At 38.7% G+C, this 144,179-nt stretch overlaps 3 protein-coding genes across 5 annotated transcripts in view; 2 read left to right on the plus strand and 1 right to left on the minus strand.

Annotated features, from left to right (window-relative positions):
* Positions 1–38,949: 38,949 nt before the first annotated feature.
* CTPS2 (CTP synthase 2) lies at positions 38,950–97,976 on the minus strand. The gene is made up of 19 exons (XM_079317480.1): positions 97,882–97,976; positions 96,253–96,460; positions 93,881–94,051; positions 93,495–93,595; positions 91,606–91,722; positions 90,833–90,916; positions 88,203–88,283; positions 86,772–86,923; positions 86,365–86,497; positions 84,240–84,328; positions 83,374–83,468; positions 82,486–82,548; positions 81,832–81,875; positions 54,423–54,519; positions 52,630–52,685; positions 51,807–51,903; positions 50,284–50,428; positions 42,210–42,320; positions 38,950–40,543 (listed from the first exon to the last, which is right to left on the minus strand). The coding sequence occupies exons 2-18, from the start codon at positions 96,416–96,418 to the stop codon at positions 42,251–42,253; spliced, it is 1,761 nt and encodes a 586-aa protein (XP_079173606.1). The 5' UTR covers positions 96,419–96,460; positions 97,882–97,976; the 3' UTR covers positions 38,950–40,543; positions 42,210–42,250.
* A 160-nt stretch (positions 97,977–98,136) lies between these two features.
* On the plus strand, positions 98,137–113,346 carry SYAP1 (synapse associated protein 1). 3 transcript variants are annotated; one of them, XM_079313301.1, is made up of 9 exons: positions 98,137–98,385; positions 100,329–100,447; positions 102,332–102,398; positions 103,751–103,824; positions 104,116–104,255; positions 105,667–105,812; positions 109,634–109,692; positions 110,674–110,821; positions 112,325–113,346. In XM_079313301.1, the coding sequence occupies exons 1-9, from the start codon at positions 98,178–98,180 to the stop codon at positions 112,450–112,452; spliced, it is 1,089 nt and encodes a 362-aa protein (XP_079169427.1). In that variant the 5' UTR covers positions 98,137–98,177; the 3' UTR covers positions 112,453–113,346. The 3 variants fall into 3 exon arrangements, with proteins under 3 accessions (XP_079169427.1, XP_079169429.1, XP_079169428.1); XM_079313303.1 differs by lacking the exon at positions 110,674–110,821 and having other exon boundaries at positions 98,141–98,385; XM_079313302.1 differs by lacking the exons at positions 109,634–109,692; positions 110,674–110,821 and having other exon boundaries at positions 98,141–98,385.
* Positions 113,347–123,980: 10,634 nt separating this feature from the next.
* TXLNG (taxilin gamma) overlaps positions 123,981–144,179 on the plus strand; it is a 21,643-nt gene continuing 1,444 nt past the window's right edge. The window contains exons 1-9 of the mRNA XM_079313902.1: positions 123,981–124,411; positions 132,873–133,188; positions 133,859–133,950; positions 137,160–137,330; positions 138,084–138,278; positions 139,653–139,772; positions 140,780–140,854; positions 143,377–143,469; positions 143,991–144,086. Of these exons, the coding sequence (XP_079170028.1) occupies positions 124,028–124,411; positions 132,873–133,188; positions 133,859–133,950; positions 137,160–137,330; positions 138,084–138,278; positions 139,653–139,772; positions 140,780–140,854; positions 143,377–143,469; positions 143,991–144,086 (1,542 nt within the window). The 5' untranslated portion in view covers positions 123,981–124,027. The remainder of the gene's footprint in view (positions 124,412–132,872; positions 133,189–133,858; positions 133,951–137,159; positions 137,331–138,083; positions 138,279–139,652; positions 139,773–140,779; positions 140,855–143,376; positions 143,470–143,990; positions 144,087–144,179) is intronic.

The raw sequence follows: 144,179 nt of genomic DNA on the forward strand, positions 1-144,179 counted from the left end.
TTTGATTTCATAAGACTTAAGGAATGCAGTTCAAATTGCTGCTGCTTTTGCCATAAATAAAGTTGTTATTTTTCTCACAGAATGATTTTTCTTGAAGAAGATCTGAAGGGACAAAAGATATCCAGTGGAAACACATTAATTTTAAAGAAATTTTGTTTTGTCCTTTTCTGTTTTATTTTCACATAATAACACATGACTTTCATTATACAAAGGTTAACAAGCTTCAGTGAAATGCTATAGATTATTTTTCTTCATAAGGAAAATCCACAATTTCAACTTTTAACTAGACAAAAAAGAGCACAGTGCAAATTCCCAACATTTCTCTTGGGACAGATTTTACAGGCTCCCTCTGGAATGGCAGCAATCTGTGTGAACAGCTTGCAAAATGTGCAGTGCCTGGCAAGAGAAGCAGAGCTTGGCAGGTCTCAATCCCACACACAAGGCTCAGATGCAGACCTGCAGCTCCCCCTTCCATCATGCTGCTGCTGTCTGCAGGCCAGGAGAGGATTTCACCCAGTGTCCTGCCTCCCACACCTGGATGACAGCATCCTTCCTATTGCAATACCACCCTGCTCCTGCCTCTGTGCTAAGGGTTTGAACTGCTGCTTATAGAAGCTCTTTCATTCCACTCTTTCCTTCCAGTCAGAGTCTTTCTTATCCTCTAGACAGCAGGATTTTGCCCAATATACATAAGCAATCTAGTCTCCTCTGGATTAAATTTCTTTGCTTTTCTTTGCAGAAACTGAAAGTTTGCAGAGCCTATATGCTTTTTCTTTTTTTTCTTTTTTTTTTTTTTTCTTTCATTTACAGGGAACTGTATGGCCTTCAAACACAATACAGAAGGGCATTTTTCACATTGGTCTTCTACCAATTGATAACAAGTATGGGGAAGCAGAAAAAGTACAACAGTGTGAGAAAAATCGTTCACCCCAGCAGAACCAAATCATCAGGAAACATATTTTCATTTGCAATGTGACTGCCAGCCTGCAGGGGGTAAGGGAACAGTGTTCTCTCTCCCAAGAGGAAAAGGCACCCCATTTTCCACAGCACCACAAGAGCTGTGTTAACATCAAATCTGAGACATGACAGAAAATTTCTGCTAACTAGAAACTGCAGTGAAAGGATTGTCAAATACTGATGTGCACCAGATGCTAGTGCACATCCTAAACAAGGAGGGAGTGACCAATTTCAGACATCAAATATTGGCTGTAGAACACAGAAGGTATGGAGAGAGTGAATCCAAATTGAAACTGAGCCTCAAGACAAAATACCCCACACAACTTCGGTGGGCTAAAGCAATGCACGTTTGTATGCAAAGAGACATTACTAGTCCACTTCTGATGATACTTGTTGAAATTATATAATTATTACAGAAAGATCAGGAGGGAACAGCAAGACTGGCAAGATGAAGCATTATGACTCTACTGAAGGTAAAGGTTTTACTTTAGTTCACTTTTAGGATCCCTTTAGGGATGTTGCATTTGAGAGGCTATGGGTTAAATGAGATAGAGGCAAAAGAAAAAAGTTGTTGGTTTTGGTGTTCTCTATCAATCACCCAGCCAATTAACTAACTGATGAGTTAATTATTCTACAGACTTTAGGAAAAATCTCTTGATTTATAACCTTAATCCTTATAGGACATTTCATCCCACACCTCAGCTGGGCATACCCTACTGTCATTGTGGGGACAAGTAAGCAGGGAATTCCTAAAGGTTGTTTACTCGAATTTCTTTTCCCAATTAGTCAGTGAGCCAGCTAGGAAAGGTGCCCTCCTGGACTTGCCTTTTGTGAACCAAGGAGGACTCATGGGAGATGCCAGATAAACAGAGCAGTCATGATTCCACTGCTCATCCAGCCAGTATGACTGACTTTTGGAATACAGCTTGAACTGTGTAGGATGATGCCTTGCTGGTCCTACAGACAAGGGTATTTAGCCTTTGAATAATGACACCTTTTCTTGTGGCAGCATGAAAAGTTTCACTTCACCAGCTGCAGAGGATTTTACTTTGACAGCTTGTGTGCCATCCAGCATAGTACAGAGAACTGACACTATCCTTCTTTCATCTCCTGCTCAGTCTTGATAGTCACTCCTGGGATTCCTCATGCTGCTCTCAATCTGTGGCTTTCTTCCCCTGGGAATAGCAGTGTAGAAGAGACAAGATAAGTGATGCTGCTGTATGCCAGAGATAACTCTGCTCTGCAGGATCTCTTCATTGGGTACCAAGGCCTTTTCTGCCTTTCTTACTGCCATGTTAGGGGTGCACAGGAGACTGGGAGGAGACATAGCTGGGACAGGTGACCCCATCTGACCAAAGGAATATTCCAGACCATCTGACATCATGCTCAGTACATAAAGTGCAGGGGAAGAAGGAATGCATTTGGAGTGATGGAGTTTGTCCTCCCAAGTCACTGTCACACATGGTGGGCCCTGCTCTCCTGGAGATGGCTGAACACCTGCCTGCCCCTGGGAATCACTGAATCAATTCCTGTTTTTGCTGTGTTTGTGTGCTTGGCTTTTGCTCTCCCTATGAAACTCAATGCATGGCTTTTCCAGCTTTCCCTTCCCATTCTCTCCCCAGTCCTGCTGTGGGACTGAGTGCATGGGTTTGGCTGCTGGCTGACCAAGCTGAGGTGGCACAGAGAGGGCAAGGACACTTCCCTTGCTGCAGTGCCAATCCAGACAGGGAGATTCAGCAGCACAGGATGCTCTCCACAGCTTGCAGCATGGAGTGACTAACCTGGCATCACACCCAGAGCAGTCAGAGCCCTGAAATCATGCTGCAAGCCAGCTCCCTCTGATAAGATGCAGCTCTAGCACCAAGCCAAATCTGCAATGCCCAGGAAGATTAAGAGTAGTGTTTAGAAGATTTCTTCTCATTAAAGAATAGCAAAATAAATATATCTAGAAAAGCCATAGTCAATAAGCAAAATGTGACTACAGAACTCATTGTTTAGCTGAAAACAGTATCTTGTTTATGATAGAACCCACCAGTCCCTCAATATTTATGATGTATGTCAAAGTTCACTAATAAACCTTTATGTTTCATAAATTTTGAACAATATTTTGACAGGCTGCAATATTACACAATTATAACTCACAAAAAATGCAATCATCTCATTCTTCAAATTGCTCTTGTTTTTCTTTTTTTTATGAAGCACTGAAAAGTGCACTCAGAAATCAGCCTATGTGGCTTCACATTTTTGTCTTTATTATTATTCAGAAAATATGTTTTTCTGGACAGAACAAACAATGCCAGTGAAGTTATCAGAAAGTATTCTTCTCACCCCAACAGGAGCAACTTCTGGTACATTCAACTCACATTCCATTACACCTCCTTCATTTACAGTATGGTGATGGAGAAAGGGAATTAATTTCATATTACTTCAAGCCTTTGCTGTCACTAAGCAATTGGTAATGTTTTATTCCCTTCTCCTTGAGTGGTTAAGTTTTACTGGCAGTAGTAAAATTTTACTATCTTCATTCTGCTGTAGTTCCAGGCTATCTGGTCTCCTGAACATACCAAGATGATAAAAACTACTTACCAAAGAAATTTCAAACACATATATACATTAAAATTATTTATTAGATTCAGAAATTCCTTTTGCCCTACAGCAACAAATATTGCCTTTAGAAACTAGTATTGTATGAAGAATAAGCTGTCCATTCAAATACAAAGAATTCCTTTACCCAATTATATTTTTTCCCATTTGAAATGCATTTTCAGGCTTTATTATCTAATAAATACCAGGTCTCAATTTTTGTTCAGGCAGAGTATTATATTAGCATTCCTGGAACTCTGTCTCACTATTGAACCCTGCCTATATAAGATGTGAATTTTTTCTTTAGACACAGATGCCAACCTAAATTGATGAGATTCTCCCACTCCCAATAATTGCTAAGAAATTTTTTAACAGTCCCTGCACAGAAATTCACAGTCCATGCTGTAATGAGCCATTCAGCTTCACATGAAAAACTAATACAGAAATCACCTCCTCCAAAACTAAAATGACATATTAACACTTGCAAAACGTGGTATTGTATCAAAGAGAATGAGAATGTTCTCTAAGGCACTGAGCACAGCAGCACATGCAGAACCCTGTGTGTGCAGTCCCTTGCCTCTCCTCTGGAATGATATGAAAGGCCAGCATTTAAAATTGCTTATTTAACATTTTAACAGAAGAACGAGTCAAAATTGTTCAAGATTGCACAGGGTCTATATACAGCCCTGGAGTTAAGAGCTTGTTCATTTTTTACCTCAGAGCACTATTGTCTTCAATCTGCTTTTCCTGTTTTGCATTGCTATTGTAATGGGTTGGGCTGCTGTCTTGGGAAGCTGCTTATGAACACTGCAGTGATCAGCTGGGGAGGAAATCACCTGCCAAACAGAAATTCAAGAAGCTGTATGGTCCTGCTCACACTGATAGAGAGACAACACTGTCTGATCAGTCAACATTGTCCAGTCACTTCTTGAAATTTCCTGATCTAGTCTCCCATATCTCTCTCACTATATACCTACAGAGTTAATTTTTTTCTCCACAATCAGACTTACATCTTCTTTTGTGTAATTAAACTGAACACTTCTGGCCATCTGTGGAAAACAACTGAACATGGAAAGTAATTAATTGTTGTGCTTTTCTTTTAATGTTACCTTTAGAAACGTGTATTAGAAATCTGTTTTGGTCTTCACCACATTTATCCGCTCTGCCTAAGACTAAACAAAGGCAGTGTTTTCAACATATCCCTCAGCAGTGACATCTTCAAGTCATCCTTATTAATGCCACCTTCCAGCTTTTGGCATGTTCTGGCTCACCCACACCTTTCAAAGGGATTGAAAAGTCCAGGTGGGAAAAGGGCAATCACCGGAGTGAAACAAAAGCTTCCTGTTTGATTGCTAATTTTTTTCAGAAAGGATCCCCTCCAAAGCAGTGTCACAGTTCTGTCACCAGCACAGAGGCATCTGCTGTCCTTTGAGCTGTCCTGCAGATGTCCCCAGCTGGCAGTGCTGCTCCACAGGACACAGCTCCTCCTTGGCTCTGTATTCCCTTGTCCCACAGGGATGCCTTGGGCATCAACAGTAGCAGAAGTGGCAGCATGTTCAGGTGACTCAATTGGTTTCTCTCTATCTGCTTACAGAGCTGGACAAAAAATAACCTTCCAAGATGCAAGTCAGCATCAGTTTACTTCATTCATTTTAGAAATTCTTGTGCCTTTGCAGGACAGACAGATTTCTACTGCCTCGTGTAATGCAGGTTTATCCCTCCTGAGGATCTGCAGGTGCAAGAAGTATGATTGCCTGCTCTTCTCCAATAATAAATGAGTTCACTTTTAACTTAATCTATATATTCACATGTAACTTTCTGCCTAAGTAGTTTTTTGTTGTATGACTCATTCCATAGGCTCTAAATATTGTTAATTACATCAAAGAAGGGTATCCAACCCCAAAACAGACTTCTATGAAACTTTTACTGGAGGAACTGGGTGTAAAAATGAGACTTTGCTCTTCATTTGACTGATCCTCTGTTTTTCCAGTTATGCTTATACCATGTTCTTTGCCATCTATGTAGCTATATAAGGATGTATATATGGCCTTCCTAGTCTCCATTTGCAGTTAACAAAAAAAGACAGACTCTAGGTTTGCCAGTGCAGAAAATGCAAAAGGCTGGGAAGGAAGATCATACATTGAACCTTTGAGCATCTATAATTTCCTTTATCCATTGATATGTTTTTATTGTTTCATTTAGTTCACTCTAATATTTCACCCATGCCCAGTCCAGAGGAGAGCAAATTTCTCTCTTAACCAGGTCAGTTTCAGGACACAGATCTTTTACCTCCCTCTATAGGAACATGACTCAGATGGTCTAAAGCACAGCCTTCCAACTGTCTTACACACAGAAACTGAAACAACACACAGAAGATTAAGCCCAGCTTTGGGGCAGAGCAGCATCCACCTGGGTCCAGCAGAAACCCAGGGCCAAGTGTAGTGCAGCTTGGACAGGACCAACCCAAACTAACAGTGGGAGCAATGCAGATATGAGCCAGGGAAATCCTTTACCTAGCCTCATAATTGAAAATTTATCATCTTCCCCAATAGAGACAGCTTAGGACAACAAGCTTGTTTGTTTAAGGAGTCACTGTGTACCCAAAAAGTGGCAGCTGAAAGCATATATTGCTGGATGATAGTGGCTGTAGCACAGACTTGTGGATCCTGTCCAAGGAGGTTAAAGGGAAGTCACTGACCATATGATTTTTTTCTTTTCTGCTCCTATCCTCAATAAACAGTCACAGGGAATTTCTGCAGGTAGTTCAAGGGGACTGACTAACCATTTGAGAAATCTCAATGTAAATTTTAAGAGGAAGAAGGAGGAGTTCCAGATTACTGACCATCTTCATGGCCTCCTCTGGACTCACTCCAACAGTTCCTCCTTTTTTGGGAGCTTTGGAGCTGAATTTATTAACATGGAGATAATGTATAAAATTACAGTTTTCATTGACAACTAGCACTGATACAAGTATGTTGCTGAGAAGGGAAATATGCATTTTGATACTGAGTGTTGAACTCCATAGTGGGCTGTTATTTGCTAATGTTTTTATACATACAGAGCATACACCACCAGCAAGCCACTTCACTAAATAAGTAGGGTACAAATGTAATTAACAATCATTGCAACTGAGAGAGGAGTGAGTACAGGCTATTCTCATCTGCACTTAGGCATACAGACAGCTTGTGCTTACGTGTGAAAAAAGGAGTTCTCTCTTTACATGATTTGCCTTTCTCCATTATCTGTAGAATACAAAAATAGCAGCAGGGACTAAACCCTCCAGCATGACTCAGAGAGCTAAGAAAAGCCACAAACCCCCTGCTAATGTGATGTGAATTCTCATGCAGAGCTGCTGACTGCTTTGTGCAAAAGTCCTGATGCATCTCAGCTCACTGCCTTCAGATCATCACTTCCATACAGACATGGCACACAAAGAACTGCCTCACTGAAGTCACTTGTAGTAATCCTGGTGAGTTAAACAGGGAGCAGACCTTGCCTTGGGTCCTGAAGTCAGTGTGTAAAATTCAATCTCAACTGCAGGTCTGTGCATAGTGTAGGACATTTGCATTTTGGTTTACCCTGAAGGAAACCCCAGGCAAGTCAGTGTGTCAAAAGATTGACATACAACAAAAGTTTTGATACATCACAAGGCTGAGGAATGAAGATCATGGCCCAACCATGCTGCTGTGATCCATGAACAGCCCATCTTGCCCTGCTGCAGCCCAGCCTTTAACCAGATGAGCTGTTCTGGTAGGCACAGGATCCCCCAGTGTCAGCTCACCTTGTAACCCCATTTCGTGCTAGGCCCATCTTAAGGAAAAAGAAAAAACATATTTGCTGTCACAGATGACAGGAGTAATGTACTTTATTTATGGAACTAAAAATAAAGCCACCAAAAAAAAAATAAAATAAGAAGGAAGAAGAAAAACTAATTATTAAAGCCACCCAAAATATTTCTCTGTCCTCATCTGCTCAGTCAGGAGTTGTTTGCAGATGTTGCTATTATTGATAAATTCTCAAAAGCAAATACCCATCAGAGTGTCATTTTGGAGATCCTGCCTCTTCCTCTGCTCACAGTCCCCTGTTCAGATATTTTCTCAAAAGGAAAAATCTCTAAATATTTATGAACCTTCAAAATCTGTTCCATCTCTCCAGTATTCCCCTTTTCAGCTATTATTGTGACAGTTTGCACGATGTTCAGTTTCATTTCTTTCTTTTCCCTCCTGCCAGTCAGTGTGGACAGGTCCCTAGAGGCTGTTTTTGTGTCACTAGTGATGTACCTGCTGCCCACAGCAGCTGGCTGGGTCCCAGCTGATGTTTAACCACTGAGGTAAATGCAGCAAAGTAGGTTATTTTACTGAACTTTCAATTTCTGCTATGTATTTCCACCACCAGTTCAGTTTGTGATTCATCACAAAAGTTCAAATATTTTATCTTTACTGTTCCTTCCAATCTAGTAGCACTACACTAACACCCAGGTCAGCAGGTTTCCTCCTCAGATAACAGCACCCAAAATGCTGCATGACAGAGACAGCAAGGAGAGCAGAGCCTGTTGCCTTAGCCTGGGTGCAATCTGCCCTAGGCAAGCCCTGGATTCAGGAAGAGGCTGAACAGGCTCACAGCAGTGATAAAAAACCCAGAAAAAGAACAGGGCTCAGCTGTGTCCATTCCCACTCCCTGCCAGGGGTGGGTTCACCCTGCAGACCCCCACCTGCCTGCTGCAAAATCCAGACCTGAAAATGGGGAGCTGTGAATCCCCACTTGCTGGTGTCTGTGTGAAGCCTTGTCCTTGAGCACCCTGGGACAGTGGGAGGTCCCATTGTCCCTCCATGCCTAAGGAAAAAGCACCATCATTCTGACCCAGGGATGCTCCTGCAGCCCAGCTCTGGATGTCCTTCCCTCCACACCAACTCACTGTGTGAAAACAAAGCCTCTCACTGACCTGCAAAACAAAGCACCTCAGAAGCCAACCCTTTCTGCAGGGTCCCTGTGTTTATCTAATTAGGGCACCTTCCCAATATCTTTGGTTTTAAGTGCTATGGCAACAGGTGGTATGAACATAAACAACCCAAATGGAATGGGAGGGCAGGCTTTCAAACAAAAAGAAAGGCCACATTACAGGAGAGAACTTTGCAAAATGGCACAAAAGCCTGCAAGTCTAGAAAAGATTTAAAATGTGGTATGAAACAGGTTCAAATATTTGGAGCTAGTAAAAAGGGTAGGAATAGTAAAGGCTTGTCAGATGAGTCCTGGTAAATTGTTTCCCATCTAATTATCTAGGCATCTGGAATTGCTGATGTGTTAGTTGAAGTAGGCAGCATTTTAAGATAATAGACTAGAGCAATATGCTTAAGGCATGGCAGGTTACCTATTCTTCTTACTTCTTTTCATTTCTAGATGGCAACCCAATTTACTTTTATCCCTGTTTACAGGCAGGCCCTATTTTTGCACTGTGTTGAGGCTACCACAAAATACATGAAAATGAGATTTTTGTGAAGGCACAAAACCAGTAATTTCTTCCCTCACCCTGCAGATCCATTTTTCTGACTTTCTTATATATGTATATTAAATTAATGTACATACAGAGCGTGATCCAACCAAATCAAGAAAAGACAAAGTCACCAAGAAAGTAAACACAGAGTAAATAAATACTAGTAGAGATTCTTTAATGCTGGTGTTCTGCTCTCTGTAGCTACTGATAGTTACATAAATATAGCTTACTAGTTACACTAGTTACTTGGGAGCCATAAAAACAGTCATCTTCTGAACCAGTATCTAACCCTATCAGTTTTCTTTTCTGAGTATATGGGTCCTATGCTCAAGCAAACTGAGACATAAAGTTTTCTAAATCCCTTTCAACAGATATAAATAACCTATTTTTTACTTTACAGTGTTCCAATTTTTATCAGCAGAATACTATGTCTCATGTACTCTTTCAAAGTCCAAACACAAACAAATGCCAAAAATAAACTCTGCTATTTTGCTATTTCTACTTACTGGGACATTCTTGTCTGCTGTTTAAACTCAAGTTATTGCTGCATATTTATGGATTTGAATACAAACAGCATGAAAAGGAAGGCAAGGGGGTTTTCTAAGTGCCTTCTGTAAAGACACTCCTAAACAAAACTCTGGGAAAAGCTGACCTTCCTGCAGGTTTGCCTGTTCATCTATCACAGTTGCACTGTAAAAATATTTTTTCAGGGTGGAAAAGAGTAGAAAACTGGACAAAGAGAGTTTGCTCTTGAGGGATTTACTTTCCTTCTGGGTGAAATTATTCAACTGCTCTGTTTCATCCTGCTTCCTCTCCAAATCTCAGGACTGCTTCTGGAGAAAATGCTGCACGGAGTGATGACAAAGCAGCACATAATCAGTAAGAAAATATGTGGAATGATTCTCATATTAACTTTCAAATCTGAAGACAAGTCTTAATGTAAAATGATTTGAGTTCTTTCAAAACTGGCCCAGGCTGCCCAAGGAAAGTGGTTGAGTCACCATCTCTGGAGGTATTTAAAAGATACATGGATGTGGTGCTGAGGGACATGGCTTAGTGGTGGACTTGGCAGTGTTAATGGTTAGACAAGATGTTGCCAGCAGTCTTTCCTAGCCAAGGAGTCTATGATTTCATGTGCTATGCAGGACTGCAAAGGTGAGTAATCCCAAGGAGGGCTGCTCTGTGCACCTTGTGAAAGCAGACCTGAGATAAGGACACACTGAGCAGTGATGCTTCCAGCCCAGCTGAGCCCTTGTCTCTGCAGCAGCAGTGTCTCCCAGTACCATTTCCCCTCTGAACCAGAAAGGTTTTCCCAGTTTGCAGCTAACATTAGCTACCTGGACCACAGGCACAAAATGTGCTGGGGGCTGCTTCCCCGCCAAGATACTCTGGAGGGACTGAGGCATTTTCCCAAATGAGTTAGAGTGAGAAGTAACAGTGCCTTCATCAAGCTGTAGGTGTCCACACAGCTCTCCCCACCAAACCATTAAAACCTTTGCTGGTGGTTCTTGCCCTGCTCCCCCAAACCCCACAGTCACAGATCCTCAATTAGAGGAGCAAGGGAAAGTTGCCCTTCTTGCAGCTTTGAGTTTAAAGTGACACAGGTTTCCAGGCTTTCTCCTCCATACCTCCAACTTTGGGCTAAATTTCACTTTTATCCCTTCTCAGTCTCTGCTCCCCTGAAACAGCCCATTCTCCCAGGCTGGATGAGCTGGCAAAGACAGCCCTGTGCTTGCTCTCATGCTGAGGTCCACAGGCAATCAGTCACTGCAGTGTCTGCTTGTTGCTGACAGACAGATTAGTGCCTCCTCTTTTCTGTTTTCAAATTATCTGAAGCAAACAGACACCCAAAATCAATCTCCGAATTCCACTTGAGCAGCAGAGCCAGGGTCTCCAGACAGTGGAAGAGCAGCCCCTGAGCTGGTGGGGTGGGGAGAGATGGGTTTGGGGCATCCTCAGTGAAATGCAATGCTGCACCAGCAAGGATGGCCAGGAAGCCCCCCCTGAGGAACCTGGGCCAGAAACATCACTCAGGTGTTTTATAAAGGCTTGAGCATAGGAAAGAGAGTCATTTATCCATGAAAAACCTGTGGAGAGAAAGAGAAGCAGCCTGTGGGAAGGGACTGCCCACAGCTCTGGGGTGAGGAGGGAGAGAAGTGCAGAACAAGAATATCTGAGAGCCAATGGTTTGCTAACACACCTTCCAGATATGAAAAATCTTAATGATAACAGCTATCATCTTGATAAAAGAGACATGCTCTGGAAAAGTCTGAAAGCCTTCCCCTGGAAAGAAGTTAAAAAGGGCCTAGGGAAGGGGTTTTGTACTTTATTAAATTCTATATGCTTTATTCTAGTTTTTGTTGAACTTTATGTTCCCTGTCGTTTTAAAACATAAGCCCTGGAATTTTGTATTTACAGTTTGTCTTTCTTCTAAAGAGAAAAATTGGTTCCAAAATTTTTTCAAAAATTCTAATTTTCTTTGAAGTTTATTGAGTGTCAACCTGAAAAATTAATATGGAAAGAAATGTCAATTATATAAACACCAGATATGGGTATCTTACAAGTGTGAATTCAAGTGTAATAACTCATATTATTCAGGATTCCTAGGTCAAACAATCCTGGAGGATTGTTTCCCTCCAGACTGGAGGGAATGAAGAAATTATTTTCTCTACTAAATGTTTTTTTAAAATATTTTTTGACAAATAAAAAGTAAGCATATTGTGGTAGAACATAGCATATTAATACACATGTCTAGGGGTGGTTGCAGTCAAAAATTCTGCATCCTTCCCATCTCTGAGAGTAGGAAGAGAGAACTGAGTGACCTGAGACATTTCCAATGCCGCTGGCCAAAACTAAGGAAAGTATTTTTCAACTGGCAAATCCTGTCTGGATTTGTTTTCATGAGTATGGCAGAGAAGGATGGCCTAGAAGAAAAAATAAGGTGAAATTTCACAGGACCCCCGAATATTCTGAGCTAGAAGGGACTCACAAGGATCATCAAGTCCAAATGTGAAGTGAATGGCCCATGCAGGGATTCGACCAACAGCCTGGTTGGTGTTTTTAGCAACACTCTGTGACCAACCCTGCTGCAAGATATCTTCTGTGGAAATCAAGGATATGACTGTGGATTCAAATTTCACTAAAGAGACCTTTAGATAGTACATTAAAAATATTTTCCCAGCATTAGCAACCCCTTTTCAATTTCTCTGTCAGGAATACTGAAATTTAGCTACTGCAGGGCAACACAGAAATTCTCCCTCACAAATCAGGGTTTGTATTTGTTTGTACTCTGGCACTATTGTCAGTAGTCATACAGGGGAAAAGACACTTTTATTTTTTTCTGTGCACAGGGTGTGACATGGGACAGGGACAGTCCTTTCATGGAGAAACAGATTCAAATTGAATCAAAAGGTGTGAGGAAAAGCCAAGTAAGACACTCCACTTAAGAGTTGGTCACTTTTCTTGGGTCAGGCAAAGAGGACATCAAGGGGATGTGAAAGTTCTACCTTACCCATCCTGTCTCAATTTGCCCTGACCAGAGTAATTTAAAGCAATTGCTCTGTATTAGCTGAGGGGAGGGAAGGGGAAGGGGAAGGGGAAGGGGAAGGGGAAGGGGAAGGGGAAGGGGAAGGGGAATGGGAATGGGAAGGGGAAGGGGAAGGGGAAGGGGAAGGGGAAGGGGAAGGGGAAGGGGAAGGGGAAGGGGAAGGGGAAGGGGAAGGGGAAGGGGAAGGGGAAGGGGAAGGGGAAGGGAAGGTCCAGCTTTGATCCACCTTTCCTACAGGCATTCTGGCTCACCCTGATCTCATGGTTAGTGTGTGATGGCACTGAAGGTGTTCTGCCCATGACCTTCCTGTCAGGCTGACAGGCCTCTCATTCCCTGGACACTCTTTCTGGCCCTTCTTGTAGATGGGTGTCAGATCTGCCAAGCCCCAGTCCACTGGCACCCCTTCAGTTAGCCAGGACTGCTGAAGCATGACTGAAAGTAGCTTTGTGAACTCTCCCAGCACAGGGAACTGTGCTGGCATTACACAAGAACAAGCAATGATATTGTAAATACTGGAGCACAAAACTCACTCCCCTTGTAGGAGCAGACAGGGACATGATTTTTCTTTCTATGTGGTATCTGCCTCATTTTAGGATCCTATACATTCAATTCATTTGGAGCTATTTTATTCCAGCAGTGGGTGTCACACAACTTGCCAAACAGCTGTTGTCAATTAATAACAATGGGATATTATAGTAAAATGAACAGCCTATTAGTTCACATCCTGGTTTATTTTCAATCCTCGCTCTTGAGAAAACCAACAGGCAGCTGCACTGTGACTTTGAGTTGGTCCCTATTCATTTCCTACTGGGGTGTGCTTGGACACCAAAATGTATTATGCATGCACACCAGCTCAAAGGAGCCCCACTCTTGCTTCAAGCCTGTGGAAATAATACATTGGATCTGATGGTTATACAAATAGTAGTAATTATGCAGAAATCAGCCCATGTTCCCTTGGTAATGGCGCCTCATTAATTTTGCTGAAACCTCCCTAAATTATAGCAATGAATTCTCCTGTCAAGTTTGGGTTTAGGGTTTTTTTGTTTGTTTGTTTGTTTTTCCCTTTCATAAGCAAATTGTGCCATAGAAAAGTAAGAAGGGAGCTTATCTGCTGGGTTGCAATGGATAAATTTCCCATCAGATAAAACAGCGGTGGTGAGAATAAGAGTTGTGATGTCTAGTACACACTAAAACTGTGCCTGCTATCTGCTGAAGAGAAAGTATTATTCTGACCAAAAAATTCAAGAATTGGTTCCAGAAGTGGCAGAGCCCACTTTCCAATGGATTTCTGTAGGCAGGTGAATTGCATGAAGGTTGCAGCATGAAGTCACCGTGCCAGTAAACACAACACAGCACTGTAGGGAGAAAGAAATAATATTAATTTTGATGAAACCTGCTGTTAGACAGTTGGGGCTTTTTTTATTAGTAGTAGTTAATCCCAGATAATCTCCTTAGGAGACAGCCTTTGACAGAGGAGAGGACTCTTCACCTGACCCTGTGAATGGTGCAGCCACAAAACACAACTCACAAGGGGGCTTGGAGACAGACAGAGCATCCCTTGGTTCTTCATATGGATCCTCTGGCAAATGGTGCAATCTGAGCTCGAGTTGGAGTGAGAAAATGAGTGGAAATGCAGTGTCTTTGAGACCTTCAGGAGTCTGGAAAATATGGTTACAGAGCAAGTTTGAAAATCATTGATGAGGGAGCTGATGGTGGGCATATCTGTCACTGCAGAGGCAGGCATGACACACAAAAGGCACACTACATTTCAGAAGGCTAATACCTGTTTATTATAACAGCATGCTGTCTTTTATACCCTCTACACAGTTTACACTTTCTTCATTGCCGACATTTACTCAACATAATGATCATTGGCGGAAAATTCTCCACCTCTGTTTTTCCCAGGACCTTTCTAAAAATATTTTCCCCAGCTGAAGAGTTTCTTCCCTGGTTATCTTTCTCTTCTCCTTCTTCTCTTCTTGGTCTCCATGCCAACAGCCTTGGTCAGAGAATACTTTTCAAAACAAACCTCATTCATTAACCCTCTCTAACCCACAGACCAGCTGTGGGTCCTACTACACATGTCTGGGCAGCAAAAGAGATTGAACGTATTTTCTTCAGGAACCAGGTTAATTAAGAGATACCCTTTCATTATTGTTGCCTTTCACATCAAGTTTTCTTCACATTTTGTCACCCTGTCCTGTTGATGGAGGGGGTTGGTGGGCACCTGGCAGCCAGCCAAGGTATGCCAAACACATCAATTTTTATGTTTTCTCTTTTTCAAAAGTCCTTCTCTGATAGTCTCCATATCTGACACTGCTTATTTTCTCTCTCTTCTTCTGAGGTGTTTCTTACATAATTGCATGATGACTCATGTTTTTATTAAGCTTTAGTTTTTTATTTGCTTCCTTTTAATTCACCAGTTGTGCTAATTAATAATTTTATTTTGCTTCACCTTTCAAAGCCCATATTCAGTCTGTACAAGTATGACATATTATTAATTTAATCCTTGAGGTAGTGCACATAATGCACACAGTGCTTCCAACAAATGCAACAATAGTCTTTCCTCTAACAAGCTTACAGCTCAAGTGACAGATGATAAAAGAAGCCTGAGCTGGGGGCAATCCTAGAATGCTGAGACTTTCACAGTATACATTTGAGAATGAATTGACCACAGGATGTGTATAGACCATCACATCCTTGATGGCATGTAACTCTGTAATCAGTGCCTGATAATGGCTTCGAGACATCAAAGCAATGAGGTTTTAAAACAACCTTCTTGTTAGAGTTGTGGGAGCAACAAAACAAGTCATCCTTAAACTGGAGCCTGGTGTGTTTCTGAAAAGGACTGTAAGAGATGTTGCCTGCAGCAGTGGGAGAGTGGATTTTTTTTTAAGTTTACTTTTTTTCCCCACAGTATTTTTTGTATTTGCTTGCTCTGAACAGTGAGGGAAGGGGGCTTTTTACAGTGTAAGTTTACAGAAGGTGAATGTCAATGCATGCATAAGGGACAGCAGTCAAGGCACAGCACCCTGGGAAGGGATGGGAAAGTGCCAGCACAAGATCTAATGAGAAAAGAGGGTCATTAAATGGTTTTCCACTACCTTGCCCACCCGCACCTGTGGTAGCTCCTGTTCATGCCCAAGAAGTGAAAGTATTTGGTTTATTGCACAGGAGATGGACACTGTGCACTGATCCCAGCAGATCACAGGCTAACCCAATGTCAATCTGTCCTCTAAGCAGACAGCACCTGCCACTGCTGACTTGCTAAACTTCATTAAAATAAAGCATAAACTTTTTTTTTTTTTCCAAATAAGCAGTTGTTCTAGCTTTCAGAGAGCAAATAAAAGCAGAAAGGAGAAGGAAGGTGGTCTGCAGGTCAGAAAGAGAAGCAGGGGCACATGGCCAGAAAATGATCTCACAATTGACTGTGATCTGTTTTTGAAAAATAGTTTCTACTCCATCTGCACCAGCATATTTGATGATAAATGACACTGCTGGTAGAGTGGCTAGACATCTTAAGAGAAAATTAAAGGGTTTATTTGATTATATAGGGATAAAGCATTTGTGCAGGCAAAGCATAATTAAATACCACGCTCTCTACAGCCCTCAGAATGTTGCTGCAAGGTTAAGGTATTGTCTTTTTCCCTCCCTTTTGCACTGATTGCATTTTGCCTACACACATGCACACACACACAGACAGTCTGGCAGATTGCTGGATTTATCACTTTTCTTCTGATTTGAAATAGACTTTTCTTACTGGAAAGAATATTTTTGTTCTACTGCTGATAGCTTCCCAAATAGTGGTAGTATTCAGGGAACAATGACAGGGAATGCCTTATTCATCATGTGTGTTTCTGTCACTGATCATACCTAAAGATAGAATCCTGTTTGAAATACAGATGTGTTTCCTGACTGTTTGCCTAGAAAAACAGACAACTGAATGACAAAGGCTGAAAGGGAATCTGTGGTATAACTGTAGTGTTTAAATTTTTTATTGGATTTTAAGTAGAAAAGCTTTTTCTGCCGTGCCACATGGCAGGAAAATCCAGGAGTTTCTGCCCAGCTTGATGGCTTTGGAGCCCAGATCCCAGGAGCCAGACTGTATGGAGCTTTCACCCTGTTTTCTGCCATACCTGACCTGGCACAACTGGATGTTTCATCTTCTGTCACTGCACAGAAGTCAAGCAACAGTTTTGTTGGAGTTTTTAAAGCACCTCTAAGTGCTTTAGCACATAATTATTTCCACAAAAGCTCTTCTCCAGTTTCTCCATCCTGTGCCTACTTCACTGTCCTCTTCAAGTTTCCTTTTGCAGCATGGCTGCTGAAACTTTGACATGGAAAAGGGCACCTGCTGCTTCTGCAATCGCTGTCTACCACCTGTCCATGGCTACCCAGGGAATCTTATCAGCTTATTATATTGTCCAGTGGGGGGCAAGGATGGCCTTTGGTCATCACTCAACATGCAGAGATCTTTTTCTGAGCAAGCACTTCCAATCACAACAGCAACAGAAACATATTGACAAAACAGTATTTGAAATAGAAGCAGGATTCTGCCAGAAGCACTCTCGAGAGCTCCTTTCCCCTCTCTGTTGTTGTGAGGAGTTTGATCTCTCTCTGTGCACCTTCACCAAGTGCATTTCACAGCACACTCAGGGGCTCTGGGTAACTTCAAGAGTTCCAAGTGCATTCCTCCTATGTTTTGAATGCAGACATAATAGTAAGATCTCCTCCTTGATTTTCTTGAAGAGTTTTGTTAATGCATTTCATAGTGATTGGACTTGCTCCTATTTTATATTTTTAGATGTCTTTCTGGCAAAAAAAGATGTATTCTCCCTCATGAGAGAGTGAAGAGTGTTTACTCCTCAGCTCTTTAGATCTGCTTCACCTTACTCCATCTCTTTCAGGATAAGCCATTGATATCAGGGTTGGGGAAATATAGTACCTTAAACTTTCTGAAACAAGGTGAGAGCAAAAAAATCTAGGGTGTGATGGTTCTAGAATGGGGTGACATAACACTGTAACATGTCTTGGTGATGGAAAGAAGGATTCAGCAGTCATTACCCTCAGAGACACTTTTCACTCAAATCTGGAGTTGGCATCCACAACCTGTTTCCCAGAAAACCACCAGTGCTTAAACACATGGCAAGCTATAGCATGTCTCTTAATTCTTGAGGAAAAAGGACTCAAAATCCCTTCTGGAGGGATGCAACGATTCAAACTCCCTGAAGGGAGAGAGAAATGGGGCACAATGCAGTATGGATGAGGAAGCAAGAGGAGCAGATGGGACAGTCCCCCTGCCAGCAAGATGTGTGATCAGTGAAACGGGCTCCAGAACCATGGTGCAACACCCCTGACCTGGGTATCAAACATCACCTTGCTGTTGAGCAGATGTTTTGGCAGTCAATACTGTGGGGAGGTTTTGTCCTGAAAACTGCTTATGCACTGCTTCCTGTCTGGAATAAAAGCAGAGAGCCTGAGGGAAGTTTCATCCTCACAGGTTCAAAGGCCTTCACATAAAACATGACTGGAGGTGCCATCAAACAAAGTTCTGCCTTTGTCTGGTGATCCAGCTTCCCTCTTGCTACTCCAGACTCCACCCCATTTCAGTCACCTAGAATAGGTAATGTATTTTTCCTTCTTGTTCATATACAGAAAATGGCCCAGAGGGTGTAGTCATTATAACAGCTAAGCTTTGTCTCAAAATAATTATGGTTTTTGATAGAGCCAAGCGTAGCTTTTGTCTTGAGGATGGACTTCAGACCAACCCAAGTTACATGTAAGCTCTTTATAAGGCTGGTTTTCAACTTTCCAATAAGCAAAATGGATACAGACCTCTGTCACTGCATCTGCCTTGATCTGAACTGCAATGATTGCTAATCTCTTGAATCTAAAACATAGTTTTTGCTTCTTAAAAACTACGGGAAAAAGAAGTCTGTTGATAGCTGCTTTTAGGCAAGAAGAGATCAAAATGTGCTAAAACAGAGTTTCTTTAGCAGTCTGCCAGAGCTATTTTTTTCACCTAGTAAAAATTTGGGATAGTAGCAAAGACTGATTCACACCGTTACTCTAGGCAATTAAGGAGTTTTTATAATGTTTTGCCATTTTTGAAGTATCTTAAACCATATGTAATTCACTGCAGTTGTAACACCTGTCATTTCCTTGGGAATACTTGTCAGAAATTAAAATGCATTACTACTAATGAGATACTCTGATTTCAGATTGTCATTTCCGATTCTAAATATAAAAGTAATTACCAGCACATATGACCCCCCACAACTGAACAATTTTACCATCATTCCGAGAAGTAACATCAGTACTTTTGGTTTTTTCTTGTAAAAGAAAAGCCTTTACCATAAAGTCACCCTTTTACACCTTTAAAGTCAAGTGGAAGATGCTACATAATGTGATAGTTTTGAAAGCAAAACCAGTGAGAGACTCCAAGTCAGAATACAATTTAATAGAAAAAGAGAGAAAAATAAAATACATGCATTCTATACAATAGTACAAAAGAAAATCCACTGACAGAGTCAGAATACAACCTGACACCCTGCTAGTTAGGGTGGTGGTAGCAGCCCAGATGAAGTAGTTTTGTTGAAGCTGTGATCCTGTATAAATCCTGGCAGTGATCCTGGAAGCTCTTGTCCTCTGGAAACCAGTGGGTAAGAGTTGCTTTGGTGTTCCAAATCTCAGTTTTATCTAGGTAGGAAATATTTGGCTCCTCCCCCTGGGTGGAGCATCTCACAATAGGATGATGTAATTTTATCAGTCATGCTGTGGGACTCAGTGGCCCATCAACAGAAGATATATTCCTGGAGGAAGGATGGGTCATGGGAAAGATAAAGAACATTGCCCCACGTGGTTTTAACAGATGGCCCATTAGCAGAGGATATCTCCCACATAGATAAGAATCACTGCCCCACCTGGTTCCAGCAGATGGTGATACAATACATACTTTCAGGCATATCTTTACATTGTAACCTAGGACACATAGATAAAAAGGAATTAAATATTTGGATCAGTAATGTTGCAATATTTTCTACATAAAAGAGAAAAAAATACAGCAGGACAGTTACTTAAGTTCTTATGTACAGTCATATAAGGCAGCTTTTGAGTTAGTTTCCAAATGCATTGAAAAACATACCTAAAAGCAGAGTCTCAGCCTAGTCTCTGAAAACTGCAGCAACAGCAGGCAATGATGGTGCTACTTGTAAATCTTAATAAATGAAATGTTGTTTATTTTCATCATACCAGTATCTCACTTTGCAAACTACACAGCTATTCATGAGAGACCTTTTAAAATACCAGCAGCAGATTCATGAACAAGCTGGATTTCAGGGATAATTTTGCCATATGCAAAATTCATATCTGTCTCCTGCAGCATTTTCCTTTTCCAGCAAGCCCCTTGCAGAAGGCAAAAGTTTCTGTTGGCATCCTCATCCATCTTACCATTTGGCCCTCTCAACCTTGTATTGAACATCCTGTATTTGGTATAGAGTATAAGATGTCTCAGAAGGGAATCAACAAGTAAGCAGATATTTATAGACTCTCCCTCCATCTAGCACACATAGTTGGAATTATCTAAAAAATTGCTGCATTTATACAACCTTTTCCTATTCTGTAATTTAATTCCTCTGCACATGTCTATTATAATACTCCTCTATTTAGCCCCTTCAATGTTTTACAATTTGTTTTTAGATGAGTATTAGTAAGTGTATTGATAATGGTGATTAAATAACTAAGAATATTTTCTTCACTGCTTACTACTCTTAGAAACTGTATTTTGAACAAATTGTTCTGGTTTATTCTAATAGGAAAATATTTCAAAATATAGCACTCCACTAGATATCTGATTAGATCAATATTCAGATAGACATTAACTACATACCCTTTTCCCATTTCATGCCCATTTGAAAGACAAAATAAATTAGTGGATTTTTTCTCCCAAATTCTTCTCCTTTTCCTGAGGATAAGACCATGTGAGGAGATCTCTGGGATCATCAGATATAGTTTTCTGTTATCACTACTAGCCATGTCACACACATTTTTCCATAAAGAAATAAATATTTATTTTTCACTCATATCAGTGATCATCAATTGGTTAGGAACATTGGGCTCATTTCCACTTGGAAATTATTCTTGTCCTCGTTTATTTCCAGTTGTTTCTATATCAGAATTTGGGTCACTAAAATGCAGTGAGGTCCTTTGGTTAGCTGCCAGAAAATGGGGTTTCCTTTCTCCTGATTCTCCTCTCCTTCTTAGCCTGGTTCTTACTCCTCTTCAGAAAGGACAGATCATCACAACCTTGTGCTGTGTTTTGGGTGGAACCTTACCAGTGGTTCACAGAGGGTAAATGAGACTTTTCCAGTGTCTGCTGCCAGTCCTGATCCAGGCACAGTCCCCGTGTTCCATCCCTTCCCTCAGCTGCATCTCAGCCTGCTCCTCCTGCAGCTGCTGAGAATACAGAGTTTTGTTCCTTCTTCCTTTGCTTCCAGCTGATGAATTCCAGGTCACAGGAGGCATTTTAGCTACTTAGCAACCTTTTAATTTTGACTTCTATAATGTCATTCTTTATTGTGTCAAGATTTAAAGTCGTCCTTTTGTCCTTGTACTGTTCCTCCCTCACAGATGCTACCACCAAGAACTCATCAGCATGTTTCTGCTTTTTCTGCCAAACCCTAGGATATTTCTGAGTCCCATGTCCAGCACCCAAGAAACTCAGTTTATCCTTTTTCAACTACTGATTTGTTCCCCTTGCTTCTTGCATTTTGCTTATCAGACATTTCTTTAGTTATCATATACAAATCAACACACAAAACTCCAGCCCTATTAATAATTTCCAGTGAGGAAATGTTTAACTTAAGTCCAGGCAGATTGAAGCTATTTCACTCCCCTTTTATCAAAATTAATTGCATCATGAGGGAAAGTGTCAAGTTAGACTGACACAATCTAGTGTCAGGAGATGGCAAATTTACATTGTGTTTTATGCCATTCTTCATCTAGTTCCTTGCCTTTAATTATTCTTTTAGAATTATGAATTAATATTGTCTCAGTTTCTAGTTTGACTGCATCCAGCATTTTGAATTCAAATTTGTTTATGGGGACTGGCATATTTTATCATCAAGTTAAGAATTACTCAGTTCACTTGAAAACATAATAATGCTTAGTTATTTGTAAGGCTTTCTGCGATGGAATATGTCTATTTGAGCAGCTGTTCTGCTGAATAAGCTTCTTATTTGCTTCAAAGCACATTACAAAGTCTAAATGAGTGTCATTTTTCCACTGTCATAACTTTCTTGATGTTCAAATTGTCTTTTTTGTGGTTGATCTTCTCTTTCAATTTTATTTGATCAGTCTAAAGAATGCCTGCTTCTCTATACAGAGAAATATACAGAGAAAATCCAGGAAAATTGTGCCTCGCTGTTTTTTTCCATGGTTCTATAGTCTGAGAAGGGAATTTCCTCATTCATATTGCAATTCTTAAGATGTTTTTAACTTGGAGAAGTACTCAAACATTAATCCACTCAAATATATTCACACAAGCAAGTATAGATATTAACACTAGGGGAAAAAAACCAGCCAAAGATATGCATGAATTAATTGTGGATCACACAGTACAGTCGTATATTTGTTTTTCTAAAACTAGCACCAAAAGCCTTTCCCACTGCCTTTCTTACAAGTGTCTCTATAATCACCTGAAGTGCTCAGCTTTACACGTCAGAGAACTGGATGATTTGGCTAGTTGCTAGATTTAAGGGAAACAAGGCACACAAAGGAAGAAACAGGAGGTTTTCAAGACAAGATGTTGCCAGGGTTACAGGAATTGCTTGTGCAATCCTCTCCACCACACTTGAACTATTCCAGAACTGCTTCATGTGCCTGCACACTGAAATAACTGCACACACCAAAGTTTTGAGAATGTCATGTCTAGACAAGGAGAAACACAAGATGCTGTGTTCAGCACTGTTTTCAGCTCATTTCGTTCCTTACTAAACCAAATATTCTGTGAAGAAAAAAAATAAATTAAAAAAAAGAGGCGATCTTGGTTTGAGGGAGCTACTCAGGTGCTCAAGACACTTTGGAAATAGTGACATAGTTTGAGCAGAGTCTTAATACTTCATATTGGATTTCATAGTAGTACTGAAGAATTGCAGAAAAGTAAACCTACTTTTTAAGTATGTGTTCATTCATATTTCACCTTATCAGTATCCAATCAAAATTAAATATTTTTTATAAAAGAGTACACTGTAAAACTCCTTTAGAATAAGATAAATGTTAAGATTTGAACCATGTGGAGCTTCCCTGGCCCTGCCTGGGATTACACCACAGGTCCCTGTCCCCTGTGGCATCCCCTGCCACTCAGCATCCTGGTCATTGTCACATCCCAGTCCTGTCCTGTGTGAGCCTCAAACACATATTGCAGCAGTTTCTGTGCTGCTGCCAGACAGATTCTGGACATGACTCACCACCCTGCTTCCTCTGGGACTGGTGGATCCTGCCACTGTCACCAACCCACCCTACCCAGAGCCTGTGGGATAGTGACCATTGCAAAGGGCAAACTAAACCTGAGCTCCAAAGGCACCAAGGGATGACAACCCTGTGCAAAGAAAACTCGAGTCCTGTGGGAGCTGTGATGAGAATGAGTCTTCCTCTCTCTTTCAGTCCTCTAGACAGCTCTGATTTTCCAGGTTGGGGATCAGTCCAACCTGGCACAGTTTGTCAGGAGCCTGACACAGCTTTTCTGCTGGGCTGTCCTTTGGGCAAGAAGAGTAGTTAGCCTTGCAGGCCAGTGGAGAGGTTTATTCTGCCTGGGAAGGTGCTTCTCTTGCCATATTACAACCACCACACCACAGCAGCTACCAATCAACCTCTGAGCTTCCCTGGACATCTGCAGGGCCCAGAAGAAGCCAGCAGTAAGGGAAGCTTGATTTCATCTCAGAAACACCTGAGCAGGTTTCTGGATGCTGATTGCTACAGATCTTAGCACACCACAGGATGTAAGAAACTATCCTCAGCTTCTATGGGCATCCCATAAAGCATCCCTTTCCTCAGACTGTGCTTCTGGTTCTAGTCTTTGCTTTGTTTTTCATGGCCAGTCACTAATTATCCCATTGATTGATGCAGAAAGCTGTGAGGATAGGTTGCTTTTGGCATCAGGCAACTTTTTTAAAAAAAATCTTCATTAAGAAAACCAGAGATGTGGTTTGTCTGAGGCCCATATAGACAGAACCAAAAGACCTATTAGACCCACTAGCAGGGTTGAGAGCAGAATAATTTTGTTTTCATTACAAAAATGCACCTCAGCAAAGGGTTAATATTACCTGAGCATATCTTCCCTGAGTTTTTGTGAGAACACTTAGTGCTCTTCCCAGCACACCTTAAGTTTTGAAGGAGTCACACAGGAAGGGACAGAAATGGGCTCAGCCTGCTGCAGGCACTCTGCCATTGTGACTGCACTGTGGTGTCACTCAAATGCAATTCCACAGCCCCAGTGCTGCTCAGGCATGTACATCCAAAGGAAATGCAATGTTCAGGACAGAGGCATTACACCTTGCCTTGCCCTGCATCATGGCACACAGCCCAGCCCAGCTGCCTTCTGCACAACCTGGCCCCGGAGCCTCTGCATTCCTGGCTCCACAAGCAACTCCCAGTGCTCAGCAGCAGGGCAGAAGGGCAGAACCTGAGCTGTGCATTCACCACCTGCCCCTAAAGGCAGCTCTCCTGCTTCCCAGCCCTGCCTTAGTACTGAGCAGGCTCCTGAAGGGCATACAGGAGGGTTTCTGAATCCCTGGAGGAGGAGGGGGAGGAGGAGATGAGGTAAAATTATGCTGGAGTGAAGAGCTGGGGCAGGAGAACTCACTGTATGACCTTCAATTGCAATGTTCACCGTGGAGACACATCACAGCCATCACCTCTGCTTTGTTCCTGCTCCAGCTGAGCACTCAATGTTCCAATTCGCTCCTAATCAGCATCACCCTTTGTGAGCAGAAAGTTTCCCATTTTCTAGATACTTCAGAATAATGCCTTGATTTAATTCTTCCTGTAGAGAAACAGAGGGAGAGAGACCTTCTTCCATCTCTGTCTCTATACTAAGAGCCATTCAGTGCAGCCTTATTGACAATACTCAGAAAAATACTCAGCCTTCAGAGCTGAAAAACAGGACAATCAAGAATAGCATACAATCTGTGCTGTCACCGCTTTAAAAGCCCTTTAGCTGACAGTTTTTAAGCCCAGCATCAGAACTGAGGCATGTCCAGGCAGAGAATGACTCAAGATGCAGTGTGACAAGGTTACAAAACCTAGGCTCTCATCTCATTTGTTCTGAAGATTTTCTCCATAGTCTGGGACTCACTAACTGCACTCACTGAAGAGAGATTGTCTTGAAATGAGGGGCTAGTACTGTGTGACTCAGCACTAGTAGAACCATGGCTGAAATACCCCAGTTGGCTAGAGACAATATATATCTGCTAGACAATAAATACATTTTTACAAGCATTTCCCATTGAAAATCCTGCAATATGATCACTCAAATGCTTGGCTTAGCTACTGAAAAGAGACAATTTCAGATATAAAAAGACAGTATCAGTTTTGTGGGAACTTTATTCCATGGTCTGATGGTTTTTGGGGCAGGATAAAAGAACCTGTGGATGAAAAAAGAGAATAGGCAAGTCAGCAATGATCCTGACAAATGGCATAGCCACATATTCTAATTAACTAAATTTAATTACTGGAGTCAGACAAACTGCTTTCTACAACCAGCCAACAAAATCAATACCAAGGATTAGTCATAGCAAATTTAGTAGTGTTGCCTGTAAGGAAAGTGACTGGACATTTCTTATTAGAAGACCTGCTTTTGAGCAAATATTCCTTGCACAGCTTCATCTGTCTGAACTAAAATTGTCCATATGTGATATTTAATTTTGATTAATTTTTCCAGAAAATTTTAGCAAAAGGAATATAACCATTTCCAAGAATCAAAGTAGTGAACAGGATATTGCTTAGCCATGGAACTCTCCAGGACAATTATATCCACCTTCTTACCCTTTGCTTCAGAGAGAGCACTTAAAATACAATAGAAAGTGGAAGCTCACATTAGGAACTGGAACTGTGCTTCCCATAGGGTCTAGCTAAACCCAGCCAAGCTTCACAGTCCTCAGACACTCCACAGATGCTCTAAAGTGTTTGACAGCTGAAGTGTCCAGAGGTGCAGCCCTCCCTGAGGACACTGCACCCATTTCCCTCACTGATGCAATCCAGAAAACCTCTCAACATGCAGGAGCACTGGGAAAGTCCCCTGAACAGCTGCTGGGAGTCATTTGGGACCAACCTGGGGTAAACAAAGAATTTGTACTTAATTGCACCTTAGGTAGCACTCAAGCAACCCGAGGGAGGGACCAGCTCTTTATGAATAAGGGATGAAAATCAAATTAACAAGGAATAAAAAGACTGGCCAGGTTCAGCAGATTCAGACCTAGGCTTGGGACAGGAAGAAGAGGAGGCTGGGGCAGAGGAGCCAAAGGACCAAAAACTCAAGGACTGGGCCCATGGGAACCTCGTGAAGCTAAACAGGGCCAAGAGCAAAATGCTGCACCTGGGTCAGGGCAACCACCAGCATCCAAAGAGCAGATGGACACGAGTTGGCAAAGTGCACCTGCAGCCCAGAAAGCCACCTGTAACCCAGACTGCATCAAAAATAGTGTGGCCAGCAGGTGAAGGAGAGGCTCCTGACCCTCCACTCTCCACTCATGAGACCCTACATGCAATTCTGCACCCAGCTCTGGGGTCCCTTGGAACATTGGAAGCACATCAGCCTGCCAGAGTGAGCCCAGGGGAGCCTGAGGAAATGATCAGAGGGCAGCAGCACCTCTCCCATGAAGACAGGTGGGAGTTGTTCAGCCTGGAAGAAGGCTCTGGGGTGACATTCTGTGAAGGTTCTCACACATATCAGTGTCCTCTCCAAGGTGGTTTCCATATGGACAAAATTCCCTCAGGGAAAGCCAGACAGAAACTTCAGTGCAGTCCAAGAGGCTCCTCTGTGCAATGAGGAACTCCAGGACAAGGGGATGAACAGGGACTGGAAGGAAGCAGAGGATATGGCACAACACTAGACAGGAAAAAATACAGCTGTGAGTGACAGAAAAAAGATTAATATTTCTTATAACAGCAGAATTCTAATCAATACATATTAAAATGTCAGTAAGGCAAAATAAACACATTAATTTTATTAATCCTCTTCTCTTCTAGCATGTGTGCTGACTATTCCTGGCCCACAACAGAAGAGGCAACCAAGCTTTATCCAACCAGGCAGCAAAGCCATCAATAACCCTGTCACCACTGTGCCTAAGGGAATTCTCTCCTAATCCATTTAAGTCCCACTGAGCTTAGGAGTAACTGTCAGAGCAGACCTTGATGATCTTTCTAATAATCTTTTCAGGCCATTGGGAAAGAAATAAAATTGAACATTTTATTATCTGACTTGCTGTGGGTTTGAGCTTGGGTGTTTTTCATTTCTTATTTGAAAAATTCAGCCTTTCAAAGACTGTCTTCAAAGTCTTTCTGCTCATTTCCTTGGGTGGGCCCTCAGAAATACAATCATGGTCATACATGTCAACACAAAAGACTGTGAACTGTTTTTTATCACTTCCCTGCTGGAGAGGAACTTCTCCATCCCAATGAGGAGAACTGATTGCAGTTCTTCTTAATCAGTCCTGTACCAGCTATTATGTTGATTTAATATTTACTAAAAGACAATTTAACCTGCTCTGGCTTACTTTACCCTGTGGTGGACAAAAAAACCCTCATATTTGCTCCACCTGGGGGAGCAATCACCTCTGAAATCATCACAGGTATTCCAGCAGGAGTGATCTGTCTTCAACCTCAACTTAGGTTGTGCAAATTCTTAGCTCAAGTTCGTGTCCCAGAGCATCTGTTTGCTGCCAAACTTAAAAAAAAAAAAAAAAAAAAAAAAAAAAAAAAAGGAGAGAAAAATGAGAAAAATGCAAAGGGTGCTGCTGTCTTTCAGTTGTCAAAAATGTTGGGTGGCATACAAACAAACACTGAGAGATGAACAAAGTAATCTCCAGTCTTTATTCATACTAGGGTTCCCTGTAATATCTGTTTGTTATGGGAGAAGGCCAGCTTATTTCCTGTGTCTCCTCTCCTATGAATCTGAAGTCTGAAAATGCATGAAAAATACACAGCAAAAACAATTCAAACATGAATTGTCATGCTTTGTAAAAAAACAATTTAAAAAAAGGTGACATAAATTTGCATGGACAAAAGGCCAGACACAGGAAAAGCATTAGAATGCAGCACACAGACAGGCAACTCTCTGTCTCTTAGTTTCATCTCAAAATAATCTCACTTTAGTGTTCTTAAAAAGCAGGTGCCACTGTACAACACTGAATCAGACATGCAGAGCTGTGACTGTTGAGAAGCTCAGCCAGCAGCCCAGCCTGGCATTCCTGCTTTTTGCTTCCCCAGGCAGAGCCCCTGATGTGTCTGCTGTGTCCAGAGCAGCCAGGAGGACAGGCACTGTCAGCACTGCATCCCCTTCAGCTGCCCTGAATGCACTGCTGGGGAAGGAGCCATGCTACAACTGGAGACACACATAGCTCTTAGAATCTCACTTCATTCTTTGCAAAATAGGTTGAAAACCTGAAAATCTGAATGCTAGCTATCAGGTAACTTGATTTTCTTCATGGCTGGTTTTTTAGCTGGCATATCTTGGGGGAAAGCCATGGTGCAAAGACTGTTCCAAAGCCACCTTTAGAAAACTGTTGCTGTGGTTTCAGATATAACAAAGGACTAATCCCATTTCAGACAAGTATAAGGAGAGGGAGAACAGAAACCAGTTTCATCTCAAATAGCATTTAATGGTGTCAGTAGTGCAGTGGTCAAGTCTGTCACCTAAATTGTTCCATGGCAAAGAAGGAAACTCAGGAGATAAAAGCCCAGGCAGGCACCAGAGCTGTGATTCTCTTCCCTGGCAGGCACATCTGGCTTTAGGGAGTGCAAGGGTTCACCTTAATGAAACTACAGCAAGCGCTGAGAATAACTTCTTTTTCCATACATTAGTTCATTTTAGATTTGCTGCCAATTTTTTTATTTGCAGTATTGTTATAACTCTTTGATACAAGAAAATAATCACCGATGAGAGCTAGTAATTATCTGTTGCAGAGATCACAAGAAGAAAAGGAAGAAATTATAAAGCATTGGCTGCAGCATAGCCCATTAACTTGAGGCCTTCAAATTCTCCTTGGTTTTCATCTCTTTTTATGGTAGTTACTGCTACTCATTTCTGTGTGGCCTCCTGCAGTTCCTGATCCCTTCCATCCAAAAGGCACATATTAAACCTTAGAACTGTGTTGGGCTATTCCCAACGAGCAATTGTAAAAAAAAAAAAAAAAAAAAACCAGAAAAATATGAAAAATTGTCAACTCTTTGAAGTCACTGCATAACCTTACCCTCTGGCTTATCTTCCTACCAGCTCCAAACATCTCCTATTCATGTGAGAATTAAATAGGGAATATTTTTGCTTTCATACAATGTGTCTGCCTGGTCTTATTCCAACACTCATTTGTCATCATCCTTGTAGAAATAACAAATGCAGCTGTTCATTATATGAACATGAAGCTTTAGCAGAAAAAACCTCATGGGGCTCCTATGTCTCTGTTCCCTCTAGTCCCAGTCTCTTCCTTTCATCCTTGGGATGAGAACACAGACAATGTGGCTGTTTGAAGGACACCACAACCTAATCTTTTCCAGCCCCAGGTGGCTGAAATGCTCCTGGTTAATGCCACAGGGAGTCCTTCCTTGCAGCCTGGCTTTCCCCATAGGACTGGTTTGCTGGTGGCAGGACAGACCTGTGAGCTCTGTGCCCCACTCCTGAACCCACCAAATGAAACCAGAGCAAGGATTTGGATATTCAAGCAGCACATGCTTTCTAAACCTGAGCCCTGTGAATAATGCTGAAGTTTAAAGGCCAAAGCTCTCATAGCCTCATACCTTTGTCATCATGAGCCATTTCACTTTGATAAATTGCATTGGTGCTTCTGTGTCTCTCATGGCCAAAGCCAGCCTTGATCTAAAGACCCACCAGTTTTGGTGACACTCATGCCCACATTTTCACAGTGTGCTAAAATCTTTGTAATATCTGGTTCTGTTTATATCACAGAGGAGATCTGGCCTCTTAATGGATGGATCATAGTGAGACTAGAGAAAGTCTAATGAAATCCATGCTGGGATATTTCATTATCTTGCAGGCAATAAAGCCATCAAAACAAAGCCATTCATTATCTTTCCTATTAGGGAAGAAAACAAGTGATCTATATCATTTAGATTATCTCATTGTCCTCCCTGTTCAAAAATGATAGCAGCATAATGAGCATTAAAAAAGGCAATGTATATTATTCACTTGTTTTTTTCCACAGTAAGAAAGCAGTGCCTTAGAAGGAAGAAGAAGCTTGAGGGCTCAGCTGCATAAAAATTGCCTATTTTACAGCTCATTGCATTGTTAAGTAACATTACAGTGTAATTTGGCCTTTGGGATATAGTTTTACATGGGGTAGAGTAGCACTTGCAAATTTTTTTTAATATTCTTTTCCCCCAAATATGTTACACATAACCAAATTCAATATTTGGATTTTCAAATCTGCACTAAGTGGAAATGACTCTGAGCGTACATGACAGTAGGCTGCTTCTGGACTCCAAAAACATAATTGTTTCTAAAGTGATATATTCAACATTTCAGAACTGCTGATCTCTACTGTCTATCTTTTAAAAACAGATTATAGGGTCTTTATGATAAGAGCTCGGTCACACTGACATGCCATAAGGCTCTGATTGTAGTAAGAGATTTGGGACATTAAAAAAAATACTATTATTATAATAATTTTTGTCCTGTTTTCATAAGGAAAAAAAATATTTCTGTGACTGCAACATTTTTTCCTATCCCTTCCTCAGTCTGTAAATTCTCACAACTTTCAGGAAATTTTCAAACAAGTACAACAAAAAAAATGGGTGTCAGAAATGCTGAATTCCTCCAAATTTTGTGGAAATAGGCTAGAAATACCTGGGTAAAAGGCAGTTATTGCTGCCAAAAGGCACCAGAGATTTGGGCAAGTGCATTGGCTCCACTGCTACCAAAGCAAGACTTCAGGAAACTGCTCTGGGGCTCACCCCTCACCTCTGGTGGCAATGAAAATGCTTTAAAAGGGCATTTGATGTCCTCCAAAACACACATGTCTAGAACACTGGGGACAAATGAAAATATCACCTGAGCTGCAGAATCACCATTGGTAGCATGGGAAGGACACTCAGTAAAGACAGTGTTCAATGAAGATTACTCTAGAATAGACCAAGGCAACTGTGGAGTAGGTACAGCCAGGGTTTGAATCCAGCAAGGCTAGGGTTTTACATCTAGGGAAAGCCTTTTCACAGTTTCTATGTTATCTTTATTTCAACTAAGCCAAAATGAGATTCTAGTCACCTGGTCTGTGGGAAATAAACTGAAGCCAAAATATGTTGCTTAGAGGCAGTGACTGAAATCAAATGGAAATTCAGAAGTATGTGTCATTATATTGCCCATTTCTAGATGACTAAAGAAAGTAGCACATAAAAAAGCAGAATCATATATTTTGCTTTCAGACTGGATTCTCCTATGAATAAACAGCAAAATCCCCAGTTGGTAGTAAGGACAACCAGACTGCATGAAAGCAAAAATGTTCCAGGTTCCCCCTAATAAGAAATTGTCCTACAAAGAATATGACTAGAACACATCATTTTTTTAAAAGCTCACTTGCAATAAGATTTTTTTATTTAGTAGAAGAAATTAAAACTAAGAAGCAAATAGTGGTATTTCATCTTAGAAGGGGAGGGGGAAATTTGGATTGTTCTGGAATTCAATTCTTTTTAAACGAATGCATTATTAAATAATTACTAATTCAGACAATTAAAATGGTTATCGTGTGGTAGCACCTCAGACCTTCAATATACAAATCTTTAATTGTAAGTTGGCAGTAGAAGATCCTTTGTGGTAATTTAGCCTTAAAGCAATTAAGTTCTTAATGCCAGTGTAGCATAAATTTTTCCAACCTTTTTCAGCTTAGCTGAAAGGAGAAGGCCAAATGTTGCCTTTGGGCACCTGAAGTTGGAAGTAAAGAATGGGGAACAAAACCTCTGCCTTGGATTTCCAGAGGGTGGATTTTGGCCTGTTCAGGACACTGTTCAGAGAGCCCCTTGGGAAATAGCATTTAGGGGTCCATGGGGGCTGGACACACATTAAATAAGGAAATCTGGATGGTACAGGAGCAGCTCATCTCTATGTGCTGAAAAATAAATCAGTGGGGAAAACCAGCCTGGCTAAACAGGAAGCTTTCCCTTGAACTCAGGGGAAAAAAGAGAGTTTATGGCATTTGGGAGAAGGGGCAGGCAATTCAGGAAGAGTACAAGGATGTCATTAGGTCATGTAGAGAGAGAATTAGAAAGGCAAAAGCTCAGCTAGAACTCAATCTGGTCACTGCTGTGAAAGATAATAAAAAAGGGGTTTTATAATTACAGTAGCAACAAAAGGAGGGCTAAGGAAAATCTGCATCTTTTGTTAGATATGGAGGAGAATATTGTAACCAAGGGTGAGGAAAAGGCTGAGATGGAAAGGCTGGGAAATGCCTCCTTTCCCTCAGTCTTCAACAGAAATACAGGTTATCCTCCAGGCAACTGCCCTGTGAGCTGGTAGACAAGGATGGGGAGCAGAAGGGACACCCTGCAATCCAGAGGAAACAGTGACCTGCTGTGCCACTGAGGGCTATGGGGACAGAGGGAACCAGGGAACTACAGTGCTGCCAGCCTGTCCTCAGGGCTGGGAAGGTCATGGAGCTGCTCTTTTGATGCCACCATGTGGCACAGAGAGCTCAGCCAGGGCACCAGGTCAGCCAGCACAGCCAGCAGACAGGAAAGGCAAGCCCTGCTTGACCAACCTGACCTCCTCTCATGACAAGGTGACCTGCCTGTGGCTGGGATGGGTGGACTCCTGGCTGGTTAAGAGCTGCCTGATGGCTGTGCCCAGGGAGTGTTGGTGAATGGAGAAAAATCCAGCTGGGGTCCCTCAAGGCTCATTATTAGGGCCAGTCCTATTTAACACCCTTATCAACAATCTAGAGGAGGAAATCAAGTGCACCCTCAGTTTGTGGATGACACCAAGTTGTGAAGGAGGGAGTGTTGGTCTGCTGGAGTCTAAGAAGGCTCTGCAGAGGGATATGGATTTTTGGGGTGAAGTAGTGTTTTTATTAGATCAAGATGTATTTCTGAGAAAAACAAACTAAATTTTACACAAGCTCTCCTTGAGGTGACCCAAAAGCTTGTCAAAACACCTCTAACTAAATATTTCTATTTCATGAAGACTGTTACATCTGCCATCAAGTTTGCTTCTCCTCTAACTTCACAAAGTTTTAACCCATGTGCAAAAAGTCAGCAAAGCATAGGGTGTTAGTTCAGCAGCACTCATTCTTTTATCAAGTTCATGTTCCTGAGCACCACAAGAAATATTACCAGAATTTTTTAAGCCTGTACAGTAGGAACAAAACTGTCATAAATTAGCAGCCTTGTAAATTAAGGCTCCTTACTGTTAAAGAACAAAACAGACTGTGTGATGTTCTTTTATCTTTTTCACACTCATATATTCTTCTCACACAATGAGACGACCAACAGATGTTGAACAAATCATCTTGGAAAAAGCAGTTTCCAAGATGTGCCACTGGCATGTTTTAATTTGTACCTATATTTTTACTTTATACAGTCATATTTTAAGCTATGATCTTGGTTGAACTTTTACATTTGCAGCACTGCAACAATATAAGAAGCACACAAGCATGAACTTTGTGTGATTCCTCTGACCCGCCCTAGTAAGCTTTCTGTCAAAAGTCTCAAATAAAATAATCCCAGGGGTTCTTCTACACACTTCTCAAATTAACAAGCAATCATGTCTTTGTTCCCCAGTGAAGTCAGAGCTGCATTACTCTGAATAAAGATCAAATCATTACATGTGTAGTCTCATCCCTAATTCACTTAGTTATGTGAGTAGCAAATCTCCTATTTCAAGTCCCTCAGGAGGTCTGATTCTCTCCTGCTCACTATATTACACTGCAATCTAACTTCATGTAGCCAGGAGAGCTCTGGATCTTCAGTGAGTTGGAGAGAAATCTTTGTTGGTCAAAACCTTTCTTTCTTAAAGCTCATGCAAAACTGAAAGGAAATACTCTCAAGAGTGATATCCCTGTAAGTCAGTAAACAAAAGTCTGGCAGTAAGGTAACATACAGAAAAATCTTTGAATTGTTAACCTGCTTCAAACTCAACCATACACTAGCACTCTCCAAACTTTGTAGAAAATGGCACATTATGCTCCCAAGACTAAACACAGGGGAAGTACATTAGCCAGCCACAAGCCTTATAGAAGTCAATATTGTTCAAAATTTTGGATGCCTTTTCAATTTCTCAAACCTAAAGACTCAGCTAAGACATATTATTAGGCAGGTATGTTCAGAAGAGTTCAAGCTCTTCCAAGCATTGGAACAATGCTGAGAACAGTTTTCTTTTATGTGTACAGGCTTCCTTCTATCCCTTTTTGGGATAAACTAAATTAAAATCCTGGGCAGGACAGGTGATGAGTAGCATATGTAGTAGAGGGAAAGACAATAAGCCAGTGCCTGAAGAGCACAAACTAGCTCAGGCACAACTAGCAGGAGCACAAACTGGCATAGGCTCTTCCAAGCCAGCAGGGACAGTAAGTGGATGGACAAAGCAATGATGCAGCAACCTCCATCCACAGGAGAGAAAAAAGAGGGGAGGTGCTGTCACTCCTTCCTGTTCAGTCTGTAGTACCCCAGAGAAAAGGGCTCAAGTCTTGGCCAAAACCAGAAAGCCTCTTTTTTTATGGCACTAGTTTAACAAATGGGATCTTGTGCTTTGGCTTCTTTTCCAATGACAGTTTCTGAATTTTGTTCTGTATCTATTTAAAATTCATACACAGCCTATAAAGATATGGGCTCAGATGCTCTCCCTCTCAAGGAACCTCTTGTCTTACCTGCAGAATCAGGTATATCCTTGCTGATTTTCCAACACAGGATCAGTGGGGATTTTGGCAGCTGGCCCTGATAGTATAAGAGCCATGAACACTGGTACTGAGAAGTGACTGTAACCTTGAGGGGTGGGCAGCTCCCAGGGGAGAGGGAGCTTCTGAAACTCAGGGAGAGTCTGGGAAACAGATTGGTATTTTTCCAGGGAGAGGGGCACTACCTGATAATTCATTATGAGAGATTCTGCTGCTGCTGTGTCTTGTGTGGAGCTGATCCTAGCAAGGGCAGCCAGAGATGTTTACCCAAGAACCACATTGGGGGCACACAGGGACAGGCCCCTGGCTGGATTCAACAACAAAGGGTTGCTAAATTCAAGGCTTTGACTAACACAAAAATGGGTTTGAGGCCCAAGAGAAGAATTAATTTGGTGTTCTGGGGGGAGTTCAGGCTGTTGGGGGATAAGACTGCTCAACTGAGCCCTCAAAACTAAAGGAGCCAGATACCATGGGATGGTTAGTGACAATGAGTAGATGGCATTGACTAATTTCCAGTTCAACACCTACACCTATCAGGACCTACCAGAAATAGAATCATCTGACCAAACATATGTATCTTAGCTATTTGGGCCAGGCTCTTCTTTAAGGTTCATACCAAGAAAGAAACAATACCCACAGGTAGTTAATCTGATCTGCTAAAACTGACTGAAAAAATCCTGGTTTGTCTGCTGAGTACAAAAGGAGCCTGTGGTGAGTAGCTCACATATAGGCATTGATATTTAGCAGTGCGGGTGCTGATATAATCATGGCCCACAAGGACTGTGGGACTGTCATGCTGCATTTTGCAGTGTCCCATCACTCAAGTAGGACATTTACCAAGCTCAAAGAGGATCCAGGTGACTCCAGGACTGTGCTGCCTGGTTTCTGCTTGCATGAGAACATGTCCCCAGCAACTCAGAGCCTGTGCAGAACCTTGAGGAAGCTTTCAACAATTAAAAAAAAGAAAAATCTAAACCAAAACAAACAAAATAAAATAAACAAACAAACATAAACAAACCTAAAAAAAAAGACTGATGGGAAGGTAAATACAACATTCATACAGGATAGCAAACATTTTTTGATATAATGGTATTTTGGTATCTCCATGGTTTGAAAGATTTCTATTGGCACACACTCACTGGATGCACACCAGAGGCATTCTGTGACAGTGTTCTTCCCCAGCTGGGTTCAGAACAGAATTATACCAAGTTTTGGAAAGAATCTTTGACTTTTATTTCCTCAAAAGGATCTGAGGTCTGGTACACAACAGCTGTTGTGAGAAATCACATGTAGTAAGAAGGTTTGCTCCAAAACGTCACTATTTCTCCAAATTACAAGTCTGTACTTAGGCAATGAGGAACATGTTCCAAAGGTATCAAAGGCAATATTCAAACAAAAAGACACTTGAGGTCATATTTTAATTGCTAGAATTGACTCTGTGAAATCAGGCTGTATTGAAGCTGCTATTGGATGATGATATGTTATTCAGAATATCAGAGCAGACTGTCCTAACTATTCATTTAAATATATGGAGTCTTGGAATATGCTTTAATCCAAGACCTGGGTCAGTCCTTAGGTTATCCAAACGATGCTACTGTGAACTTCTCTACCATCCTCCAACTTTTAAGTTTCTTAAATTATTAACTGAGGGTCCACAGAAGTAGTAAATATAGCTTTACCTTTCCAGGAGCACTCCTGAAACATAGAATGTCCACACTTCGGGAAAAGCTGGTTTTCTAGGCTCTGATTCAAATGTGTGAGAGCATGTTGCCAGGAGTCCAATAAGGCAACCAATTTCTTCAAATGAATTAGGATGTTACAAGCAGGGAAAATATTCCATATATAAACAAATCATCAAAGTCTAAGGATTAAAGTACAAAATTTTTTAGAAGATGAAAGACATTTTAATAGACTTTATTCCAGCAGTAGGTCAGCTAGGTCACAGCAGGATGCTAAATCCTGCAATCCATGAGGTATTTTAAAGAGCAAGAAACTAGACAGTACCAGTCAAGATTACTTACTTTTGTATGAATAAAGAACAATAGAACTGATCCACTTCTGTGTTCCTTGAAAAATTAGTTCACATAAAAAATTTAAAATGTTTACAGAAAAAATCAAGACAATAATTTTCCAGAGGTTAGAAAATCAGCATTTTTGGAATTGCTATTCAGAGGGAATTTCCAGCTGGAAACATAGATAGGCAACACAGACATTGTCTTTGGACATCTAAGAGATCCTGATGTAAATATTCTGAGCCATTTCAGGGGAGTTATACATATGCCTGCTGCACAGTAGAACATATGCAGACTCTTTTCCTGTAATTATTTTAGATGAGCTCTCAATTCATTTCACCCTGTTAGCACATGGTAGTTACCAATTCAGACACAACCAAATACCTGAAAAATCTAGACAGTACTCAATAAAGGAAGAAATATCTGAGATACTAAGATCATTGTCATCAAAAATACAAAGGCTGCTAGCTGAGAAAATGTGAGAAATCTTTGAACAAAATACCAACCACATCAACAGTGAGGACAGGGTGAAGCGATAAGAAGAAGGGTTTATCTGGAAGTTATCACAGAGCTAACAGCTACCAATTCACTTTGCTAGCAGAGAAAAAGCTAAGCACTGTATGGGATAAAATGCTGAGGCACAGAAATGCACCACAACTCTCATGCAGATGTCCCAGGGAAGAAGACTCCTCGTGTGCCAGGATGAGCTCCTACGTACAAAACAACTATAATTTGTTTGCTTCCCTGTCATGCTGAGTGAGTTTCCACAGAATGCTGGAAGAGGCCACATGTTCTCCCAAGGGCAATGTTATTCTGATTGCCCCTTGCTCTACTTCACTCCCTTACTCAGCAGATTTTGGTCACCTCAGGTATGCAAACAGCAAAGTCATGGGAAATGAGCTTCAGCCAGTGCCACAAGGGTTTCCACAGCCCCTGTTCACTTGTGCTGATCTGGCTTTGCTGCCAGCTCAGAAGTCCTCTGGGCTGTGACCACACTCCCTACTGCCACTTATCACACAGAGTTTGGGGAGAAACTTTCACCTGCATTGCCATGGCAGCTGTAACAGCTCTCATGAGAGGTTAGCTCAGGGTGGTAAGTAATTTGTTGTTTTTACACTTGATTCTCCCTTACCTCCTCCTCATCATTCTTGGCAGCAAGCCCCTGCCATTGTGATTGTTGACAATCTGCCTTTTCTTTCCTGAAAACTTCCTTTAGCTTTGGGCTGCAATTCCTGCTTGCTCAGGTTCTTGCAGAAAACTCAACCTCTACTTTTAAGGTATTGCTCAAAATTTCCAGTGTCTGCCTGGCAAGCCAGGATTTAGATGCCCCTAGAGGATTTCAGAAGTATGCCAGAGTCCCAGGTCACAGTAAGCTTTTTTTGGTACTACTCTGAGACAACAGTCACACCCTGCCTGATTTTAATATGACTTCAGAAAAACAGCAACATCCTCCCTCAAGAATTCCCTTATGAGTTCATGAGGAATAGTCTGTTTGGTAAAGCAAACCCTTTTATTAGATCCAACCTCTGCAGGTGTTACTCACTATCACATGAAGGTTATCTCTCCAAGCAGCTATGTAAGGAGAAGAAACTCAGTTTCAGAGTAGTACACATTAAGTATGTTAGGCAGGACCTCACCTGTAAAGCTGACAGTGAAACAAACCCAACCTGCCAAGATGCAATACTTCACTGGAGATACTGAGTAAGATACAGTTCTGTCCAGAGAATCAGGTGAGTGCAATTCCTACTCTGCAATCCCATCCAAACTTCCATGCTGCTCCCCTTCTTTACAAAAGAGGGCAGCTTCTGGTCCAACTCAACCAAGCCAACAAACTTTCTGTTCCCCCCCTCCAGCTGGACCATGTCTCTGTTGTACTGGGCAGCCCAAAACTGGACACATCACTCTGTGTGTGACCTCACGGGGGGAAGGATTGCCTTCCTCAGCCTGCTGGCAACACTCATAATGCAGCCCAGGATCTGCCTGGAAAAGGCTCCTTTGCCTTCTTCCATTTCAGCATGCTGCTGCTTCTGTCAGCTCAAGTATGAGATGGATCCCTTGTGGCAGGGATGCTTGCACATGGAAGAGCACTGGCAAGGCTGCACTTCCAGCTACACTCCAGGCTGGATGTCTTTTTGACTCCTCTTTTTTTTCTTTTTTCATAGACTATACAACTGGGACATGATTAAATGATTAATTCTTTTCTTAACAACACAGTTCACAACTGGCACCATGATTCTTTAGTAGGAACCCAAATACTTCCAAATAACATCATTTATTGAAAATGCTTTGAAAATACATTTGCATGTTACAGAAAATCTTAGGAAATTCTTCACTTCTCACAAAACAATAGCCAGTGTCTCTCATTGGGGAAGACACAGAGTGACACCAATTCTGCTGTCAGCATTTCTAAGGCACATATTCACAAACTACTTTAGGAAAGTGAGGCCATAAAAATACATTTTATCTTTCATCACCATTAAAGCTTCTTTTAGTGAAGAGACAAATTTGCTGTGTAACCTGAGATTTTCTAGAGCAACACATAGCTCTCAAACTTGCTGTTTTAAAGCTGTAATAAGAAACATGGTGCTTCTTATCTTTGTGCAGATATTGACTTTTGATGAATTAAAGAAGATACTTTGCCCAATATCAAAATGAAACACAATGATCAAAATTCAGGATTTTTTAATAGTTTTGTTCCAAGCATCTGGAGCCCATCAGTTTCACTGCTCAGGTTCAGCTTTTGTCACAGGTTTGATGATGCCCCACTGCTAATGGAATCCTTACACCCTAATTACACCCTAAAGCTGCCCAGAACAGCTCCTCTCACCTTCCTCATCTGCCCCAGTGGTTCAGGCTCCAGCCCTGGCTTTGCAGAGCTGCCTGCAGTTGTGATGCAATGAAACAACTTGTGATTTCTAAATCAAAACACATCTTTCCATTCTCTTCAGGAATAAGTGTCACAATGATGGAGTGGTCACAGGATGCAGGAAAAGAAGGGTGAACCTTAATTTTCTTCATACTTATTTACTGCAATTAACTGAGTGTGGCACAGCTGGAGTCCAGATAACACCCCAGGTTTATGACTGGTTTTTCTACAACTTTCACACAAGTGTTAAAACTGGAGTTTAATATATGAATGTATTTACTTTCTCTCTTACAAAACACAAATATGAAACCACCTTCTAATATCACTTCTGTAATTTCGTAGGTCAGAATTATGTTCAGTATTATTAAACTTCCAGGAGAAATAGAGCAAATGAATTTATGTGAAATCAAATTGCTTATAAAAGCAAAGTCAAAAAACTTATATCCAACATTAATTACTATAATCACAAAGACCTGAGATACAGCAACCATTTTTCATTTGTACATATTGAGCAGCAAAAATGTAAAAAAAATATATATATACAAACTTAATAGGGAAAAAAAAACCTCAAACAGTTTTCTACTGCTCAAGAGTAAGACAACTTTCCCTTAAATATTTTAGTGCATTCCCCACCTCATTCCCAGGAACTAATGAGTTTTTTCTTCCTGTTCAAAGGCAAACTGAAGCCAGTCAAATCTTCCTTCAAATCAAGAAAGCTGTGAATTAGTGAATTGATAGATATTCACCTGAAATCACTCTGATATATAGGCAAGACAATAATGATTAACAGCTAAGGTGCACAACCATTTGGTAACTTTTAAGGAGAAACAGCATTTACACAGAACAGTTTTTGCTACAGAATAGTAAAGCTGCCATCTATAAAGAGAATTACTGAACACAGCAGAGGAAGAAACAGTATGAGAACTGCAAGCAGTTTACTCTTCTACTTCTTCTATTCAATGTTGTCCTGTTCCCAAGTTTCTGTAACATAAAAAGAGGAAGAGGAAGGAAGAATAAATGTAAGAAATCAATTATTAAAAATATTTCATCCATAACTCAGTTTGTTTCATGCTTATGTAATTTTCACTCAAATTTGTTGACTCATTTCAAAGTAGTCCTATGTAAATTCTACAAGTAGATGCATTTTATCTACATCAATCAGCCCAAAGTGAAACCACAAAGCTAAATATAGTATTCATGTGTATCCAGCTCTGATTAATGGGTAGAATTAAGCAAGAGATAAAAATACATAAGCCATGTTTTCTCATTCTTTTATATCTGGATTTAGTCATTTAATCTTTTCTAGAGCAATTATGTTGAATAACAATTGCTATCCACTAGTGACATGTTCAAACAAAATCAGCTTGGTTACTGATAACCACTTAAAAGCATCATAAAAGTACATCCATCCAAGCACTGAACAAGTCACACTGCAGCAGTGAACAGAGAACCATCACTCATAAATTCCACTGAGGAAAGCAAGGGCTTTTCCAGAGGATTGTCCTGTACCTTGTGTTGGTCTCAAGAAACAGAACCATGGTGATGTTTGAAGATAGAAAGGATCCAGGCAAGAGTAAAAAGGAACATTTTTGTCTACTTATTTTTTGGTTATTTTAGGACAGGCATCAGTACTGTATGTACATGTACCATGTCATCAAATCCTTGACATTCTGTTCTTTGCTCTCATGATTTGGAGATGGATAAACATGTGGTGCAGGAGAGTAAAAAATAATTCAATTGAAAATCACAGAAGAAATCCATGCATCTAAGGACTGCACTCCAATTTCTAGTATCTCATGCCACTGCTTTGATCAGGAGACAATCAGGCAAAAATGCAACATTCATATGTGGCCTTAAATGTCTGCTTGGTACAGCTGCTTAGTGTCAACATCATGTGAGACATAATCAGAGGAGAAAGTTGTGCCCTTTTTACAAAAGTGCTCAGAAATACTGAGAAGCTGAATGAGTGTCATACCAGCCCCACTCTGATGAATCTGCACAGGGAAAATAAAGTAAGACCAAGTTTCAAGCTCAGATCCTGCAGAGAACAGGTGTATCACAGGAAATACAACCTCCAAAAGGAGGAAATCTCTAACTGCCTTGTTTACAGGTGAATAAAAAACCAATCAAACATCACTCTGGCAAAGCCTATGGCAAACAAAGCTACAGTTTTATAAAACCTGTTTTTATCTCAATCACTCTGCAGATTAAATACACGTATTTATGTTGGGATGTCTTTGTTGTATCAATGCATCAGATGTAATTACAGGCAAATATTAAGGCAAAATAGAAAGTAATGTCTACATAGCATAGTTGAAGTGATTCCAAATTGTAAACTGAAGACACAAAAAAAAAAAAAAAAAGTAATTTTAAAATGTATTTTTAATATATCATCAAACACTAGCACAACTTGGTTTGGTACAGCATCCTACATAAAAGATGTACCCAAAATACTAAACAGATTTTAACATCTCAATTTCAGACTTAAGCAGCAGAAGAGGAAAACAATTAAATGCTGCAGACAAGAAAGAAGACAAGCTCTCAGATGGGACTTGAAACAAACGAGAGAATTAAGTTAACTTTATCTCCTGTTTTAAGTCTAGAATAAATCAGTGTCATAAAGCAGTATCAAAACATTTCAGTTTACCTCAGTAGCATCATCCATTTCTGTGCTCTCATACAATCATTTCAGCTTGTGTCAGAATAAGGAAACTCTTTTTCTGGAGAGCTGTCATCACTTAGGTCACTGTAGCTGTCACTGTTGGAACCAATAAGAATTCAGAAAGATCTAAACCAAATATTTCATTTCAAGCACTCCAACCCATAATGCACAGGATCAACACTTTCCTCAAATGCAACCCATTTCCAGAAAACTTCTTTAGGCTCACACTAAGAACATGGTATTTTAGAACACTTCCTCTAAAGGAATGGGCTGTTGGAGTTTAAGAATTGATGTGAAATAATGTTCTAGCTGATCAATAGCATGTTCAAGATCTTTTTGCTTGACTGTTGTACATTCATTCTGCATTTTGCTAGTGCTGCATATCTATGATATTGGTTAAAAAGATAGATAATAACAGGTCTTCAGATCTAAAAGACAAGGAATTTCTCCTTTATGGTAAAGAAAATCATCGTTTAAAAAAAAAAAAAAAAAAAAAGTTAAGCCAACTTTATTATATCACAATTCTTCAATTTACACTTAAATTACAATTCTTGCTTTTCTAGTTAGAACACAAATAATTTTCATTGCACCAAGCAATATCCTGACAGTTTTTCTAGAGGTTTTATCCCCTTTTGCTGTGTCCTGAGAGAAGCAGACTGGTTTTCAGAGACCAAGCTGCCATGCAAGTGATTGTTTTATGAGTGCAAGAACAAGGAAACAGTGAAAAACAGCAATCACCACAGTGACTGAGAAAGAAGTGCCTACAAACCACATTTTCAGTCAGTGTGATGTCTATTGGGTCTCCAGGTTTATCTTAAATTTAAGTGCATTTCAGAAGTGCCTCCAGCCTCCATCCCTCCCTTCTATACTTCACTTCTAGTCTGTTTTCCAGACATTTTAAATTCCCCAGATGAGAAGCCAGCAAAGGGAGCCCAGGGAACTGATAAGTTCATTTGAGCAGCAGCAATTCTGGTCAGTCCTGTGACCCTTCAGAGCATAGGTCATGCTTAGCACAATACAGGTGGGGATCTCAGGCCTCATTTGTGTGGGAGCATCATGACAGCCTTGGGGACCAACTCTGTGCCAGCCACTGACTGCACAGTTGCCTTGTCATATTTGCCTTTACCACACACCCCTTTGTGCTCCAGAAAACAGGACCCCACTCATGGTGTCCCCCATCTCTGGGCATGATCTCCTGCTGAGACATCAAGCACATGACCCAGCCAGCCAGAGCCTTATCAGAGGGTGCCAGTGCCTGCCTGCTGAGTGATGCTTCAAGGGAGCCCAGCAGCCCCACAGCTGGAGATCTTTGATGAGGCTGCACTCTGGAACAGTGAACAAACTGCACTCAGCTACTCTGCTGCTTGTTACTGAGCACTGCTTTGTAGCCTGAATTTCACCCTCTCTTCTTTGAGAGAAAAGGAAAGCCAAAGAAGAATAGGTAAAAAAATAGACACTTAAACAGAGTGGGACAGGAGGACTGGCACCAAGAGTTTAAATTCTACTTCTGTTAGGAAAGTCTCTTGCAGTTACAACAAGTCACTGTACCAAATTTGTGTAAAACAGCATAGATATTCTGGCTGTCCTAACATTAAGATTTTGTCCACAGCATTTTGCCCTTTCTTTGTGTGACACACACACTGCTGATGTGGTTCTTAACAAGGGTGTGTCATATCAGGCTAGTGTGAAATGCTCAATTTGATCATTTAATCAGTTGGTGATCAATTACACAGTTCAAGTGAGGAAAGTGTTGTTAACAGGACGATCAAGCATGCCAGATGCACACAGACAAACACAACATCACCAACATTGTACTTACTTTTTTCTGAAAGTACCCATGGAAACATGGAACAAAAATTCAGTATTATTAAAACAGCTTTACATTTTCACATCACAGCAAAATAGTAAATACTGTGCACAGAACAGAGAATAAACTGATTCTAAAGAACTGCATAGTATTTTAACAGCCCTGATTTAAGTTCAAAGTCCTCAGAAAACTTTTTTATTTTAATTAGCTCTGCTGCCCAGTGGCAATCACAGCCCAAAACCATGCCAGAGCTCTGAGGTGCTTAAGTAAAAGTGTTCACCAACCAATGAGGTGAGTGGAGAACTGCCCAGCTTTGTCTCTTGAGGCACTCAGGTGCTGATCCCCACCCAGCACTTTCATCAGAGATCCTCCCCCACTCAATGACACAGCTCTTAGAGGGATTTGCTTCTAAGGAGCAGTCACACAGCCTGGATGTTTCTGTGATTTCACTGACTTACCACCCAAAATTCTTAACCCTGTTTCCAGTTTGCCAGGGGTGAGGCTCACTTGGCCACTAGCACAGAGGCTAAACCACTTACTCAGCTGATGACAATTTTGTTCCTGTTCCCATATTGCCCAATTCCAGTAGAAGATTTGACACCACATCCCAGAGAAGGGCACATCACCACATTCTTAACTTCTACAGCAGCACCTCACACTCTCCCCTACTGTAGGGCTGCTCTATGGGGTGTAAGTCAGTTTTATGTCTCACAAGCAGGCCACAGGGCAAGAGAGGTAGGGGAAATGTCCAGGTAAGGATCAGACCTTGGGCTTCAGACCCAGGTAGCTGTCAGTCTCTCTGTTTCAGCAGCTTGAATGATATGTCTAAGCACACCCAGAACCTGTGGTACCATCTTAAAAATAACAGCTTGGTCCCCAAGGAAACCTGAACTTCAAGAGTTAGCCTGCCAGGGTACTTGTCAGCAAACAGGGACTCATGAAACTTGGCATATCTACAGCTGTGTGTAACAGCTTCAAACCAGCACCAAGTCAGGTTTCTAAGATTTACTCTAATGACAAATACATTACACATGATACTAATCTGAAGGAAAACTGTAGGTGGCATCAACCATAAGCAAGCCATCTTTTCTCTATGGAATAAATGTGTGCTTAGCTCCAAATTACAAGGAGTTGTACACAGATACTAAACATAAAACCTAAATAGATGCTTTGTGCTCACAGTTGGCAGTGCTAAGTAACCTTATTTAAACCTGCTGGCTGTGAAAATGGTGGTGATGAGAAATCAAATAAGCCCAGCTTTCCTTAATGGAATTCTTTTTCACACTGAGCCAGCCATTGAAAAAATATGCTTACATTTGCTTCAGCAAGTTTTCTCTCAGTTTGTGTTCAAATTAATTAGTAATTATCTTGGGCAGGAGCCTGATACCCACTTCATCTTATTTGTAACAATTCTTACAACAGTGGACTCCAACAAAAAGGAATTACTGAGCAGATCTGAGGCCACTAGTTCTAAAACCTAACCCCAACAGTTTTATTCTTTTTTTTTTTTTCCCCCTCTCCTGGTGAGATCTCAAATACAAAGTGGAAGCCAAGAAAAAAAAACCATAACAAAACTCTATGCAGTGTCATTGCATCCAGTCAGTTGCTTTAGTTGTTGCAATGAAGAATTTTGGTCTGCTCATTCCTTTAAAATGAGTACTCTGTGAACATTCTGCTTTTCTCTTGGAAAACCCAAATCAATATTCTTTAGAAACAAAGTCTTTAGCAGTTTCAAGGGAGCTTTTCTTTCATTCATTTTTAATGTACAATTGACAAAAAACTCCTTTTCCAGAAATGTAAGGAATTAAAACAGTTACTACAGTGATGCTATGCCCTGCAAGGAGCCAAGCTAAGTGCATTTCTTCCTCAGTGCAAATTAAAGATACATGAAGTACAGATAAATTTAGTACAGGCTGCAGTGGTTTAAGTAGCTTAGCTTTTAAGGACTCAGCAAAAGGAAATCTGCAAATTATTATAATGTATTTTTCCCCAGAAAAGCTGAATTATTAAAATTATTATGTCATTAAAACATTATTGTGAATAAATGCATATTTGATTGTGCAATGGTTATAATTGCAGTCACCCACATTCTTGGTGCATATTTTTATAATCATTATATGGTCATAAAAATCATAGATATTATTTATGGTCATAAAAATTTTACCTATAATTTAAAATGATGGTCATCATGATACAATCCTATGCTTCCATAAAACAATTTCATTTGGGAATCCCTCAGCACAAACTCAGAACTCCCCAGCTCTGACCTGCCAGCCACCTGCACTCACATAACTGGACCAAGGATAATATCTTATCTGGGATAGGCAGCAGCAGCTCCCTACAATCACTGCAGGCTCTGGCAGTGTGTGATGTAGAACTGAGCCACAGAACAGTTATAAGGAGTTATTTGGTTCCTTAAAGTGCATTTGCACTTAACAACTACAGAAAAATACTTGATGTGACTGGCTCAGCAGGGTTTTCACAGTAAACATCTAACATTTAAATGACAAAGTTAACTGACATAGTTACTAAGTAACAGTATGGTTAAGAAAGGATTTCCTTTAAAACTTTTCTGTAGTTTTCTGTAAGAGCTCTGGGGGTAACAGGGTCTTTGCTGCCCCAACCTTCCCCACCTGGGATCTGGAAGGTCACTGGAGGCAGAGCACTTGCTTTCTGTGGTGGCTGTGGTCCTGGTGAGGACACCATCCCTACCAGGACAGCTCCCCCCCAGCTCCTGGAGTGTCATCTTTCATGGAGCAGCCCTTCTCTTACTGTTCTCTTGACATTTCCTCACATCACATGTCTGGATTCAGCAGAATTATGATGCTGTGCCAAATGTGTTCTCAAGTGGGGACAACATACAGGGGACATCAGGCACCAGAATGTGTCACACAGGGTGTTTTCTGTTCTGTTCACAGGTGATGTCCTCCACAGCTGATCTGACACATAGCTGGACCATGCTAATGCAATAAGCACCATATGGACAAATTTTCTGAGTTTTTTGGTGTTTTATTTAATGTACCATTCCTCCTATTCTCTTTTGTTCCCTGTCTCTGAATACAGCTCATGTCATCTTTCATTAATAATGTACTCAAAAGAGTACTCTGTGACTAGATGGCATTGGATTGGGGCCTCACAGTAGCATATTCACTATTGCTTTGCAAAAGTGTGTATTTTTGCAGTAGTCATAGGCCTACACTTACTCACCTAGAAACACCTCTCATTTCCTACATTTCTTCCCTCGTACTGGATATTTGTGTTTAAATTATTTATCTTTAGCTTCTTATCCTCTTTCTCCAAAGATGTCATTATATTCAGCAGAGATTACTAAATTCCCTATATATTTTTTTGTTAATTCTTTGTTCTGAATAGCACTTTCAGCTCTTATTCAAATGACATTATTTGCAAATATAATTAATGCACTCAGGCTTACTCTTGCAGGCCATTAACAAAGGTGATGGTTGTAGACAAAGAAGAAATAAAGCCTGCTGATGCTAAACTGGATAAGGGGGAAAAAACAAACCAAACCAAACCAAAACAAGCAATATGGCTTTATTGTACACAGTGGTTTTGCAACCCATATTATATTGTTCTCAAAGTCAGGTTTTATTAATTTTTTTCCAAATGAAACTACATAAGTCTCAGTAAAAGCCCAACAACATTACATGTGAAGTTCCCCTCTTCATCTACTAGTTTCCTACTAAACCCTCTGTTTTCTCTTTTAAAGCAGCATAATTGTAGGTACTGTACACTTTAAGTCTCATGTAGTTAGATTTTTCTCTGTCCTTGAAAATGAAAATGTAAACTAGCAGCCTCCCAACACATTCCTCACTTTTGTATGAAATGGTGACTTCAGTATTTCCATGGAAAGCTTTGGAAAAGGTCATGACCTAAAATCATTCTCCAGGAAATGATGTGCAGGGCTTTGATGGTTGGGCACTCGTGCCATAAAGCACGAGAGGCTGAAACCACAAAGACAACTTGGGTGCCCAACTAGCACTTCAGGTAAATAAATAACAATTAATCACTGAGTTACTCTGATCCTTTGGTCAGTTCTTGACTGTCTCTTGGTGTATACACCAAAGTTTCTAGGAGCTAAATTTGCCACAGAGGATGCATTCCATTCTTAAACTCGGTATGCTCATGTCTATGTGGGCCTATGTCTATACCAGACTAGGCCTCACAAAAATTTAAGAGATGGTTTATTCACTTTCATTTATTTAGGGCACTCTCCCAGAAGTTGTAATGCATCCTTTAAGTTATTATTAGCTTTGCTTACAAGCTAGGTCTTCTGTCCAGGTGTCAAATATACTAAAATTGCACCCTAATTATGGGGCCATTAAATGTTTTGAAGTAAAAGTTTCCTGTTAAGACTCTCATGCTGAAATACAGATTTCCTTTTGTCTCAGGACTTCATCATTCACTCCCTTTTTAGTCTTTATGGTAGCCTTGCATAGGTAAAGCTGCTCAGCTTGCTGGTCTCCACAGGTTCTCTTGCAGCTTACTTTGCTCTAGTCACCAGCATGACTCCAAAACAAGTGGGTGGTGCTGGATGAGCTGTGCAGAAAATCCTCTCCTCACATTTCCCTCAGCCTTGCTAGGACATGCCTTAGCTTTACAACTCAATGAAATCACCAGCATTCTGGGTTTAAAGGTTTACATTGGAAATCTTTCCACTCAGCAGGTGGGTATGTTGATATGAGTGTCTGTGCTGTACTTGACACTGCAATTCCCTCCTGAACATTCTTCTGTACAAAATTTTCCTTTTTTAGCCTCAAAATGCATTCCTATTTCAATGCTCTTTCTCAAGACAGGAGTTTTGCTTGATTGCTGTGAAACTAGGCAAATAGCAAAATCTGCATTTTATATATTAAATTTTGGAGTGTGGACTTTTGTCTTTGTTAAATGTTTAAAATTTTGTAGGAGTTTATTCTATGAACATGAAGAGAAAGAGTTGGGTATACATTTTGAATGATTAATTCAATTAAGTCTAAGAGGGGCAAATTCTGTAATGGATGAAACTTTAAGGTCAGGGTTAGGTAACATAGTTGTTCCAATGCTAAGGGATGTAAATTAGCAGAACACATGCAGATTACTCATTTTAAAAAAATATTTTTTCTTTATCTCAGAAAAATAGAGTTACTTATAGCATGAAGCATGTAAAAAAGGATATTGGGGCCTGTGAAGCAAGTTGAACTAGTAGGAGTGTTTCAATCAAGCTGTAGTTTGCAGATCAGAAATTCAGTCTCTTTGTATGTACATCATTGCACAACTGGGCAGAATGAATAAAATCTGATACCCATAAAGGAGTAGGGAACCAAAACAGATTGGTCTGGTCTGGCCTGGCTGTTTTCCCATTACTCCTCAAACTTGAAAAAATTTCTATTTCTCTCTTAAAAAACAGCACACAAGACTCAGGAGAAAAATAATAAAACAACAAACAAACACAACCCACAGAATTAATAAGTTTGGTGTCTTGTTTAGAGGAAAAGCTAACATGCCAGACTTGGAACAATGTTATTATTAAGTAATTTTCTAATTATTTTATTTTTTGTTATTGTACCCTAGGCTTTTCTCTGACTTCTTTATTATTGCTATTATAATGAAATTTTAACTACTATTAATATCATTGAAATAAACAAGAATTAGTTAACCCTGGCTGAAAAAAATATTGGTACATTCAATAAACCAAAGCCTCTGTGTCCAAGACCAAAGACTGAATTTTAGCTGAACCATCCAGTTCTGATCTAGATCCAAATCCTTCTGCAAGTCTAAAGGTATCCCAACTGTTTTATTTCAGTCCTGTCTCTAAAAAATAGTATTGATTATTTAGCTAGTGCAAAATAAAATCAGTATTTTCTTCATTGTTGCTATCATCCAACTAGGTAAAAATTTCATTTCTTGATCCTGTAACAAATCTCTTTCCCTATGAAGCTACTGTCAATAGAAGTTAACACAGGAGGCTGCTATCTTCATTTGAATTTATTAATGATTTTTTTCTTTTTTTTTCCTGATTGTAATGTGGGGTTCTGGCCTTAGCCCTAACAGCCTCTGAAAAGGAAGAAATGAGGAAATGTGCTTCCTGCATACAGGTTATTTTACACCCAAGGTATATGACAGGCACACACAGCCACAAGTAAATCAATACATGAAGAACTCCTTTTCCTCTTCTGGGCTTCAGAACTGAAGGATGGGATAGTCCCTCCAAAAATGTGACTGTCAAACTGCAGGCAAGCAACAAAGAAAGATTACCTTGGAGACAATTTACATCCACGCTGCAGGTATGCATTCAGTGTCCCAGTTGCTGCTAGCAACAGTCCAAGGTATGGAGGTGAAGGTTTCATAGGTCTTGAGGAAAATTCTGGGTGAAACTGAACTCCCACAAAATATGGGTGATCTACAAGACAGACATCAAAGAAAATTACACAATGTAGGAAGAAGATATTATAAGAACTTTTGGAAAAAAAACCTTATTGAAGATTTCAGACTAGTGTCCAGAAGCCAGAGCAGCACATATGAATTTAAGGGTGAGGCAGCAGAAAACTTAAAGCAACTGACAACAGAGGCAGAAGGTTAGTAGGGCAAACTAAGGAAACATCATCCTATGATGCATAAAAACTGAATAATAAGCCTGTTCCAAATGTAAGGGTGTGGGATGAGGGGTTCAACTGGAAAAGTCACAAAGTTTACATTTATAATGTGATTTTCACAGTATTTTGGTTTTCAGTATATATTTATGCATGTCTATTTGGAACAATATGCTTAAAGCAGGAACAAGCAAAGTTAAATCAGGTTGCTGACAGCTTTGTCTGGTTAAGTTTTGAAGGTCTCTGCTGCAAGGACAAAGATTTCACAGATTCTACTGGAGTGTATTACCTACAATGTCATATTTAATGACATATTTATGTCATACCACAATTTGGCCATACTGGATGTATACACATTTCATATACTCAAGGAAAATGAACACATATTGGGGCCTGACCAAGAATATTTGAGGGTGATGAGGGAGAAGAGCAATGTCACTGTGAAACTGGCATATAGATAAAAATCTATAAAAGGCCCTGATGACTAGAAAGAGGCAGACATCATGCCCTTCTTCAAGACAAAAAGGAAGATCCAAGGAACCACAGAACATTCCTGACCTTCAGTCTGTGAAGGTCAGGAAGACTGGCACAACAAGCCTGAGAAGAATCTGCCTTTGGGTGCAGGGAGAGCACTGGCTTTCCTTAATTCTGACTTCAGCAAAGCTTTTCATACATTTTCCTACCCTTTAAGTTGGACTATGGGTAGAACACAAAGTGTGTTTAAAAAAATGGCCAAACTTCGGGGTTCAGAGAACAGTGGTGAGTAGTTTGAAGTCTGGCAGCAGCATACAGGGAGATAATTAAAACTTGACTGATAAAACTCTGGAGAGCCTGACTATATTTGAAGATAGCCCTGTGCTGAAGCAGAAAGTTGGATTATATGATCTCCCAAATCACTCAACAATTCTACATAGCCAAATCCCCCTGAGCTAGATTTAGGATCTTTTGAAAAAGGAGCACATTTGTCCCACATAATCAAATACATGCACAGTCTTTGCAAAGAAAGACTTTTCTTAACCTACTCTGAATTTTCACCCATTTTAATACCCAGGTGGAATTAGCAGTATCCCACAAAATTATCCTGGCTGTTATCACAGTTAAATATTGTGCCTACATGTTGTTCAACAACCTATAGCTTATACAGTTTTAATAGATGCAGTAAGTATTACAAACAACTAAGACACTCACTCTCCAGCTCAATAATTTCCATCCTGTTCCCTTCTGTATCATGGCCAACAAATTTCAAACCTTTCTCTTCAAAGCAGTGAGTCAATTCTGGATTCACCTGAAACATTGAAAGCAATAATAACTGTAGTTCTGTTTCTTTTTGGATTTAACAAATAGTAGCAGTTAATTGTAATGGTTTTTATGTGCATACAAGAATGAGAATTGGGTAAGGGTTGGGAACTTTTGCTTTCTTGTTTTAACAACTCTGGCATAAATTTGCAAAAGTGGATATGCTTATTAAATAAAGAGATGAATCAGTAATTTTAAAAGTTACTATGCAACAGGCAAAAATTAAAGCCAGGGTCCCTTCTACTTGCTGCCCTCCTGAATCCAAGCAGCCTGCATTGTCCCTTTTTAAAATGGTCCACTTGATGTAGACTGACCTCCCTTTTGAACACTGCATTTCAGTAGTTATGACAAAAGCTGTAATGCAGCTCTTCCTGCAAACTAAGGAGCTCTGCAGTGAGCTGTCCCATTTCCTTGATGATGTTTTAACCCCTCAGTTAATATTCAAACTTTGAGCAGGTTTACCACCATCACGTTCTCTTCTCCTTTAAGGAAGGTTGATGCTGTCTGAATCAGTTACAGCATGCACATATCTGATTGTTCAGGCCCCTTTAGAGACACTGAGGGAGTCAGATCCCTTTTGAATTACCTCAGAGAGAACTCCAGGAGTCCACCTCGTGTGTGTCACCTTGAATGACAGAATTTTGAAAGTATTCAGGCACCTTATCTCAGGTGTTTGCACACAGAGGAGTGGACCCACACACAGGACAGTGCTTACCTCGTATCGATGTCTGTGTCGCTCCTCCACAAACATTTCATCACCATAAAGCTTCCCTGGATATACAACAAAAGAGAAATTTAAGCCAAAGTGTTGCTTTAATAGTTGCTACAATTATTCCTTGTAATTTAAACCTTAAAAAGTCACATTTTACACATGTTAAACATACCATGACATTATTAATCTCAATGTGTTTTTCTGTTCTTCCTGACTGATGACTAGTTTCTTTTAATTTACTGTTACCTGAGTTTATTCAGGGTTCACAGTCAACATTCCTTGACTAGAAATAGCACAGGCTGACTAAAAACACGCTTTAACTAATTTAAATTGTAAAGCTCAAAAAGAAGTCTGAGGGAACCAGCAATGTAAAATCCCTTCAGGGTTTTACAACAGTTGCATACAAAAGATGCAGGGAAGGAAGCATCTGCTCCATTTTAATGGATTATGCATGGCACCTGGCATAGTACCTCCAAAGAACAGAGAATATTGCTTTCCTGTTTTCCTGATCTCATTACCCAAATGACTCTTGCAGTCATCTATGTATCATCTTGAACACTCCACATTTCACAGCAACAAGGAGCAAGTTAGAAGTATGCAGTAAACCAGATTTTAATCATATTTCTTATAATCATGGCTCAAATTTTGCTCTCAATTTACACTAAGATCATGACAATTACTGTCTTGCTAGGGGGTTGGTATGTGAACTAAAATTGTAGAATAATAGTAGTGCCATTTTACAAAAAACTGTGTATGTCTTAATTTTAAGAGATCACCTTTTCAAAACTATTACTTCCATCCAAATTGTAAAGCATAAGATAAAGAAATCATATTTCCTGATTAAACTACCATTGCCTTTCATGATTCTCTTTAAAGATCTAAACAGATATAAATAATTCTTAATATTGGTCAAGGGTTACAACACATGTTAATTTTTATTAACCTTTCCAAGAAGTGTATAGATCACACAACAACTTATACATTGTGATATGCACATCTGTGTCACACACAGGCAAAGTATCACCCAGGTTAGTTAGATCACTAGTATGGGCATCTCTAGAATTGCAGATTTTTCATTAAATGTGCATATTACACTTCAGTCTCCTGCTGAAGTTGATGTCATTTTTAAATACCCAGAAGCATACATTCCTCAAGTTTAACATAGCTAAAGAGAGAATACCTCAGAGCAATATCAGGGCAGGGCAATATAAGAAATACATATTTAGTCAATGGATAAGAAACTACTTTTTACACCTTTGCAGCATCATTTATATTATCACTGTATAATGGGTTGATTAATAGGAGACTATTACTTAAATTTTAAAATACACATAAGTAAAATTGAATACTTTTTTTCTATAATCTGGTTGCTTTTATTTTGTTATCTGAACCATCCTTTTACAGCAAATAATTTTCCTTTCCTGCAACAGATACTTTGCTTTCCCAGAATGAGACTGCTCTCAGGGCAGGCTAGAAAATAGGAAAAAAGCACTCTGACCTTCCCAAGAAAATAATGAATTAAACTGCCACAAAATTAATTTCAGTTTTCTCAACATTTTACTTGTTGTTTTTAAAAAAGCATTGGACCCTCAGTGACAGTTTCACTGGGAGTTACAGATGTCTCTCATTTCTTTTTTACACTCCAATTCTCAGTAAATGCAAATAATAGGATCAGAGTAAATGAGCTCAGGGAAGCTGGCACCTAACTGTTTGCTTAAGATTATAGGATTTTTTATTTTCTATGTTACAAAGCTTCTATCCAAAAGGCAAAATCATAGAGCAGAAAAATAACTTACTTAAAACAGAATTTTCTGTTTTAAAAACAGTCCTCCTTTTCCCCAATCTCATTGTTCCTCCCATATCTCCAGGATTGTGTTCTGGCATGTCAATAACCTGTAGAGAAGAAGTTGCACGGGTTTATAAATGGCAACTTTACATATTATACCTCCAACCATTCCCAATCATTATTTCTCTTCTGTTTTTCTAATGTTTTGTTCTGCAATACTGCATCCTAATAGACTGACAATGTTAACTAGTTTGTGACAAATTTAATTATATGATTAACAAAAGTAACTTACTAATTTCTTATTTCAATTTTTTGGGGTGGGAAAAAGCACCTTTATTTAAAAATTATATCAAAATGTTACCACTAGGATAACTCTGCCCAAAGCTATTCTTTGTGCTAAGACAATACACAGATTTTTTAAAATCAAAATTCAGAGACCAAAAAACTCCACCAAGTAATAAAGACACATCTTTGGAAAAAAAGTCCCTGAACATCACAGAGGCTGAAAGATTATCCTGGGCAAATATTCCCATACATTAGGCCATTTCTTATATTGCTCTTAGGCTGAGAGGCAGAAACAGTAGTGTTATCAGGTGAGAATACAAACTTTCTTGGGAAGCAGGAAGAGGGGAAGGGCTGCAGCAGCAGAGTGGGAAAAGGAGACTTGTAGTGAGATGATGATGTTGCAAAAGCAGAGTATGAGAAGAGGTGACTCCACTATGTGAGTGCTATTTCAGATTACAGATGTAACTAATTTGTCACAGGAAATGGAAAACCATCCCCCTCACTTCACCTCTATTAAAGGGTTTTCAGATTGCTGAAGAGTTCACAAAATACTGGGTTGCCTTATATGAAAAATATGCTGTTCAACATAAAATTTAAAGACAAGGATATACAAATATTGGGAATGAGGGCTGAAGCTGATGGGTCAAATAGCTTCTGCATGGGACAAGTGAAACCCAGGATAGTGGCATTCTGGGCATGTGAGAAACCACAGCTTAGAGGAAGGAGTGCACTTAGTGTTTTGCTCAGTTTGAAAAATCCTGCAGAGTCTTATGATACAGTTTAGAGGAAAACTGTCTAAGAGAGGTAAAACAGTTTGAAATTGTAGAAACATGAGCTGAAGCTTTGACCTACATGTTTGTATTCACATAAACACAGTCAGTGTGGAATGTAATTGATAAAGGAAAGTTCTAAAAATACAAATATTCACATACATGGGTAATCTCAAATGGATTTTTATTAACCTTAATTTGCCCTCTGAGAGTAATGAAAACAATATCTGATGATACACTTCATAAAGTGAAGTTATTCAATTTAGGAGGGATGGTGGAAAGTGCTCAACCTTTGGCCTTGTGCCAATGCATTTCAGCTGTGTAATTATCTCTGTACAACCTCATACCTTCAAAATGTTATTTATAAGCTATATATTCATCATAAAATGTCATGAGCAGCAGTTGTGATCAAACCAATGAGATATTACAGATCCTTCAATTACCTCTCACATCACAAAGGTGAGGACTGTGCAAGACATTGAACTAAGCTTCCCTCCACAAATACAAAAAAATTAAAGAAAACCCATTAATTGAATCCTTACCATTTTAAAAGTATGAATTTTACATTTTTTTAAAGTATGAAATTAATTTTATTTCCGTTCATTTAATTTCACTTTTTTCCTGGAATAGTGGCCACAAAAAAAAAAAAATCAGAGCATCTGCCCTGCTGAAGGTTTCTGTCATCCTCTGGGTCATACCCCCATGTGTTGCTGCAAGCCCTATAAAAATTTGGCTGGAGAAATGTTCTCATAGGGGAAGTTCAAGTGAGTTTCAACACTGTGTGTGTCTCTCTGTGTATGTGTGTGTGTGTGTTTTCAGCTCTCCATCTTTCCCAATACTTAGATTTATAGTAAGAAATGGACAAGGTTTGATATACTAACTTTAGTCATCAGGAGCTACTTATGAATTAAGTATGCTTTAGCTCTGTGGCCCTGCAGCCCAAATACAGTAATGAGAATCAGAAAAGAAATTCATATTAATGAAATATTTTGCCATACTATACAGAATTTATTTGATCAGAAAAACATGAGCTTTCATGACATTTTGAACAACTGTGCAACTGAATAGATTCTTCAAAGAGTTTGTGATTCCTGGCACAGAATAAATCAGCTCAGAACAGCACAGAACAGGCAGGCACCACAAGCAACAAAAAGGATCAGTAGGGTGGATGCAAGAATAGATAGGCATCAATTAGGTCTTTCTTACCCAAATCTCTGAAAACTGCCAACACTACAGGGATTTTATAGAGAACATGTATTACACCAGACAGCCAATATGAAATTAAGAATAAATCACTGTAACACAACACAAAGCAGTCTAGCTATAAAGCAGTCTGATCACTATTTAATCATGGCACTAATGAATAGTGACTTCAACTATCCATGAACAAACCTTTCAGATATCAACTGCTTGGATTGTTTCACTGTTGTTAGAAAACATATAGAAGCTAATGACAAAGCCTTTCAAGCCCTGACACTCAACATAGAGCAGCCAAGACCCTGAAAGCCCCACACCTATCATTTAGTAATCACACCAGGACCATCACATTTTGTCTTTGTTTTGCCTCATGTTCTGCAATGCCACTTTGAGAAGTTCATCTACTCTGGTTACCTTAGCAGGAGAAGTGGGGGGAGTGGAGAGTATCTGGTCGAGTTTTGTTTGCAGGCTTGGTTTTTGAGGAGTTGGGAGGGAAATGAGCATTGCTTAATTTCAACAACTGATTGCTAAGCTTTGGAAGCATGTTTTAACAGGTCTAGGTTTTTTCATCTTTTTACTCTGCCCTTGACTGGTGAGCAAAAGATTTATCAATGCTGAAATAAAGTACTACACATGTAAATGCTGATGAAAGAATCAGGAGATGCCACGGCCCTGGAGATTACCTGAACACTGAAAGGAGGCTCTAAACACAGCACACAAGAGATGTGTAGAGGGAAAGTTGACAGGAGAAGGGAATGCAGTGACAGGTACTGATGAATACTAATCCCTGCTGAACACAATTATGAAATTAAAAATTCAGCAGCACAAACTGACAAGGACTCAACCAAAACTTAAGGAACTCATCCTTTTATTGACTCTTTCATCATTTCTCTACAGGATTAGTCAGTACTTGCTAGAATTGATCTGATCAATCAATCACAAGTTCATCAGTAAACAAACCCAGACACCTACAAATGGGATGCTTATACTAACATCTGTTCTGTTTTAGAAACAAACTTATTACAAATATTTTAAAGAAAAAGTTGACAACTGCAAAAACACAGGGCACTGGGAGCTTCTAACTTGGCAAGGAAACCAAAATGACATTTTGCTTATTCATTAAAAAAGATGGTTACATTTTCAGTTGCTGAAAGAATTTGCAAATACTACATCTGCCTGAATCCCTTGCTCCCTTTTCCCCCAGAGACAGCCTAGTTCCAAGCAAATCCCATCACTGCCCACTTATCTAAAGGATTCAGTGCCCTAGGACTGAATTAACTGCCAAAAAAGCCACTTGCAGATTTCAAACTACTCAGTGCTCCTTTACTCTGACTAAAGTAATGTTGTTTTTAAAAGGATGTTCATCATTATGTGTAAGATCAAAGCAGAAATTATCAATAGCTGATTCATGCAATTTCATACTGATATGAGTAACCAGCTTGAAAAATCCTGTCGTCTACTCTCTTCGATGAACTACATCACAGTATCCAAACATTCCAACAAATACCAATTTAAATGTCTTAAAACTCTTAAAATCCCACAGAATACTACTGTCACCTCTTTTCCAGTTTGGGTGATCCTCTTCTTCACAGATTTTTTGTTTCCTATTTCAGAAGGAAGTAACTGCCATGGAGCATTTATTTATTGAAGTCTAAAAGCTCTCTAAGGATTCTGTCTCAGCAGAAATTCTGCTACAGAATGTTTTGTAACATTTTCTCTAGAAGAACTCATAAATTGTGTGACTCCTTTTCAAACAATGGTTACTCAATTGTAAGCAGAGTGCAATGAACTGAGGAAGTTAATGGAGATGTTGATATGCAAAGCCCATAAAGATATTGCTTAACAGCATTTTGAGAATTCATTCAAGTTATTCCAAACACATGTCCCAGAGTCAGCTTAAGGACCTAATCAAGCAGAAAGTTTCAGACTGTTAGCATTAGTGAAAAGCACAGGGTTGGATAGTGCTGGCTAGAGAAGCACACTGGAGTGTCAGTCATGCCATGCCACGAAGGACAGGATTTACCACAGACTCAAATAACTAAAAAGGATGTGGAAGAGTGTTCTCAGACTTCAGACAGGTCCATCTCACATTATAATCAATGACTAAATACTAATTTAATTTCAGAAAGATCAGTAAATCTGTAGCTAGGAGAAATCCTTCATCCTATCATATAAATCTTTTAAAAAAGCAGAACTCTGTCACTGCCTTTGAAGAGGACTTCTCCAGCTGCAATTCCTACTAGGTGAAATTTTGCCCTCACTAAATTCCCTAAATCTACATCAGGTATATCAGAAAGAGGAAGGCATGAAGCAAATCTGTGTCTCTGAGAATCCTAAAGCAGAGGGAAGAACCTAGAGAGTGAGACAGAGCCTGTTGCTCTCTTCATCAAACTCCCCACTCACCATGGTGAGACAGGAACAATCAAACAGCCTGAGATTGTTTGAACACTTATGTGCTTGGATGGTCTCTGACCCAGAGAATTATTCTCCTGCAGGCAACTGCCATGGAAGACTGGGCCACAGACAGGCTCCATTACCTACACTGCACAAAGCAGCCATGGAAACATGAGATTGTCCCTGGTAGAGACAAAGCTCAGCAGATGTGTTACCCTCAAAACTGTCCAGTGTTCTATACTTGCTATCCCTGAGTTATCATGCCTGAGCAAGGATCCATTCCAGTTTTCTCATTCATTAACAGACCTGTGCTAGTTCAAACCATTTCATTATCACTTATCACTGCCTTAAGCAAACATGACAGAAGGAAAATGGTTTACTTCAAGGAAAGTAAGCAGGAAAACTGATTATTTCAAGTGATCACTACTCCAGACCTTCACTGAGGAGAATTACCTATATCAGCTTTCAGGCAATGCTCAGTGCCATGACCTACACTATCTTGGTACTTCTTGAAGAAATTCTGTTCATCTGCCATAAAAACCAGTATCCTCAGAGGGAAGATGATGAGAACTAGCAACTGATTTTTCATTCCATTTGCCTAAAGTAATCAGACCACCAACAGAATTGTAAGAGAGACTGCCTGGATTCCAACCACTGATCCTTCCTACTGAATAGTGCCACCACCCATTTTGATGTCCTGTCCACCATCCAAATCTGCTCAGTAACGATTTGGTAACTTCATAATCAGGGACACAGAAACTGAGGCATTTCTTTTAGAAAGGAAGTGAATGGGCAGCAAGTAGAAAATTACAGATTGACCTATTTTAATTCTTTTTCTAGTTGGAAAGTATTTTTGTTGCAATGTAAAACTTCCCAGCTAAATGCAGACCTGAGTACCTTAGTTGAAAAGCTGAAAAAGAGACTGAAAGTTTTCAAGTAAGAGCTCTACTCACAGAAGAAAGAAAGAAGTGCAAATGCTATCTAGAGCATGAAATCCATGTCAGTTTTAAGAACACAAATCTGAACATCTGTATTTTTTATGGGTTTGCTTCTAAAAGATTATTTTAAAATTACTTTATTCTCTTTTTGATTCAGCCTGATAATTCATTTTTACATTATCTGACAACACACATTTGACTTAAACAACTTCCAGCAGTGAAGATAATTTCACCAATTAGACTTTTGATTAATATATTAGCATTTGATTAATATATTATTAAACTGAGATTTTAAACTGAAGGACAAAAATATACAATCACACTGGTTGATATTGACACAAGAAAATTCCTTACTTAAAATTTGAAGTAAACCAATGAAACAGAAGGAAAGTATTCTAGCTACATAAGGATTTCTCTGTTACAGATATGTAAAAAGCAGTCCAGTACCACTCCTTCTAATTAGGGTATTATGATTCATATTATGCCCAAAGGTCAGTGACTGACCATCACTTCAATGGCTGATTGATGACCTTTTGAAACAGACACCAGAATTCAAAATCTGATATTTCTACATCAAAAAGAGTTTTCTGCTAGTTGGGCTAAATTGGTGTCTCTGATAGATGAACATTCTATGAAAATCAGCTGAATAGAAGGAAGAACAATGCACTTACACAGAATAAAAAAATGCTAATGTTGAACTCTTAGAGGAACAAAAACCCCATAGCAGACTTCAAGATCCCAAAGAAATGCAAAGTAGTGAGAGAATATCCGGCAATGTGTTAAAGACAACGCTGAGCAAGCATGTTAAACCGCTACAATTATTTTGCAAGCAATATGTCTTTGGGAAAAAATCCCACTAAAGACAACTGCAGACAGGTGTGAAAGTAAATCTTGATCTATACCCAGTGCCAAAATCTTGTGCCAATCTGATTCCTTTAACAAGCAGTTCAGCTGAGTCCACTCTGGAAAACCACACGAGGCAGCCAACTCATGCCAACCACTGTAACCTTTAATCGAAGCAATTTGTTCTCATGCACAAGTCTATTTTCTTTTCAACTGTTCTTTTACATCTAAGCTGTAACTTTGTAGAAATGAAAATAGATGCAGATAACGAAGGCTGAAGTAGCTCTCATACTAATTAACAGTATAGTTGTGCTACCTTCCACCTCATTCTCTTCTTCATTTACATTTTTGCATTTTGAAACAACATCTTACAAAGGATCACAATCAGGAAGAGCACCTTGCAAGCTAAAGCAATTGGTGTTGGAAGGCATGCAGGATCACTTTTGCTGTTTAAATAGATTCATATCTACCATGTAGGCATCTTGAAATATTGTATATGCATTTTTGCAATGTCCTCCTTCTCTCTTCCTCTTTGAAAGAGTCTGGTTTGATTTAACTCCTATTTAAATGTCATGCCAGTTCTTTCACCTCTACTACCTACACCCCATAACAAAGCACACAGAACTGAAACTGACCACTTACTATTTAGTGCTCCTTCCACTTAATTTACTAATTTGAGAAATTCTAGGAATGTTAATCTTATGGATTAAGAACAGAACAGACATATTATAACAGGGAATATCTAGGGAGAAAGCTTCTTGCTCAATCACTCTAATTTTAAATACCACTCTTGTCTTCCATTGCATGCCCAGAACAATGAATGTACTTTGACTTATCTGGTCTTTCATGTCCATAACTTTTCCTAAATGATAGAGAACATGAATGCTGGGTATCTTGTCAGGCATACAGTATTGACATTTATTCTTCTGGAAAGCTCTCCAGCAACAAGTAAGGGGATTTTCTTTCCCCCATGAATTCAACAGCAGATTACTTCCATGAGTCCTTCTCCTCTCTCCAACACATACATAATATTCCTCTTCTCATTCTGGAAAAACTTAAGCAAGAGCTAGATATCATATAGTAGTCATCAAGGTACTGACTTGTAATTCTAGGATTTTCTAAATCCTATAGTTTCCTGTTGTAAACCATATCAGGAAAAAAAAAGATAGCATAGGGAGATAATTACAATGACACAGCCTTAAACAGATTATCTTGTAAGTTCTTTGGTATTTTCATTACTGTCTATCCAACAACAGTAAACATCTTTTCAGCTTCAGAAAACCAAAAGGAATTATATATATTAATATCATAGCAGAGATTAATTACCTTGATTACCTCTGTGAGACATTTCAGGGATGCTTTCAGACACATGCTCTACATTACATGTATTTCTTCCTGCTTCCACTTCAGAAAAGCTTAAGTTGGCCAAAGACCATCTTGTCTAGAAGTCTCTCTCTCCTGATAAAACACTTATGACCAACAATACTTTTTTTTTTTTTCATTTAAAGTAGAAACCATGAGGTCTTCCTTCTGAGTAGGACCCCTCCTGTCTCATTTTGTCTTTCCTACTTCCTCCAAAAACCTAATAAACATCACTGTTCAGATCATAATTTAATTCTGCACTTCTTGTGATCTCCCCAAGCACATGAACTCTATCCCCTTCGATACAAAATGACAAAAATTCTTCAGAATTTGCTTTCCTTAACTGTGCTTATAAGGTACAATCAGGGGGTCAAGTTCAGACACCATTCAAAAGGACAAGTGTCTTGACCAGTTGTACCCACACCATGTACATCAAATGCTAATCACTTCTCCCAAAAGGACACCAGGGAGCACTGGGATGTCTGGATTAATGTAACAAGGTCCAGAGTTAACATGACAGTACAGACATGCCTGTGCAGCTCTTGCTAACAGATCATAAAACCAGAACTGCAAATCTTCATATTCATCTTTAGGGATAGACATGGACAGATAATCATCATAGATAAATACATGCTTTTAAAATATAAACCAACAGGAAGAGCTACCTGTGAGGAAGTAGGAAGAGAGAAGCAGAGAGGATGTGTGCATGCATATGGAGAACTAGTAATAAAAAGGTCAGAGAGGAGGAGAAATGGGTCTTCAGATCACTTCTCATTTAGCAACAAGATGGTGAAAGTCTTTAGGAAAAAATTTACCAATATTGTTTCTAAGAAAGTAACATTTATAGAATCAACTTCATACTAGTGCAGATCAAGCAGGCATTTAATTAGCATGACATCAGCCAAACACACCCAGCAGAATTCCAGACACCCTCTGTGAAAAGTGTGGGTGGCTGGGTACAGATTAATTAAACAGATAACTCAGTGATCTACTCAAATGCTACAAATGTTTACTGAGCAACCATAAGACATTGCCACACTGCCGAAGTTCCAGGCTGTGTCACCACAGTGGCACACAACAGGCACCTAGCACAGACAACCTCACAAAGTTTTCCAAAGTTTCCAAAGCTGCCCATACTATTTTTATCCTTCACCTGCACCTCTGATAGTCTCCAACAGTGGAACGAAGAGAAAAAAACTTTTAATTTAAAAGCACAGATCTACAATACATCACTGTCAAATCCATTGCAAATGCAGTCATGTTGTTCAGTGCCTAGCCCCCCAGTATGGAACACTGTATTATCACATACAATGAAGGATGGGAAGCAAATAAATACAGAATCAAGGAAACATTAAAATCTCATTAATAAAAGGGTTTTCCTTTTGGGGAAGTTTCATTATTTTCTTATACTTCCCATTATTTTTCTTCCATTCATTTCACAGGGGGGGAAAGGGGCAGAGTATTTATTAAAACTAAAACTTTAGCTAATAGTTTCTTGTTTATTTTTAATAAAAATTAAATACTTCACAACATAATGAACAGGCCACTCACATCTAATAAAATACACTCTCCAATATAACCATTAAACTGATTTGAATCCCTTATTTTTCATTGCCCATGCACTTCCAGGCACATATTCAATTCCAGTTCTCACTCCTGGGTGTCTAAAACACTATTAGGAAGAGGGTGGAAGTCCTCAGCTGCTGCACAGACCTTTCTCTGCAGGTATCAAGACACTTTACTAAGACAGGTGTGTTTCATTACCTCCATTTGGTATGAGAAAAATAAGGCAGATTAAACAATTTTTTTTTTAACCTAGCAGAACTAGGACTTCTGTGATATCTAATCTTGTTCCTATACTTTAGAAACAAGGCAGCTAAGGATACAGAAACCATGCATTCCCAGGTGAGCTTCTAACAAGGCCAGTGCCCTTATGTCACTTGGTGCCTTATCTGAGCAGGAGAAATGTCTACAGAAATGGTATTAAAATTGGAGATTTCATGTTGCTTTCAACATATGAATTTCAATAATCTATTGAGTTATGCAGGAATCTGTGAACGGGTAAACTATTTCAAGTTGCCTAATTTTTAAACTTTTTGTTAATACACAATTTCTGCAAGCTTGTTTTAAGGCTGATGGGTGAAGGAGATGCTTTGGAGCAATACAATTCAGCATTAAGGGATCTGGACAATTCCCCTTTCTTTACATTATTAACTTGCCAAACAGAACAATGCTGAAGAACTAGTTCACTAGTTACAGTATTTGCCCTGTGTGTGAGAATCATCTCACATAACTTCAGCTGCATAACTTCTAGACAAATAATTCAAGGAAACCACCTGAGTGCTTCTCTCTGTAGGGACCACAACAGAGACAAAGGCCAATATATTCCAGCTGGAGAATCTCACCAAAACAAGTGGCAGCTTGAAATGCTCATCTAGGCCATGAGGTAAGAAGGGCTGTTCTGCCTTAACATGTACTACACACCTGCACAAAAACAGTTTTGTGAATGTCCCTTCAACATCCATTCTTTGTCAACACTCTACACACCATCCCAGAGCATCCTCAGCTCATTCTGAAGTGACACACAAATATTGCAGCATTACTGACACAGACTCAGGCACACAGTTCTCCATTGAACAAAATGTTCTCTGCTTATTAAATCACTGACAGACACTCACCTACATCCACTCCATCCAGAAAAATGTTTTGTGCACAGCATAAATTTTCCTATTTGATTTACAATTAGTTACACATAATTCCTTTTGTAAGTACTGGAAAGGGCAAAGCTTTTTTGATAATCCAATATGCATTTCTACTTAGAAAAATACTTTTTTAATGAGAAAATTTTAAGAAAGAAAAAATGTGTGAGGTTATTAACAGCAAGAAGGCATTCTTCACAGAAGCTAAATGTCCAAATGAAGATAACACAAATACTTTTAAGTTTATTTTTTTTGATATAAATATTAAATCATTAATCCCACCCCCCCACACACACATATTTAAGAAGAAACTTGTAAAAGGTATCAATAACTGAAAGTCAATTATTTTTATTCATTTTCATCTAAGGAGAAAAATGGCATTGTGAAGTCAATCAATTATCAGGACTAAAAGATAAAACTCATACTAAGAATTATGACCACTGCAGAAAAAACAGGAGCATTCTGCTTGTGAGCAGTGTCAAGGAGTTGAAAGACATTGCCAAGCTAAAATCTATCTTCAGGGGAAACTCTGACCTGTCCAACTCAAATGGAAGTGTTAAAAGAAGTGGTTACAAACCAGACAAAATAGACAATAAAAGATCACTGGAAATAGATGGTACTCATTCAATTTTCAAGCAACTGAAGGATGAAATAGCCAATCCAGCCCATCAACCTTGTCACCCACAGCCACCCAAGTGGCAAATGCTCAGTGGAGATACAGAGACCCAGAGTCTGAACCACCTGATGGCTGTACCAGGCAATGCAGCTGATCCTTCAACAAAAATGTAGAAGTACAGGGCACCTGGGCAGCTGTAACAGGATTTTATACAGGGAGAGACAAGTCAAGTCTGTGGACTTGAGCTGTGATCTGACCCAGTGTGCTCTTCCTAAAGTAAAGGTGATACCATAACATGCACTGTAGAACACCACACACATTGCCTTCTGTGAAATAATTATAGGTGTGCTTAGTTCACAAATGAATTTCATCAGCTCAGTCAGGGTTCTAAGAGGAAAGTAGGATTCTCTCCTTTTAATTCCTTATATAAAATAAAGGTCCTCTCTGTGCTATCTGTAACTTGACCTTCACATTTTGCTGAGTTTGCAAGTATGTGACAGAATGAAGAAAATAGGCCCACTGAAAATATTATTTCTTCTTTCAACTAAAACTTTTTCAGTTGTTTGCTTATCTACTGGCTCTCTAATTTCTCCAAGAACGCAGATATTATTAAATGTCTCATTACTTAAGCTTCAACTCAGAAAATGCAGGTTAAAATGGGTTGAGTGAGAAGGTGATAATATAAATACACTCACCACATAATGGTGTCAATGATACTACATCTCAAAAATGGTAATTTATCTTGTATTAGTTAATTCATACCGTTTCTTTATAGTCTCACTTACAATTCCACATTCACAGTGAGAGAAACAGCAAGACAACACAAACCTTGCAAGAACTCTATTTATCACTACTTTAAATTGATTATTCTGAGAAAGATTAGAATATTTTTTTTGCCACAAGACAAAAAAGTTGTACATAAAGTCAAGCTGTGCAAGAAAGTACTGTTGCTGATCTGTGTCGTTTGCAGACGCAGCACGTCTGCTGTGATTTGTCAAAACTAATTTTTCATTTTAAAGTTGAGCAATGCTGAGATTTTGGTACTTTTCCCAGGCTCTTGGGCAACTCCTGAGCTTCCTTCTCATGAATGAACACCAAAGTTAACAGCTCTGATGCCTACACAGGCTCCCCCTAATTAGCCAGGCCAATGCCAATGTCAATGGAAGCCACAGCTAATAAATATGTATTATCTTTCATCTGCAATGCAATCATCACCAAGTGGTTTTAGACACATTTTCATTCTTTTCAAATTCATTATTCTAGATTTTTCACAGCTAGATATAAGAGCTTTTTAATACTAGGATCCAATGGGCAATAGAAGATGACTGGAGCTGGGAAAAATGGACTTTAGTAATTTCTCAGAGAAAAACCAATGCTTCTCCTTTTTGGATGTTTCAGCACAGCATGCACAGGTTAGTTGGGATTACACAGGTCTGTTCCAAACTGGTGTCAACCTTCAGGCTGAGCTCCATGTGGTATGTGGTGCACTGCCTCACAAGCTACAGACACTTAAAATTTCTTTATAAAATTCTCTCCACTTTTGTTTCTGAATCCTAAGAAATTACTTACAGCTACATTTTGTTACAGCTTAGCTGTGAATGCCTGTGTATTACAGGAAGGAAAAAAAAATAAAATCAAAGTCCTTATGTGTTGAAGGGAAGACTAGTCACTAACCTAAAAATGAAACTGGCTTTAAGGTAAATTCAACTTAATTGATAGTTGGTTTTCTCACTAGCACAGCTGAGAAATGAGTTATGGCTGAGGTGGATAATTTGTTAAATTCAGTTTACAACAAAATGCAAATCTAGTTCTTCAAAGTTCTGGTTTACAGATGTTTAAATTGCTCATTTGATGCACTTGCGTAAACTGGGAAATTCCAAACTATTACTTCTGTTGCTTATTGAAACTAGAATAATTTGGTTTTGATTTAATAATCAAATTGGGTAATTAGAAAATCTAAAGTTAAGCTAGGTATACAAGCACTATCCTTTCTTAACTGCAATTTCTGTAAGAAGCAACAGCTTAATTTCTTTCAATAGGCCATAATCATGTACAAAAGTTAGAAAACTGATTGCTCTATACTGTCAGTTAGACAAATGCTACTCTTCTCATAGGCCTCATTAGTCCCTCTAATTTCTTCAATTTTCCCTCATGTCCCACCCATACTTGGTCAAAACAGAAGACGGGGAGAGACTTTTCTCAGAGCTTATTGTTTCCATTGTCTTAAATTCCCATTAACAAAGAGACCTGAAAGTTATTAATGGTAATTTTTATAGTTTTCCTTTGGAAATAATTTTGCAAACATCTATTATATCTAGACACTAATACATCAAAATGCTAAGAAGATGAGGGATTTCTATGCCAAAGGTAAAGCCATTACTTTGTAGCATCATTTTTTGTTATGCTTTCCACTGGTAATGAAAAATACTCCAAAATACCACAAATAATCTGATTTTACATAGCATGGCTTACTTACAGACTTCTGAATGAGAATTAGTAACTTCTGGAGTTCTATTGGTGCATATAAGCACCTCTTTCTCCAAATCAGAGAGGGAGCTCCAAAGTTCTTACTACTGCTCTATTTATTTCTCTGCACTTTGTTCTGCTGAGTCTGATCAGGCCAGCTAGGCTGACCATCCAGATACACAGTGCTGAAGGTGAAGAAATTGAAGAGATTCAGATGTTTCTACCAAAAAATGACCTGCATTTCTTTCTGCCTAAAGGCACCTCTCATGGTTGCTGCTGTTTTGTCCAAACTTTCCTTTCCCTGGCACAATGTAGGTGGTCATTATCTAACACAAGCACTCTCAGCTCAATATTGCAGCACTGTCTCAACAATTCCCTTCCATATCAGCAGCAAAGTCAGTACAGCTCCAGCAGGTCCTAAAGGGTCACTGCAGCACAGTTCTGATAAAATACCTCAATCACTGATTTCTAGGGGCTTGAACATGGTTAACTGTGCTGAGAGCCCCCTGTCCCTACCCAGTGTACATCCACACAAGAGTGTGGTGGTCCGTGGTGTCAAAACACCAGAATACTCATTCTCCCAGCTTCTGCAGTCTAATAGAAAAGTCAAAACTGTTTTAGTGAACCCAGATCTCAGGATTCCCCATCTTTCTCACATGCACACAAAGCAAATCAAGAGGATCTTATCCTGCCACCATCTCAAGCTGTAGGCTTTATAAGAAAGCTACACAAACTCATATGGTATCAAACTCCTGTCTGTCAAATCATTTTAAATAAATTCTAAGAATACAAAATGGATTATACCCTTCCAAGATCAAGACAACCAGATATGACATTTCTGACTCACCAGCAGGATTATTATATTGACAGACAGTAGTCCTGGACTTGCATAAAAAAAAGAATATTATTATTTCTAGCTAAAAAAGTATGCTAGGCAAGGGAGTTTCTTAGTGGTGTGTTACCCCTTTGGAGATCAGGCATCTCAGTGTCACATAATCCCTAAATTATGTGCCCACATGTGTCTTATTGGATGCACCTCTAGACCTTTTTTGAATAGTTCATCAGGTTTGCATTGTTGAGAGCAACAACAATGCTCTGAAAATGAATTACAAACTTGACTCTAATTCACCTCATTGATTTTTTCTTCAGTATGAAGAAAGGCTTTTAGGTATAGCTGTGACATCTAGAGACTCCAGGATCTCCAGTGTCAAAGGACAGCTGAGAAAAGACCTAATCTCACCAGAGAAATAAACTCACTAGTGCCTCTTGTACAGCTTTATTGGACTTCTACTTACTTTGCCCTACCTGAAACTCAAGCAAACCCTTTCCTCCATAAATCCATATGTGCCTTGCTGGAATGGAGATTTACACATTTTTGATCACTCTAAAGAATTTCAAAAAACAAATCAGAGTTTAGTATGGAACAAAAAGGTTTAGGGTTTTAGCAACTACATAACTGTAAATTTCAGCTGTGACACTAACAACCATATTGCACTGCTGCACGAGTCAAGGTTCACAAAACAGAAGGATAAAACCTCTTATTGAAACACATTGTCCCTCAAAACTATCTTGTGCAATATAGAATATCTACATCACAGGGAGTTTCAGCAATAAATTAGTCTGCCAGATGTGTACATATGGCAGCAACAGCTGACACATATAGTTACAATGAATAACACATCACCAATTTAAAGCTGACTACAAACAATGCATCCTATTAAATAATTCATCCCTGTAGCAGTCACACCCAGTCCTGTTTAGGGAGACACCTTCAACATCTCATTAGGTGTATGTCACAAGGGAGGGCCTGCAAGAGACTTTTGTCAGGATAACCCATATAGCTACAGTTTAATATGTGAGATGAGACAACCCTTTTACACATCACCACTACAGGTTTTACAAACAATGACAATTTCAGCATAGGGAATGCATCACCTGTGACACATAAAGGACTTTACAACTCATCCCAAATGTCCATCTAACAGTTCCATCCCTCAAAGCAATACCATGTTCTCTACAATGGATGTAGTGCAGTTTGCTGAACTTCTCACCCATAATTATTTGATCTTTTCCAGGAAGTTTGTTGACTTAACTTTTCTCTCAAGTTAGTCCTTTGTCTCCTCCTAGCCTAACAGCAAGAACCAACTGACAACACTAATGTTCTATCACAACTCCCCTATTTGCACTACAGCCCTAGCTCCCACATCAGCCAGACACCACACATCCTGGAAAAACTTACCTATGGGTTAGACTGGCTCTCAGCATCCCAACTCTAAAGCCTACTCCTTTCTGTAGATAGGTCAAGAATGTCTGAAGATGACTGCCTGCCCTTGCAGGACTGCTTCTCTGCAAAACTCACCAAAGCCCTTGGAGCTGAAATGAACACACACCGTGGTAGCAGCAGACACCTGCATCTCCATGGCTTTCATTATTTGCAAATTATCTACAGTACAATGTATCTCATATTTAATTTCAGCTGCAGCATGGGGATTGGTAATGTACACAGGCATAGACAACATGCACATTCTTTATACGTGCTAGCACTAGTTTTATAGAAATTCTGCTCTGCTTTTTTGCTCAATAAGAAATCAAATTTAACACCTGTGCAAGATTTCTTTGCAAATCAGATAGGATTCATATATTCCACAGATTTTATTACTTTATTTGTCCCATTTACTTTAATTGTCCCATCATCTTTGCCTCACATCTCCCATCTTTCTCTGCTACAAAAAAAAGCAAAGTTAACAAAGGGCTTTGATCTTGTGATGGATGTCTGTAAGCCTGAGATGATGCACAAGCTTACTATACTATACTACTAAGTAGAAAAAAGTGAACACTAAGCACAAAGCTGCTTCCTGCTTTCTTTTTGAGTGCTCAACATCCACAAAGGTATGTTCTCCATTACTGCAAACTTCACTTTGACAACAGACATTTCAATACTGTGGCTAGGCTGTAAAATAAACCTCACAGAGATTCCTGAAATTGCTTTAAAGTAGCTGGGCTTACAGTCAAGTGAACCTGGTGCTGCTACAATAAAATATACCAAAGAAGGTGGAAAAATACTGGAGGGTTAGGGCGTTAACCCATCACCAGGGGATTAAACAGGATGATTTGAGCTAGTCACTGCCCTCAGGTGACAGCCCCACCCCTGTGGAGGGTGCCCTGTCCCTTCCAACAGTGTCAATGAATGGCATAGAAATCCACTTGCAGACTAACCCAATTTATACTCCAGCACATTAAGGTAAACAAGGAGCACATATTCATGTAACATTCAGCTATCAATGGTGGCAGGAAGGATGTGACAAGGACAAAAGAGACAGCACCTGGGTTACCATCCCATATAATCCATCATTAAATGCACATGACTGTGATGCCATAAACTCCACCCCTTCTACCACTAGAGGTGGTGCCCAAACTTCAGTCATCCCTGCAGCTTGCGCTCCCTAACTCTCCAATGTGAGTGGAATTGCTTGCTCCAAATATGCCAACAAACCAGTTTACTAGGGAAATCCCTGAACAAACTTAAAAGATATCACCAACTTAGTCCTCTTTTTGCTAATGGCTTTGTATCTAAGCTAAAATAAAAAATGTCAATTCCAAAAGTATACTGTGCTTTCTATAACTTCTCTAGACTAGGGCAAACCCAACTGAATTATGTCACAAACTGCAGGAATTACATATTTTCATACATGCAAGAAAGAGCAGCAAGAAACTAGAACCAAAGTTACAACACACTGGAAGTCAGCTTGCACAAATATCAAAGCTCCAAGTGCTGTTCTTCAACACAGATAAATGCTGCTGTCTGCTGGTCAATCATCTAAGGGCAGCAACAGTAACATATTACCTTATCCTACTTTTGTTCAAATTCTTCGTGAGCAACCAGAATTCCTTACAGCTGGGTATCATTCTGCCATTGCTGGGCAGTGCTGGATAAGATGATGCATTTCAGAAGAGAACTTACGTTCTACAAAGAGGTCCTTTGGAAAAGACAATGTACTGGGGCTTGTCAAACTGAGTTCTGTGGCTGGTTCTGATTACAATACAGAGTTAAGAGATGCCACACAAACTATTGGAGGAGGGAACTGCAGGCTAAATGAGAATGAAGAGGAGGAAGAGCCAGGAGATCAAACTCCACATCTCAGTTCTGCCAGTCTCTCATTCAAACAGCCTTGTAGATTACAGTGCCTCATGAACAGAGCTGATCTGAGGACAATGGATTCATCCCCAGATTTGGCACACAACTCTTGAGGAAATCACCCAGATTTCCAGACATTGGTCTCTCACTTTCTTTGGAAGATGTTTCAGTAAAACTGGTTATGCTATTTTGCAGTTAGGTGGTGTTCTTTAATGAACTGATAGCAAATTAACAAGGCTAATGTGCTGAATCCCAAATTGTGATCCCTCAAAACGCAGCTTTTCCAAACCACTAAGCATTTTACTACCACATTTTATACTCAGGGAGGTGCCTTATGCACAAAGAGAAGTCATTTGAATACTTAAATCTTGCAAATACTGTAATGTCAACAATACAGATCAGGCACACCAGCTTCCTGGCACAGCTTCCAAAAGGGATAGATCAGTAAGGATGGTGAGGCTACTAGACAGGAACAGCAGGGAAGAATTAGCAGGTGGGGAACAGAAACCTTAGCAGATCACCCAATACTACTAATATTTGACCACCTACCAAAGGTGGAAAACAGGATGAAAGGAGAAAGACACAGATATTTCTTTTTCATTTTGTTGGGAGAAAGAAAAAGAAGACAAAAAGATTTATGATTATCATTAGAACGACCACACAGTTCACGCTCCAGTTTTGTGTATGGGACTCAGCCTAACCCATACAATGCATTCCAAGCCAGGAGCCCCATGCTATTCCCATAACCCATAGCAGCAGGAGAGGTTCTCTTAGTACAGACAGCAGCAGCTCCTGAATTCCTGTAGAGCCAAAAAGCAAACAGAGGAGAAAGTGCATTTCCAGCTTTATCCCTCAGCTGGACTGGACAGATACTGGGGAATGCCTTGCCCCAGTTCTGTGAATTCCAAGCAATACCAAGCCTTTGCACTGAATTTAAAATCAGTGTATTTGTCCTTTGCACAATCTTGAATTTCAGTGTCAAGAAACTTGACAAAGTCTTCCACTGTAGCTGACACCTCTCTGTAAAATAACACAGAGATTGTCCTCACCAACCAAATACCTCTGGAACTATTTAAATCTGCAACACCACGAGCACCCAGAGAAGTGAACAAGTGGCACAGCTTTGGACATAGCATCTCAAGCAGAATGGGAAAGAACTGAAGAAAGTCAAGAAGAAATTACTAGATCTAAGGAGCAGGACTCACAAAGGAAGACTAAACTAGCAAGGATTTCTAAATTAAAAAAAAAAAAAAAAAAAAAAAGAGAGAACAGGGAATTTCACTTTTGTCAAAAGGCATGTTAAGAAGGAAGATGTCTGTTCTGCCTATCAGTGGAGATAGGAGAATCAAAGGGCTTAAGTGCAGCAAGGCTTGTGGACAGTAATACACTAATAAAACCCACAAGGAATAGACCAGATAAGGAGGCTGTGGATTCCCCATTATTTAAGGCACTTAAGAATAAGTTCAGCAGACATCCAGCATAGATACTGATGACCCCATTCCAGGGAAAAGGAAATAGTTAATTAGATGATCTCTAGGGACTCTTCCAGTACTCTTCTGACACTTGGAAGTGAGTGCAAGCACATTCAAATGGGCTGCTAATGCAAGGTGTATATCTACATAATTTATCTACCAAAGTTTGCCTCGTTTTCTCAGGAAACCTACTAAATTCTTGTGGAATCCTACATGCATTCATCTGCAGTTCCTAAAACATCCCTTTTGCCCCATCCATCTCCTAAAGACCCACAAAGCTCGTGGTTTAGTTACAAATGATGAAATTACGATGACTCTGAAGAAGTGATGGGTGGACAGGGTGACTTTGGACAGGGTGAAAAATCTAGTCAATCAAGCATAAAAAAAACAATTACAACAAGTTGTGGTTTCTAATTTGACAGAAGGCAGATTAAAAACCACAAGTAGAAACCTCAGCCAGAGCCAGCAACTCAGCAGTTGCAAAATTAACAGTGTTAGGTTATGAAGCATCAACCACAGGCTGATTATCAGCTCCAGGATGTCCCACAGACCATCAATGGAACATGATAAAACCATTGGAACATTAGAATGGAATATTCAGAACCTGCAGAACACAATACTCAGTTATAAAGGTGTTCCTGAGAAGGGACTGTTTTTCAGAATCTCACATTTAACTTTCTTATTTAGAACACTTCAGTTTTTTCCATTCACATCATTGAATGTTTTGATTCTTAACACTAGCAACCAAAATTATATTCCAGAGCAACTTCATCTCTTTCCTGTGCTAAGAAATAAAACAAAATGTGGAGAAGTATGATTAACTACTCACACAAAGAGAGAGTAGCTTATTAATTTTTTTTTATGTAGCTGGATATTTTTAAAAAACCTCATGTTTGCCATTTTCCAAAATGCCACTATAATAGCAAATGCTACACATATTGCCATGGGAGTTCTTCTTCACGCTTCTCTGAGTGCAGTTCATCTTGAAGAGAAAAATACACAAATTCAATCAACAAAACCTCTCCAGTATCACCTATAAAGACCAAGTAAATATACATCAAGTGCAGCAGAGGATGATGACACATTTCAGAGATAAAAAAATATTACTCATTTCTACTGCTAAAGTATCCTATTCCTTTGACTACTGAAAAGACAATAACTAGTACACTGACTCAGTGACACATGCTAGTTTCATAATTAGGGTGGAGCATGCAAACAACTATAAAGGTTGTCCCAATCTGAGACTCTCACTGCTGGATACATCTGAAAGTGCCAGGTTCTGAGTGAGGTAAGCAAAACCTAAACATATTTGGTCTTTCAAATCCTTAAACCTAAACTTAGATAATTTTCTTTCTTGGGAAAGCTGATCAATTTTACAGGGAAAAAAACCAAGCTCTTTTCATCCAGGTTAAGTATTACTCATTAAATGGTTAATTAAATAATGAAGAGAGTATCAGATATATTTCAAATTGTGATTTTTATTGTCTGTTTTCTTTGCAGTTATTCTTCAAGACAACATCTAAGAAACATGGAACATTTACTCAATGAAAACCTTTTGAAGTATTTCACCCAGTATGCTTTACAGGAGGGCAGCACCAGTGCACTGTCCATTGGTGGGCTGAAGAATCTACTTCAGAATCAATTTGCACAGTACCTGAAGGTAAGTTCCACTCTCATTGCATTCACTGTGCTTCCATGGAATGCACAAAAAAAAAAAAATACAGGCAATGATGTTCAGGGCAGATTACTGTACCCAAATGGTTTCACTAAATCTATAATTCTTAAATAAGGTTTGGCTTATAAAACTTCATTTACATTGATGAAAAGTAGCTCCAAACAGATGTTTGAGCACAGAGTTTATAACAAAGTCCTATGAAATCAAATGTAAAAAAAAAAAATCTAGGAGCTGTTCTGTTTGTGTTTGGTTTTTTTAATGCAAGCCAAATTTTACCTGAAATATTGTACCTGAACCTTATATCTTTCATTTCAATTGAAATAATTAATCTTGAATCTATAAAATAAACAGAAAAGAATCTATAAGCCAAGTAAAACTGTCGAACATTTAAAAGCAAGAGACCTCAGCCAATTTCTATCTAGGTTAAATTACAACCATCACAAAATAAAAGAAGTTTTGCCATTGCAGAACAATACCAAGATATACCCATTTCCTGTAGCTAGGAAAAAAAAAAATAAATCTGTGTTCTGATTTTATATATATTCTTTGCCAAATCTTTCCTGGATTGCATTAGGTCTCAGTTTAGATTCTTCTGCTAGATGAATCTTTAAATATTATGTTTTGGATATCTCTCAGAAGCATGTTTTCCTAAAGGTCTGAAAAATAGAAAAATACAATATTTTCCCATAGAAAATATTTTCCCATAGAATAATACAATATTTTGAGAACTACAGCAATCCAATTTAGTCATTTCAATTAACATGAAATGGCTTATTAACAACAGACTCCCCAAAAAACCCTAATAAAACACAAGGGTTTTTTTCTTTCCCTGAAAAGCTTAGAAACTGATTGCTAAAAATTAATAGAAATGTGATGGCAAATTCAAAATTAAAACATTTTTTAGAACACTGAAGACCATTCAGCATCTTACCCATTTTCCTAGATATGTGGAAATAGAGCTGTTCAGAAAAAGCAATACTGATGCTTTCTGTCTGGACCTCAGACATTTTCAAACAAGTCTGTTTGCAGATATTTATGGCACCATAATAAATCAATATCAAAACATACCAGGTTGTTACAAAACATGCAGAGATACATGGTACGAACAAAAGAAAACATTTTATGAATTTAAATTACTACTCCAAATTTGGTTTATATTATTTAATTAGCCTGATCAGGATTGTTATCAGAATATTCACTGCATCAGGATGCTACATGCACTCTTACCAGACACAACAAATAAAAGAAGGTAATAATAGAAACTGAATTTAATACATTAGCAAGATGTTTTTAGCAGTGAATACAGTATTCCTACTAAAGAGGGGGGAAATTGAGAGAAAGAGATCCTCACATCCTGGCCCAAAGCATAAAGAAAGTAGCAACATGTTTTCAAAATGTGCATGCAGGGCTCAATTTAGTATCTAACAAAGGAGTAGATCGTATGCATATTAATTTTTACTGGCAATTATGTACCTGTTGCAGCTATTTCACCTGCTCCATTTCCCAGGTTCCAAATTTACCCAGAAGACTGAAGTAACACATCTGAGTAATACTTCAGATTTCTCAAATGGTTATATGTTCTTGTTAACATTTTTGGCAGGCAATAACCGACACTGTTCTACTAGTTCAACCAGTCAAACCAGTAAAAACAACACAACCAGTAACACCTTAAAGTAACACTGACTGTTATTGACTGCATCATTTCTTGGCAGCATTCTTCATAGAAAAATGCTCATGGTGATCTAATTATTTCATTCTCTCTTTTTTTTTTTTTTTTTTTTTAATTCTTGTCCTATAAAAACAGGATCAATTCTCACTTGATAACATAATTAAATCGTTGGACAAAAATAAGGATGGATCTGTCAGCTTTGATGAGTTTATAATGATTGTAAAAAAGATAACTGGTACAGGACAGTGAGGCATCTGCAAGAACAAGTATTGCTGCTTTGAAGAAGAACCTGGCATTTGTTTACATTACACGTGCATCTAAACCCATAGATTTGTAATTATTTTAAAGTATATGAAATAAAGATTTAACAGATAAGAAGTATGTTTGTACTGTGTTTCATCCACAGCCACACATTACAGCAAAAATGCCTTCCAACTAGTTCAGAACTACTGTTTCTATTTCACACTACGTTTGAAGTGCTATTTAACAAATTCTGCTTTATTTGGGCTATTATTTGGACCTTTAAAGAAATTCAAATCACAGAGTTTCACACAAAACTCACAAAAAGAAAGGTGTAGCACTCCATCTGAGGAGTGTTTCCTACAGTATACTATCCAATACTCCTCACAGTTCAGTTTCATCATTCACAAAAGATGTCACTTCATAAAACAAGCAGCTCCAATTTTTAGAAAATGAAGTACTTATTTTCAATAGAAATGTAACAATGCCAAGTATGATAACTGCAGCATTAGATGCTCATTTTAAATTATATTTATGTAAGTATGTACTTTTCTTGTTATGACTCTATGAATGGGAATGTGTAAGTATATATATAAACTGAGTGACTGCTGTTGCAGCTCACTAGCCTTATTTCATTGCCTGATTCCTGTAGCAGGTATGTTTCCATGAGCATCATTATTTACTTCAAGAAGAAAATAGTGAAAAAGAAATATAAAGAACAAAAATTTAGAAGATAAGTAATCAGTGGATTAGGCATTAATCCTACTAGAGAACTTGGAATTTTGGACTGAATTTTAAAACCATCATCCATTATCTTGATAAATCACTTGGATCTCAGAGTAACTTAAGGACTTAAAGATTCAGCTTAATTGCAAAGCCTGTGAAGTGCATTCAAGATTCCATAGTACTGTGGCTCCTATCCCTGAATTTCCCCTCCATTAAATGAGAAATAAAATACTCCACACCAGTGATGCATGAATAGAAGCCTTAAAAAAAATATGGTGTATAAACATTATATGATTTTCCTAACATGCTCCTAGGCCATTCTTTTCTAAAAACCCTTCAGTTGTTGAAATGCATTATTTCATGGAAGAAAATAAATCATATATACTACTTTTTTGCTGGTTTACAAAAATATTCTAAATTAACAATATGCTTTGATTTCCAAAGTAAACACACAACATGCATATTATGCTAACTAAGCTCCACTAGTACTTTACACACTCATCTAAGTACAAGCACAGAATTTTAGGACATGCTTTTGCTTGTGTGAGACATACACTCTTTTTAATCTCTTAGACAGCCCTAGAAATTTCAGAATTGAATCAGATTACTGACATCCTGAATAGGAAGCATGGGCATCAGCAATCTAACACGTTTGAAGAGTGTCACCTACTGGCAAAATACCCTTCTGCACAATTTCTTGAGTATATAGAAAATGCAGAGGTTTTTCCCAGAGCTACAGGTTCAGGTTCATGATCCCATACAAGGTGTAAATGTTCATGAAAGGCAACAATCACAATTAAAATTAGTTGTTTTAAATCAAAGGGAAAAAATAGAAAATTATTTCTAGAAAGTCTTTTTTTTCTTCCAGAACAGAATTAGATGAAGTTGCAATAAAACTGACAAAGTACATAATTAAAAAGATCATAAAAGAAAAAAAATTCTAATAGTAGAAGAAGATGAGGGAAATGGAACAAAACAAATAACTCTTCATCCATCCAGTGAATGCAGTTCACTAGCAGTTTAGACCATACAGTTTCCCTTTACAGGAGTTATTTTTGAAATTACCATTAGCATGAGAAAGTTCATACCAAGCTCTACACTCAAGAAAATGCATTACCTTTCTGAACAGCCATCCTCCTGCAAAGAATACTCAAAATTTACCTATCATTATTTTTCAAAAAGGCTAGGAAGTAAAGCAGAAAGCTTAAAAATATATAATGGGAACATCACCTGCAAATAATCAACCAAGATGAGACCAAGAATTTAGGCTGTGCTCAGAGCTCATGTACCTCCTCATCTTCCCCACTGAACTAGGGCAATGCTCCAGGCTTAGAGAAGAATGGCTGGAAAGATGCAGCATTGAGGTGCTGGAGTATGTCCAGAAAACAGCAACAGAGCTGATGAAGGGTCTGGAGCACGAGCCTGACATGGAGCTGCAGAGGAAGCTGGGGTTTAGCCAGGAGAAAAGGAGACCCTGGGGTGACCCAGTCTCTCTACAACTACCTGACAGGAGGCTGTAGCCAGGTGGGAATTGGGCTATTCTCCCAGACAGCCAGCAACAGGATGAGAGGTGTGCCATGGGAAATCAGAACTAATTTTTTCTCTGGAAGGGTTGTTAAGCATTGGAATGGGCTGCCCAGGGATGTGGTGAGGTCATCATCTCTGGAGATGCTCAAGACACAAACATACTTAGGGCCATGGTCCAGTTGACAGGGTGGCATTTGGTTTAAGGTTGGACTTGATGATTTTGAAGATCTTTCCCAACCTAAATGACTCTGTGTAATACTGAATTACATGAGTACTTGGTAATTGTAGGTTTTATTTGCGGCAGAAAGGTTCAAATTTCCACAGATGCAGACAATAAAGAGAAACAAAAGAGGCAAAAAATATTTTCTAAGTACTTTAGATGAAACTATCAACTTCAGCAGCACAGTTCAGAGTACCTGAATACTTAGCAAATTAAGAAGCAATGTAAGTAGCTGGTATTTTATGATGCCCCTCAGTTCCCCTGCCAAACTACATATCAAGTTTTGTCTCTTTTTCTAAAAAATGAAAGAAAATGTAACTACTGCCTTGCCAGTACCTTTCTCCTCCCTCTTCAGTTTTCAAAGGAGGGGAAACCAAAAGAAAAGTACACTACTTCAGTCCTAAGTAAGTCCTAAGCACACAGTGGCATCACAACATATTATCAGTGCTGATATACTCCAATTAACTTTTTTGTAAAATAAAACAATCATGTCAGTTCAACAGTTCAAAAGCTTCAGTAATCTGCTTCTCTTCCAATTGTTTTTATTGATTATATAGAATACCTAAACAGCTTTCAGCACACACTGGACTCTGCTAAGGCAGATTATTTAGCAGCTGTCATTATTGGTTGTACAAATCTCCCACTTGGAATGATTTACATCTGTTTCTTATCCAGAACTGAGGTCTCAAAGATCAGATTAAGATGCTGAAATACGACTGTCAATAACCAATTTCAGAACCTTAATGCAGCCCAGAAAAACAGGATATCCATTATACACACTGCAACAATAACACTTCCATAGTAAACAATGTATTAATCTTCTATGACACATACATTCCCTCCATTATTTTCTTAACTTTATGTCCACATAATTTTCTCCTTAACATATCTACCTTACTTGCCCTTGAATGTAAACTGCAAATCACCCAGTTAAATACCATTAGATAAAACTGACACTCAAAAAGCTCTAGAAATAAGGATGCCCCAGAATCAGTCTTCTCTGCTCTACCTTCTTACAACCTAAAATTTTACAATAAGCTTTCAACATCTTCCACATTTTACAACATAATTGGTATTAAGAAATTGACACCTACAGTGAAAGAATACATCTTTGCACATTGTTAAGGAGAAAGGAAGAGACCTCCAACAATGGCAAGGCCACAAATTTGATGCCAAAAGCAAAGTTTACCTTCACACACCTGAGGAATTCTCTAAACACCACCAAGTTCTAGAAGAAAGTCTCACCTTGAAACTCTGAAGGTCTTGAATTGACCTTCAAAAGTTCAGACTAGATTATCCTTCCTATGCAAACAAGCAACTTTGAAAACTTAGCAAATGCTCTAAAAACCCTCTTATTTGCACATTTCAAACTATGCAGACATGAAAAAGTATGCTTTACTTGCAAATGCCAACAAAATTCTTTTGAAGGAAATTCATACAGAAACAGTAGGTCACTGTGAGCAACCCACCTAATTTGTCACTAGAGAAAATGTTATCTCACACCAAGATACTGCTTTATTTTTCATATTTATTTCTCTTCTTTTAATTTTCTTTCCCTGATCACTTCTAATGTTTTACTACATTAGTAATGTGATGAAATCCACTCTAAGATCCTATAATCAGCATATGATGCAGAGAGACCTGCCATATCTGGAGCATGGACATTTTTGTCAAAAGGAGGACTGTAAGATGCATGGGGAGGATGGGTGCAGTGGTTATTTACACTATATATATATATATATATATATATATATATATATATATATATATATATATAAAGGAAATATAAGAATTTTTCAACCCATTTCCATTTAATCCTTATCTTGTCATATAAATTTTTATTCTGGTAATAGCTTGTGCTACACCTTTCAGCTCCCTTTTATATTTTATTTGCTAGTAAAACCAACTTACTTGCTGTCTCCTCCTAGCATGAGTTTACACACAGGGAAACTAACAGAAAAATTACAAAAAATAAAGCTAAGGCAGTTCACAGAAGCAGATAGGCAATGGCAAAAGACCATCAAAAGAAAATACTTTCCTAAACAATACTGAGCAAGGACAGCAGATATCACCTCATGTCCTACCACATAAAAATATAGATAGATTTTAACTAACACAGAGGTAACTCCCTTTTTAACAAAGACATATGTTCACAAAACACATGCAGGGAAAAAACAGTACTTACAACTGGGTTTTTAGTGTCTGGGTCAAATTCTGTAGAATTTGCATCTGGAACAGAAGTTCAAAGTAAACACAGTACAATTGCTCTACATGCACTACAAACTCCTAGTAGCTCTGTGGCATTTCAGGGGTTGTCTATATTTATGTTACAATCTCACATGTTGACACTGCACCAGTTTTGAAGCAATCACAGGAAGCATATGACCTCAGACACATAAGTTCCCTTTCCTGCTTTCCAAAACATTTTCTTCTCAGCTCTTGGTATTAGAAATTCATTGATATGTTAAATCTCTTCATACTACTACTGCAATGGCTCTTGTTTGGCCACTCTGCTCACGAAGCCAAGTGAGAAAAACACTTCCCAGTTTTTACTTCTCACCACTTGCAAACTTCAGAAAGAGACCATGGAGGTGAACTCTAAGCATACTTCTTTCTGCACTGTTTAGATTAAAAAGCAGGTTTCAAACAATCTGCATAGCAGAGAGTTCCTATTCCCTTGCACAGAAAGGTAGCAGAGGGTACTTAGCCAAAAATTATCTTGCTGCAAGAACTAACAATCATAGAATCTGTAAACAGTTCTAATAATAGACATGCATTTCACATAGAGAATAAAAATTCCTTTAAACAAATCAGATTCACAGCAGCATACTGAGCTCACCTTCCCAATTCAAACAGTTTCTTGCAAATTCCACAACTGCTAACTGCATTCCCAGGCAAACTCCTAGAAGAGAAAACAAAACCTCCAGAATTTCCAGGCCAAAGAGTAGGACTGACTAAGTACTTGCTATTCTGTCTTAAACTTGACTGCGTTGAAATCTTGGTATTTATTGCATGTACTCAGACTTACAAAAAGCTAAACCAAAAGTGGCTGCTCAGTGTAAAACTCACACTTCAAACTTGGCACACTATAAATACACGTGACCCAATTATATGCTTTAAGCCCTTTCAAAGATATATTCCTCTCATGTATTTTGCCAATAATTACTGCAAAGACAAAGAGAAGCTAAAAGCCTGGGTATATCCAGGTTCAAACTTTGCTTTGGCAACTACTCAGACACTTAAAAAAAAAAGATAAGAAATGTGGAGTAAGAAGCAAAGCCTCAGAGATACTTACACAAACAGCACTTAGCTTATAGACCAGATGACATCCTTGGACTTTACTGTAATAACATGTACCAGTAAATCAAAAAAAGCATTTAATAAAACAAAAATGGTCCAAAGACACCTATGTTTTCTGCACACTGTTTGATAAAGAGAATTATACTGATACAATTACAATGGGAAGACTCTCCATTTTTGTACATGAAAAATGAACCTTTGCAGAAGGGATAGTCTTTTTTTCCTTCCTCATAAAACAGATGTGGTACAAGACTATGTTCCTGAGGATTCTTTACATGGCAGATAGTCACAGCATCACACATACTTCCCTAAGACAGGATCCTTCCCTAATGTGGAGGTATGCGCTGTTTTTTTTTTTTATTAATCAAATCAATTGGCTTGCTATACATTTCCTAAACACAGTTATTTCTTACTCTAGTGATCTTACCAAGAAAAGGTTTTTTCTTTGTTCTTGCCCAGGAGATAGCTTGAAGTTTGCCTTCTGTTCCCCTAATTCCAAAACCTCCTGGGACCAAAATGCCACTGTAATGACAGCCACATAAAAAAGAATTAACATGTAGAATCAAGCCAGCTGAGGAATCCACACAACTTGAAGGTTCTTGAGGTTGCAACTAACAAGCACAATTCATGAAAGGCATGTTTTATATGACTATTCAGAATACCAAGAAATTAACCTTAAATTTGGAGATTTATTTCATCTACCCACCCTGATTCTCATCTGACCAATATCACACTTCATAGTGAAATTTCCACTGCTTAAATAAATATTGCTCAAATAAACTAGCTACATATTCACTACTTAAAATCCTAACACCCAAAGTTTAGGTCTTGTAATACCAAAAAAACTAAATGTATCTAGGTAAGACACAATATCCCTTTAAAAATACAAATTGAAATCCAAGCAATGATTCTTAACAGAGACATTTGCAGTGTGCATTTACAAGCACCTTTCACTATGCTGCATGCTGACAACAAAAAACCTCTGACAATTGATCTGCACTGTAAAGAAAGTCCAGATGTGCAAAAAAGCAAAACAACAACAAAAAAATCAAAACCCCAAACCAACAACCAAAAAACTGCAATTTGTGTAAAGAGATTTAGCAGACTTTGAGGATATATGTTGATCCTTCAATTTGCTGAAGCTTTTCACCACCCATGCAATTTATCCTTTCATGTAAGCAATAGAAGTCTGGATACATTGAAAAATTATTTGATATATTGAAGCAGTTTTTCATCACATGAAATAAATACCATGGTCTGCATTTGGGATACAGAATGCCCAATGTCACTTACTCTGCTTTGCACAGTTTATGCCATGCCTGGTGATATTTCACTGAGTTCTCTGCTTCTGTAGAACGTTCAAGTTCTGTTGAATCTATGTACTAATAAAGAAAAATATGCAATGAAATGGTCTCTTCTTCCACAGAAAGAGCAGCAGACAGTATATAATTAAGCATTTAGATAAATTATTAAGAGTTTCAAGTGAATTTGCCAATAAACCTGTAACAATTTCACTGAAAACCCAGTATTTGCTTTTAAGATCGAGTGTTTGCTCTATTTGCAGCAATCTGTGCTCTTTTCTTTGCACATAGCTCAGGAGCTGTCTGCCTACAGCCCTGTTTGCCACCCTCCAGGTAAGCAGACTAGCCAGAATGCTTTCTAACTCTGAACCCAGGTTACCTTCCTATGGCAAGCAAGAAGTGGTGCTGACCTTGTCCTGTCATCCCAATGTGATGTGGCCAGGATGGTTAGTTTCCTGGATTTTGGGTGCCACAGCTTGTCCAGTCTTATTATAAGACTGGAAAAATCTGCACTGTCTGTGAGAAAGGTGTTCCTGGGGACTCTTGGGTAGAAAGAGAGAACTCATTATCTATGTCCTACTAGAAGTACTGCATTAGAATCTCTAGAGTCATTAAAAAACACAGCTCTAGATGCACCACTAGAGCCAAGTGAGGGGACAATGTACAGCACCAGGAACACAAAAGATCAGAGTTTGATTCTGGAATTTGTCAGTCTTTTTCTCAGAGTAAAATAATTAACCACATTCTGATGTAGAGTCCATCCTCCATAAAAATGAGATCATCTGAAATGGCAGAACTCACCTGTGTGCAGGGAAGGGCAACTGACAAGGAGACTGCTGCAAGTTTCGCAGGCAAGACTGCTTTCTAGCAAATATTTTCTACTTTTTCCACATTCCAGAAGGCATCAAAAATACAAGAGAAAACTACTTTTGAATGTTGCTATTCTATACTAGAAGAATATTACACAACCAACTAAAAAGACACTGATACTGGAAGGTTGGAAAGAGAAACTAATAACAGTTGGAGTTAATTATCTTTTCCTTGCCAAACATACTGAGAAGGAACATTTATCAGATAAAGAAGCACCAACCTTTTGTCATTCAGATTAAGAGGTTCCTTCAGAGTATGGGATTATACTGAGAGCCTTTGGGCATAAACACTAAAAGAAGGTTTGGGCATGCAGTTAAGTACAGTGGGAGGTGTGTCTGTTAACATTTCAACACCGCAATGGAGCTCTGAAACCATCACTTTTCTTATTTGTTAATGTAGAAGCCTCACCAAAATTAAGATCAGCTGCACATGAAGCTTGCTGTTCATTTGTAGGCAAGGCAACTTTCACCTTTTTTACTGAAAGCAAAACTATTTTTCACACATAAAATTTTTGCAGCTGTCAGCATGAAACACTACAGTGACACAGATAGGTCAGAAAGGACATTTTAAATCCCAAGCCTCACTCCCTGCTCAAAGAAAGTCAAATTAGAGCAGGCTGCTTAGGATCATTTCTAATAGGATCTAAAAATCTCCAGAGATCAATTCTGGCTGTATCCACTTTTTTGTTTCTTCATGCACACAGAAACAACTATTTAGAATATTAGTTAATAATCTTTCCAGGGAACGAGAAAAGGCTGACCACCTACCATTTCTCCAAATCCTAATTTTTGCCTTTTTTTTTTTTTTTTTTTTTTTGGACTGGTACATTTGCCCCTTTCCAGTCATAGACTAATTAGGATGGAAAGGATCTCTAAGATCACTGAATCCAACCATTAACTCAGGACTGCCAAGTTCAACAAGTTCATGTGTCATGAAAACAAGTGAAATCTAACTATGATTGTAAATATAAATTTGCAGATAAAGCCTGCTCTTTCATCTGATCCAGTTTTGGGTAACTTCAAAGTTCCTTTCAGGTAAGTTCAGTTGCAAATAAAATAATTAAATCTTTAAATATTTCTTTCAAAGAACAGGGTGCTTGGCCAGTCTGCATTTATCTGCATGATTAATTTTCTAATTTTCACATGAATTAAAACTGCTTCACATGATGGGAAATAGTAGTTTACCAGAGAATGATACAATAGTAGAACCAAAGCACTCCTGAAAGCAAAAGCCAGAAATATCCTCACCATTAAATCCAGTTTGTAATTAATTGCCAGTGCAGAGTGTTCCAGAGCTTTGAAAACAGATGCATAGCAGTCACTCAGTTTTGTGTACTTGCCAACGAGAGCTATGGAACACACCTTCAGCAGCCTTTCATATCTGACAAAAACAAGTTCTTCAGTTACTACACAGCATTTCACAAAAAAAAAAAAAAAAAAAAAAAAAAACCTAAATATTTTAACAGTGTTTGTTGTTTTTTTTTTAACTCCACAAAATACCTCCTAAAATTTCCAAACTGCCAATGATTTTAAACCCAGACCATTCACAGGTGTCAATCAGTATTACACTCAGTCACCAGTTTGATGACTTCATAGCAGCTAAAACCTAATTTGAATTACAGCACTTCAAGAGAAAGAAGCAGGATGTAGAATACCTGCAAGCCATCTTCTTCCACTTCATTAGAAGATCACTTGGCTGGTCATCAATAGGCAAATTTAGCCTCTGTTTAAAATACTTAATGATGCCTTGCTCTTCCAATAGGATTGGTACTCGGTAAGTAGAAGAAACATCATGAATAAATATCACCTAACAAAAAAAGGCAAAACACAATAAACTTACATAATTTTTTCACAGGAAATATTCATTCTACTTTTGGATACTATATGCATTTTTTATACTATACACATTCTGTTTTTTAAATACCTTCCTCTTGAATGAGCAGGACAGCACAGCTAATATTTAAGGTTCCATTAAATCTACAAGAAAAAAATTACTCCAAAAGTAAAAATGTGTTTTACTTCTACTTCACACCATCATACAGGTTTGTCAAGCCTATCAAAGCATCAGTTTTAGTGCAAACATCTGGCTCCATAAGCACTCATGCTTGCTAGCACTTCCTTCCTCCACTCTCATAAACTTGAAGAGTATTAACCATGAAAGCAAGGAAACAAATTAAACCTAACAAAACAGACCAAATTTGTTTGTGACAGTCTCCTAAAAGTATTTTGTTACTGAACTAGGCTATGTAATTACTATATACAGTCCATTTAAGGACCTTTTTGTTAAGAACACACCTATAAAGTACATCCAAGCTGCCAGCAATTCAGCTGAACACTTGAACAGTAAAGGATTGTCTCTGTTACCCTTGATCTGCTTCTGTTCATCACAAACTTTGTACATGTGCATGCTGCCCCATGCAGCATTCAATGCCCATTCAATCTGAAATGCCAAATAACCACTTGCATCTCTTGTACCTTCAGCATTATCCATTACTTTGAAGAGTAAAATGCTCTCACTTGCAAAAATATTAAAGAGCAGTTAATTGATCGAAACGAATATTTGGATAGAAATTAATTGCAAAGTATTGGGAAAAACTGAGTTATAGAAGAATACATAACTACAAAATGGATGCATGCTTAAGGCATTAATAGCCTATTACATATTATCACAGTAACAGTGTTCATGTGACTGTGACCTTCTATGGACATAAAATCACCTATCTTTAACCACACTTTGTTCATCCATTATTATAATCAGAGATGATTTATGAGTACCAAATACATAATAATAAATAAAATCAGCCATAGTTGTGAAAATTGTAGCATTTCATGCTACATATAACAACTAACCATGCACTCAAAATCTACTTTTATTCACTTTTACACAATATGCATTTAAATTATTAATTACTGTTTGACATAAAACTTAACATATATACTCATGATATTTTGAAAATGCTATAGTATCCATAACAGCAAAGTAAAATTATAAAACCAATTACACACGAATGAAGCAGTCAGAAGTTGAAAACAGAAATGCACAGAAATATTGTGTACTTTCCCACATGTAATATTGAAGTACAGACCTGTTCAGGCTCCACATGACAAAACATGGAAATCTTCTCCTTCACGGCCATCTCTATAGGTTTTGCACTTCTGCAGACTATCTAACATAACAAAAGGAAAAATTTCAAATATTTACTAGGCAAACCAATAGAAGATCCTCAATATTTCACAGAGAAATTAATCTCCTTTGGAAGCAGAGAACCAACAAATGTGCCTTTTTTAAATTTTTCCCCTCTTTTGGAGCTCTACAATATATCATAGCTCACAAATATCGACTAGCAAGGCAGAAGTAAATCAGTCACTTGCCCATACTGACCAATTTTCCATTCATCTTTCATTGGCATTCTCTGTAATACTGCTTCCTCATATTCTTCCTTCTTGCAGCTACTACTGTAATGCTCTTTGCCTCAAGTCTAACAGCCCTGTAAGTATGAATATGATGAATCAAAGGAATATTTTAATCTTATCAGTAAGATCAGATTTAAACTGAGAGCAATAATACTTAGCTTGCATGCATGAGTATTTCAGTATTTCAACATCTTTTTAATTTACACATCATGACAAAAAGGAGGCCAAAGAAAACTAGTTCATAATTGTATGGAGTTTTCACTGGTGTTAGTATTTCGCTGATACATTTAAACCCCAGCAATTTTAGAAAATATTGATAATTTTTAACCAATGAAGAAAATAATTATATGCTTTGGTGTTTGTTTGAAGGGGTCTTTTTTTGCATTATGTTACTCCAGGCAACTAGATTAAAATGTAGAACTGCTCTAGTAAAGTGCCTACTGATTACTCAGTCTTCTCCCTTAAGTTATTTTGAAACCTGGAAGTATAACAAAAAGTAGCATGATCCTTGCACAAGATTACTTTATTACTTTCCCCATATTTCTACCAAATGCAACTACTTAATTCATCAAGCCCTTTTGCTCAGAAACTTTTACATGCCCTTTGATCATCTTGCTAATGCAGTTTAGCTACACTGATACTGATGGAATCTAATTAACTAACCCTACCCATAGAAGTATTTCTAGAAACAAAAGAAAATGCCAAGTATAAGGGAATATTAGTGCACTTTTTAATCAAAATGTAATTAGGAAACAATTTGTACATTCTATTCACATAAGCACAATTCACATGTAAAATTTGGTACAGTTTGAAGCTGAAGGTGTAACTCATCAGCCTGGATAGTATGAGCACATGAGCAAACCCACTTTGAAATCTATCATCTGTTTTGCAGAGATAGATTTTTAAAAGTTATTACAGAAATCAAAAACATCAGAATCAGCATGAAAATAACAAAACTAAAATAAAGTGGCAGAGATGCACCATGAAGGAAGATAACACACAGAAGATGAAGAACAACAGAATCCAACAGGGCAGCTCTGACAAGCACATCCTCCAAGTGCTGCATCAGAGTCCAGGATCTCTGCAGCCACAGTGTGTTCATTTGGCACCCAGAACTTCCCCTGGGCTGAACAGAGAGGCTGGGGCACACAGAGCAGAGCAGCCAGCCCAGGGATGCCCAGGAGCAGGCAGGGATTCAGAACAGAATGAGCCAGGCTCAGCTCAGCACAGCACCTGGAGGAAACTTTCCTGGCTGCTGCTGTAGGAGCTGCCCCGTGTGCAGCCCTGGCCATAACAGCAACCATTTAAATATTGTCCTGAAGCAGCACTCGAGGAGCTTTAAAAGGGCACCAAGAGGATGCACCTTGAGTGAGATCTGTTCCTGCCTCAGGGGACAACAGCAACAGTCAAAAAAAACCAAAAGTGATGATACTGTGCTCCTGGCAGTCCCAGAGCTGCCCCAGGCAAGAACCCAAGATACAAGACAGCGACTATGTTTGTCTGTTCTCCTCTTATTACACACACCCACTTAGCAGGCCTTTTTAAGAAATTTTTTTTTTTGGAGGGGAGGGAGAAGTCAGGCCCTGGGAATTGCCTTAAAGGCCTTCAAAAAGCACAGGCAACTTTCCCTATGCAATTAGCACTTCAAGAGGGATTTTGGAGATTAGGCTCTGAAACTCAGAATGAAGTACAGCATTATAATAATAAAAGTCTTTCCATCCACAAGCTGGTTACAATTACCATGTCACACCTTTTTGACATCAAACACATCTTTCACATATCCTATTTCCAAATCCATTGGTTTTGTAGTTATAAACACACTTATTCATAAATGTAAAATGAAAGTGCTCAAAAACAATCAGAAAGAAGCACAACACAAAATTTAGTTGTGGAACAATCTTCTTGAGAATAATTTTTCTTTTTTGAGGATATACACATTGCTTCTTAATAATGCATAAAAATTACTGAATGTTACAAGACAAACATTTTAGGTCTGCCTACAAAGTGAATTGAGATTTCCATTACTTTTAGCAGTAAAGAATTATTTTTATAATAAGATGCCTTTAGAAGAACATAGCCACAGTCCCAAGATACTGCAAGAAGTTAGTTGAATTAAGTTAGCTTAGAGTGATTTTGAGTAATTTGATTTCCTGTGGCTTTAATGGAGCTATGCAGTACATATTTTGCATTTCTTTTAAAATTCTGGTCTCTCCTGAGGGACTATGGCTTATTCTTTGAACACAGGTTATGCAATGACATTTCTAGATTAACTATAAATAAAAATCTGTATTTATTGACTCACCAAATCTGGAGACAAGCCTAGACCCCTCAGTGCCCGAACACTGTTCTGTGTTGGTTTTGTCTTCTGTTCACCAGTAGCATTAGGCTGGAAAGGCACATTTTGAAAGCTCAAACAGCAAAAAATATCTACTAACAAAGCAGTTACAGATTGAAAGAGAAAACTGATTGCAAGTAATAACATTTGAAGGAAATAAACATACCCAAAGAGAGCCATAATCTGCCAGAAACAGAAATGGCACCACTGTGATTACTTGTATTTGAAATACTGTGAGGAAAGCAGAGGGTCCCACTTCAGGTCAAGTTTATTTTGTTGCTTTTGTTTTCATAGAAAAATTTCCATATAATTTGCTCAGGCAGAAATAGAAGAAGAATAGTCCAAAAGCTGGATTTGGTAAAAAAATTGAGAATGTTCAACACAGCATAAAGCCTTCAGTGGCTGTTCTTGGTATATTCAGATGTATAGCTCTGTTCTCAAATACATGGAATTAATCCTACCAATTGCTGTTCAATCCTCTAATCCACAGCTGTAATGGGTAATTATCTTTTTGTCTGTAGAAGGTGAAATCTATCATCATTACAAACCTTTGCTTACCAAAATATCCCTAGTGAGTAATGAAGCAACATTTAGAGTTCTAATGAAAAAATACTTTTAGTCCTGTACAAGGAATTATACTGGTCTTGACTTGACTCCATCATGAAAGGGTTAATGAGACAAGTAAACAAATACAAAGCCAATATAGAGTAAAATTTATTTTATTAATTCTAGTAACTTACCTGTGGTACTAGGCTAACATGGATATTACAGAAGTTCTCTCTTTTTGCTTTGAACTGAAACTGTCTAAATGCTTCAACAAATGGCATTCCTTCAATATCTCCAATGGTTCCACCCAGCTGAAAAGGAAATGGATATGTCAGAGTGGCAGAAAGCAAAAACAAAAGAAAAAAATATCTTATATATTTCAAGATGTTTTCTGAAACTTTTATCTAAAAAAACCCCCTCACAACTGGAATTTGAAAAGACTACAAAGTACTTTCATCTACTCTGCACAATTTATTTCTCGTGGAAAACATTAAACAATTTTCCAGTTTTGTTATGTTCACTTTCCACCAAATACAAAAGCTTCCCATGGGAAGAAGTGTGGAGCTGCTGAATAATTCATACTTCACACTGCCTTCAAAATATCAATAGTTAAGCTGATGTGAAGATGTTCATATAGAAAAATTTTATTCCCTGTCAGATGAACAAATATTTGTGATTAACTAGAGACAGACATTTCTCAGTATTATCACAGCTTTCCAACATCAATAATTGTTTATTACCAAACTAAAATGCAAGAGACTAAGTCCATACTGAAATTTATTTATTAAGACAGAAATCAGATGCCTTTCAAAGACACAGAGAGCTATAGCAGACTAAGCACTGAATAAAACAGTTTTGCACACAAGTCTGACAAAGTAGTTGTATTTCAGAATGATCTTTTTGTGCCACCATGTGGTTTTTGACAGAATTGCATATTTCTGTTCATCCAATACCAGAAAAACTAACAATTACATTTATATATCACACACATTTAGTCTAACTCCTTCAGGGTTTTACAACAGAAGAACGTTACAATTATTTTTAGAGTACTAAAGAAAAAAAATTTTATCAGGTTGGAGGTTTAAGTGTGTAATAAAAAAATCAAAATAAAACCCTGTAGTTAAGGGACTATACATAGTCCTTTATGGACCACAGAATATGATGATCTCTTATTAATGTTTTTGTGCTACTTTTGTATTTAGTTTTTCATATTTGTTTTAAATTAAATATTTGACTCCCACTGTGAACATCATTTAAAAAAATCTATAGATATACTGGTAAGTGTATTTCAATCAAGGCAGATTCTTCTGCATAAGAAACACTGAATAATTCTGCTGCAGGATCACAAAGTTTATGGTACTATTGATTGCAGTGGTCACTTCTGGCACTAAATCTGTGACATCTTCTGTCAAATTCTCAAATATAATCTATTTTCATTATTTTCTGCTGTAATAGTACTACCAGCAATAATAGACTTTCACCCAGCTGGCTCAAAGCCCTACTGAGGGTGGGTAAAATCTATTGTTTCCATTGTGTAGGACATCAGCAGGTTAAGTAATTAACAAAGTTGCCTCCAGAGATCTTAAAGATAACATCAGAGAGTGGGAAACAAAATTACACATTGTTTAAATGTATTCATTTAAGCATGACCACAAGCAACAAGACAAACATTTGCAGTTCCATGGAATGGAATGTTAAAGGCTCTCCTACTGACTATAGGAGATTTCAGGTGTTGCACAAGTTTCCTCAATACTATTAACAGTATAAGGCTTCAGTCAAACATCTGGATCTTGCAATAGACAGTTCACATCACAGTAACAGCATTAATTCTCTAAGATAATAAACTCTTAAGAAGCTCAATTTCAGCCATATTCTAGAGTGGATTTAGAGAAGTAAATGGAAGCTGAAGAGAAAAGACCACACCTATCCCTTTCAGAACTAACCAAAGAATATAGAATGTGTCTTTGAATTTCAGCTCTCCATAAAATTTCAGTCTGACCTTTATACACTAAGGAGCAAAGAGAAAGGAAACAAGCTCATTGTGTTCACTGCAGATATACAACCTAAAAGATTCCATACTTACCTCAATTACACAGATTTGTGGCTCTTTTTTGTCATCATCCACTGGAACTTTTGCCTGATTCATTACCCATTCCTGAACTGCATCAGTAATGTGTGGAACAACTACAAAACAATACCAAAGAAGTCAAGCACAGCTTATTTTAGGCCCATATACTAATTTTTGTATGCAAAAGGGGTAAAGTGAGCAGAAAGCCAAGAAGAAACAACTAGATCCTTTCTCTAGTTCTCCTTTTCTTGAGCCCAGAAGACAAACATTACAGAATATGCCTGTATCTTTTGGAAGGGAGAAAGGAGTAAAGTGGTGCAGCAAGAAGCAGCCTGTTCTAGCTGATCCCTTCTTCTGTGAAGACTGAATGGACTATTATCCCACAAAATTTAAAAAATTACCTTGAACAGTTTTTCCCAGATAATCACCATGTCTTTCTTTATTAATGACATGCTGATATATCTTTCCAGTGGTGATATTGTTGTCCTTATAGAGATTGATGTCCAAAAATCTCTCATAATTTCCCAAATCTAAGTCAACCTCTCCACCATCGTTCAATACAAAAACTTCACCTGAAAAAAGAAAGCGAAAACAGACAGAAAAATAATAAAATAATCAGAAATTATTAAACACACAGCAAGAATACCACACAATACCATCTTAAAAAAGAAGAAAAAAAATATATATGACAACAATGTATCAATAAAGCCCATACTGCAACTCAATCTACACTGTCATTCTGACTTAATAGCCAAGTCATTAGTTTTACATCTGAAGTCCATCCCTCAGAAACATATAGTTTTGCAAATAAAATGTGAGTTATATTGCCAAAATATTTAATCAGCATAAATATTTAACCAGCATTTCAACACCAGAGTAATCCTTCACTGGAAGAAAGCAATCTCTAGGAATCATAAATCAGAAACAAATAAAATATTCATTTACTTGCAGGAGAGAAAGCTATGCTTTTATAAGCATGAATTAATGTACATGTTCAAAGTGTTTCACTATAAATTCTTGTTGTTTGGACCTATTTCAATGATTGAGGCTTGGATCAGGAGTAAAGTTATGATGAACAAAAATGCTTCTTCAAATGTGATCACTGTTTCTGAGTCAGTTGTTTCATCCAGTATATTTGGTTCACCATACCCACAGCAAGGGTTATTCCTGACTCTGAAAAATCCACTTAAAATCTCCTCCAGGCTCACATTTTTCTTAGCCCTCTACAGGGTCTCTAAGCTCTGAATCTAGTCAACTTCTGACAGAACTCAAGTTGCAAGATCTCGAGGTAAGGCTGGAAAGCTCTTCAGAAAAACAGTAAATATTTTGCCATGACCCAATAAATCAATGGCTAAACAAGTTATGTGACGAATGCACAAAAAAAAAAAAAAAAAAAAAAAAAAAAAAAGTGGACCACAGAAATGTATATCCCACCAAAGTACAACACTCCAACGAACTGCCTAACAAATCACTCCCATGTGTACAACAGAGTGGAAGAATTATGCCTGATTCTGTGAGGCACTTAATTCATCCTCTATACTAAATCATCATTTGTGCCAAGGAGCAAAGCAGAATCAACATTTCTCTTGAGCAGGCCTTTGGAAAAGAAGAATACAAAAATATTATTAAAAAGCCTCTACAGTTTCCTGGAAATCACTAGATTACTCATCTCAATCATATTTCTGTCAAAATGTTAATGAAGGAGGCTTGCCATTCCAGCTCATGGAATTTCCATGTACTACACAGCAAGCCAGTGTTTCTTCACAAGCAGTAAGAAAATTTTCAGTGAGAAAAAGAATCACATGCCATAATAACCCCCCTCCCCTCTACCTGGTGCAGGGAAGGAATGTATCCTCACAATTTCAAGTCATCACAGGAGTCATATGACCCATGAGCAGCAGCACATGCACTCCTTAAAGTGTGCATATGCTTAAATACTTAAATTTTGTTATTTAAGAGAGATCCTATGTCCTCTGCTCTTCCTCTACTTAAAAAGCGAAGTAGTATTTTTTCATTTAAGGAGATACACATATTTATCTCCTATTCCAAAAATTTTGTTGTGGACTAAAAGTAAGCAAACACAATCCAAAACAAAAATAATTAGAAATGTCTACCGGCTGAAGGCACTTTGAAAACCATTGTTTTTAATAAATATACAAGTAACAAGCCACACAGCTGAAGTAACATTCAACACTATGAATAAAATGACTTGTAACTCATTAGTAACAGTCAATACAACTAATGTGGCTTAGAGAATCAACCAATCAAAATATGCATCATTAGCAGATTCTTAAGCTTCACTCATGTTTTTGACTAGACTTTTTTTACTAAAATGAGACCTTAAGCTAACTCTCATGAAGGTACATACATTAGAAGGCACTAATATCCAGAGAACAGCATTGTCAAGTAACTGTTAAGGACTTAAGTTTCAAGTTTCTATTTAAAAAAGGTTTTTAATCAAGTTGAACTGAAGGCAGCATTAACTGAAAAGTCTTACAGCTAGGATTTTGCCAGTAATGTGGGATGTTAGAGAAAGAAAGCATCTGCTCATAACAGTATCTTCAAAAAAACAGGCTTCTGTTTCTGTACTTAGAGCAGACGGTCCTTGAGAGTCCTTGTGTCCTTGAGAACACAGAGTAAGCAACAAACTTTCAAAATAATGATAAAACAACTTGTAAACAGCATACTGTCAGGTTTTTTTAAAAATAAAGCCAGAACATACTATTGTAAACACAAATGTTTATGTGAAAGGGAACAGCACTAATCTCCATACCATGTTCATATGGTGAAAAGGTTCCAGCATCTATGTTTATGTAGGGATCAATTTTGATTGCAGTGACACGTAGACCACATGATTTCAGAATGGTGCCAATGCTGCTTGCAATGATCCCTTTGCCAATGCCCGAGATGACTCCACCAGTTACCAGGATGTACTTCATTGGAAAATCAGCACACACACACACACACCTTGAGCTGGAAACCTAGAGCAACAAAGATGCACATCTCATGAACGTAAATTCATGTCTGGGAAGATCAGACTCAATCTGAGAAGAATCTAAATTGAAATAACCTTAAGCAGCATACAACAAAAATGACCATTTTGGAATCTGGGAGCAGGATTCACCTCTCCCAGGTTATACACCAATATGCAAGATAAACACCTCTCTTGTCCCTAAACAGGTTCTGATAAAGCTGATCAACACACAGAGCTGAAGTATCAATTTACTGTTCTACACAGAAAGGGGTGCTGGCTGGCACACCCACAAAAGGACTACAAAAACTTTTAACTGTTTATATATTTTAGCAAACAAAGGCAGCGGCGTCCATCAGCTACAAGCTGCATTTTTCCATCCATCTGAGACAGGATGGCATTTGTCTCATCTGTAAACAAATTCACACTCCATTCAGGTGGCTGTGGAGGCTAATCACAGAACAATTTTTGAAAAGTGACAGCATGTACAAAAAAAAAAATATATATAGCAATAAATAAATAAATAAATAAATAAAGCAAGAACTCTAGGGTCAAGAAAGTCTTTCCTTACTTAAATATCCAATTCACCCAAAACAATATGCAACAGCACGTGATCTAACAGCCTTCACACTATAAATCAAAGCAGTGTGGTTCTTCAGATGTTGGTGTGAAGCAGTAAATAGTCAATAAACATTTTAATTCTTCTTTTTATTCTACTAAAGTAACATAAATAAGGCCTGGATCTGCAGGAGATTGTGTTCAGGAATGTAACAATGCCTGGTTATCAATACTCTTACATTTCTGATAATAGGAATCAATAAACTATTGGCTTGTCAATATGATCAAAAGGACAACCATAACCAAGAAACACTTTTAATTCAGGAGAAAAGGAATGTCAGGGATTAACTGTTCCCTGGCATTTAATTTTAATACGTAATTTTCTTAATAGCAATGATTTTAAGATTTGGACCCTACTGCCTCTGCTTCAGGCTATTCCTTCAGAACTCAGCCAACTTAGCATCGTAAACATCTAAGCCATTTCCAAAGCTCTTTTCAGGAAAACAGGGGGCATAATTTCAACAACGGTATAAATCTTGAGTACATGCCAATTTAGAACTCTTAAATCTTGCTTACAGAAACCAAAATAAAAAGTTTGCTGAGATTTCAGCAAAACCAGCAATATCCCAGAAGCCCTCAGAAACGCGTTTACTCCAAACGGGTACAGAGAAGTGCAGGTGGTCTGGGAAATCACTTGTGAAAGATGAAGGAAGTAGAGTTAGGGGAGGGAGAGCTGCAAGCGAACACTGTTAGAAAACACTTTGCTGGTAGGCGCCACACGAGTTACTCCGTGCAGCCTTATCCACGGGAGCAGCCGCCTCCCGCAGGGACTGGCGGGCGCTGCCCCCCAGCACGGAGAGGCCTCTGACTTACGTAGGTGCTAAAGGCGGCTGCTCCCACCGAGCCCGGCGGCGCAGACGAGGAGAGCCCGCGGCGGAGCGCCGAGCCCGAGGCACGGCCGGCGGGGCGGGGGGAAGGGGCAGAGCCCCTGGCGGTAAGGCGGCAGCGGGGAGCGGGCACACCCCCAATGGAGAGACACCCCCAGAGGGGAGGGACACCGCGCACACCGCGCACCGCGGGCACCGCGCCGCCCGCCCCGCCCGCCGGAAGGGACGCACGCGGAAGCGGCGCTCCGCGGCCGGCCCGCTTTCCGCAGCGGCCCCTCAGCCATGTTGCGCGGCCTGGGCAGCTGGCTGGGGCTGGAGCGGGAGCGGGCGGGCGAGGAGCAGCTGCTGCCCGCCGCCAAGAGGAGCGGCCCCGCGGAGCAGGAGCGGCAGGAGGAAGAGGAGGAGGCGGGGCCGGCCGGGCAGGAGCAGGAGCTGGGCGAGCTGCAGGGGGACTCGGAGGCGCTGCTTAGCCAGGCCAAAGGATTCGGCAGTGAGTGTCCCGGGGCTGCCGCCTTTCCACTGTGAGCTAAGGAAACCTGAAATGTGCCTTCCAAACCAAAGAGGTTATCGCGTTTTTGAGATATGGCCTCTTTCCCTCTTTTTAAAGCAGCAGCGTTTCTTAAATATCTGTTCTGTTGACACTATGGGAGGAGGTCTGCGTGTGGAGACAACAGATCTGTCTGCGTAAATAATGTACCTCATAGATTGCTGTGGGTGTGTTTTTTTCATAGGGAAGTAATGGGGTTTGATGATTTTGTTGAACATGTCTGCGGTGTTAGAATCACAGAATGGTTTGGGTTGGAAAGGACCTTGAAGACAATCTCATTCCAACCCCTGCCCTCGGCTGGGGCACCCTTTGCTGGACCAGCCTTTAAAGCCTCATCCAGCCTGGCCTGGAACGCTGCCAGGGATGGGGCAAAGCTGTAATTTGCTATGAGTAAAATTCCTGCTTTGCTGTAATGAATTCTTGGATAAAAACAGTCCAAAGTACAGACCTACAGTCATCACTAATTTTGTTTTGTTTTGTTTTTTATTTGATGCTCTGAAATTCTGGATCAGTATCATCTGAGAGGTTAATCTGAGCATTGTCTTGGGTGACCTGGACTGCAGCAGTTTAGTCTGTCTTGTTTGGTCAAATACCTGTCTAGTTGTGGTAAATTGATTCTAATCTGCTGTTTGCTCTGATTGTTCTAATCTGCAAATTGCTCTGACTGTTCACGAAGGGAAAAGGACTTTGAGTTTCAGGGGAAGAATAAGTATTGACTGTTATCTATATAAAGATCCATCCCATAACCTGCTCTGTAAGTGAAAATTTGGTTTAGTGGTCAAAGAGTCCATTGTCTATGACACCAGCGTTGTGGTGGAAAGGATTTCTTGCTGTTTTAACACATAATCCTAGAAACCTCTTCATGGCAAACAACCTGGGTAGCAGTGTAAAAAGAATCCCCAGGCAGATGGAGAATTTTACTGGTAGAAACAAAGCCTTATAGCCATTATGTTTTGCTCATTATGATGCCATTACAGAAATTATGATCGTTTTGCCAATATGAACTAATAATAGAAGTATTGCTAGATACATGTTCTTAATGCAGGCATACACTTGTAAGATGGAAGATGAGTTTCTTTGTCATTTGAAAGTGTTATTTTCCACCCCAATCCTATTTTTCTAAGGCTTAGTACCACTCCTTCTGCAGTTTTATAAGTACCCTAGTTCAAAAGAATATTTGCCCTTATTTGAAATAAAAAGCATTTTGCTCTTCAGCGTGGTTCCAGGACTGGCCAAAACCACTTTGTGTAGTAATGCCAGAATGTCACCAGGCAGCAAATATCTCTGCACATTTTGCACCTAAAACAATTGCATATGAGAGAGTTTCCAGGGATACATGAAACATAAAACAATGTAAGATAGATAAGGGCAAACATCAAGAACAAGCTTGTATGCTGAGACTTTTGAAGGAGGTGTTACCTGCCTGAAATTTTTCAAGCATTTGCTGCCTCAGTTTGTTAGACTTCACTGTGCATGTTGATTTTCTTAAAAAATAATATAATTCTGTTTTAGTACTGTGGCTAAGTTACTTTATGGCTTAATATTTCCAAAATACTTGAAATCAGGATAAATACATTGCTTCAGAAAAGTCATGGGAAAGGAGTATTTCAAGGACCATTAGCAATGTTTGATTTAGTAAACAAGGTTCATGTATAAATATTTGATTTACAAAAAGTTGTGATCATCATCACTGTTAAAGAATATAAACTACAAAAGGATAAATAGAATATTTTTTGTAGGCCATTAGCTGGGTTAAGTTATTTTGAAAGAAACCTTTAGGTAGGTATTCAAATGTTTAAAGATAAGAAAAAATAAATGTAGGAAGAGAACTGGATGTAAGGAAATCTTCTCTCAGGTCTTTTTTTTTTTTTTTTTGTCTGTGCAAGGTTACCTCTTCAATTTTGCCTCTGCTGCTACAAAAAAGATCTCTGAGTCTGTTGCTGAAACAGCACAGACAATAAAGAAGTCTGTAGAAGAAGGAAAAATTGACAGTATCATCGATAAGGTAATCTACTTCTAGACACTTGATCTGAAAGATCTGTTTTCTTACCATTGTTGCATCATGTGGCAAATCTGGTGTTTGATAACATTTCTTTAAGCTGTCTTTAGATACTTTTTGTGTTTTTCAAGAGATACTATGCACCTCTTGTCTTGATGAATTGTGTGACTGAAATGTTTATTCATGGTAGGGTTGCCAAAAAATGGTCAACCTGCTTTTCTCAGTGCTCCACCTGTGTTTGTTCAGTTCCCTTAGAATGTTGATATACTGGAGAAAGACCATAAGAAAATATGAAGAATGCTGATGTAGGTGGAAGAATTTGAGACAGGCAGTTGGGGAATGTCTGTCCCAAGATGTGTGGCTTCTTTTTGCCCCACAGCTTATTTGGTTGGAAAAAGGAATGAGGTAGCTTTCATCTTAAAGGCACCTCTGTGCAAAAGTCAGAATTAGCTTGGTGTTGTACATATTGTATCCTAGGACCTTAGGGATAGACAGGTACAGTTTCATAAGAACCAGTGAGATAATGAAACACCTTGTTACTGTCCTGTTCTTTTCCCCACCCTGACCCTGCCACGTAGTTCTTGCCCTCTCTGTTCCTGTCTGTCAGCTCCAGTTGCTTAACTTGTGCCAGCAAGTGTTCTTCCAGTGCTTTTAGCCACAAACTTGGCAGAAGAAAAAAAAAAGAAAAAGGCAGCAATAAGTGCCCTGAAGTGTTCTGTGTTTGCTGTAGAGTATCTGGGAAGGGAAGGGAAAGGGAGCTTGTCAAAACCATCCCAGCTGTAGCACTGTGCATCCAGGAGTGTCTGACACAGGCAAACCCCTTTTCCTGCTCCTGTCTCTCAGCCCTTCTGGGGAGCTACAGCATTTCCTGTTTATTTTTTTAATACAATAGAATTCTACTTCTTGATATAATTAGTGTTCATGTTGTCTTCCAAACAACAAATCATCAAATGACATCAAATTAATTTCTGTTATGATCACATTTTAGATTTTGTCGTCAGATTTCATTGATAGTTGTCCATGTAATAATAGCAGAGATCTGTTTCCTTCTACAGTACTATCAGAGTCTAATGTTATTTTTATCTGCATCAAAGAGGAAAAATCAAGTAACAAGGTTATTTGTTAATTTAATGCCCTAATAGTAATACTCCTAAGAAACTGTAGCTAAGTACCTACAGCATATTTTATGTCTTAAATACAGTTTTTTTTCTGTAAATGTCTTGGATTAATATGAATTCCCTGTTTGGATCAATAAGTATTATATACAGGAGAAACAAGATTATACCTGTATCATACTTTTCTTCTTAAAGCATGTAAATTATTTTATTCTATTAAATAGAAAAAAAAATACTACTTTATACCAGAAGGAACCACAATAATCTATTGTATAACTGACACTCTCACTGATAATAATCTTAAACTGAAATACTAGGTCACTGAAGGAAAATAATAGTATAGGAATTTATCAGGATTTAGCTTGAAGACTTCTGTGTATTTTGGGGACTTGTAAATCCATAGACCTGACTGCATAAAACTTGTATTTTGGGAGTGGTTTAAGTATTCTTTTCTAGCTTCATCTTTTTTGCCTCTACTTTCAACCACAGTATATTTTCATTCTTACTTCTAGATTATGGCATTCTGAATCCTGAGACCATTCTCCTTTTTAAAAATTTTAAATTTGATATAGAATATTTCTAGGTATGATTTTTTAAATGAAAATTTGTCAACAGCATAAGTGTATGATTGACATGGAAGCTTTTTAACTTACAGGAAGGGCCACCACAGATATACGAATATGCAAATGTATTTGAAAGCACTTTCTGACTGAACATAAAATAAGAAGAGTGATTTTTTTTTTTTTTAATTGTGGTTTCCTAATTTTTATTTTAGACAATTATTGGAGATTTTCAGAAGGAACAGAAGAAATTTGTCCAAGAGCAGCAAACCAAAAAATCAGGTAATGGATGTTTTTTTTGATGATGCCTAACATCACATAAGTGAAACCTTGCTGAAAGCTGGATAATTGACCTGTGTCTAAAACTACTCTATCAAAACACTGTTTAATGAAACACATTGTGGCAGAACTTAATGCATATGGTGGCAGATTATATTTTTAAGTGAGGTTAGTGTTACATTATCTAGATTTGCTTTTTAACCAAACTCTGTTTTATGAAATAAACTCAAAGATCACCATGCTAGCAAAATTGTTTTCTCACATTGTGTTTCATCATTGACTTTTGTCTTTTTTATCATATTACCTGGATGCAATAATTTCTGACAGTTTGAGTATATTGTGACTTTGTTAATCTTGAAAAAAAAGCTGATTTTAAATGGATTGTGATAACATTTTTTACTGTGTTTGTAGTTAGTATGTTAGTCTGGTTTCTCCTTGCAATTCTTATGGAATTGTGTTGTCTGTATTTCTGTCTTTTTGTTTCTTAGTAAATTTGGGATTCTCTTAATATATTTCTAAAAGCTTCTTGAAAATAGGTAGCTTGATTGGCCAAATGAGAAGTGACAGGTGTCCTGACTGAAAGAAGCATCAGTATCTGATGTGGATGCATGTGGGTGAAATGTCTTGCTGGTATCAGCTGCACAGGCAAATAAGTGTTGTTAGTTTAAGGGTACAAGAATTATTTATCTGCTACAGAGGTGTCATATTGTCTCTGAAGCCTGAATTTGCATTAACAGTGAAGAGATTGATAAATATCTATACATCTGCAATAGTTTATTTTTCTCTCTGTACAGCCCAAAGAACTATTTTATAAGTATCTGCATAACAATATAAACCAGCTGAACTGGAGTAGGCTGACTCAGTGTATAAAGAGTTGTAATTCATAACAAATTTATAACATTTTTTCTCAATTGTTAAATAATTGGTGTCTTCTGGGTGTAAGTTACTTTGCAAACTTAATTTAGACAAAGTTTATACATTTAAAGTGGATCTGGAAATTCTATTTGCAGGCACCTTAACCAGTTATACAGCACTTCTTCAGTAGCTAAATTAAGAGGCACCAAATTCTGACTGGTGAATGCTTCAAAGAAATCCCCACAGTTTTATTTTTACAATAACAGAGATAGCAACTATTTAGTTATTATTTTTTTACCTCTGATAAGCAATTATCCATTCCTAGGGTTTCTCTCTTATGCCATGGACTTACTTTAGGGAAAAGACACAATGACTTGGCATACTGGTGTAACTCTGCTTACTTTTGTGACACTCTGTGTTACTTGATGTAAAGTCTGTTATTTGGAGTGGGTTTTTTCCAAGTATTATACATGCAATTATCTTCCTCCTTTCAATACTAGAAGCAGCAGTGCCTCCTTGGGTAGACAGTAATGAAGAAGAGACAATTCAGCAACAAATACTGGCCTTATCAGCAGTAAGTATTTCACTTCCTGTAAGATTTGAAATATTCTCTTGGCAGAATTAAAGCTGCTGGATTTTTTTAAGTAAGTTTATTAAATTATGTGTTTTCAAGATAATTTATCTGTCACCACACCACTCATGTGCAAGAGTAAATAGTTATATCAGTTTCCACTTCAACCAAAGCAAATCCTCAATATAGTTTTTATTTTTAGAAAGGCTTTACAGTTGCTTTGCTGCTCTTGTGTGTGAAATATGGTGTCCTTTTTCTGATATCATTTAATGGCCAGAAATATGTTCTTCAAAGGATAAACGGAATTTTCTGCGAGATCCTCCGGCAGGTGTGCAGTTTCATTTTGACTTTGATCAAATGTACCCTGTTGCACTGGTCATGTTACAAGAAGATGAGCTTCTCAATAGGATGAGATTTGACCTTGTTCCCAAACAGTAAGTAATTTTTGTTGGTAACTGTACCATCATGCTTTTAATGGGTCTGGAAATACTCATAAATTGCTCTTTGTTCCTTTCAGTTCCTTCAGTTCTTTATATTCTTCCAATGTGTACATATATTTTTATGCTAGTGTCTAACACATGCAGTATTGCATGTGCATTGAAGTTCAGCAGTTTGAGGTAAGAAAAAAAAGTATATCTGTGAGACAGAACTAATAAACCTGCTGACTTAAGTATGGGAGAGGACCTCAGTATTTCCATGTCCAGTGTGCTAAATTAAATGACTGGGTTTTTTCACCAAAGAAAGGTAAAGGCAACAATAAAAATGTTCAGATCTGTTGGTGGAACTGACATCCCAAAAAGGTGATTATAGATAGTCAGAAACCGCCCCCGGAGAAATGGTAATAGAATGTGTAATAAAAAAGCAGCAATGCAGGGAAGAAAAACTTGATTTGGATAGGAAATGGGACAAGCTCTATGTTGCAGAGCTTTATTCTGCAGCTATTATTCCTTTTCCAGTCCTAAACTCTCTTCCTAGCACTTGTTTCACAACTCAACTTTCTATTTAAGTGGGAATTCCCAACATTAGTCTCGTCTAAGGATGGAAGCAGAAAGTCTTTCCTTGTGTCATTTTCTGTCTTAAATCTCCTCCTTTTGTAATCCTTCCCAGCTTGTCATTCTGTTTACCTTCTCTGTTCTCAGTTCTGAAGATCTGCCCATATTCTCTGGTGCTCTGTCTTCAGCCTCTGGTCATGCTATCCTTGCCTTTTCTACCACATTGCTTAATGGCTTTTTTGCCTGTTCTTAGTCTCAGTGGTCATTTTTTGTCTGAATAGGTGTGGAGGTAACTTCATTCTTTCTTAACCTACACAAATTCCTCCCCACAGATATTGCCATTTCTGCCTTTTGTTGCCTGTGGGTTAAAGTGCAGATAGTGAAATAGTACTGCTGCAATCTAGGAATGGCTTCTGCAGCCACAGATGTTCCAGTTCCACCTGATGTCTGGGGAAGATGTGAACAATTACAGTTTAACAATAATAGAGTGTTTGGCTTAGAGGGGAAGAGAATGGGGTTGTTTGGTTTGTTGGATTTGTTGACATAGTTTGTCAGGAGAGATGGTACAGCATCATATTTTTCCATACCATGTATTACTGCATGCTGTTAAGCTTTTTCTGGAGTTACAACATTACTATTGTAGGTTCAAGTCAATTGCAAATGTCTTGTGAGAGATCAGGAACTTCTAAAATGTGTTTTAGAATGTGTTAATGTCACAAATTTCTTTAAGTTTTTACTTAAATATCACCTTTGTCTACTCCTCCTCTCTGCATATTCAATTTTATTTCACTGGTAGATGGTAAAAGGAACCGTATTCCAAATGCAATAATCAAAATCTGTTTGTTCTCTCTAGTGTAAAGGAGGAGGTGTTCTGGAGAAATTATTTCTACAGGGTGTCCCTAATTAAACAGTCTGCACAACTCACTGCACTTGCAGCTCAACAGCAAGCAGCAGGAAAGGAAGAGAGCAAAGGCAGAGAAGAGGATGGTGAACTGAAAGGTATGGGAAACATTTGTTTTAGCACAGCTCATTAACTTAGTATCATGCTGCTGTCTAAAATTGGAAGAAAATTTTTTCAAACAATAATAAAATAGATAGCATAAAGACCAGTATTCTAATGAAAGCTTTCAGTTGCACATATAATACTTATATGCATATACAGCATCAAATTTTCACAATTTTTAGAAGTTTATTTAGTTAGCATGTCTAGCAAGTACACCCAATAGGAGAACAGTTGCCTTCCCTTGGATCTGCCCCATTGTAGTCCCTCCAAGGATTCTTAGCCCTATATCTTGTTATATCTACAAAGTATCTTACTATTTAAGCCCAGGTGCTAGTGCAAAACAGGATGTCCTTGTCAGAAACACTTTTTCTTGAAAATAAGACCTAACAGGATTTCAAGAATGTGGCATAATATGTGAGAAAGGGCAACTGCTGTTCTAAAGAGTGAGCAAGTGCTAGACACTATATAGCTATATATTAAAAATATGCAAAGCTACCAATATATTTAAAAAGCTAAAATTTTTAGGCATCAACAAATGCTCATTGTATATATCAGGTGCCATCACATTTTTATCCTAGATTACCTATTAAATCAGGGCTTCTCTCACCATACTTGTGGGTAGGGGAAGACTAGGCTCCTGGTGCTTTAAGCTTTCTCCAGTTTCAGCCAACTTTGTCAGAAGAGTGGTAATCTCAACAGAAGAAATGTTGTACTTGGTTTATGACAGTTCATGACCATTAGTGGTCTTAGGTGTGATTTTTGTTTTTTTTTTTACTTGTCAGAAAGAAGTAGGAGATACCTTTGGTTCACTTGATCATACAACAGGTACTAGCCAACCCAGCCAGCTGGCATGTGGTTTGCTTTTGGATTTTGCTCATCCCTCATGCCAAACAGAAGTTAGTGAGTGATACAGGGATAGAACTACTGTGGTGGTGGAGTGCAGAGTGTGGAAATGCCTGTAATATATTGTGTAAACAGAAAAAAATGGGAACTAGGAGGCTAACTGAGATTCAGCCTCGAGATGAAAAAGCTGCTTCAACAAACATCTCTTCAGGTACATTGATCAGTTTCTACAGGTGATTTTTACTGACCCTCTTATGACCAACTGGACCTCTTTGCATGTTAACAGATTCTGCAAGCTGGAATATCTGTGGCTTAAAGAGTATAAAGCAGTTACTGGCAGAAGCATGAAAGAAAATTAGTAGCTCATTAAATCTTAGCTTAACTTGGGTACATTCACCATCCCTGGTAACACACCTGAAGGATCTTGGCAGGCTCATTGGGCAGAAGGAGAAAGCCTTTGCTGCACCTTGGAATGATTCTCACATCTCCAATATCAAACAATTGTTATCCATAAAATCCACTAGTACTTATGTCCTGTTGACACTGCTGGCCTGACAATCAGCTGATCACTGCCAAGTTAGCTTCTTTTTCCTCCTTTTTGAATGTAATCTTTCTATATAGGTATTTTTCCTCTTGAGTCACTGTTCTTATTCTTTTTACAGCCTTTTTCACAGGTCTTATGCACAGCTTAGTAATCTGCACAATCTGAGCTAAGGTTACCCAGTTGAGCCTTTGCTCCTTGGATGGGCAGCTGAAGTTTGGGGTGAAGGGGAAGCTACAGATGGAATTACAAAGCTGGGCTTCCATGTTGTATATGTGCCTTTGTTACCAGTTTGTCTCATGCTTCTCATAGGTTTTGTTTGGAGTGTGTCTGTCAGCCTAGTCAAGGTCCCCACCTTGGGTGGAAAAAGTAGTATTCCCTGAGTAGATTCTGTAGTAGCCTGTCCTGTCAGCATTGCCATCCAAGCAATGCTGATAGGACAGGCTACTCTGGAATATACTGTAAAGCAAGAGGCACCAATTCCCACTGCTTTTATTCAGGACAGTTGTTTACTGTCCCAAAACTATGGCTCTTTTAACTGAAGTTCTTCAATTTTACAAGAGAGATGGCATCTGATCCTGTTGAACAACAAAAAATGTTATGTTTGAGCCATTCAAACCCTTGGAAAGTACCATTCAGTCAAAGTGAAAGTTGCTGGATTCTAGTAAAATTCCCATTTTGACTAAAACAAAATGTATCTTCATTTAAAAAAAAACCAACAAAATATTCCACTTTGTTTTGGCCTGTTGCAGCTTTTCTACATTTCAAACCACATGTGTGGGATATGTAGATAGCTTTACTAATGATTGCATGTTCTGTAATGACAAAGATACATGTACCAGAGTGTAGTAAATGCATGTTTTGTTTGACTCAGAAATTGCATATAATTGGGAAGCTCTGAATCATATGTGTTATTTTTGGTTTAAGTAACCTTTTTGAAAGTTGGATTCTCTAATTGGAGGCTAAAACTGGAAGTAATTGCCAGTTGGTAGTTCCTTGTAATGTTCAGGCTTCCTTCTTAAAGCTGAGTGTCTATAAAATAGAATTGTCAGCTTTCCATTTCTGTCTCCTCCTTAGCTGCTCTTTTCAGAACGTTAAATGAGTGTGATAGATGTGAAAGGAAGAGACAAATGGAAGATATTCCTCATTCTAGTGTGAAGGCTATATAAGATCTATAATATAATGCCAACCTTCTCTAGGTATTATTAGCTCTGTAGTCAGGAACTAGGTCACCTTGGGATGAGAGCACACCTCAGTGGAGGAGATGGTGCCGTGCCAGTAGGTCCAGAATGATCCTGATGGCACATCAGTCACACCTGACTGGGGCATGGCCCAGTGCAGAGCAGCAGGTGAGGCCTGAGGCACCTCTCTTGAAAACCTAAGAGTTACTGCCATGTCCTGCAGCTTCCCCAAGCAGGGAATGCTGGAGCCTCTTTGGCTGTAGTGTTGGGTGCAGTGAGAGATCCTCTGGAGATAGGAAAGGGGAAGGAAGAGAGAAGATGAGACAGAGAAGTGGGCATTGAGTAGATGAGATGTAAAAGCAGTGACAGCTATCAATTAGGGAATGATTTTAATTAAAACTGACCTTATTTTAAAAATTAAACAAAAAAAAATCAGAAATTGCTGAGTTAGCAGAAAGGATCCACCTGGGCACCCTGTAGGAAGCAGAGCTGCAAGCTCAGAGCTGCTTTGCATGTTTAAGCAAAGAGAACTGCTAAGCAAGCACTCCACCACTACCACAGCCCCTGTATGTTAATTGTTCTTGCAACCACTTGGCTCTTCATTGTAACTCCTCTTCCCTGAGAGCTGTATGAGGAAGAAAGCTGGGATGTTCCTTTACCTGCCAGGGAAAAGATCTAACCTTGCTTGTCAACAATCATTGTCTTCCTAGCACCATGCTCTAAATACAGAATGCACAGCAGGTTTTCTTAGGAAATTGAGACCAGCTCTTGGGTTTGCTTCTCAGTGATTTCCACTGCCTGTGTGAAAGGTGAGGCTGCAGAACACTGTTCTCATGTGCCCTTAGGGGAGTGCATAGTACATGTGCAGTCTGGTCTGCCCAAGAGCTACTGGCACCCATGTCAGCACTAGTACCCAGCCAGAACTTCTGTGATAAACAGTGACTGGATTTCATTACCAAGTTTATGCATTTGTAACTTTAAAGATGGTGAAACATCATTTTGAGATTCAGAGGGGTCCTGTCTCTTAAGTCTGTAGCTATAATGAGGAAATGGCTTGCTACATTTGTCTTAATTAAGGAAATTGTTTCTCTTTCTTTTTGAAAATGGTTCACTTGTTGCTAAATTCAGCCTTTAACCACAAGGGTTCCTTAAAATACAGTATTTCCTTGTATATTTAATAACTGTGCTAATTAAATGAGAATTTTATATGTTTAAATGGAGTCTATCTTTTTTTTTTTTTTTCCCTTGATAGAAACAGTACGGCCAAAAACACCACCTGTTACAATAAAGCCTCAAATAAAATCACAAGAGGTAAAAATGCTGTCATATTTTATCTGGGATTTAGTATGTGAAGCTGTTCCTTAATAAGTAACTATACATGTTTTTGAGTAAGTTCTGCTATGAAACCATGATAATATAATACCTGATAGTCCTGACCTGCTGCTGTTTGCTGTGATATTAATTTTTAGCCTATAATCTTGAAACTCATTTTCACTTGCAGAAACAGTAGTTTATCTGAAGAATGTTTTCCTTAGTGTCCTGCACATTATGATGTAATTTTACTGTCAAGAATGAAATTTCCAAAATGGTTGAAGGTTAGCATTGCATTGAAACATTAGCAATACCTTCATAAAAATGTATTTGTGTGCCATGTTCTGTCCAACTCTTTAAGATGTGGTCAAGCTGAAGTATAGAAAATCTAAATGATGCATTGCAATAGCAGCACTGTTTTATTTCACTTTTGCTTGGCACTGCAAAAACCTTTACCTTAGACACATAATGACCTTTGTTCATTTCTGAATTGTAAAATTGGTGCCAGAGAACACTTTTGGCAGAAGCAGAGCTGTGCATTCACTTGCCAATAATATGCAGTGGGCAAAGATTTCCAAAGAATAGTCAGTCCTCTCTTAACCTTACTTTGGTGTAGAAAACTATTACTGAACTGTGCTCATATTTTTAATGTTTAGGTTCTGTTCTAAGCTACTCAGGATTTTATTATTGTTTCTGAAGATTACAAGCTAAGAATTAAAGTTGTTAAGAGCACAAAAAGACAGCCTGAAATGTAAAGCAAATAATTTTCAGTGCAGTTGACTATCTTCCATTTTACAAATATGCAACATTTTTGTTTGCACAAAAATGCTCTTAAGAGTAGCCAAAAAGAGAAATAGTTGTAGAAGTAATTCTTTTGGGTTTTGTCAGCTCTATTTAAAAGCAGATACATGAGTGGAAGTACGTATTGGTGACTTGTTTTACCCTGTCTGGATAAGTTTATACTAAAGTGTCTTATTGCAGGATGAGGAAGAGATTTCCACTAGTCCAGGTGTATCAGAATTTGTGAGTGATGCTTTTGATACCTGTAATCTGAATCAGGAAGATCTAAGAAAAGAAATGGAACAACTAGTGCTAGACAAAAAGAAAGAAGAGACTTCAGTAGCAGAAGGTAAAGCTTTTATTACCTCAGTTTCTTACACAGAGCAATTCTAAGACAAGTTGATTTAAAAGGAAGAAAAAATTTCTAATCCAATTTAGAAATGTGGATCTGTGGCTTTTTTTTTTTCCCAAAGTGTATGAAACAACCTTCTATGAGATATTGCAGAAATTAATGATAATTTTTGCCATGGTCAAACCACATCTTATACAGAATGTGAACTGAGTGGTTTAAATCCAAAGAACCTAAGAGTTTTAGGTCGCTCTTTTATGAAAGTGAATGTCAAGTATTTTTTTCTTTTTTTCTCCTCCTTTCTCTGTTACAGGTTCTTTTGCATATTAATTGTTTTCTTTAATTGACATCCTTGTAGATAAAGTACAGCATTTGAAAGTCAGGCTCTGTTTTCTTCTTTTGGCACCAGCTAAAAGGGCAACATATGCACCAGGCTATGAGTTTGAAGAGGCCTCTGCCTATAAAGGTTTACAGGCATTTGGACAGATAAAATTTAACAAATAGTTCTGAGAATGATAAGAAATTAAGTGGAGCTTATTAATTAAAATCATTCAGAAGAGCTAATATCAGTGTAAAGAGCATAAAAACAGTCTGTGATGATCTGGCCATACATAGTATACTATGACAACACTTGTATATGTAGATACTTTGGATTTTGCTGGATCATTGTTTTCTGATTTTTTTTTTTTCTATCCATTACATAGCCAAGCTTGAGTAATGAGTACTCAATTGTCATGAGTAGTATCAGTTTCTTGCATCTAGTTCTTTGATGAAAGTGTTTCAATAGGCCCTTAATGTGTTACTTGTTCAGAGAAATGTCAGCTGGCCAGTCTGACTTGGACTCTGGAATCGTGTACCTTTCTATCTAGGCTGAAGTACCAACCAACCTGTAGCACATCAAACACCCATCTCCTCCCCCACACTCTTGCCTATGATAGGTAGAGCTAATTAAAATAGAGATTAACAACACAGGAATGCCTTCTGACTCATTTTTTTGCCCTGAAGTATGAAATTTGATTACCTTTAACCCTGATTAAATGAGCTAGCCTAGCTATAAATGTCAGTGAGGAGAGTGCCTTCTTTGTTTCAAACTAGCCACAGTATTTGATCTTGATTTCTTTTTTCCAAAACAGTATATCCACACTTTTACAAACTTCATTTTTTTAATGGAGATTTAAAATTGCAAAGGGAGATTGAGTTGAAAGTAGAGTGAAAGACGGTAGAAAATGATCTTGTAAAAGGACACTCATGACTTAGCTGTGTATTTGCTCTATATTGTATTATATTGTATTATATTTATTATAGAATGCATATAGAAATATAGCCTTGTATATTAATTAATTCCTACTTGTGATCAATAGGAAGGTGAAATTTTTGAAGTTCCTGTTGTTTCTGAGGAGAATAGTTCATAAAGTTTAGGGGATATAAGAGATTCATCTAGTTTTATGTAAATAAGCAACATTCAATATTATCTGTTACTTACACATCTTTTGTCTCTTTTAGAAGAAACTGCTGATTGGGAAAAGGAATTGCAACAAGAGCTTCAAGAGTATGAGGTGGTAACAGAATCAGAAAAGCGTGATGAAAACTGGGATAAAGAAATAGAAGAAATGCTGCAAGAAGAAAATTAAAGGTTTTCACAAAGTCACTATAACCCAAAGCTCCTTCAGAGGACTGACATGGATTTCTGCTTTCATACTTTGCTTACAAAAATATCTTCAGAAGGCATGAAAGAATCTAAAGTCATTATAATTCCATATAGGAATACAACCAGTATTTCTGTTCTTTATATGAGCAGTTTCTGAACTTCTATATTCTTCAAAAGAAAAAAAAGAGGAGGCAGATACTGCAGGTTATAATTAAAGTGATAACATTAATACATGAAGCAGTGGTTCAGTTTCAGGCATTTTTAGGTGATCAAGAAGCTCTTCAAAGAGATTTCTAAATCTAAGAACTGCAATTTTTTTTGTCTACAGCCTTCTGTTTGGATTGTAAAAATGAATGTTGTAAGTAACTTAGTCCTTTACAACAATTCTTTCTTGACATTTGCACTCTGATCTCTGTATAATCTGTAAATGTGTACTATTTTTAAGGTACTTGTAGTTGGTAGATTTCACATGTATTTAACTTCCTTTAATGTATGTAGCCAAAGAATTTCTAGAAAATGCTATCAAATAACTTTCAATGATTTGGTAAAATATACTAATGCAGACTCCAAAAGAAGCTGATTAGTTATCATTCAGGCAGCAAACATTTAAGTATATAAATTAGGATAAAGTTGGCAACAGCTTGAATTAAATTTGGGGTTGTTAATCATATTGAGATTATTGAGATACTGCCTTTCCCCACAGAGAGAAATGGTTTAATGCATTCTTTCTGCAGAAGGCTGTTATGTTTCCATTTAATTTTACTGTCTGTGCTGAGAGCAAATTAAATGCTTTTTCTTATTTTAAGTGCTGAAACATTTATGTAAAAACTTAAACTGGTTTGGACATCTTTATTAAATACTGTAAATATGTATAAAATTGGCTCATTTATTTGGAGAGAGGGCAGTGAGGAGCAAATATGCTTCAGATACAGATTTTAAAAATACACTTTTTCACAGTGCTTAAGACCTAGAATTTAAATTTTAAAATAGGGGGGTTTTGTCTAAAAAGTTTTTGATTCTTCATGGGCATCAGGATGTTTCCTGTGGTTATAACCATTAAGCCAGTAGCTTTACATGTAGAAAAATGAAAATTTTATGTTCTGCTTGTCATCTATTTCATAAACTTCTATGACAAAGCATTCATGAAATGCCAAATACAAAGGAAAATGGGTAAAATTAAGTAGGTTGGAGCCATGAAGCACAATTGAATTATAGGCAGGTTACATACAGTAAGCTCTGTCCTAATGACATAATTATGCAGAAAACTTTTGTAATAAGAATGAAGAGATTATAGCTGTAATTACTCAGTCAATATTCATCCTGTGGGAAATGAAAAGAGCTAAATAGTTTCCACTGCTGTTAGTGTAAGAAAGGACTATTTAAAATTGTCTCCATTAGCAACTTGGTCAGAAAGTTCTCCTCTATTTCTCATTATGGAAAAGGAATTAAACCTGCATACATTTGGCTTCTCAAATTAGTCTATTGCCATACACTTTCTCAACTGCAAACCATTTTAAGCACAACTTGCATTTTTATAGGGTTTTTCACTTAGTTAACAGATGCAAGGTAAGGCACAGTAAATAAGAGGTACTTAAGCAGCTTTTTATATCTGGGGTTAATTAAAGACAACAAAAGTTAAATCTGTTACACTTATAAAAAGACTATTCACAGCTCAGTGGTTACTCTTGACAAATACAACTGCTGTGGATTTAAGATGGGGATATTGGGATCTGTCTACTGTACAGTTTGATGTGATGCCCTCTATAAAGGTGAGTAATTCCATTCTGATAGTGGCAAATATTCCCTGGATGACTGAGAGCTCCAAAATCACTGCTCCAAAAGTCCACCTTAAAAACAAGCCTGATCATTGCTAATGTTTTCAGGTGTATAATGGCCTTATTTGCATGGGGCTTGTATATCAAGCTGCATCTTAAGAACTTTTCACCTAAGCATAACCTAAATAGTGGTCATAGATCCCAAATTCCATTTATCATAAAAGATGGTTCCTTCATATTTTCATTTTTCCCTTTTTGTGAATTGCAGGTGTATCTATAAAATAAAAGAAGCCAACCCACTGCTTAAATTTGCATTTTAAAAAGATAATAATGTAGCAAGGCTGAATCTGACTTGAGCTCTGATATTTAAATCTCTTAACAAAAGTCATATTAATATATTTTCAAATATGGGTATCAGATTTTAAGCTGGAAAACTGAAGTAAATTCTCCATAATCCTGCAGTTTTCAGGCCTGGTCTATGCCTTTCATTTGGTAGGTGCTCCAAGTACCTACCAGTTCTTACTGAGCATGGGAACAGGGACAGTTTCTGCATTTCACTTGCCACATGAGAGGAGCACAGGTAGACCTTTTTACATTCATGGTGAATTTTGCATGCCTTTGTACCTAATGTGTCATAATAGTATATTACATAAGCAAGTGTGCTGTCTTTTCTTAACAACATCATTACAAGCACTGGGATGCTAAAATCCAGCATAACAGTGCTATGAAATCAGTGACAAAACAAAACCAAAATTAATGTAAATAACATCATCCTGTGGATACAGTGTGACAAAAAGTACAGTGGTTCAAAACATTGAGAACAACAAATCAGAAGATAGTTAACAAATTTTCTTAGAAGATCAACTTGCAGATTTTTTTAATTAACTTTTGGGAAATGGGGCAAAGATCACCCAGGAATCATGTAGGTTAACTTAGAATAGCTCTGAGATACCAGCATCTCTACTTATTCTGTGCACTGAACCTGAACAATCATCTTCAGCTATTAGTATATAAGTCCAGTTGGTATTAGTTAATACCTGTGTGGAATTTTTAAAATTTAATAATCTGTCTGGAGGAAGAGGAAAGATTGTAAAATTCAGGAATAAGAAAAGTGTAGTGAATAGTTCCCCTACATATTTATTTGATCACTTACAGATGACCTGTTATCAAAGTTAATCAAAGCTTTCAGTTTCTTGCATTGTTCTAGTAAACTGTAAGTTTTGTTAGTTTTTTGCCTCAGTATTTTTTTTCCTTGCTGTTTGGTGATTTTGGTGGTCAGTGGGTGATGTATGTAGTACTGAAGTGTAGGATGTGCATTTAAAGAATAACCCTGTGTGCAGGAGTCTGCTGCTGGACTGTGAGATGCATCCTTGAACTGCTGACCACTCACATATTATTGACTTTTACTATGCAATATCTATTGCATAGAAAGGAGCAAAGTGTGTCTGGTTACTTCTGTGTCCACTGCCAAGCAGTATCAGGCCCTCAGTCCCAGGGCTGTGTCAAGAATATACTTGTATCATTGATGCCTTTTTCTCTGGTCCTAAAAATATAAGCAAGACACAGGGTGATCAAAAGGGGTACCTTTGTATAAGGACCCTCAGGTGCACAGCTTGTTAGGTGGAAAATACTGAAGATACATACCCTGCAGTTTTTATAGGTTTTGCAAATTGGCATATCTGACAAGGGCCCTGTAATTAACAATGTGCCTGGTAAAGTAATCTCCCCAGTTCTAGTACCTTCTAAATTCTCCTTGTCTTCAGAGGGGAGCAGGCCCTCTTTACAAAAATATGTCTCAAAAAGCTGGTTTCAACCCCGATTTCTAAGGAGAACCAAGATATCAATGGGGTCCTGGAATTTGTTTTGTCTTCCTGTCTAGGAAAATGCTGAAGCTAAGCTACAGATATAAACTACAAAGCCACAAATATATGTGTAAAGAATACAGACAATGTATAAAAGAAAAAAAAAAAAAGAAAAAAGAACCAAAATGGCATCATTTCCCCCTCTTTTCAGAGACTAACAAGACTCTACCTTGTCTAGTCTCTATTTCCACATTTAACCCCAACACCAGTTTACACAAACAGCTATCCCAATAGCTATGACACTATAGATGCCAACTGTAGTTGCAACTGTTATGAAAGCTTTGTTTATCCAGGCCCAGTTTGGTAACCATGAGGTGAGGGTATGGAAGATATGGTCCAAGTTTAAGGTGTTATTCCTGGAATTACTTCATGTAAAATTGGAGTTCCCTTCTAAATCCTGGAGTTTCCCTGCCAAATTCTTTCTAATTCTTCCATTCCCGTTCACATAAGAACAAGTGATAATAATAATAGCACATACACCTCCATGTACAGCAAACAGAAAATTGAGAACTGTTCTGTTCTGTATAATCACACGAGACAGACCATGGACTTCTTCCTGTAAGGACAAAACTGCATCTGCAAAATGCTGGGTAACAGCTGAGATGTTTACAATTACTGTCTGTAAGTACTCCAAAAGAGGGAAGGAGAGCTCTGACTGTACTATGGAAAAGTGTGGGATGTTTTACAAGGGAATTGATAGATCTTTTCTTCCTCTCATTTGGATTTTCAATATGATCAAATATTGTTATATTTGGAATTACAGCCCCAAGGGCACAAGCCTGATCTTCATCTCTGGGAAGGATTTTCCAGGCCTTATGGTCACATATCCAATACCACCCTCTCTGGGGTGGTAGAGCTAGTCTCTGTGATGTCAGCTCCATCTTCTCACAGTTCTTGGGCTTATTCTTTCCCTGAATCTGATATCATGACAATATGAAGGAAGAATGGCCTTTCCTATGCATTTATGAGTGTGCAGGAACTGTATAATTCCCACAATCTGTTAGGCTGCTGGGGGTATAGGAGGTAGAAAGGCATTATCGATTTGTTCCCACCTCTCCATACTGTTCACTTCCATTAAAACACCAATTGGTGGTCAGTTACTACTCCCCTCTAGAGGTGGCACTTGGGCACAAATCCAGCAATTGTTCTTACTAAGAACTCGGGATACATTTTGGACTAAAGTCCCATGTAGATCATGAGGCCAACCCTGAGTCATGGTTACCAGTTGGGTGGATAACAGACATATAAAGTACAGCACAAACACACCATCCTGATTTGTGTCAGTCTCTGTTTTCCCAATGGTTTCAGGAGCAGAGCACTTTAGTCTGCAGTAGTGGATCCACAGTCCTTTGCCAGCAAACCTTGTTTGCAGTTAAGGGTGGTCAGCAAAACTTGGAACAGTCTCTTCCACTCAGCTTATAAGGGGTCACTGTCCACCATTCAACATAGACTCAGTCTCCAGGCTGGAATGGATGAGCAGGTGTGTTCAGTCCTGCCAGTCTAGATAACACAATCTCTGGAGCTTCTGCAAAGTGGAACTTAAAGCTTTTAAGTACTTCTGTAAGTAATTTCTTCCCCTCATATGAACTTTCCCTGGGATATGTGAAATCTGATGTGGCCTGCCATATAGTATTTCATAGGGAATAATGTGTCCCCACCTTGGCTGTATGCAGGTTCTCAGTAAGGCTGAGTAAACCCTGAACCCGTGTCATGGATGTTTCTTGACAGATCTTACCAATCTGAGTTTTAAGGATTCCATTCATACATTCAACTTTGACACTTGCTTGAGGCCTGTACAGTGTGTGTAGATCCCAAGTAATTCCCAGAATTTTGCTAATTTCCCCAGCCACTGTTGACACAAAATTGGGTCCCCTATCTGATGAGATTCCCAAAGGAACCCCAAACCTTGGAATTATATGATGGAGCAAAACTTTCACCACCTCTTTACTGTACATAACAGGGATAAGCCTCAGACCATCTACTCAAGGTGTCAGCTAATATTAATACAAACCTGTATCACTCCTTATATGGCATCTTGGCAAAATCTGTTTACCAGTAATTTCCCAGGAGATCTGTTTTTGTTAATCCTAACACAATTCTTCTGCTAGTGTCAGGGTTGTTTCTACAACAGATTTCACACTTGCTTGTTATAGATTGTACAGTATCAGCCATTCCTCTCCCTATTACCATCTTCCTCAGATTTTAAAAGCTTTCTGTTCCCCAGTGAATATTTTCATGCTCTCACTGTGCCATTTCTTTAAGATGCAAGGGTGGAACTACAACCTATCCCCCTGGAGTGACAGTGCACCCACTTTCTTAACCACAGCCTTAAGAAACTTAATTAATAACTTGTGGTCTTTCTCATCCTATTTTGGGGTAAACACTGACAAATCTATTTCTTTCTGTGGTATCTCTGCAAGAATGCCTTTTTCTGCAACCCCTTTTGCTGTTTCGTCAGCAAAGCAATTTCCCAGTTCAGGAGTTGTTTTCCCCTTTTGATGAGCTCTGTAATGTATAATAGCTACCTCTGAAGGCTTCCAAATACTCAGAGGAGTGCAAGGATCTGTTCAGCATGCTTAATTTCATTAACCTGAAGCCAAATGGCTTCATGGGCATGGACAGCACTGAAGGCCTATTTAGAGTCAGTCCATATATTCACTGTCTTTCCTTTGCTCAGTTCTAGGGCTCTTCTTGGTGCAATGAGTTCATCTTTCTGAGATGACAGACTGTCACTGTGTAGCCTGTCCCTTGCTTACCATTTCTCATGAAGCTTCCATTGGAATACAGCTCCCAGTCTGGATTCTCCAGAGGCACATCCTTCAGGTCTGGTCTGCTGCTATGGGCCTCTTCTATTGTCTGTAAACAGTCATGCTCAGGCATGTCAATTAATGTAGATGACAAAAACATTGCAAAGTTTACAAGAGATGTTGTTTTTAGAGTAACATCATCCTGTTCCAACAGCACAGGTTGATATTTAAGCATTCTGCTAAGAGATAACCAATGCCTCCCCACTTTTGTTCTAGCACAGATATCACTGCATGGGGCACATATAAAATATTTTGATAGCTTGTTTGTGTTAGAACATAATTCTGATTTTTTTTACAAAATGGAAAGTCAATTTCTTGCTTTATTTTCTTTGTATAAATTGTAGTCAACTATTGGAGAAACCAACAGTTTCTACAAAAATATCAGAAGACATGCATGGCTTTGTTTAATTCTCAGTATAGCCCAGCATTTGCTATAGCTAGCTAGCTAGCCAGCCAGATAGATAGATAAATAGATAGATAGATAGATAGACAGACAGACAGACAGACAGATAGATAGAGACCATGCATACAAATAAATGCAAACCCACATGTATCATAGTGTCCAAATATGTTAAAGAAATTATAATGTACTTTTCAGCTGTTATTTTTAACTATATACTATCAAGAGACAAAGAGCAACCAAAATAATTAGCATTAGTTTGTCACACTATCATTTGTAATAAGATAACTCTCTATAGAAATTAAGAATGAAATCACTTGTTTCATTTCCTAAAAAATTGGTTTTCATTAAGGACAGGTTGGGGACATTTTCCTTTGCTAATTTAGGAATTCATGAATCTGTGACAAACCTTTCCACATAAACTTGGGAGGTATAATTAATCCAAAGCTACACAGGTTATTTTGTCTCAGTGTGATTCTGGCAAAATAGGAAAAGACAAGAAAAATGCATTTAGTTAAGGGTTTTATATAAAATTAGAAGAATAAATATTTGATGCTCTAACCTCTTAGATATATAATGCTCTAAAGAAAACTGTGCTTAGTGTTTGTTTGTTTGTTTTTTTAACTTGTATGCCTGCATAAAACAGTAGTTCTGCAGTTCCTTTTATTTATTTCTTCTCATGGCTATGGTTTCCATACCAAATGTGAAGGTTTAAGAGCCAGATAAAACTGCTGTTTTTCTGCATTTCCTTTCCTTCCCAATTAAACCTGTTTACCTGACAGTCAAATAATGGCCAGGGAATGGGTTGATACACCCAGCTTCTTGTCCCAATTACTTCAGAAATGTTTTAATGCTGGCCTTGTGCCCTTTGATGCCAGCAATTTAAACTTCAAACAGTTTTGCTTGTGCTGTATCATCACCACCTTTCATCCAGTATCATGTGTAACAAGACTTTCAGGCCCATCATGTGTTGGGTGGATGAAAGGTCCTGCTCTAAGGATGTTACTGGGGTGGAGAGGAGCTTCCACAGATATTTGCTGTGGATGTGGAAACAACGATCTCTTGGTGGGATGTAGTGTCAAAAAATTAGTGGGCATGTGCATAAAAGAGCAGGAACCACTGCCTAAACAGGTGAAAATACTGCAAAGGATCTCTCAGGTGGAGAAATGTTGTTATCTAACCCACTTTGGGTGTCTCTGGCTGTGGATGTACTTACTAGTCAGCTGACATGTCTGAGCACATGTTGAAAACAAAATGATTATAAGCAATTAGAAAGACCACTAATAATGTTTGCCCTGAGTCAGGCAGCAATCTCTCCATCCCAGCCACTGCACTATTCCCACTGGAGCTGGCAAGCAACCCAGCTTTGGAGGCCAGGTGCCAAGGGGTACAATAGGGAGTGGTCTGCATCCCCTTGGTCTGGGGAAGCAAGAAAGGAAAATCACCAGCATATTTGTGTCACAAGGGCAAGAGTAGCTCCTGGCTTGGGTGTCAGGTCCCCAGTCCTGGCCCCTGTAAGCCAGGAGAGGAGCAGTGTCAGGGTGAGCAGTGCCAGGCTCACCCTGCCCCACACCGACCACCTGCCTCCTCACCGTGGGCCACAGCTCCCCTTCCCAACTGTGGCTGGCACCTGAATTCTATTGCAAAGGATGCTTGCACAAACATGCAACTGGCTATTCTTCTTACTCATAACAAAGTGCAGCTCCTTTTTTGAACTAATTCATTACTTCCCTGCTATTGAGGGATAAGAATTTATTGATGTGTTAAGGGGGAAAATTTTTATTGGTTTGAATTAACCTGAGCAATGTGACATAGGAAAACTGAAGAACTTGACTTTGCCTTCTTTGCATGTACCACAAATTACTTTCTTAAGCCAAGCAAGAAGTTTGAAACTTCACTCTTTTCAAATTTCAAATTTTGATGGGGGCAGTTTTCCATATACCAAATAATGTGTAGCAGCTTTCTTTAATACTCACCTTTGGAGGTCATTTTCTGGGAGGGAGGTGTGACATGCAACAAGCACATGCAAGAAAGCACCACCCAGCTGACACATCCTGGTTTTTATTTTCTGTGTTTCTCCTCATCTCATGCCACATGTACTCCAGCAGCTTGTTTGATTTTATCTATAGCTATATAGTATGCCCAGCCAGTACATGTTTGCAGTGTTGTCCACAGTGGACCCCAGGAAACTTCCCTAGCTATCACTGAATTGCAGGATCCTGTGAAGTGTAGTGATTTGGGTTGGGTTTTTGGTTTGTTTGTATTTTTCTGTTTACCACTTGCCTTTATTTTAATTTTTGATTACTTATTCTGTGAAAAGTAACATTGGAAGAATTACTGCTCCTACTCAGTGTCACAGAGAGAAATGTTCCAATAAAAATTCTGATAGTTCTGACCTTCTTCAAAGTTCCAATGGAAGCAATTATCACAAACATCATGAGGAAAGGACAAAATTAAATAGTTTCCTGACTGCACTGTATGTTGCAACAATGCTGTAAGGAAAGAAATATTATCTTTATTTCACAGTTTCTCAATTGTCTTTGATTAAAGATTTGAACGTTTTGTTCTAGTTGTCACCTTGCTGATGTGTTTAAACATAATGGAGGAACTAATTTTTCACCCAGTTGCCTGGGAGTGCCTCTGCAATGAAGTACCTAAGGGATGTGTCAGCCTGGCTGGTAAGTGTAGAAGGTTCACAAAGTCAGACTACTCTAAAGCAGGGTGATAACCACATAACTTGTCTGTAATAACTTGTAATTCATAAAAACTGAGTACTCCATAAATTTGTAAAAAATTGGTGACTAAATATTTCTACCAATGGATATTTACTTATATCCTAAGTAATAATTTAAAAGAACTAATTTTCCTACACTTTCAGTTTCTTGCCTGTCAAAACTTGAGACCACTACACCTTCTTGGCAAGGGCCAGTTGGGTGGAACAGCTGCTTGGCTGCTCCTGGTGCAGATTGCACGAGCAATCCCCAGCAAGGTCATTTACAGGGCACAACTGAAAATATGTTCTCAGTGCATGTATTCACTTGCAGGAATGGAATATAAATTTCCCATGCTGTTGACATGCACTTTATTGGTAAGTGCATTTTTGAGGGAAAGCATGTTCACAGGAACAAAAGAATAGACACAGGGAGAGAATGTTAAATGTAATTTAAAATTCCAAAAATAATTATTTTCATTCAATTTCTCATTTTCATTCTTCAGAGGAAAACAGCACAGCAGGCAAACAGTGCACCAGAAATCTGAGTCCTGAAGCTGATGGCAGCTCTCACACTAGACCTGTATTAGCTATCCTCAAAAAACCCTGAACTTCTAGAAAACTGACTTACTAGGAAGAGTATCTTTCTTCACAAGTCAATTATAATTGATCTGTGCCACTGTATCAGCAGGAAAGAAAAACCAAACAACCACAAAGCATTACTTCTGGAAATATATTCTCTAACATCTGATAATTTTTGAAGAAAACTTTGTTCTCCTTGACAGAGCAGCCATGTGCCTGCTTCTGCTGCACAATATAACCTAACCTCCCTAGCACCCAAATACACCAAAATAGGGCTCACAATTACTTTTATGACAGACAGCAAGAGCTCTGTGGTTCTTTATTCCATTTTCTCCAAGTAGCTCGTATTTGCAATTAATCTTGCTTCCATTCAAAAAGTATCTGAGAGGGGGACGGAAAGAAATTTATGTTTTGTAAATCATGCTCTATATATATAATGCTTGGGAGAAATTCAAAGCAATCTTAAAGCCCTATTTAAGGATTTCCTGTGCTATCAGGGATTAGAGCACTTTTAAATGGAAGGGATGCATAGAGAAAATACTAAAACAAAAAAAATTCTGCTGGGGAAGAGGAGCGGACCTTATTCCTTTTTCCTATAATTTTTACCAGTATTATGCATGTTTGTAAAAGAAAAAGTATTTTTGAGGGACAAAACTTCCATTTAAAGATAAGGATGATACCAAAAAATGTAAAACTATTTTTCACCTTGAACTTGACACTTGAATACTTCCGGTAAGTATGGATTTAAGATGTAAGGACAAGATATCTTAAGCAGTTACTGCCCACTGAAGCTACTTTATTCAACACTGACACTTTACCTATTTTCTGAAGTCCTAAGTGCTCAGGGAGGTTTAGAGTGATATTTTTATTCAGTAATTCCAAAGTTCCCGTCATATATGGAGTGGGTAAGCTCATTTCCCCGGAAAGCAGGAAGATATGCATTTCTGGATGTTTGCTTCCACCAGTTCCGAGTTACCGGCGTGCAGTCCCGGACACCCCCGTGTGCGGGGCGGCGATTCCGGGAGCGCGGCTGTGCCTCGGCAGCTTCGCTGCGCGCCGCCCGTGCAGCGCTGTTCGTGCCGGCGCCCGAGCAGCCCCGGGGCCGCTGCTGTCACCGTCCCACATCACCGCCGGGCAGCGCTCCCACGGCGCTCCCGGCACGGCCCCTTGCGCGACTCGCTCTCCCGCACGCTCGCCCCCGCTTTCTGCAGCCGAGTATCTCCAGTGAGCCTCCCTGAGTGCAGACATTCCAGAGCCGCGCGCTCTGGGATGGCTCTGATGGAGCAGGTTGGAGCAGGTTGGACCAGGTGCCCCACCAGATGCCCCTCCAGCCTGACGCACTCTGATTTTCTGCTGACCCTGGCCGTTCCGCCCCCTACCCCGTCACGGATCTGCCGTTGAGTTGGCCGCGACTTCAAAGCCATGACCAAGGCAGGATCGGGGAGGAGAGAGGCGGATGCAGCGGGGCAGGGAGGGCACCGGCCGTCAGTGACGCCGTCCGCCCGGGGCCATGCCGTGCCCCCGCTCCTCGACGGCAAGACTACAACTCCCGGCACGCCCCGCGGCAGGGAGGGCGCGGGCCTCCCACGTGAGCCCAAGAGCTGCATGACGATTGGCTGCGGCAGGGAGGGAGGCGGGCCCCCGGGAGCACTTCCGGTGCCCCGCGCTCGGCACTTGTTTGGATGCTGCCGTCACATCATGGCGACGCGCGGGGGCGGCGGCGCGGCGGGACCGACCCGGCGGAGCCCAAGCCTCAGCGGCGGAGGAGACGAGGCGGCGGCGGCGGCGGCGAGCTGCAGCCCCGAGGTGAGGCGGCGGCCCGGTCGGGCCCGGCGGGAAGGAGGAGCTCCACCTTCCGCAGAGGCTCGCGGCGCCGCGTTGCCCGCCCGCCCCGTCCCCACGCGGCCGCCCGGCCCGGGCGCACGGGGCAGGGGCGGACAGTGCCCGCGCCGCCGGCGCCGCTCGCGGTTGCCTGGATCTCGGGCTGCCCCGAGGCCCGGCCGCCGAGGCACCGCGGGCGAGTGGCGGGGCGGTCCCGGCGCGGCCCCGGCAGCCACGCTCGCCCCGCGGGGTCGGAGCGGCCCCTCGGCGCTGCCCGGGGGTCGCGGCGCGGTCCCTGCCCAGCGCGGCCCCGGGGCGGCAGCACGTGGCGGGCCCGGGCCGCGGGGCGGGAGCTGCGGGGCCGGGGGAGCCCCGGCGATGCCCCGTACCCTCGGCACGGCCGAGGAGCGAGGCGGCAGCGGACGCTGGCTGTGCCCGCGAGGGTGGCGGGAGCCACTGTTTCTTAACCTCCGGAATAGTAAGAAAAAAACAAAAGGTGTTGGTTTTTTGTTTTTTGTTTTTTTTTTTTCTACTTTCCGTCTAAACCACTCTGAAAGCTGGTCTGTTCCCGGTGATTTTACAATAATTTCTGGTTGCAGGTCCGTCTAGGAAAAGCTTAAAATACCTGTGCTTGGTCACCCAACGGCAAAGACTTAAAATACGCTGTAATTCAGCTCCTGTATGTAAAATCACCACCTCGGTGTTTTATGTGACAGAGCTGCCTTGCTAATCTCATGTGCTTCTGAAGTATCTCATCCTGTTCCCTTACATAAATATAAGTGGCTTTTTAGTGGTAACTTTTTTCCATGGTGCAAAGGATAGCATCTCAGAAATAGTAACTTGGTGCTAGTGGTTTATTTTGGCTGTTAAAAAGGTCTAGGAAGCTATGGAGCTAGTTTTCTTCACTGAAAAGCACCGTCCTCGGAAGTATTTTTTTTTTCTTTACTAAGAAGTAACTTGTAAGTAATTTCAGTGTCTACTGTGAAAGCAGATGATGATGATGTTAAAAAAAAACAAACCTGCATTCCATATTATTTTAAATACAGTCAAAAGGAATTTAATTATTTTTAAGAGATGAAATATGGCTGGCAATGTTAAGCAAATTCGACTTTGAACTTTTTTTTTTTGTGAATTAAAAATTGTTCAGCACTCTCCTGTAGATTTCCCTCCCCCTGCCTGGATATTATTTTTAGATTCCTTGTGACCTGTTTGTGTTGGGAATTCAGAACTTGTCTACCCTGCTTTTTCCAGAATCATACTGTGGGTGACTACAAAACTATTAAGTTTATAGTAAAGAGGAAGTGAAACCTCATTGGTGGAAGTGATTCATGCTATATTAAATGTTTTCTTAATTAGCACCTGTCTCAGATGCTTATATTAAAAAAAGGTCTCATTAGATGTGCAGCACTTTGTGCTGTGGGTAAATGACCTGAAAGCTTTCATGTAAGCGTTGGGTTCCTGCAGTGAATTTTTTGCAAGAATTACAGAAGGTGTTTGTCATGAATTTTTTAGGTTGTTTAAAGAATCATTGGCAAAAGCAGATTTTATATAAAAGCAAAAGCACGATTGAGTTGCTTGGCAAGGTTCACTCTGCTAATTGCCACGTGGTTAAAGCATGCAGAGAAAAAATTGCAATAAAACCACTCAATCTAAACTAAAATCATCAAAATGATCAGCATGGAGGCCGGGCATGGGAAAAGGATGAAAATAAATGAGGGGAAGCCTCCTGTAGAATCACGGAGTTCAGAGTCAATCCCCCCAGCCAAATTTAGCCCCAGGTTTGCCTGATAGTTTAGGCACTTGAATTGATGCCTCCAATTAACCAACTTAACAATAGATTCTGTAGAATTTACTGTCAGTACAACAGTAAGTCACAGGCCTCACTCACGAGTGTAAAGCATTTAAAAATCTGGGAGAGCAGCATTCACGGTACATTTGCTGTAGATGTTCACACTGCACAGACACAGACTTAAAGAGTATGCACCAGGAACGTACCTGTGAAAAATTCCCCTCAGATCCAGGGAGATGCTCATGGAGTACATGAAATTGGGTGCCTTTGTCTTCTCGAGGGGCAAAGGGTTGAGCCTTGAGGAGAAGTATCAGCCAGGCTGCATCACCAGCGTTGGGCAGTGGTCCCTCAAGAACAGCAAATTTGGGGTTTTGCTGGGTCTCAGAGCTGCTCCCCCAGAGAGAATTGCTGGCCACAGCCTGCCACAGTCCAGGAGAGCTCAAAACTACTGTCTGAAGGCTTGCAGGAGAGAGGGCTTTAGTCACAATGATTTTTCATCCTGGCTCAAATTTGGGTTGGTAACTTCCCTTAAAAGGCCCATAACAAGTATGTTGTTCTACTTGGGTTGTTATTCATGTAAAAAAAAAAAAAAGTAAAAGTTTTCAAGGATGTTTGTTGAAAGCCATAAGCTTGTTAGCCATCACAGTTTGCTGGGAGCAGACAGTGCTTCTGATAAGCTCTGGGTGAGGTTATTCCTGGGTGCTGCTTGTCGAGTAGGCCTTGGGATTGTAGTGTGGCCTGGGCTGGTGCTGTGAGAGATGCACCACCACTGTTTTAATGTCTTAAGCTAAATGAGGAAAGAAATGGGGCTTTTTTTTCCCCTTGTATTTAAGGTAAATTAAAAAGCTTTTCTTAAAAGCAGGCATGTCATCTGTGTCATGAGGCCCCTGAAAGAGCAAAAAAACCCAGTGTGGTTAAGGGTAACAGGAAAAAGTAAGAACTGTAAGCAGGGGTCATGTGAGAATGTTTCTGAGCCAGTATCTATGACCATGACACTTCATGGTGGAATTCTGCTAACAAAGAGTCTGTCTTGACTTTTTATGAAGGTAAAATACAAATTTAGGAAGTAGGTGTTTCTTAGTAGTCGTCCTGCTGTGTTGGAACTTCTAACCTTGGAGTGCTTTGAAACTAAAGATGAGCAATGCTGCAGGTTCCTCAGTCCGGTGTTTTGAAAGTAGATAAATGAGTGCACAGAACATAGTCGTTAATGTAATGACAGAACATGGTGAAATGTTTGTTGAAATGACTTTCAGATCTCACAGCTAAGATCCTTGTTCAGTGGGGAAGCCACCTCAGAGGCTATTAGGTTTGAGAAAGGTGTAATTAGACTGTGTGATCATACAGGTCAGTGAGCACAGTGTAGAAAAGTATTGCACAGAGAAATAACCTTAATAAGCTAGTCTTGTGGTCAGAAGCATCTGAATAATTCTGTGCAGACCAGTGGATGAAGGTGAATCTGCTGTAAAATTCAAACCCAAATTTTGTGACATCCTAAAACAATTGTTTTCGTACAGGAGTTGTAAATAAAATTATTACCAAAAATGATGATTTTATTTAACGTAACGGTTTGTTGAAAAATCAATTTGAGGAAAAGTGTATTGCATCCATGTTTTCAAAATAAGTTTCTCTGTGTTAACAGGTAAAAGTAAATTGCTGGGATACAGGAGGCTTAATATTGGTTATGAACCATACACATTTGTGATTAAATATGACTTAACCTGTTTGCCACAATATTTTTTTTTTGTACTGCAGTGGGTCAGGATAAGGAGTATAAGGCTTTTATGACAGTTGCATGTGAAGTAAGTTTGAAAATGTAGCCAGCTGAACAGTGTTATTCAAATTATCTCTTTTGGAGTCTTATGTTGAGGACTTGATTATATATTTACTTATATAATTAGATTGTCTTTAAAATTGTGAAAATCTGGTTTATGTACATACGTTTGTTCCAAAGTTTCTTGCATATTTTTTGAAAGTATTAGCAATTCCAAAGGCTAAGGGTGAAAGCCTTCTCACAGCTCAATCCAACTGCTACTATGGGCTATGTAGGAGTTGTTTTCATAGATTAATGCTAGTGCTTATGTTTTTCAGGATAATTAGCTAACATACAGGAGAAAATGGATGCTGGTGCACCCACTAATTATGGGTTTTTTATTAAAAGGTACAGAGAAGTATATTCAAGTGATTTATGGAAAGATTGTGTGTGTGTATGCACAGAAGTATGGAATACAGGTAAACGTGGTACTGGTAATAAGCACAGTATGTTTTAGGTAGCATTTTGTGCTGTAGACTTGTGTAGGTAGTAGAACAAAAAAATTAGTGGGTTTGTGATACATTTTGGTGTGATGGTAGGGCAAGTGTCTGTTCTGTCCTTGTGTGCTGTGCATGTTCCTGAAGCTGTACTGTTTGAAGGAGAGCTGTCTCATGCTCTTGTGATTGTAACCATTTTCACATATGGGATCTCTGTCTTGTATGCTGATGATCTTTTAGGTATAAAAAAAGGTAGAGTATTCTTGATGTCCATCTTTTTTGACTGAGGTATAAGTTGAAGAAACAGAGCAGAAGACTGAATGAAAACTTTGGGATGAGCTGGAGCAGTGTTGCCAGTAATTTTCCTACAGTCATCTTGAAGTGGTTTGTCCTGTAACTCTTAAATAGCTCGAAGATTACATGCTTATCAGAAATGTCAGCATCTTCTAAAGCTGGTTTCACAGCTAGGTAGGTCACACATATCTTACAGTTTTGATAAATTTGTGATCTTATGAATGTGCACGTTACCTGTGCAACATTCTCTTTTAGCCTCTGTAAATCTTTCTGGGCATATAGTAGTTGACTCTGGGTGGTCAGATCATGAGCCAGCTGTGGTTGAAGATGGCTGGAAGCTGAGAGGGCATGGTAGCAGCTAGAAAAGGTGGCAGCGATTTCAGTAGAAGGTCTTTGCTGGAGTAGTTTTGTTTTGGTTTTATTCAGCCAGTACTGAATCAGCACTATTATACAATGTGCTGTGGGAAGTACTCTGTTCTGGCTGGAATGTTAAACTCTGAAGTTCACTGGTCTGATGAGCACATATTTGAAAAGATGAGAGGTAAGAGTTAGGGTTGTTCTCACCATTGCCTCAGTGAGAAGGGAGTAAGTTCAGTGATTTATATGGGTTAGTACTTAACATTCTCAGTGTATTGTTTATTATTCCAATACTCCAGCTTGAAGCTTGATACAGACCAAATCTGAGATTACCTGTAGTAAAAGTGTTTTAAGAATAGCACTGAGTATATAAAGGCTGTTAAGACTTCTGGTTAATATTTTTAATATCTAAAGTTACAGCTAATGTAAAAAATCCTTTGTTAGTCATAATCCAGAAATCATCTAGATATTTGTATTCGTGGCCCCTGTCAGGCAATAGCGAACTTGTGGTTTTTAAAATGAAAACACTTTCTATTTAAGGTTAAATAAGTTAGAATTTTAATGTGTCGTACCAGTACTGTCAGATTTGCTAGAACTTACAGGCTACAACTTGACAGAGTCTTAACTAAGAAGGGGCTTTGTTTTGGGGATTTTTTCTGTGTGTATGCTGTCAGATTGTTCTAGCTGCTGATAGAACCACTTTTTTGAACACAATATTCTAGTCTGTGGTCAACAATTTGTAATTGTATTTAAGATAAGAAAACGGGATATTTTTACAAAGCCTGCCTGCTGCTGCACTGAGCTTTGGTTTTGCAGGGAGCATACTTGCTTGTCAGTAAGCTTGGATTTGTTCCATGTTCACTGGAAAACCAAAAGAAGGTTGACAAGTTCCTGTGTATTTTCACCATCTTTATAATCTTCAAATGCATTGGAGACATACAGGACACTTGTACACAAACCTTTTTCTTCAGTATTCTGATAGGTTATTTCTGCCTTTTCTCTTAGAGTTTGGAGAATGAGTCTGAAATTCTAAAAGTCCTTGTGGCTTTTTTGACAAAGAATAGCGAGTAGTCAGAGTTTAGAAATTATTATTGTCAGTAAAAAATTGAACTGACACCTAATTTGACTTCAACAAAAAGCTCTGCTGAATTAATGAGGTGGTGATGTTCACTTCGTGAAACTTCCAGATGCTTTAGAATATGCATGTGAATTGCCAGCTCTGAATTGATGTTTAGGTTACTATGATGGTTTGCTCAAAAAGGGATTGGCATTTCATGACTTACTGGTCACATATATGCCCCTGCTAGTAGTTGTTTTTTTTATCACTAGAAACTACAGAATTTTCTCAGTGAAAATTTTTCAGCTGACTGGGTTGGAAGCAGTCACAAACTTATACAGACTGCTCACAAACATGGCCTTGTTGACATTCCAGTCTTCAGTATCCACTGTTAAGTGCGTACCTGTGGTGGGAATAAGGTATTGTGTGTTTAGTTCCTTGTGCTCTGACTTCAATTAGATTGACTTTTATTTTTTAGAGCCTCTTGTGCTTTGGCTTCTTTCCAGTCATCCTGCTTCCACTTCTGTTGGCAGGATTGCCTATTGCTGTGCAGTGAAGTGGGTTGAGGAACCGATCTGGCTGTAAACTGTGTTAGAACAAGTTGCACGAATGTTATTGCTAGCCTGGGAAGCTTGGGCACTTCTGCTGTTCAATATGTGACTGCAGCCAGTCAGCCCTTCTCAACTCCTGTTGGAGCCATTGGCAATTTTATGCTCTGCTTCCAAAAAACCCCTCCACAGTCTCTTTATGGATATCAGACAGTCTGGAAATGCTTAATGCTTTTGGGCGCCAAACCCGTGAGTTTAAAGCGGACTTTCTCTGTTTCGCAAGACTACTTGGGTACAAGTATCTGCATCAGAAGTTCATGTTCTATACAAATAAAAAACTGCAAGTTTCAGCTGTTCTATTGGTACTGCAGGTACTCTTAGTATCGTGTTAGAATATTCTGACCTTTCTTGTCTTGTCAGTTTAATGTGACACAGTGTCTTCAAGCTTCTGTGTGAATCCTGGGTTTTAGACAGCATCTATGCCATGGTTTCAGCCATTGGTACATACAGAGAGGTGACATGAGTTGTTCTTTTGTGTTTATTTGGCTGACCCTAGAGGGGTAAGCCTTTGCTGGAAGACCCACAGTTTAAGACAAGCCAAGGGGAAAAGAATGCACATTTTACAGATGACTTTTTAGAGGTGTAAAATGTTGTAATTGGTTGGTTGTTCCAGCAACTCAGTTACTGCATGACCTTTGTAGGCATTTATCAGTATGTTGTCTGATATGGTTGGAGAATAAAACTGCAGTGCATTTATATTTGTTCATAAAGCATGTGCATCATTTTCACACTTACAAAGAGTTGTGCAATGTGAATCTTCCTTGGTGAGTCAAAAGTTGCTTCTTAATGTCTATAGAGATTATTTGCAGTTAAAAAGCTTACTATCCTTTGAGAAAGACACCGTGTGAATTCCATCTCCTTAAGAATGAGTCTACCTTGAGATAAGGTCTTGCTTTAAAGGGTCTTGCTTTAAGAATAGAGAGCAGCAAAGCTGTTATGTGTGAATATTGAAAATAAAAAAAAATATATATGTATTTGTTTAATGATTTTTAAATAACCTTTTCAAGCATGCTGAACAAATTTGGAGTTTAAATACTCTCACAATGTATTATTAGTGTTGGCTGCATTCCTTTGATGTTGGCTAATTCCTTTTGAAGAGGAAAACAGTCTTGTGCAGAATATCAAACCCAGTGCAAACCCCTGGCTTTAAGAATTAGCACATTTTTTTAAATATGAAAATGTAAGGTAATCTGAAATTAATTTGTGCTTTAACAGCATAACTGTGTATAAACAAAGTCTGTTTTTGTAATTCCTTGTGATTTTAAGGAAACTTACCTTCAGTTCACTGAAAATAAATCAACAAGAATTTTGGCAGGGAGTTTAGCTCTGCTTATCCTGCTCCTAACTATCCATGTATGCTCTGTAGTGGGATTGCAAATGGACAGCAAAAAAGCACCCAGCCCCTTCAGGTATTGATTGTGCTGAGTCCCAGCCTTTGCAGCATAACCAAATGAACAAAACAAAAACACCCAACCAAACACCTACAATTCTCATCAGCCTGAAATTCTTCTAGAAATTGAGAATGTTGTTCAGGTGATGGAGAGAGAAGTCTGGAGATGCTTAATGAGCTATGGAGAACATTGGGTGTTCTGCTCTAAAATATCACCACATCACAATAGTGCTATAGAACAACTAGTGATGTTTAACGTTTTGGTTGTGATTAAACATTTAGCATTTTAGAATATCTTTAGAGAAAGTTCTGTTTAATTGAGCAGAAAGAATGTATTCTTAAAAATCACAGGCAGTAGGAGTTCAAGCCTGAAGCCAGTTAATATTCACTTTTTTGCATAATTTCATTGATCTGAATTTTACCATTTCAGAAGTGCTTCTGGTCCTGTTTATCATTCTTGTTACAACAACCAGTCTTCTCCAGTTAGGAGCTGACAGTTATGTTTGGCATTGTGATTGAAGTAGTTCCAGCTCTTGCTGTATGCCATTGAAACAATATATTTATGTAGATTTGATTTGATGTCTTGCCAGGATTTCTATTTTGTATTTTGCCCTTATTTCTTCATACGAAAGAGGGGTGGAAGTTGTAATTTTAAACACATTTGCTTGACTGTTTACATCCACTTCTTGTTTTCCATTCTGAAGGTGGTTGGTGGTGCCATGGAAGAAGCAGCTGGATCTGGGGAGATGGGAATGAATAACCAGCATCAGCTGGTGAGGAGCAAGTGCACCGAGTTGTCAGATCCAGCGTTGCAGTATCCACAGTCCAACTGTTACAGCCTGGAGAGCACCAGCCCCTTGGAAGAAGCCGAGTGTGTCACCAAGAGCAGAAAGCACCTGGGGACCTCGTGCTGTGCCCAAGAGTCCCGTGAGGAGACTCCTGGCAGAGAAGAAACCCGTACTGATCCACCTGATGGCCAGCAAGATCCAGAGAGTGAGAAACACAAGGAGAAAACTTTGGGTGTGTTCTCTTTGACGTTTTGATTTTTAAATGGCTTTAATATTTTTGTAAAGTAGCTATGGATTTGTTCTTTGTCTCAAATTCACTCTGTAGCCAAAAGCTTGTCACCCGTAACAGGATATTTTGAGAAACTGTGTGTGCACTTCTACTAAAGACAGTTCTTAATGCATATGTAAGACTCCTTCAGCTGGCAATGCTATTTTTACATGAACTTTAATAATAATAATAATGTGGTAATTGCTAATCAACTTCTTTAACTTTCTTGTTTAAATCTGGGATTGCAGTGTTCAATGCTGCCAAAGCATGGCTGATAATTAAATTCCAAATGCTTATTAAGAACATATCTGCCAATACTTAACCTAGATGTCATTTTTTCAGATTTTTTGTTTTATCTGTGTAATTATAAAACAAAAATATTTTTGTTATATATTAAAGTAATTTTTTCCTATCCTAGCTGTTGAATGGCACATAGGGCAAGACAAATTTAGTCATGCTGATGACATCTTGTGCTGACTTCCCATTTGTCATCTGTTAGGATTATGCAGCTCTCAAACCAGGGAACAACTTAAGCTAATTTCTCATGGATCTATATTTTACTTCTAAAGACAGGCTGCTTTTCTGGTATATGCTTTTTCTTCCTCAGTATCATTGTCTATCATCCATTTCATAGGAAAAGAAGTGTTATTATTAATGCAAGCCTTGAACACACTTTCTACCCCAGAAGAAAAGCTGGCAGCTTTGTGCAAGAAGTATGCTGATCTGGTAAGTAATTTGTAAAGATAGCAGAAGTTACTAATGTATTAATTATGGAATGCAACAATAATTAATGAAGGACAGTTAATGATTTTGAGTATTTTACAGTGTTGGTAAAAAACACACTCAGGCTGACTGAGTATTGCTCCATCCAAACTTTCTTATGGTCATTTCACTTCTACATGACTGCCCAAATCCAAAGGAAAAACAGGTTTTGATAACTTGGTTTTGAAGCATAGTACTAGGATTAACAGAAAAGTTGAGTTCTTTTTGGGAGTAATTATTTTCTTAGCTCTTGATAATGCTTTTGTACCAGTGTTTTATCATTGTAGGATAAAAAATATACTGTCATACAGAGATTCGAAGTGGGGGAATGTTAAGTTATATTTAACTCTTCAGTGATTTTTGGGAAATGTGGGAACTTGGAATGATCTGGATTTAATTTTGCTTTGTGCTTTCTGATCATGTAAAGGAACAGAAAGAAAGGGTTGTATTTCTTCAGTAACAAACCAAAAAGAAGCGGTTTGTAAAGTGCATTCCTGCCTCAAATAGGCTAAATGGTAATTTATGCTCTAAAATAATTGTTCACAAAATTGGGGGGTTAGAGGAGAGGGTTCATAAGTTCATTTACTTTCCAGAATGTTCCTGGAGATAACAAAACTTGACTTTTTTTTTTTTTTAGACAGGGACAGACAGGAATGGAAGGACTGGAAATCTTGTGTGTATGTCTTCCCACCGTATTTGTAGAATAAAATGAATGCAAACTAAAGAGATTACAAAAACATAAGTTTTCTCTCTGTAGCTGTGAAGTGTATCATATGCAAATATTTCTGAAAATGACATAATGGCTGCACAACATGGCATAACTCTTCTGATTTTTTCTTTTTTTTTCCTTTGAGATTTATACTGTCTCCAAAACTTTGAGGATGATCTAGCAAGTGGTCTTTTTGGTCAGAGGCAATATTGGTTACTTAACAGGCTTAGATTAGTTCTGCTATGGAAATCCTGAGTCCTCTGTGGAGGTCTGTTACATTTTTGCTTTGTTTTTCTTGCTCTCTCTCACGTGCTCTTGGTTCATGTGAGTGCATTTCCTTTAAAACCAGCAGCTTCTCTTGGAAGTCACTTTCATTGAAATGAGAAACAATAATAGTTTTGAATTGTAACTCAAGGATGGGGAATCTAAAATGAGCTTTGATATTGTGAGAGAAAAATGCAGTCAGCTAATTGTTCCTTATGAGCTCATGCATGTGATGCCTTTTCTGTTTAAGCAAACAGCTCCCATGTCACATCCAGAGTGGTGAGGGCTTGCATGAGGAGCTGGGTCAGTATGAATCCCTCAATTCTGCAGAAAGAAAAGAGTCTTCCCTATTTCACTTGGAGTTTTATTATTGATGGAAAGATCTCAAAACAATTAGGGAGCAGCTAGACCAAATAAACTGTAATCTCCTTCAGGAAGCTTGGTAGTCAGAAGAGATGTGTCCTTGTTATGGTTTTTGCCCTCCTGGGAGAGGATCAATAGCCTGTAGGTAGAGTAAGCATTCAGAGTTGCCTTCCTAGAAAATTACTTGCTTTCTTCATGGTGCTCAGAATGGCTGAAGAGTTGGGTGGGAGCTTGTCTGGGTGTAACAATAGGTCTGTTTCAGCTAAATGAGTTTGAGGGATACTCCTGTTCCAGTTAAAATGTTTAGGTTGGATCTGATTGTGTTCCCTTTAAGATGCATTCTTTTCTTCGTGATAGTGGTGGAGAACCACTGGCATAGGTGTCAGCTTTAATGCCAGCAGAGGTTTGAACTGTTATGACAGTGTACCTACAATGCTTTTTTTCTTTTTTTAAAGATTCATCATCTTTAAAGCTCACTGTCAGGTTTTTCAGTGGTGTCTCATGAAAAGGACTGTACAATGAAGGTAGGAATGCCTCTCTCCTGACAAAAGATCTTCCACAATTTTTTTTCCATAATTTGGAATCTATCAGGAGATCAGCCTGTGATGCAGGAAGGTTTGCATCCTTGGTAATATGTCTCACAGTGGCACAGTTTTACAGGCCTGAAGTTTCATAGGTGTGCAGACAGCACAACCACTTGAAGTGGTTTTCTGACCATGCAAGGAAAGGACTTTTTATATTTGGATGTGAAAATACTCCCTTAATATTCCATTTCCCTAAACTGCATTAAGTACATGTTTAATTTAATGTTGTCATGGAGGTCTTTATTCTTTCTTTTGTGCTTCAGCATTATTTTGAGCTCTTTCAGAAAGCCAGCATTGTATTATTCTTCTGTCACAGCAATGTTCTTCATTGCCAGCCCTCTTTTCCTGTGGTGTCCCAAGGCTGAGGCAATGCTTAATAAGGAGCAATGTAACACTTAACATTGTTGCCTTCTTTGCAAAGAAACAGCCTCTAAATAATACTTCTCAGGGAGCCCAAAAACCACGTACAATGGAACATACTCTGAGATACTAATGCAGTAAATTTCTCTTCACTGGATATTCACAGAATAGATGTTTAAATATGTATACAGAGTTTAACTGTGTCATCTACCATGTAAACAGCCTAAAGGAAATAGAATAAAAAATTTGCTTCCAATGGTTGAATCTGCAGATCTCTTAAGTCTGGACTATGTAGTTGTAGTAGTAACTGACTTGATTTGTCAGGCCTGCTAGTTTTGTCTGTTCTTTTCTGAAATACCACAGCATTTTACAAACTTGTGTCAATTACTGCTTCCCTTGGTAGGAGCTCCTGCTGACAAAGAGCTCTATACAGTTGTGTGGTTTTTTTTTTTTTTGATAGCAAAAACAAGACCTGTTGGATAAACAGTTGTGTGTACTTTCAAGATAAGAGTGGGAAAAGTTGTGACTTGTTGAAAAGCCAGTCTCAGATGGCTTTTAATTGTATCTGCCACATCTTCCTTTCAGAGAGCTGCTCTTACCCCTGTAGATGAAAGCAGGCTGATAGCTCATAGTCAACGACAGGTCCATGCTGTCTGTTCCTCAAAGATAAATGTCAATTTGGAATTTGTATATTTTTATTTTCTGTCCTTATACATTTAGAATTGTCTGGATGGATGATGCCAATTTCTCTTTAAGATCAGCTTGGGGTTTTAATGAAATTTTACTTCCTTGTTTTCATCCAAAATGTTCAAAAGTTTCTTCAGTGTGCTCATCTACTTGCATGAAGAGAGTTTCACCTATGTTTATTTAACAAATTTGCTCTTTAACTATAGTTGGAGGAGAGCCGGAATGTTCAAAAGCAAATGAAAATACTGCAGAAGAAGCAAGCACAAGTTGTGAAGGAGAAAGTGCACTTGCAGAGTGAGCACAGCAAGGCCATTTTGGCACGTAGCAAACTGGAATCTCTCTGTCGGGAGCTTCAGCGTCATAACAAAACTTTGAAGGTTAGTTTATGTAAATAAGTTACAGTGCTGCTGGTGGTGGAAATCTTACAGATCACTGCTTAAAACTGGGACTGCTGCTTTTTTTCTTGTCACTTTGCCCATTACCTGTGTGTGTAGGAGATGAGTGGCATATAGTGTAAGTGTACCTGATTTTAAGGTAAGGAATACAGGGATAGTTAACTTGCTTCCCTCTTCCCCCCAACCAATTCATATTACTTGCTGTATTTGATCTTGTCATATTTGTTTCTTGGAGCAGTGCTGATAACTGCTGGAAAAATAGCACAAGTAAAATAATAGCAGCATGTAATGGCAGGGTAACCAAAAAGCTTAATTCTGTCAGAATATACTTAATAGGAGTGAAATGGATGAGAGACAAGATAAAACAAGAATCTGTGATTGCTGTAGAAAATTGAATTATATAGTGTCAGTACAGTTTTTCACATCTGGATAATGCTGACACCTGCAAAGGTACATGTGTAGCATCTTAATACCAGCCTTTGAGCAGTGTTGGTAGTGGTAAAGATAAGTTTCTAAAAGTTGTACAATGTCTAGATTCCTTTTTCTACACACTTCCCATGGGTAGTCAGCACAGCATATTATGATTGTGGTTTATGTTAGTTCTAGCACTCCAGAAATTAAAACTGTACTGAAGTGAGTTCCTGCCATTGTTTTTGACTCAAAAAGGGCATGGTTTGACCTGAACACTTTTAATATTTTATATTTAAATATTTAATTAATATCTTTTCATAAAAGGAAGAAAACATGCAACAAGCACGTGAAGAAGAAGAAAGACGGAAAGAAGCAACTGCACACTTCCAGATCACACTGAATGAAATTCAGGCTCAACTGGAACAGCACGATATACACAATGCCAAGCTCCGGCAGGAAAACATTGAACTGGGGGAAAAACTGAAGAAACTCATTGAACAGTATGCATTGAGAGAAGAGGTGATTACAGTGCACTTCTGAAGGGATTTTATTAGCTCCTTGGCCATAAGCATTAGATAATTACTGAAAAGGGAGAAAACCCCCTCATGTTTTACAGCCATTTTATATATAAATTTTAAATTATTCTTTTTACTTTGCTACTGAGAGAAGTTTAGTAGCTGTTTGGGTCACTGTCTGCCCTTCCTGACTGGTTTTGAATATCTAAGTTCAAGTTGTGTTGGAGAGAGTCTTTCACAATGAAAGTGTTCAAATAGAAATAAGTTGTCCAGACATTGTCAAACCTCTTCATTTAGGCATCTTCAGAGCTCAGCTGGGCAAGGTGTGAGTAACCAGATCAGGCTTTGAAGTTGACCCTAGTCTGAGTGAATTGAATGGCCTCCAAAGATTAAATATGTATTAATAGTTGAAGTTGTTCAGAATTACAGTTTCACATTATAATGGAAGGGGATGTAAGAGTTATTCTGTCTTATTTCTTCCGTTTCATTAAGGTTGGGGTCTTTTGGGCAGCTCCTTTGTGTACATAGCTGCTCTTGTTGGCCCAGAATCGAAGTAAGCTATCATGCTTTAAGAACATATTTGGCAGGGTGTCATGGAAATGCCTCTCCTCTAGGGCTAACTGAGCTCTCTTTAATTGGCACCAGGAGGTGAGCTAGCTGCTCCAAGCTACAGTGATGGAAAACAGCCAATTCTCCTTGTCCAAGAAAGAACTGAGCTGCATAGACTTCTACAGCTAAGATTAGTTGTCTGGTTCTTAGTTGGCACAGGAGGTTTGGAGTATGATTTCTCAGCTGTTTCTTGAAGGAATTTTTTTTTGTTTTGTTTTTAAACTGGATCAGTTAATTAGAAAGCTGTCTGTGAGGTAATTCCCTACCTTTTGCAGTCATGGAATATTTGTATCTACCTTGAGACTCTATGGAAAAATGATATGAAGTTGCCTTGTGCTACTTTATGGCTTGCAAAGTGCAATGATTTGTGGGATTTAATGAGCTAAAGGAAACTTGTTGCAAACTTTGCTCATTTTGATTTTTTTTTTTTTTTTTTAATTATGAAGACTAAAGCTTTTGGAAGTAACACAATAAGAATTAGAGGTAGATAAACCAACTTTAGAAGCAATGATGTATGAATGTTTATTACAGGATTTTTGAAATGTCTGGTATGAAGTGACTGGTGGTATTGTACCAACTTAGTGAAACAGACACCTGGTTTCCATGAAAGACAAAAAAGGATAATTACTGTGTATGGAGATAAAGGGGGAAAAGAAGGCATGTAAAACAGCCTTTCACCACTTTCTCTTTTGCATGAAACTTTTAACAATGTGCATCTCCCTGAACAGTACATTGTCATTGACTATTATGATTTTCTTTTTTCCTTTAGCATATTGATCAAGTGTTCAAACATAAGGAACTGCAGCAGCAACTTGTGGATGCCAAACTTCAGCAAACTACCCAGCTTATTAAAGAAGCAGAGGAAAAGCATCAGCGAGAGCGAGAGTTTGTAAGTGAGCTCTATATATGTTAAGAGAAATAAAACCTGCCAAACCAGACTTTGCCTGATCTAAAGCAGACACAGCAGGTTGAGAGGGCTGTCTTTTGAAAGTTAGAGTAGATTTCAACAAGTAGATTGAGATTTAAGTTTTGTATATGATGCCTAAAATATTTATATGGATCCTAACAGGCGTGTAATGTTACTTGTTTGCATTTCCTCAGCAAATATGCTACATATAATTTAAATTTCTATTAGGCTGGGGAACATGCTGTGAAACACCAAAGGTACTTTCTGCAGTCAAGAGTGGTAACCTCTGGTTTTATGCTATAAGAAATAACAAATGCAGAATAAAGCACATGTGTTTCTTCACTGTTTGCTCCCCAAATTGTGTGTGATGTTTTATTTGTATGTTGATAATCAGCAATATACTTGCAGTCTTCTGAGAAGTTTTCTTCCAATGAATCTGTAACTTCTAGACCAAACACCTTAGTTTTTTCTGTATAATCTTAAAAGGAACATCTAGTGTTGGATTCTTCTGGGTTTTTTGAACAAAATTTCTGAATTGTAAGCAGGTGAAAATTTCTTCAAACATGAACCTACAAAATGGTGTCAAATTGAAGTAAAATTGGTTTGAACTAGTCTGCAGAGATAGTATGATGACTGGAAAAATTCAAGTGGAAAATAAATTAGAGCGGTTACAAACCAGTTATAAATTACATACAGTTTGTTAATTAATGATTCATAATTTAGCAGTTCAAACTTGCTAGAGAAATAGAAATACTGACTTATGTTACCAGTTAGAGAAATGTGTCAATAAAACTGTATGCCACTGCATGCTTTAATTTGCATGTATGAAAATACAGTGTAGTAATAAAAAAAACTGTGTGAGAAAACATGGTTGAATAGCCCTTAGGTGATGTTAATGTTTGCTTATTTTTAATCATAGATTGAGTTAAGCCATTTTTGGGAGTACTTTTTTTTTTTTTCATTCTATGGCTTTTTGCATTGGTTTTTAGCTGCTAAAAGAAGCTACAGAATCCAGACACAAATGTGAACAGATGAAGCAACAGGAAGCTCAGCTGAAGCAGCAGGTATCTTTTTATTTAATGGAGACATCTTCAGTAACAGTTCCAAAAAGAAAATACCAAGAGATTTGTGATTGTAGTGAACATAAGGCAACATTTGACAAATTAATATTCATCAGATGCTTGTGAACAGTACTTTGTATTTTTTTAATTAAGTCTTAAATTTGATTTTCAATAGGTGGCTCTTTTGTAGTGAAGCATGAAACATCATAAATTGTAAAGAATTGATGTTTTGTGCTTACTGTTTAATACATCTGGAGAGCACTATTCCTGGAGTTAGTGCTCTTCTAAATTAATAAATTCTAAATTAATAGTGTTGATACTATAAAGACTAGAATGTAGGAAAGCTTAAGAAGAAAAGCTTAGTAAACATGACTTCTCTGAAAATACTGTTCTCTTTTTACTCAGGTGGGTTTTAGAATTTGTTTCTTACTGTTTCCATCACCACCTCTTGTGGAGGATTAGAAGCAAGCAATGTCCCTTTTATCCATGCAGTTATTCAGATTTAGTCACCTTACTATCTGTCCATAGACCCTGCTGTCTTCAAATTATTTGCTTGTTGTAATGTAAATGCTACACCAAAATCCCCTCAGAGGGGGGAGATGGTCTCCAGCTTTTGTGCCTTGGTTCTGGATCCCCTTCAGTCACTGGCTGCATGTGAGCTCAGCACAAGGCACAGGGAAATGGTACTTTGAGCCAATACCAGAGCAGTGGGAAGCAGTAGCTGTTCTCTTCACTGTTATTCTCTTACTGCTTCATTTGAGGTTTTGTATGAAGTCTCTGTCCTGGTTTCAGCTGGAATAGAGTAAATTTCTCTTTATTCTGTGTTTTGAATTCACTGTAAGCAAAACATTGGTAGCACACGTGTTTTGGCTGTTGCTAAATTGTGATTAGTTAAAGTCAAGGCCTATTTTGTGTCTCAAGCTCTGCTAATGAAGAGGTACACCAAAAACCCCAAAAACTGAGAGCACAGCTGGGACAGGTGACCTTGGCCAAAAGCCCAAAGGGATATTCCACACCAGAACATAATCATGCCCAGTATATGGCCTGGAGGAGTTACCCAGAAAGGGGGCTGATGTGGGCTTGGGAATGGGATCTGGCATTATGCAGTAGGTGGTGAGCAACTGTGTTGTGCATCACTTGTTCTTTCTTTTCTGCTATCATCATCTATTATTATTGTATTTTACTTTGTTTTAATTACTAAACTGGTCTTATGTCAACCTACACTTTTGATTCTCCTCCCCATCCCACTGGAGTGGGGGTGAGTGAGCAGCTGTGTTGTGCTTAGTTGCCAGCTGGGCTTAACCCATGGCAGTGTCTGAGAGCTGTTCCATGCCCTTTTTTCACACTCACTGTACCCAGTTCTTTTCTAGGCTTTCCAGGAGTTAGGTTTGAAGTGTGTGTGTGTATATGTGTAGTTAAATGCAATCATACACCTCTCCATTGGACTTGTACACAGGAATATCCAGACAGGTTTTTAACCATGCTTAGTCTTCAATTTTTTTCCAAGTTGGTTACCCTTTATTTAAAATCTGCCTCTCTTGTTTTTTTAATAGTTACAATGGGTATAGTTAGTGATTTCTTGGGACCAGCAGTTTTTTTTTTTTGTAGAATAAGATGATCTGGAACATTCAGTGACAATAATGGCAGAGAGTCATGATGTACTGCTGACAAGTTAGGCTAATTCCTGTTATGAAATTCCCTTTACTAATAGAGCAAACCACAATATTTCTATGTTCTGAATTGTATTGTCCTGCAACCCCCAGTGTAAGAACTGAGAGAACCTACTGCTCTTCACTGGGAGTAAGAAGTTACTCTGAAATGATCTTGTATTCTCAAAACATCAAATCACACACTGATTAAAAATTATATTTTTTTTTTAACCTATATTATTAAGCATATTTTGCAGTTCTTTCTTGATGATCTACCTTGTGGTGCAGGGCAAGCCCTGTCATTGAATGTTAATGCTTTTGACTTTTTAAAGTGTAATACTTTTCACTGTCATGTGAATTTCTTTTCAATATTCACTTTGCATGATTTTTGTTCACTGGACAAATTACACTGGTTTTGACTGTGTATTTTGATTTCTGAAATCAATCCTATTTATTTTGTCCCAGCCTTCATTGTTAGCTTTGGCTGGTTAAGGTGGAAAACCAGGTAATTCCTAAGTTTTAATTTCACTAGCCAGGTGCTGAATTTCCTGTATATGTTTGTGTCCACAGAATTTTTTCAAGTGGGGAAGTAAAAATGAGGTACTGAGGAACTGTGATGTCTTCCAGAATTTTTTTTACAGTATTCTTTTTACTTCAGAATATATTGCTGTTCTATAAACACAGGACTCTACCTCACATATAATATGAGTAACACATTTTCAGACAAGGTCTGTGTGTTTCTCAAATGGAAATTGTAGTATAATTTAAAAAAAAAAAGTTTTACTATTTATAGTTTCATTTTGCTGCATATATACCTACATATTTTTGTATTTTTATGCACTGTTCAAATTAATGTCCCTGCCTCTTTTCCAATAGCTTTCTCTTTACATGGATAAGTTTGAAGAATTCCAGACCACCATGGCAAAAAGTAATGAGCTCTTTACAACTTTCAGGCAAGAAATGGAGAAGGTATTTATAAGACTACCTAGTTTCATAAAAAGTAATATAGAAATGCATGCTGTTAGTGGGTTGCATTTTAGATTTTATAAGTATTTTCCTTCTAAAAATATAAAGAGTAGTTTGACAATTTAATGTGGATCATAAGATAGGGTATAAGAATTACGGAAGATAAATGTAATTTTTTGCTGTATTTTGACATACTTAAGTAATAACTAAATTGTAATTTCAGAGTTTTACCAAATACTGGTTCTCATTCTCTTTGGCTGTGCTTGTTTTAAAACTTCTTTTCCTGGAGGATTTTATAACTTGTACTTGAAAGTTGGTAGTCTGTTTCTTTTTAGACTCAATATTGTTTTCTTTGAATGCAGAATCTGTATTTGTGGGGTTGATTCTGTGCAGAAGCACTTTTCCAAAATAACTTGTTCAAACTGGACTTGGAAAGTAATGCTAAGAAGTCTTAATTACTCATGTAAAACCACCTATGTTGCAACACAAGCCACAAAATTAAATCTTTTATTTATCTTTTGTAGATGACAAAGAAGATTAAGAAACTGGAAAAGGAAACCATTGTGTGGCGTACAAAATGGGAAAACAACAACAAGGCTCTTCTGCAAATGGCTGAAGAGGTAATCATCTTCTGAGCAGCAGTGTAGTTCAGCTAGAGCCTGAGTCCTAGGGAATGTCATATAGTTTTTCAGTTTTAGAGAAATGGAAGTAAG

This window comes from Erithacus rubecula, assembly GCF_903797595.1.
Source record: "Erithacus rubecula genome assembly, chromosome: 1".
In the NCBI taxonomy this organism is placed as follows: Eukaryota; Metazoa; Chordata; class Aves; order Passeriformes; family Muscicapidae; genus Erithacus; species Erithacus rubecula.

What these genes read in the sequence shown, in the direction of transcription:
- CTPS2 (XM_079317480.1), bottom strand. Translation starts at nt 96,418, where the DNA reads ATGAAGTACATCCTGGTAACTGGTGGAGTCATCTCGGGCATTGGCAAA. An exon ending in AACAGAAAATTCTGTTTTAA is followed by an intron (nt 52,686 to 54,422) that starts GTAAGTTATTTT and finishes TTGTATATCCAG; the next exon opens with GGAAGCTTTATGGTGATGAA. An exon ending in GACACAGACATCGATACGAG is followed by an intron (nt 51,904 to 52,629) that starts GTAAGCACTGTC and finishes TCAATGTTTCAG; the next exon opens with GTGAATCCAGAATTGACTCA.
- SYAP1 (XM_079313301.1), top strand. Translation starts at nt 98,178, where the DNA reads ATGTTGCGCGGCCTGGGCAGCTGGCTGGGGCTGGAGCGGGAGCGGGCG. An exon ending in GCAGCAAACCAAAAAATCAG is followed by an intron (nt 102,399 to 103,750) that starts GTAATGGATGTT and finishes TTTCAATACTAG; the next exon opens with AAGCAGCAGTGCCTCCTTGG. An exon ending in CTCAAATAAAATCACAAGAG is followed by an intron (nt 109,693 to 110,673) that starts GTAAAAATGCTG and finishes GTCTTATTGCAG; the next exon opens with GATGAGGAAGAGATTTCCAC.